This window comes from Atractosteus spatula, chromosome 5 (genome assembly GCF_055471065.1).
Source record: "Atractosteus spatula isolate fAtrSpa1 chromosome 5, fAtrSpa1.hap1, whole genome shotgun sequence".
NCBI classification, from domain to species: domain Eukaryota; kingdom Metazoa; phylum Chordata; class Actinopteri; order Semionotiformes; family Lepisosteidae; genus Atractosteus; species Atractosteus spatula.
Window position 1 is genome coordinate 8,507,855 of NC_142710.1, and position 133,172 is coordinate 8,641,026.

At 44.6% G+C, this 133,172-nt stretch overlaps 9 protein-coding genes across 11 annotated transcripts; 1 reads left to right on the forward strand and 8 right to left on the reverse strand.

Annotated features, from left to right (window-relative positions):
* The first annotated feature begins 1,327 nt into the window (after positions 1-1,327).
* On the forward strand, positions 1,328-5,047 carry LOC148833972 (uncharacterized). The gene is made up of 2 exons (XM_088917765.1): positions 1,328-1,433; positions 2,176-5,047. Exon 2 carries the CDS (start codon positions 2,521-2,523, stop codon positions 3,709-3,711), a length of 1,191 nt encoding a protein of 396 aa, XP_088773891.1. The 5' UTR covers positions 1,328-1,433; positions 2,176-2,520; the 3' UTR covers positions 3,712-5,047.
* An 18,514-nt stretch (positions 5,048-23,561) lies between these two features.
* Positions 23,562-27,520, reverse strand: LOC148833973 (serine protease 27-like). Of its 2 annotated transcripts, none has more exons than XM_088915393.1 (5): positions 27,466-27,520; positions 27,100-27,274; positions 25,049-25,324; positions 24,265-24,445; positions 23,562-23,720 (listed from the first exon to the last, which is right to left on the reverse strand). In XM_088915393.1, exons 1-5 carry the CDS (start codon positions 27,518-27,520, stop codon positions 23,562-23,564), a joined length of 846 nt encoding a protein of 281 aa, XP_088771519.1. The 2 variants fall into 2 exon arrangements, with proteins under 2 accessions (XP_088771519.1, XP_088771520.1); XM_088915394.1 differs by having other exon boundaries at positions 24,265-24,425; positions 25,047-25,324.
* Positions 27,521-30,159: 2,639 nt separating this feature from the next.
* LOC148833974 (transmembrane protease serine 9-like) lies at positions 30,160-40,891 on the reverse strand. The gene is made up of 10 exons (XM_088915386.1): positions 40,736-40,891; positions 36,774-36,791; positions 36,151-36,319; positions 35,631-35,899; positions 35,126-35,280; positions 34,676-34,943; positions 33,792-33,960; positions 32,139-32,392; positions 31,811-31,902; positions 30,160-31,696 (listed from the first exon to the last, which is right to left on the reverse strand). The coding sequence occupies exons 1-10, from the start codon at positions 40,788-40,790 to the stop codon at positions 31,409-31,411; spliced, it is 1,737 nt and encodes a 578-aa protein (XP_088771512.1). The 5' UTR covers positions 40,791-40,891; the 3' UTR covers positions 30,160-31,408.
* Positions 40,892-42,310: 1,419 nt separating this feature from the next.
* LOC148833975 (tryptase-like) lies at positions 42,311-44,965 on the reverse strand. The gene is made up of 4 exons (XM_088915713.1): positions 44,926-44,965; positions 44,144-44,257; positions 43,815-43,957; positions 42,311-42,454 (listed from the first exon to the last, which is right to left on the reverse strand). The coding sequence occupies exons 1-4, from the start codon at positions 44,963-44,965 to the stop codon at positions 42,311-42,313; spliced, it is 441 nt and encodes a 146-aa protein (XP_088771839.1).
* A 9,831-nt stretch (positions 44,966-54,796) lies between these two features.
* LOC148833976 (serine protease 27-like) lies at positions 54,797-62,354 on the reverse strand. Of its 2 annotated transcripts, none has more exons than XM_088915392.1 (5): positions 62,308-62,354; positions 61,552-61,713; positions 58,654-58,925; positions 57,905-58,050; positions 54,797-55,070 (listed from the first exon to the last, which is right to left on the reverse strand). In XM_088915392.1, exons 1-5 carry the CDS (start codon positions 62,352-62,354, stop codon positions 54,912-54,914), a joined length of 786 nt encoding a protein of 261 aa, XP_088771518.1. In that variant the 3' UTR covers positions 54,797-54,911. The 2 variants fall into 2 exon arrangements, with proteins under 2 accessions (XP_088771518.1, XP_088771517.1); XM_088915391.1 differs by having other exon boundaries at positions 61,552-61,726; positions 62,306-62,354.
* Positions 62,355-70,481: 8,127 nt separating this feature from the next.
* On the reverse strand, positions 70,482-84,051 carry LOC148833977 (transmembrane protease serine 9-like). Its single transcript, XM_088915385.1, has 10 exons — positions 83,950-84,051; positions 78,515-78,532; positions 77,777-77,945; positions 77,250-77,518; positions 76,261-76,415; positions 75,787-76,078; positions 74,883-75,048; positions 72,619-72,872; positions 72,292-72,383; positions 70,482-72,177 (listed from the first exon to the last, which is right to left on the reverse strand). The coding sequence occupies exons 1-10, from the start codon at positions 84,002-84,004 to the stop codon at positions 71,905-71,907; spliced, it is 1,743 nt and encodes a 580-aa protein (XP_088771511.1). The 5' UTR covers positions 84,005-84,051; the 3' UTR covers positions 70,482-71,904.
* Positions 84,052-85,686: 1,635 nt separating this feature from the next.
* On the reverse strand, positions 85,687-94,809 carry LOC148833978 (serine protease 27-like). The gene is made up of 5 exons (XM_088915387.1): positions 94,609-94,809; positions 88,992-89,166; positions 88,046-88,317; positions 87,194-87,345; positions 85,687-86,347 (listed from the first exon to the last, which is right to left on the reverse strand). The coding sequence occupies exons 1-5, from the start codon at positions 94,664-94,666 to the stop codon at positions 86,189-86,191; spliced, it is 816 nt and encodes a 271-aa protein (XP_088771513.1). The 5' UTR covers positions 94,667-94,809; the 3' UTR covers positions 85,687-86,188.
* A 12,301-nt stretch (positions 94,810-107,110) lies between these two features.
* LOC148833979 (serine protease 27-like) lies at positions 107,111-111,711 on the reverse strand. Its single transcript, XM_088915390.1, has 5 exons — positions 111,552-111,711; positions 110,512-110,686; positions 109,628-109,896; positions 108,776-108,921; positions 107,111-107,772 (listed from the first exon to the last, which is right to left on the reverse strand). Exons 1-5 carry the CDS (start codon positions 111,607-111,609, stop codon positions 107,614-107,616), a joined length of 807 nt encoding a protein of 268 aa, XP_088771516.1. The 5' UTR covers positions 111,610-111,711; the 3' UTR covers positions 107,111-107,613.
* An 8,587-nt stretch (positions 111,712-120,298) lies between these two features.
* LOC148833980 (serine protease 27-like) lies at positions 120,299-124,945 on the reverse strand. The gene is made up of 5 exons (XM_088915388.1): positions 124,734-124,945; positions 123,694-123,868; positions 122,807-123,078; positions 121,956-122,101; positions 120,299-120,952 (listed from the first exon to the last, which is right to left on the reverse strand). Exons 1-5 carry the CDS (start codon positions 124,789-124,791, stop codon positions 120,794-120,796), a joined length of 810 nt encoding a protein of 269 aa, XP_088771514.1. The 5' UTR covers positions 124,792-124,945; the 3' UTR covers positions 120,299-120,793.
* Between the last annotated feature and the right edge of the window lie 8,227 nt (positions 124,946-133,172).

Genomic DNA, 133,172 nt, shown 5'->3' on the forward strand with positions numbered 1-133,172 from the left:
TTCTTGCTGTCACACAGTGGCTGACTGTGATGAAAGCTCTGAAGTTGTTTCCTCAAAGCCAGAAAGAGGAAGATGTCATCGCACACACACAGACTGAAACATGCACAAAGAGGACAGGCTCAGTGACCACAGCCTGCCCATAGAAACTGGACACAGGCAGACCTGGCTGCCAGGAGAGGACAGGCTCAGTGACCAAAGCCTGCCCATAGAAACTGGACACAGGCAGACCTGGCTGCCAGGAGAGGACAGGCTCAGTGACCACAGCCTGCCCATTGAAACTGGACACAGGCAGACCTGGCTGCCAGGAGAGGACAGGCTCAGTGACCACAGCCTGCCCATAGAAACTGGACACAGGCAGACCTGGCTGCCAGGAGAGGACAGGCTCAGTGACCACAGCCTGGCCATAGAAACTGGACACGTGCAGACCTGGCTGTCCAGAGAGGACAGGCTCAGTGACCACAGCATGGCCATAGAAACTGGACACGAGCAGACCTGGCTGTCCAGAGAGGACAGGCTCAGTGACCACGGCCTGGCCATAGAAACTGGACACTAGCAGACCTGGCTGCCCAGAGAGGACAGGCTCAGTGACCACAGCCTGGCCATAGAAACTGGACACAGGAAGACCTGGCTGCCCAGAGAGGACAGGCTCAGTGACCACAGCCTGGCCATAGAAACTGGACACAGGCAGACCTGGCTGCCCAGAGAGGACAGGTTCAGAGACACAGCCTGGACACACACACTGGACACAGGCAGACCTGGCTGCCCAGAGAGGACAGGTTCAGAGACACAGCCTGGACACACACACTGGACACAGGCAGACCTGGCTGCCCAGAGAGGACAGGCTGTGCTCCCACTGCCAGCGGGGAGAAATAGAGACAGAGGGGCACTTCCTACTGCACTGCGACAGATATTCTGGGATTAGACAAACATTCTTCCCTAAATTTACAAATCTAATCCCAGAGTTCCCACACCTGCCAGAATCACAACGGGTCCCAATCCTACTGGGAGAGGGAGGAGGGAACTCAGTGGAACTGGCAGCCCAGTATGTGATCTCCTGTCCCAGCCTAAGGAGCAGTGAGTCTGTCTCCCAGTAATGCTCCATATGTAAATATCTTATGATTGTGTCTGTATTGTAAATGTTTGTGGATTTATTTGTTTTATGTTAATTGTATTTGTTTTGCTTTGGCAACACTGATTTTACTCATTGGTCACACCAATAAAGCACCTTTTGAGGAAAGGAGAGAGAGGTGCAGAGCTCGACTGCGCACGAGAGAGTGAGAGAGAGGAGAGAGAGAGAAGGAGAAAGAGAAGCAGAGCTCGCTCGCGCACGAGAGAGTGAGAGAGAGAGGCGGGGAGCGGATGTGGCGACGCCCAGCAGGCTCCTTCCAGGCAGTCTGGGGTCTCAGTCGTGCTGATGCTCCGCAGGCCTGCAGGTAAGCGCTGGGGTCCGGGTGCGAGGGAGGGCGTCGGGCCAGGAACCGGCCGTGTGGTCGCTAGCCCCTGCGGTTCGGTCACCTTCGCCAGCGGGTCAGACACAGGCAGACACACTGATTTCAAGAGCCTCGCTCACTCGCTCACTGTGCTTCTCTCTTACCACAACCTCACTGGGCTTTACTGCACTGCACTGAGCTCTTACCCTGATCTCACTGGGGTTTACTGCACTGCACTGTGTTTATACCCTGATCTCACCGGGCTTTACTGCACTGGACTGAGCTCTTACCCTGATCTCACTGGGGTTTACTGCACTGCACTGTGTTTTTACCCTGATTTCACTGGGCTTTACTGCACTGCACTGTGTTTTTACCCTGATCTCACTGGGCTTTACTGCACTGGACTGTGTTTTTACCCTGATCTCACCAGGCTTTCCTGCACTGCACTGTGTTTTTACCCCGATCTCACTGGGCTTTCTGCACTGCACTGTGTTTTTACCCTGATCTCACTGGGCTTTACTGCACTGCACTGTGTTTTTACCACAATCTCCCTGGGCTTTTCTGCGCCGGACTGTGATTTGACCATGCAGGAAAAGTCTAGATCACAACAGCACTGCTCCGGCGGCGTGGGTGTCACAAACGGCGCCGGTGGCGAATCGGCGTTCCGTAAAAGCCCTGGGGCTTACATTCAGGTTAGCTTCTCCGTTCGATGTGTGTAAATGTTGCTGTTATATGCTGTGCCCAGGTTGCCTGCCGGTGCTGGTGGCTCAAGGCTGATATCAGGCATCCAGAGGAGTGCGACGCCCAGAGGGCACGCCGGACTTGAGAGAGAGAGAGAGAGAGAGCGCGCGCGCGTGTGAGCAGGCGAGGGCAGGAAGTGGGCGTGGGGACTTCCTGTCGGCGTGTGCACATCAGGGTGCGGAGAGCACGCCGCCGAGCCGGAGAAGGCCAGCACCCTTAGACAGATCCCATAAGCCCTCACCACAGCCGCGCCGCGCCGCGCCGCGCCGCGCCGCGCAGGGGGGAGACAGGGGGAGCCAGCGCCCTCCCCAGCCGCGGCACCAATCCGCACACCCAGGGGGGGTCCGCCATGGCGAGAGCCGCCCGCGCGCTGGTCCTGGCGCTGGTCCTGGCCGCCGTCCGGGCCGAGCCGGGCAACGATACCGAGCCGGCCAACCTCACGCTGACGTCGCAGGCCCCACCGGCGCCCAGCCCCACCGCCGCACTGCAGCCCCCGACTCTCGCCACCATGGCGCCCGGCACCGCGCTGGAGACCGCCACCCCCGATTCCACCGCCGGGCCCCCCGAGACGAGCACCAGGCCCACCGCCGCCCTGCTCGGGGACACGAAGCCCCCGCCCTCCCCCACGTCCACCGGAGCCACAGCGGCCACGAGCACCGCTCTGACCTCCCGGCCCACCCCGATCGAGACCACCAGCACGGCGGGCACAGACACCACCTCCACCGCCGGCTTCTCCCCCACCAGCTCCGGGCCGCCCACTTCTCCGGAGACGACCACGGCGCCCCCTGCTGGCCTGCCTGGAGTCACCACCGACGACACCTCGACAGAGATGATGGCGACGGAGAGCACGACGACGGCGGCCGCGACGACCGCGGCCACGACGACCAGCCGCATCAGCTCCACGACGCCTGAAGCCACCCCCAGCACCGCCACCTCTAGGGCCGCCGGCGCCGGCACTGCCGCCAGCAGTGGCCCCTTGCTCTGGATCATTGTGGCCGTGCTGGTGGGGGCCGTCCTGCTGGTGGGGTGCGTGGCCGCTGGGGTGTACGCGGCCAAGCGGCGCCGGTGCGGCTCCACGACGTTCCCGAGCGCCTACAGCGGGGGGCGCCAGAGCAGGAAGCACAAGGGCGGCCAGGACGTCTGGGCCACGCCCATGCCCGAGAGGGAGGAGAACGGGGGGCCGGCGGGGGACGAGGACGCGGAGGCCGGCCGCGGGAAGGGCCCCGAGGGAGACAAGGAGGCCGGGGACCCCGGGGCCCTCAGCACCTTCCTCAACCAGGCCGGCTCGCGCCCCACGTCCGGCGCCCAGCCGGAGGGCGTGAGCGTGGAGCTGAGGGAGGAGGGGGCGGCGCGGGGGGAGACGCAGCCCCTCCTGGGTCCCGACCCCGGCGCCCCCCTGGAGAACGGCCAGGGGCCGGCGCCGGCCCCCCTGCCACCCCCCGACGCCCTGCCTGACTCCTCCGCCCTGCCTCCTCCCCCGCCGGCTGAGCAGGGGGGCGACGGGCTCTCCCCGACTTTCTGTCTGACCTCCTCTGTGTGAGTCAGTCAGACAGAGGGGAGAGAGAGAGAGGAGGCACAGAGAGAGGAGGGAGACAGAGGGAGAGAGGAGAGAGAGAGGGAGAGAGGAGAGAGAGAGGAGGCACAGAGAGGGGAGGGAGAGAGGAGGCACCGGGAGAGGAGGGTGAGAGACAGGAGGGTGAGACAGAGGAAGGAGAGGAGGGGAAAGGAGGACGAGATACACTCATGCTGTAGGGTCTTTGTTAAGAGTCCTGAGTAGGTAGGACTGCTGAGAACTATATTAAACGCTTTGTACAGTAATTGAAACATGCAGGGCAATAAGGCAGACAGGCCATCAGAGAGACAGACACACAGACAGGCCATCAGAGAGACAGACACACAGACAGAGAGGCCGACAGGCACACAGGCCATCAGAGAAACAGACATGCTGACAGAGATAGACAAGCTGACAGAGAGACAGACGGACAGACGGGATCAGAGAGACAGACACGTGGACAGAGAGACAGACGGACAGACAGGCCACGAGAGAGACAGACACGTGGACAGGCCATCAGAGCGACAGACACGTGGACAGAGAGACAGACGGACAGAATGGCCACGAGAGAGACAGACAAGCCGACAGAGAAACAGAAAGACAGACAGACAGACCGACAGGCAGACAGGCTATCAGAGAGACACAGCAGAGATTGCTTTAGGAGAGTTTATCTTTTATATATTTTAAACATCTGCTTTCTGGATGTTCAGTATATCTTTAGAACTAATTTCACACATACCCGATCTTCAGAGAGAGAGAGGAGACAGTAACCAGAGGACTGCACTCGCACCCTGAGCCGAGCTGCTGAGGCAATAAAAACAAAAACAGCGTGGGGTGGGCCGAGTCCCGAGTGCCCTCCGGAGCCGGGGCTGGGAATCAGGAAGAACTCCCAGCAGATGCTCTCGGGAAAACAGCGGGAATCCACCCTGGACTGGGAAAGCCGGCCTGTCGAAGCAGCGGAGCCCAGCAGTCGGACGAGCGGACGCTGGACACCTGCCTTGAAAGGCGCTATATAGAAGAAGTCCTGCTTCCAGGGGGCGGCTGTGAACCCGGGATTTTGGACAGAAACTGTGTCTCCCCGGTGATTCTCGGAGATCCCAGAGGAGGCAGCGCTCCTGTGTGTTCGCTCTGCGGTGTGTGTGCTGAGCTGGGGGGCGGGGCAGGGACAGGGGACCCCAGGGAGACCGGTGGGGCTGCAGGGAGAGGGAGAGACCCCACACGCCGCTGAAAGCATCAACCTTGTGCTGGAACGTATGTCTTGTATCAATGTATTGGAAATGCTTGGTGTTCTGAACGATTGGAGGAATAAATAGTTTCTGAATGCAGAGCGGTGCAGGCTGCTGTATCGTGACTGTGGGGGTTCAGACAGGCCTCTGGTACCGGACTCCCGGACCAAACCTGCCTGCGATTGTGTGTTTTACCATTATCGCAATATCTGTCACTGGCTTTTCCTTCTCTATTTCTCCGACACATTGTAGTATAGTGCTTTACTGCGCTGTATTGTGTTTTTACCCTGATCTCACTGGGCTTTACTGCGCTGTATTGTGTTTTTACCCTGATCTCACTGGGCTTTACTGCGCTGCCCTGTGTTTTTACCCTGATCTCACTGGGCTTTACTGCAGTGTACTCTGTTTTTACCCTGATCTCACTGGGCTTTACTGCGCTGCCCTGTGTTTTTACCCTGATCTCACTGGGCTTTACTGCAGTGTACTCTGTTTTTACCCTGATCTCACTGGGCTTTATTGCATTGTACTGTGTTTTTACCCTGATCTCACTGGGCTTTACTGCAGTGTACTCTGTTTTTACCCTGATCTCACTGGGCTTTACTGCTCTGTACGGTGTTTTTACCCTGATCTCAGTGGGCTTTATTGCACTGTACTGTGTTTTTACCTTGATCTCACTGGGCTTTACTGCACTGGACTGTGTTTTTACCCTGATCTCACCGGGCTTTATTGCACTGTACTGTGTTTTTACCCTGATCTCACTGAGCTTCACTGCTCTGTACTGTGTTTTTACCCTGATCTCACTGGGCTTTACTGCGCTGTACTGTGCTTTTACCCTGATCTCACTGGGCTTTACTGCACTGTACTGTGTTTTAACCCCGATCTCATTGGGCTTTATTGCACTGTACTGTGTTTTTACCTTGATCTCACTGGGCTTTACTGCACTGTACTGTGTTTTTACCCCAATCTCATTGGGCTTTATTGCACTGTATTGTGTTTTTACCCTGATCTCACTGGGCTTTACTGCACTGTACTGTGTTTTTACCTTGATCTCACTGGGCTTTACTGCACTGTACTGTGTTTTTACCCCAATCTCATTGGGCTTTATTGCACTGTATTGTGTTTTTACCCTGATCTCACTGGGCTTTACTGCACTGTACTGTGCTTTTACCCTGATCTCACTGGGCTTTACTGGGCTGTACTGTGTTTTTACCCTGATCTCAGTGGGCTTTATTGCATTGTACTGTGTTTTTACCCTGATCTCACTGAGCTTCACTGCTCTGTACTGTGTTTTTACCCTGATCTCACTGGGCTTTACTGCGCTGTACTGTGCTTTTACCCTGATCTCACTGGGCTTTACTGCACTGTACTGTGTTTTTACCCTGATCTCACTGGGCTTTACTGCACTGTACTGTGTTTTTACCCTGATCTCACTGGGCTTTATTGCACTGTATTGTGTTTTTACCCTGATCTCACTGGGCTTTACTGCACTGTACTGTGCTTTTACCCTGATCTCACTGGGCTTTACTGGGCTGTACTGTGTTTTTACCCTGATCTCAGTGGGCTTTATTGCACTGTACTGTGTTTTTACCCTGATCTCACTGAGCTTCACTGCTCTGTACTGTGTTTTTACCCTGATCTCACTGGGCTTTACTGCGCTGTACTGTGCTTTTACCCTGATCTCACTGGGCTTTACTGCACTGTACTGTGTTTTAACCCCGATCTCATTGGGCTTTATTGCACTGTACTGTGTTTTTACCTTGATCTCACTGGGCTTTACTGCACTGTACTGTGTTTTTACCCCAATCTCATTGGGCTTTATTGCACTGTACTGTGTTTTTACCCTGACCTCACTGGGCTTTACTGCACTGTACTGTGTTTTTACCTTGATCTCACTGGGCTTTACTGCACTGTACTGTGTTTTTACCCCAATCTCATTGGGCTTTATTGCACTGTATTGTGTTTTTACCCTGATCTCACTGGGCTTTACTGCACTGTACTGTGCTTTTACCCTGATCTCACTGGGCTTTACTGGGCTGTACTGTGTTTTTACCCTGATCTCAGTGGGCTTTATTGCATTGTACTGTGTTTTTACCCTGATCTCACTGGGCTTTACTGCGCTGTACTGTGCTTTTACCCTGATCTCACTGGGCTTTATGGACTGTACTGTGTTTTTACCCTGATCTCACCGGGCTTTACTGCACTGTACTGTGTTTTTACCCCAATCTCATTGGGCTTTATTGCACTGTACTGTGTTTTTACCTTGATCTCACTGGGCTTTACTGCACTGTACTGTGTTTTTACCCCGATCTCATTGGGCTTTACTGCGCTGTAGTGTGTTTTTACCCCGATCTCATTGGGCTTTATTGCACTGTACTGTGTTTTTACCCTGATCTCTCTGGGCTTTATTGCACTGTACTGTGTTTTTACCCTGATCTCTCTGGGCTTTATTGCACTGTACTGTGTTTTTACCCTGATCTCACTGGGCTTTACTGCAGTGTACTGTGTTTTTACCCTTATCTCACTGGGCTTTATTGCATTGTACTGTGCTTTTACCCTGATCTCACTGGGCTTTATGGACTGTACTGTGTTTTTACCCCGATCTCATTGGGCTTTACTGCGCTGTACTGTGTTTTTACCCTGATCTCACTGGGCTTTATTGCACTGTACTGTGTTTTTACCCTGATCTCACTGGGCTTTATGGACTGTACTGTGTTTTTACCCTGATCTCACCGGGCTTTACTGCACTGTACTGTGTTTTTACCCCAATCTCATTGGGCTTTATTGCACTGTACTGTGTTTTTACCCTGATCTCACTGGGCTACACGGTACTTTCACAACATTATGCAGAATAGAGAAGTCTTCTAAAGGTCTGCTCTCCTTGTGGACCAGCTACATGTATTGAGAAGTGTGAGGACCTTTCCCCTGAACAGGCAGACAGTATTATCTCTTTTTTCACTGTACTGTGTGCAATATTCTTGAATCTGCGGCATGGCCCCGAGTGTGTAGCGAGTGTGTGGTTCATGTTTTGCAAGCACTCATTTGTTAATTTGGTTACAGGAGAGTTACTTCACATGTCGCAGAAAGTTGTGCTGACAGGGCTCTGTGGAACAAGGTCTGATGCCACTATCGGTCAGAGATGAAAAATGAAACCCCAGTTCTCATAATCTTTTGCATGAAGGAAAGTCTGAATCCACTCTTTTCCTTGTGATACTGACCATCGGACTCCCAGATCCACTCCAGGTTTTATAGTATTTGTTAGAGTCCACTTGCATAGCAATCTGATCCAGTCCCGGATTGCAGCTTTGGGCTGTAATACAAACACCAGCTTCATGCTCCATGTTTATTTCCGAGTTAGAAAAGTGCAAACAAGCGCATGAACGTGCTTGTGCATTGGAGCACATGAGTAATGCAAGAAATTACATGTGTGCTTAGTGTGTGCATCTCTGTATACTAGTGTTTATTTGAGCGTGTGAACTACTGTGTGCAGGTATTTGTGTTTGAGCGTGTGAATTTGTGTGTGCATATATTTGTGTTTGAGCGTGTGAATTTGTGCGTGCATGTATTTGTGTTTGAGCGTGTGAATTTGTGCGTGCATGTATTTGTGTTTGAGAGTGTGAATTTGAGTGTGCATGTATTTGTGTTTACGCGTGTGAATTTAGTGTGCGTGTATTTGTGTTTGAGCATGTGAGTCTGTATGTGCATGTATTTGTGATTGAGCGTGTGAATTTGTGTGTGCATGTATTCATGTATTTGTGTTTGAGCATGTGAATTTGTGTGTGCACGTATTTGTGTTTGAGTGTGAGAAATGGTGTGTGCATGTATTTGTGTTTGAGCGTGTGAATTTAGTGTGCATGTATTTGTGTATGAGCATGTGAATTTGTGTGCATTTATTTGTGTTTGAGCATGCGAATTTGTGTGTGCATGTATTCATGTATTTGTGTTTGAGTGTGTGAATTTGTATGTGCATGTACTTGTATTTGAGCGTGTCAATTAAGTGTGCATGTATTCAAGTATTTGTGTTTGAGCGTGTGAATTTGTGTGCATGTGTTTGTGCTTGAGCATGTGAAATTGTGTGCATGTATTTGTATTTGAGTGTGTGAATCTGTGTGTGCATGTATTTGTGATTGAGCGTGAGAAATGGTGTGTGCGTGTATTTGAGTTTGAGCGTGTGAATCTGTGTGTGCATGTATTTGTGATTGAGCGTGAGAAATGGTGTGTGCATGTATTCGTTTGAGCGTGTGAATTTGTCTGCGCATTTGTTTGAGCGTGTGAATTTGTGTGTGCATGTATTCATGTATTTGTGTTTGAGCGTGTGAAATTGTGTGTGCATGTATTTGTGTTTGCGCACGTGAATCTGTGTGTGCATGTATTTGTGATTGAGCGTGTGAAATTGTGTGTGCATGTATTTGTGTTTGCGCATGTGAATCTGTGTGTCTGTGTGAGTTTCACATGTGATCTGCTTGTGCATGTGTGTGTGAGCTTAGTATGGGAATTTGTGTGTTTAGTGTGTGAATCTGTGTGTGCATGTATGTGAATTTAGCGTGTGAATCTATGTGTGTATGTGAGTTTAGTATGTGAATCTGTCTGTGTCTTTGTGAGCTTAGTCTGTGAATCTTTGTGTTTGTGTATATAAGCTAAGCATGTGAATCTCTGTACGTGTGTGTGAGCTTAGAGTGTGAATCTGTGTGTGTGTGAGCTTAGCCTGTGAATCTTTGTGTGCGTGTGTGTGTGAACTTAGCATGTGAATCTGCGTGCATTTGTGTGAGCTTAGCGTGTGAATCTCTGTGTGCTTGTGCGAGTTTAGCATGTGAGTCTGTGTGTGTGTGTGAGTTTAGCGTGTGAATCTCTCTGCCGTGCCTTCCAGACCATTCACACTGAGCTCAGCCTCACAGCTGATCACGACATTTCCTCCCTTCTGCTGAAAGCAGCCTAACAGGCAGTGTGTTGTGCAAGACACCTCCCCCAGCCTCCCTGGGCGTTTCCGTCCCCTGAAGTTTCTGGTGACAATCTTGATGGAGTGATAAGACCAGGGCTGACAAAAAGGGCTTGAAAGCTAATATTCAGGTATGCTTGTGTTTAGCTTATCAAAGGGGAAATGAAATCCCGCAGCTTGTGACACAGGTGAGCCCGTACTCATCTCTGCTGCCACATGGACAGCTACAGTGGGGCTTCTCAATCCCCTGATCCCAGCAACCCACACTGTCTGCTGGGGGAGCCTGTCCACCAAACAGCTATACGGGGACTGACCCTGGATGGGAGGCCAGCCTGTCACTAGATGCACAGACACACAGGCACAGCTTAGACACACATTAACCCAGGTCATGTCTCCGGGACGTGGGAAGTACGTGCTGCCCCTGGAGAACACTATGTGGACGGGGGGGAACATGCAGACACCACACAGAGGGCTGGGACCCCCCCGGCCGGCACTCGAACCCAGGACCCCAAGGGCTGCGAGGGAGCAGTGATACCCTGCCTTGACCCCAGCGGGACTTACAAGGTGTTTCATCAAAACCTGAAGTGGGCAGGAAGTCTGCCGATTGTCAAGTAAAAGGCTTGGTCTGAAATGTCAAGAGCTGTGGACAGAGAGTGGTAACTGAGACCAGCTGACTGCGCGGGCAGGCGCCGGGGCCATGCTGCTCCTCTGCGGTGGCCGTTGCTGCAGCACACAGCACACAGGAAGCAGGAAGGGCTGGGCGCTGAGTCATCTTGCTCTTTCACACAGCGCAGCAAGACCTTGCTCAATCTGGAGCAGTTTGTCACAGACTTCCTCAGGAAGGTGTGCTGTTCTGTAGAGCCTGTTCTAGCTGAGGAGTCTACCAGGAGTCTGTGTGTATCTATACAGTGTGTCCAGCAAGAGTCTGTACAGGTGTGTGTGTGTGTATAGTGTCTGCAGTAAGATTCTGTACAGGTGTGTGTGTATTCAGTATGTCCAGTAAGAGTCTATACAGGTGTGTGTATACAGTGTGTCCAGTAACAGTCTGTACTCTAGGTGTGTGTCTATACAGTGTCCCCCGTAAGAGTCTGTACCCCAGTTGTGTATGTGCAAAATGAGCCCGTACAAGTGTATAACAGACTTTTCAGTAGGAGTCTGCATGGGTGTGTGTGAGCAAGAAGAGTCTTTACACATGTGTAAATGCAGTGTCTGCAGTAAGAGTCTTCTGACTACATATCTCCCCCTTGTGGTAGAAACTAAGTCCTGCAGGTGCAGTCCAAGATTGAGGAGGTGCAGGTCAGCACTCTACTGTTGTTCCTTTCACTTTGACAGTCAGCTGCTTCTTTGGTGCTTGAATTCAGTTGGCAGGCAGATGAAAACACAGATTTGGGTCACAAGACATGCGTGCTCCCACAGGCAGCAGCAGGTCACAGGGGGAGCTGCCGGAGGCAGAGGGTTTTCCAGGCTGGATCCAAGGCCTGGAGCAGGAGACCGACTGCCGAGGACACCCAGATGAACACTGGGAGATGAATGTGTCCCACCTGTTCTCGCATCTCACCAGGCACAGAGCGCAGCAGAGGGCACTGGGAGCTCTGAGAAGTCTGGAAATCCAAAACGTGGTCATTCTCAGCGCACCGTGGGTTGAGACATATTTCCCGGTGTTTCTCCCTTTGCCCTTTCTCCTCAGCTCGTGCAGGCTGCCCCACGGACCACCGAGAGCCCCGCTTCCCAGGGCTTACACAGTATTTCACTCGGGCTGAGATCTCTGTGTGCTGGAACTGGTCAATCTTGCCCGAACCCCCTGCACCGCAGTCCCCAGAGGCTGCAGCCACCGACAAGCACCACCTTTCCAAACCGTGCAGTTCGGCTTGGGCCCACGACCGTGGCTGGCCCCGCCATGGCCTGCTCCTGCCCGCCGAGAGAAAGACCTCCCCACCCTACCGCGGGGCCTCAGACCCAGCGCACCTTTTTGCAGGGTCCACCATGTTTGTTTTTTTTTCACACAGCTACATAGCTATTGTTCTGGTCACATGACTCACCAGAATCAGGTAGTGTCTGCATTGTGTGACGTCGCAAAGGTCTACTCCAGGCCGAAAAGAGAAGGCGGCTCCACAGCCGAAACGCTGCATTTCTTTTCTTCTCTGTTCAGTGTGGAATAAACCTTTACCTGTTCCTCTGTGGCCTACGCACGCTGACGCAGCTCCCTACTTGAACTTCATTGTGTGGTGTTGTCTGCTGTCCTGTGCATGTCCCAGGAGTTCAGCATGAACAAGAACTCCAAAGTACCTGTTCACACGGCAATAAACTCCTCTACTAATCTACTCCTGTAGGTAACCAAACGCCGACTGCTAGCTTCCGCAAGAGAGCACGCGAGTCCAGATCTGCCAACTTTCCCAGCTGGCCTCCCGACTGGGAGGTGGTGGTGAGGGGTGGGAGGCAGGGAGGGAGAGGACATGAGGCAAACTGGTGCCTGGCCAGGGAGAACGAGATGTTTTCTCAGCTGCACTTCAGAGGTTTGGAGGAACGGGATATCACATCTGGTGTCTTCAACTAGCTGAGAACCAATCTGAAAAGGCAAGGGAGTTTTACCCAGTAGCAGCGGAGCACCGTTAAGGATTTGACCAAATACGGGAGTGGGGCATTCTGTGTGGGCAGAAATCATTTCAGTTTCACAGAGAACATGAATGTCTTTTCCACCAAGGACAAAGAGACAAAAGCTCAAGCAGTTGTAGACAACATAATCGAGAACTACTTTGAGTTCATTTCAGACAACAAAGGCACCAGGACCGATTATCATAACACCTACACACAGGAGCTGCTGCAGATGATAGATGAGGCGTTAGGAAGGACCAAGCACCTCAAGACCAACGATCTTTTTGAGTTTGACCTAAAACTGCACATCTGTGGTTACGCGGCCCAGCAGTTCCTTGAGATGCACCAGACTTTTCTCGAAGACAAGGATCCCCTAAGCCACCTGGAGAAGTTAAAAGATCAATATTTCTCGGACTTCAGGGACCTGTACCAAAAGAAGGACCAAAGCCAGAGGAAAGCTCAAGTTTTCACCGACACCTGTCTCAGAGGTGCCGTGAAAGAATATGTCAGATGGACTTTGGGAATCGAAATCGCGGATAAGATCTTGGCCAGCTGTCAGTCCCTGGAGTACAGCTCCCATGTTTATTTCCAGTTCACCATTTTGAAGGACCTCCTGGAAAAGGAACGACTTCTACAGCTATCTTTCCTTCTGGCTAAAGTACGAGAAGTTCGTTAGGAACTGGATCCTGAACCACATCGTGTCCCACCTTTCCACGAAGAGCACCGTGGCGGACATGAAGATAAAGCGCCTGGAGAGCGCTGTGCGGGAGACCGAAGAGGCCATCCATCAGGTAAAACAAGACAGTGTCAGCGGCGATCCCAGGCAGTTCCGCGACAGCCTGTGCCTGTGCGGCAGACTCAGCAAAGACCTCCTGATCTGCACGGATGTGCTTCCAGGGATGCACTTCCAGGTCTTGGATCGCTGCGACTCCTTTGCCGAAAAGCCTCCTGGAGTCTGTGGCTCAGATGGAGAGGTCCCTCGTGGAGAAGTTCCTTGAGCCCAGGGACGTCACCAGGACCCTGATATCCCTCCCGTTCAGACCCCAGAACGAGCTGTCCAGGAGGGTAATTCGGCTGTGGGAAGCCCCTTCTGTGCAGCGCCCTGTGAAGCGGGGGGCAGAGAAAACGGGGTGCACTTCCCCACAGTGCATCAGCCACAGGGGCTGGCGTCTTAAACACGGGTGAACGGCAACAGGCTGTCAGAGGGCATCTGCATGTCGGAGGTGCACAGCCAAAACACGCTCCTGAACAGTGACACCCACGGAGAGCCTCACCCCTACAAAGACTACCGCAAGCTCTACCCGGATGGGAACATACCCCCGGACAGAACGATCCAAATATCGGATTACTGGAAGTACATGCTGGCGAGATATAATGACAGGTTTGAGAAGGAGTATGACACGGAGCCAACTGCCATACCCGAAGACTGGAGACACATTATACAAGCAGGAGCCCTGAACAGCCTGAAGACCTCCTTCAACATCGAGTGAGCTCTCTGAACAGTCTGAAGACCTCCTTCAGCATCCAGTGAGCTCTCTGAACAGCCTGAAGACCTCCTACAACATCCAGTGAGCTCTCTAAACAGCCTGAAGACCTCCTTCAACATCCAGTGAGCTCTCTGGCAGTCTGAAGACCTCCTTCAACATCCAGTGAGCTCTCTGAACAGCATAAAGACCTCCTTCAACATCCAGTGAGCTCTCTAAACAGCCTGAAGACCTCCTTCAGCATCGAGTGAGCTCTCTGAACAGCATAAAGACCTCCTTCAACATCCAGTGAGCTCTCTGAACAGTCTGAAGACCTCCTTCAACATCCAGTGAGCTCTCTGAACAGCATAAAGACCTCCTTCAGCATCGAGTGAGCTCTCTGAACAGCATAAAGACCTCCTTCAACATCCAGTGAGCTCTCTGAACAGCCTGAAGACCTCCTTCAGCATCAAGTGAGCTCTCTGAACAGCATAAAGACCTCCTTCAACATCCAGTGAGCTCTCTGAACAGTCTGAAGACCTCCTTCAACATCCAGTGAGCTCTCTGAACAGTCTGAAGACCTCCTTCAACATCCAGTGAGCTCTCTGAACAGTCTGAAGACCTCCTTCAACATCCAGTGAGTTCTCTGGCAGTCTGAAGACCTCCTTCAACATCAAGTGAGCTCTCTGAACAGCATAAATACCTCCTTCAACATCGAGTGAGCTCTCTGAACAGCATAAAGACCTCCTTCAACATCGAGTGAGCTCTCTGAACAGCCTGAAGACCTCCTTCAACATCCAGTGAGCTCTCTGAACAGCCTGAAGACCTCCTACAACATCCAGTGAGCTCTCTAAACAGCCTGAAGACCTCCTTCAACATCCAGTGAGCTCTCTGGCAGTCTGAAGACCTCCTTCAACATCCAGTGAGCTCTCTGAACAGCCTGAAGACCTCCTACAACATCCAGTGAGCTCTCTAAACAGCCTGAAGACCTCCTTCAGCATCGAGTGAGCTCTCTGAACAGCATAAAGACCTCCTTCAACATCCAGTGAGCTCTCCAAACAGTCTGAAGACCTCCTTCAACATCCAGTGAGCTCTCTGAACAGCATAAAGACCTCCTTCAGCATCGAGTGAGCTCTCTGAACAGCATAAAGACCTCCTTCAACATCCAGTGAGCTCTCTGAACAGCCTGAAGACCTCCTTCAGCATCGAGTGAGCTCTCTGAACAGCATAAAGACCTCCTTCAACATCCAGTGAGCTCTCTGAACAGCCTGAAGACCTCCTTCAACATCCAGTGAGCTCTCTGAACAGCCTGAAGACCTCCTTCAACATCCAGTGAGTTCTCTGGCAGTCTGAAGACCTCCTTCAACATCAAGTGAGCTCTCTGAACAGCATAAAGACCTCCTTCAGCATCGAGTGAGCTCTCTGAACAGTCTGAAGACCTCCTTCAACATCGAGTGAGCTCTCTGAACAGCCTGAAGACCTCCTTCAACATCCAGTGAGCTCTCCAAACAGTCTGAAGACCTCCTTCAACATCAAGTGAGCTCTCTGAACAGTCTGAAGACCTCCTTCAACATCGAGTGAGCTCTCTGAACAGCCTGAAGACCTCCTTCAACATCGAGTGAGCTCTCTGAACAGCATAAAGACCTCCTTCAACATCCAGTGAGCTCTCTGAACAGCATAAAGACCTCCTTCAACATCCAGTGAGCTCTCTGAACAGCCTGAAGACCTCCTTCAACATCCAGTGAGCTCTCTGAACAGCCTGAAGACCTCCTTCAACATCCAGTGAGCTCTCTGAACAGCATAAAGACCTCCTTCAACATCCAGTGAGCTCTCTGAACAGCATAAAGACCTCCTTCAACATCCAGTGAGCTCTCTGAACAGCCTGAAGACCTCCTTCAACATCCAGTGAGCTCTCTGAACAGTCTGAAGACCTCCTTCAACATCGAGTGAGCTCTCTGAACAGCATAAAGACCTCCTTCAACATCGAGTGAGCTCTCTGAACAGCCTGAAGACCTCCTTCAACATCCAGTGAGCTCTCTGAACAGTCTGAAGACCTCCTTCAACATCGAGTGAGCTCTCTGAACAGCCTGAAGACCTCCTACAACATCCAGTGAGTTCTCTGGCAGTCTGAAGACCTCCTTCAACATCAAGTGAGCTCTCTGAACAGTCTGAAGACCTCCTTCAACATCCAGTGAGCTCTCTGAACAGTCTGAAGACCTCCTTCAACATCCAGTGAGCTCTCTGAACAGCCTGGAGACCTCCTTCAGCATCGAGTGAGCTCTCTGAACAGCATAAAGACCTCCTTCAACATCCAGTGGGCTCTCTGAACAGCATAAAGACCTTCTTCAGCATCGAGTGAGTTCTCTGAACAGCATTTTGTTCTATTCAGATTTTTATGCAGAAATACTTATGAAGCTCTCCAAATCAGCAGAGAATTTACATTCGGGTCTATTCCACTAGAGATATTTTATAAAACAGACTGTGTTATCAGTCTTTCAGAAAAAAATCATTTGTCTCTTGCCTTTTATGCTTATTGCCACTGAAATTGAAGATTTACATTTTTGTGCTTGAAAAATGCCTTATTATTAAATTTCCTGAACTGATTCCCAGAAATATTTAGTCCCATAGTGCCATCTTGTGGCAGTAATATAGCAGCAAAATAGCCACAGTTCAGGACGCTTTAGAGTTTTCCGTTCTGTTACTGCAGCTTACTACTGCAAAGGGACTGTTCACTACATAACCATTCAGTATAGCACTACATAGGTATGAAGTCACAATCACCACATTGTTATTAGAGAGTAATAATCCACATCACCGCACAGCACGGTGTTAGAGTAATAATCTACATCACCACACAGCACGGTGTTAGAGTAATAATCCACATCACCACACAGCACGGTGTTAGAGTAATAATCCATATCACCACACAGCACGGTGTTATAGAGAGTAATAATCCACATCACCGCACAGCACAGTGTTATAGAGAGTAATAATCCACATCACCGCACAGCACAGTGTTATAAATTAATAATCCACATCACCGCACAGCAAAGTGTTATAAATAATCCACATCACAGCACAGTGTTATAAAGTAATAATCCACATCACCGCACAGCAGTGTTATAAAGTAATAATCCATAACACTGCACAGCACAGTGTTATAGAAAGTAATAATCCACATCACAGCACAGCAGTGTTATAGAGAGTAATAATCCACATCACCGCACAGCACAGTGTTATAGACTAATAATCCACATCACCGCACAGCACAGTGTTATAGAGAGTAATAATCCACATCACTGCACAGCACAGCGTTAGAGAGTAATAATCCACATCACCGCACAGCACAGTGTTATAGAGAGTAATAATCCACATCACCGCACCACACAGTGTTATAGAGAGTAATAATCCACATCACAGCACAACACAGTGTTATAGAGAGTAATAATCCACATCACCACACAGCACAGTTATAGAGAGTAATAATCCACATCACCACACAGCACTGTGTTATAGAGTAATAATCCACATCACTGCACAGCACAGCATTATAGAGAGTAATAATCCACATAACCGCACAACACAGTGTTATAGAGAATAATAATCCACATCACCGCACAAGTGTTATAGAGTAATAATCCACATCACCGCACAACAGTGTTATAGAGTAATAATCCACATCACCGCACAGAACAGTGTTATAGAGTAATAATCCACATCACCGCACAGCACAATGTTATAGAGTAATAATCCACATCACCGCACAGCACAGTGTTATAGAGTAATAATCCACATCACTGCACAGCACAGCGTTATAGAGAGTAATAATCCACATCACTGCACAGCACAGTGTTATAGAGAGTGATAATCCACATAACCGCACAACACAGTGTTATAGAGAATAATAATCCACATCACCGCACAAGTGTTATAGAGTAATAATCCACATCACCGCACAACAGTGTTATAGAGTAATAATCCACATCACCACACAGCACAGTGTTATAAATAATCCACATCATTGCACAGCACAGTGTTATAGAGAATAATAATCCATATCACCACACAGCACAGTGTCATAGAGTAATAATCCACATCACCGCACAGCACAGTGTTATAGAGTAATAATCCACATCACCGCACAGCAGTGTTATAGAGTAATAATCCACATCACCACACAGCACAGTGTTATAGAGTAATAATCCACATCACCACACAGCACAGTGTTATAGAGTAATAAACCTCATCACTGCACAGCACAGTGTTACAGAGAGTAATAATCCACATCACCGCACAGCAAAGTGTCATAGAGTAATAATCCACATCACCACACAACACAGTGTTATAGAGTAATAATCCACATCACCGCACAGCAGTGTTATAGAGTAATAATCCACATCACCACACAGCACAGTGTTATAGAGTAATAATCCACATCACCACACAGCACAGTGTTATAGAGTAATAAACCTCATCACTGCACAGCACAGTGTTACAGAGAGTAATAATCCACATCACCGCACAGCAAAGTGTCATAGAGTAATAATCCACATCACCACACAACACAGTGTTATAGAGTAATAATCCACATTATTGTGGATGCCCCGTTTCTACATTTGTGTTTTACAGGGGTGCTCAGGAGCGCCCCCTACGGGCCCTTCATGGGACCGACTCTGTTGAAAGGAATCGCCCCTGATTCCCCGCGGAGCGGAGCCGTGTCATGTTCTAGCCTATCAAAGCGATAGAGAGGAGTTGCCGTGGGGAATAACAGGTTCACGCGTTAGTAAAATCGAACTTTTTTTTTTTTACAGTTTCACAACATCATATTGTGGCGCACTGGGCCGGCTGGGGTGCGGTCAGGCGGCTCGGAGTAGTGGTCAGGGCGGGGACTAGGACAGCCGCTGACCAGCGCAGCTGACCCATTGCAAAGCGGGCGTACAGTGTGGTGAGATCGCCCGGATTCGTGTCAATAGTTCCCTGGTTTCGCACCCCTGTTATACTTGTACCCAGTTGACACCCCATCCCTGTGTAAGTCTGAGTCACTGTGTCCGTCCTCGCCGAACCCGAAATCGCTACAATATTTGATATAACACAATTTCATCGGGCTACTTTAGATTCCTGCGTACAGTGTACTACTAGGTTCGATGTGTTGACATAAAGCCAGTATTTTGTTGACTGACTACCCCCTTTCGGCTCGTCAGTATTCATGTAACCACCAAGCAATAGCGCACAGTTCTGAGGTGCGGCCACGTTTACCTCGGAGACGGTGAAGGAACGAGTGAAGGTTTGTTCCGTGCTGAAAAGAAAAGAAACACAGAAGAGAAGTGACACACCTGAAGAAGGCTCCACAGCCGAAACGTTGTTTTTTCCTCCTCTATTTCAGCACGGAATAAAACTTTACTTGTCCCTTTGCAGCCTACGCATGGCGACGCAGCCGCTACTTAAACTATTTATGTTGTAGCGCCCTCGCCCGGTGGTGAGGAGGAAGCGCACCTCGGCGCTCAGGGTACCCCGAAGAAGGCTGGGAGTTGTAGCCGGGGGGAGGGGGAGCCTGAGGGTCAGCACGATGACCAGCAGCTGACCCTGCGTATGTGAATAGTGTTATAGTAGTTTTAGTGTCCTGTGTAGCTTTGTAAGTCGTGTTCCGTCGGTCCCCTTATGTGTGTGTAGATCATTTGTGCGGTTTCGATAGGAGAATAAAAGCAGTCGTTTGTTTCGCTGTCTCGTCTCCACCTGTCCCTTGTCCTGTGAGAACTTGAAAACGCTATAATATGCTTTGGCCACTTTGCATTCCTGTCCTGTTCACAGTGAATGAAGGCGTCATGGCCTGTCATTCTTGTACTGGGACAGGCGAGCTGAAATGTTTTTAGTAGTAGCCAAACGGCTTTGAATAAACAGAGAGCGGTCTTGCGAAGATTTCCTTAGCGTACTTCGCCCGTTTGGAGTCGAGCCTGCTCCACATGAAGGGACACCACTTTTGTGCAGGGAGAGACGGGACGGAATTCAATTTCCATCAAACCGCGAACAGAGAACGACGAATTCTTTTAACAGTGAGCTGCCGACATGCCCCTAACCGCCGGAAAAGACGCATCTGCCATTTGCAGACCCCAATCCGACCCCGAGCCCTGCGACCAGCGGCTGCGGTGTAGCCCAGTGGTCAACACTTGGGCTACACCGCAGCCGGGCGGACTTGGAAGAGGGGCTTAGGACGACCAACAGTTCAGTCGATGAGGCCATTGGTTACATCGCGTCATGTGACCAAACGCCCTCGAGGGTGTGGAAGAAAAACGTGCAACCGTCAGTCGCGAGAGGACTTGGCGGGAATCGCCATTTTCAAACGCTGCCCGTTAACGTCTGTCTTCAGGTTCACGAGTGAAGTTTACGAAGCACATAAAGTTTTTCGTTCGTACTTTCTGAGGTAAAAAATAAACGGGAGCAACGCCGCAGTGTTGTCAACAAAAGAGAAAATAAGGCAAGTATTAATAATTAATATTAGGCCCTATTACAGTGTCGAGGACTGCAGACCTCTGTTTAAAATTAAATTAGGCAGGTTGGAGGAAAAGTGTTTAACTAAGTGCGTTACGAGCCCCAATTCGATAAGGTTTTTCCGTTAGGTTTTACTGCTTAGCAGCTAAAATTATAAGCGCCGGTTGCGTCCAGAGAGAGAGATTATATCGTATGGTTTTCGTTCAGGGAGAACTCTGAAAGCGATAGAAGGCCCTTATAAAAGAGGTTTGCAGTGTTGACAGTGGAATTTATTTAAAATATTTCAAGCGTGAGGTCTCAGTAACAGCTTAAATAACGGGAAATGGTTTCAGTGCTCTGTGTTAGTTATGATTAAACGAGCCACGAATGGCGTATTTAAGCAGTGAATTTGAAACGCTCTGTGGTTGCTGAGTTGGAAAATCCCATAAAATTTGGTCGTGGTATCTTTTTATCGGTGATTAAGAACCGATACATTTTTGCTGTGTTTTTTTGTCTAGTTATTGCTATTTGGCATACTATCTCAGCACAAATGCGCCGATTAAATTCTTTAAAAATGCCACTTTTTTAAATTTTAAGCAGTTGCATGTTTTAAGATGTTAGGCTATGTTAGTCTTCGAATATTTTTGACCATCAAATCTTAAAGCTTTTTTCTTAAATGTGCATATTTTACTAATATATTAAATCCACATTTTAGTTAAAATCTGTCCATCAAACTGATGCAAGATCAGATAAGGGATTATTATATGATATTTGTATACATTCAGTTTTTTAATTTGTAAATTTGAAAATATGGGCTGTAATTATGCTATTTACTGATTTTTAGTTTAGTTTAGCAGCAATCTCAAGTTACATTTTTTCTGACTTTACCACAGGATGAAGAGTTATATCATTGCAGATGTAAGGGCAGTGCCAGGTTCAACCACAGTAACTGAAACTGGAAAACGGTACGTTTCTATCTGAGAGGTTAAGCTGGAAGAGGCTTTATTTTACAGTGCTCTAACAGCTATGTAACTACAGAGGACTGGCTCACAAATACTCAAACACACTCAGTAGGCTCTTGACCCTCGTGAATAACCAACTTCCCATATAACCAAGTCCACCCCTATACTGTTGCATAATATACTATCATGTGTGTGGTCAAAAGTTGTAAGTAACCCTCCTTTATATGATGATTAAAATACTAATGCATTGCATCGATCAGCTATAATAAAAAAATAACTAATCACAAAATTAGAGTAAACGGCTGAAATAAGCGACACCCAGTCTGCACTTTCTCTCTGCCTCAACGCCACTCCACGCTGCAGACGCAGAGCCTGGAGCATTCGTTACAATATAAAAACAAACCACGCTGAGGTGCAAACGCTGCCTAGTGGGTACTTGGGCAGGGGGCACGGAGAAGCTCACTCGCTAGCTAGATTCGACGGAGGATCCTAGTCGCGGGTCAGTTTCGTCTCGCACTGCCAGGCTGAATTGTGAATAAGGAAATTTGCGAATGTTAAATTTACAGACGTCGAGACCCCGGTCTGCAGGAGCATATCTCTTAAGAACTTCATCCACTGGGAGGCAAACAGAGACACTCAAACGCTTTAAGGAACCACTGAAGCATTCAGGTGCAAACATGACATTGTGGACTGTTACTGTGTTCCTGCAGGGTCATGTCTCAGCATGTTTTTTTTTTATCCGTGCCTCTTTGAAGTCAACGTTAGCTGTCAGGGACAGATGTTTCATCCCTTAGTGGGGCTCAGCGGTGTGATTCAGCAGCCAGCTGTGACCAGTGACACTCAGGCGGTGTTAGTGTATAAAGTTAGCCATGTTGCATTTATGATATTTAAACCATTACAAAATGGTAAGTTTTGTGTGGCTTTGAAGCCTAGTGAGTTGCCTCTGAGCATCTGCTGTCCCACTGGCAGGGGATCCTTGAAAATGGTTTTAGAAAGTGGAGAGCTGCTATCTGGTAGATTTATGCTGAGACACTAGCGGACTTCCTGTTTTTTTCTTTTTTCGACACCAACCCCAAGGGCAGATTGATATTTGCCTGCCATGAGAGAGATGGACAGATTACAGACGACAGACTCCTCTCTGACAGGAAGAGCAAAATTACGTGTAAATGCAAAACTGCTGTGAGATTTTTTCTTCACTAATTTGAAATGAAATCATTACAAAGCCAACAAGAGTAGAATGTAATTGTATTTTAGGTGCAGTGGAAAGCTGATGGAAAGGAATGGTGTGTATGGGGCGAAAAAAATAAAAGGTAGCATAAAGTCTGAACTTCTGAAAAAAATTGCTAGCAATGCACATCTTGAGAAGTTTTGTAAGGTTTTTTTTTCAGCTGAGTCCATATTTATATACAGGTGTCATATACATGTGTGTCATAAAATCTTATAATGTGATATGGCATACTGGGAATGTCTGTAGAAAATGATTTTGGTTAATACTGTGACAGTGAAATCGCCATAATCCCCTCACAGAGAAGAGGCTATTTTTTCTTTTGTGGTTTAGAGTGGAATGACCATAAAGAAGTCAGTGATTACTTGTTAACCACTTATGTGGTTAATGATGTAGACATCTGTAGATTGTACAGGAAGAAGCAGTGTGAGTACTACTAATACTGTCTCATTCTGAGGAGCGCGGCGAATAATGTCGAGACCGACCCTCGTTCTGAAGAGCGCGGCGAATAATGTCGAGACCGACCCTCGTTCTGAAGAGCAGTGAGAATTTTAATTCTGATACGGAGGCTCATTGTGATTTGTACAACAACTAATGGTGGGGCAGCTCCTGACTCTAACATGCCGTTGTGGTGTCAGGTGAGGCTTTGGTGTTCTGTATGTTCTATTGTGCAGCAGTGCTGAAAGAACGGCCCCAGACCAGGAGTTTCAGTGCTTGCAATTTTATTGAGCTCAGCGGTCAGCTGAACGAGAGTACAGTTGATCTCTCACAGCAGAAGCAAAAGCTGTCTTGGCAGTATCAGTGAAAAACTGTCCAGCTCAAACTGGACTCCCTCTTTTAATCTTCCTTCTGTCCTGTCTGCTTCTGGCATTCTTCTATCCCCTCAGCTGTGTTGTTCCTTCTCGTTTCACTCTCTCCCTCTAGCAGCAGCAGGTAGCCAGCGGACCATGTGAGGGGCGCTGTGCCCAGGCCTCAGATTCCGCTGTGCTTGTTTATCCAGTCCCTGAAGCTGGGGACCTGGGTGTAGATACCAGGGGACTTGGGCTGAGCGCAACCTAGTCCAAAGCTGACAATCCCAGCCTGGACCCAGTGTTGCCCCTTCTTGTAGACCAGTGCGCCTCCAGAGTCGCCCTGGAGAGAAGACGAGAAAGTGCTGGGACACATCCTGCACATGTAGAGGCAACACCCGCACCCTCAGACGTGTGCACAGAAACAGAAAGTCATCTCCATCGTTTCCATTTCTTACCGTATACGGCTAAAATTGACTTTTACAAAGACGCCATGCCTGTTCTTGAGTGATTTGTGCCTTAAATAATATAGTACTAAGCTTTATTTTATATAGAACCTTATCTAGATTTGAATGTGCTCAGTGAAAGCGACTTGGATATCCTTGGTGATAGAATTCAAGAGGTTTAAGGAGCAGCAGGAGAAGGCCCTGCCACACGCAGAGCCTTGTAGGTGAGCCAGTACAGCCATTTTGAAAACTAACACCACAGTGATGTTCCACTACTGCATTTGCTGTAAGCCTGCGATTTTTATTTCTGCGCCCATATCGGGGCTTATTTAAATTGCCTAGCTGTGTTTTTTTTGCTTTTGAAGAACAGCATGAAGTCCCGGGTTATTGATCTTTTTGCGGAAGAACCGATCGCCCTTTTCTTGGTTGGCACGGACTCACCATGCAGGTGTCCTTCCCTCCCTCCTCATATCCGGCGCACATCATGTTTGGCCTGATCTTGTATTTGCCTTTTATTTCTGGGTGGCTGTCAAGCAGCTCCTGGCAGTGCTGGTTCGCTATGACAGGGAGTTGAACCTGTTGCAAAATCTCAGAATTGGATCCTGGAGGGGGAGTTGGAGTGGGAGAGGGAGAGAGAGAGAATCCAGGCTTAGCTGAACTGTGAAACCTGAAACAAGAAATTTTCAGCGTGGACAGGGAATGTAGACCTTTTTTGATCACCAATAAATATTTGTAGACGAGCAGGCTAACGAGTCGTTTCAAGATAGGCGTTCTTCAGTTTAGAAACCTGTTCAAAATATTTTTGGTCAAAATTTTGGTCATTTTTGTTACATGTAATTAGATTACTTTTCTGTAGGTTTCGAACCCTTTACTTTTCCACCTAGGAGTCAAGAAGCATTCCTTTTATACTCTTCAATACAGAGGAGCCAATGTATACTTTACCTGCACAGGCTATACCAGGTGTTACCCACCCCAGACTGTGCACCAGTTGGCTGCCTGCCTCTTACTGGATTTGGGAGCCCTGTGGTACCAGTGAGAGAGCTGCGGCGCCAGAAGGGAAAACAGACAGTACTCTCACTGATCCTTTAGCATTTCCCTAGCCAGCAACACGGGGCCACTGAGAGCAGGGCACAGCAGCATACCCCATCTAGTGTAAGTTTCTTAGTGAAGAAAACCCCTTTCCAAGTCGTGCCACATGGGAAGCCCCGCTTGTCGTCTCTCACCGTTCTCTTTAGTCATCCCCCACCCGGTGGCCCAGCACTCTGTGTTCTCTGTGAAGACATCGTTGGGCTTGGCGAGCTGGACAGGACTGATGTAAGAAGAGAGGGACACCTCGCTGTCCAGCTGCACCAGGGCAATGTCAAAGCCGTCTTCTGCTTTCTCGTACTGCTCGTGGAGGACGGCCTTCTTAATCCTTTTCTTGACCTCGTGTTTGGAGTGTTGGTCCAGCTTGTACGCCCCCAGCCTCACAAAGTAAAATTTGTGAAAGTGCCGAAATGATCTAAAAGAGATGGTCACACCACAGGAAAGTTAATTATTAGGTGTCAGACATTTAAACATGTTTAATGTTTGGAAGGGTTGTTTTTTTTCCCTACATTTCTAACCTGCCCTTGTCAAACACCATGCAACCGATTGACTGTTAATCTTGTTAGGTGTTACTGGACAGGCAAACCCTGGCGCCCTGCGGCTACCAAGACAGCCATCTGGCCCACGCTTTCGAGAAAGCCTTCAGAATCCTCTCCCGAACCTGCACTGGTAGGATTGCAGTCTCCCCAGATTTGCTGCATTTCATAACAGCAGCTGATGCTGGTGCGTCACGGCTTTGAGAGCAGTGAAAACGAAAATCTTGTAGATTCACCCCTGGCAGAGTCCTTATTTCTGTATCTGAGCTTTATTACTACCATATCCGGTGTCCCACCTGTAGGAGAACTGGAGTCCTGATCTCTGTATCTAGGCTCTATTAATACAAACCACAGCAGATGTCCCACCTGCAGTCCTGATCTCTGTACTCTCGTTAGCACTATAGTATTAACACAAACCATTACTACCGCAGAGATTTTCTATACTGTTTCATGACAGAAGAACTTGCTTAGATGTGTGTATACAGTAACTGCAGGCATTGTAGTAGTATTAGTAGTGGAAGCTGTAGTGATTATTTGGTCCTCCTTGTATGTTTGCAAATTAACTTGGTCTCAGAGGTTGTCCAACAGAGTAATGATTTACTGGTGTAAGTAGAGTGTTCTTGATGATGATAATAACAGCAGAAACATACATTTTGTCAGCGTGATGATCTGGACATAAATTCTTTAGGTCAATGTAGGACAATGCAGAATATTTTAATTCACCAAAGGTAGGCCTGAGTCCTGCAGCCTCATACTGTAGCTCTTGGTTGTGGTTTGAATCTAGACTGGGGGAGGACATGTATTTGTGGATCTTGTATACTCACCTCTTCTGCATGTGGGGTTTCTCCCAAGTGTCAATAGTCCTGCTGGCTGGGTGTTCACTGGTGTCTCTCAATCGCCTCGGCGTATGTTTGTGTGTTTGTCCTACTGTGAACTGGTGTCCCGTTTAGTGTGTGGTCCTGCCTTGTAGGTTTTATCCCACGGAGACCCTGACCATGATTAAAGGACTTTTCCGACACGTTATGCAGGACAGTTAGATAACAAGGAGTCACAGTCAGTGTGATGCTGGATGCGGTGTGTGATTAAGTCATTATTCATCAACTTTAAAGCTTATGGAAAAGTTTATGATCTTCAGAAAAAAATTTCTAAAGCTAAAGGGGGTCCCAACCCCCTCTCCTTGAAAAAACATTGATAGAAAGAAAGGTACTTTTATTATGTACTGTAGTTGATCTTCGAAAGAGGTCGGACAGCTGAGAGCAACTATAAAGTGATTTCCATTCTTCTCATCTTTACCTCACTAGTCCCTTCCGATAGTCTGTCTTTCTCCCACACCAAATCATTGATCTTCGTTAACCTCCCACACTTTCTCAACGCAGCCCTTCTGGTTCAGGGAATCAGCAGATTCATGCTCTCTGGGAGAGGATCCCAGCCACTTTCCACACACAGGACTGGAGTGGAAGTAGCAGCATCTTAATGACAGAAAACGAGACCACTTCCATTCGCTTTCTGTCTAGTGCGATTCATCTCAAAATAATTCATTGCTAGATTTCCGCATGCAAAAACACCAGGGCTGGCTAAGATTAAAACACTGAATGGACAGAGTCTTGAGACAGTAAAGACAGTGTAGGTGTGCCTGGCACCAGAGGATACTCACTCGGGAAAGCAGTGCGCTGCTGTGAGAACCCACTGCTTACTGATCAGAGAGCCCCCACAGAATGTGGCCCCGTTGTGGTTCACCTGGATGTGGATGTAGACCTGCCAGGGCCACTGTCCCTCCTTTGCATCCTGACCGCCCACTATAGAGCTCCTCCACAGAACAGAGCTGGACACTGGAGAGAAACGGAGGACAGATGGACACTGAAGACAGTGGTCTGTGGTGTTTATTACAGACGGACTGATTCAAGATTGGGGGAAAGTCCAGGTGGTTCTGTTCATTATTACTGCAGTGAAGCTTATTATATTAACAGAAGCAGGAATACAAGTGGTAACGGTATCAACAGTAGAATAGCTCTGCTCTTACCTTCAGTGTCCAGGATGAGGGTCCAGAGCAGCAGCTGCAGGAAAAGCATCTTCATTTTTCCAACTTTTCACTGGATGCAGAGGACAAATCCTCCCTGGTTAAAGATACTGAGAGAACAGAGATGTGCGGGATAGTCCCACCTTTATAGAGTTCTTGCTGCCAGGGACTTACATCACAGACCGCAGACACGTAGTCAAGGACTCGGAGAAAGGGTCCCGAAATGACTCATTTACCAAAACTGAAGATCTAAGCAGCAGATTAAGCAACTATTCAGAAAACAAGTATTCTTGTTGATGACATAGCTGATGTTTTCTGATCGATTTGGACTGACTAGCATGAGCTTAGAACACTTTCGAGCAGAGCATCTTACTCTTCGAATTGAAATAAGTTCCAGAGAGGTTGAAGTGCGGAGCCATGTCAGCTTGTGGGTTGCAAGGGATCAGGCATAGGGCAGTCCCTCACAGAACGATAAAATTAAAAAGTATAGAATGTTCTACAGCATTAAGAGGCAAGCGGAGGACAGGAATAAGAGGCAGAGAGGTGGTGTGGAGAAGACTGAAGACGGATCAGGTGTGACTAGAGGGTTAGGAGAAAGGCGACATAATATGAACTCCCAAGGGGATGAGAGAGGCAGGAATCTGGAGTTGTCTGGAGGCTTTGTGATAGTGGACTGCCGGGGGAATGTGTGAATCGGGTTCGAGGATAATTTGGGCTTTTCGTTTCTTTAAAGTTAGGGATTCCTTGGCTGTCTGTGAAGGGGTATAGATCGACATAGAACGTCAGTGTAACCCTGGCTGGGGGAGGTAAAACAGGGTGCTGTGGACTTGGAGAGATCTCTGATCCTCAGCTGCTCTGTCATGAACTGACTCTAACTCGGAAACAGACATCCCAGCCTCTTGCCATTTCACCGGTGCAAATGGCAGAAGATTCCACATACTGAAGGTGACCTTGTGAAGATGGGATAACAGCTGCGAGCAGTTAAGGGAGCGCTCTTGTTTCCACCCCAGGAAACAAGATTCTCTACAATCTCATTAATTGTGTTTCTTGGAGGAGCTCTTTTAACATCTAAAACATTTGAAATGATGCCTGAAGAGAGAAAAATCTGTGAAACGGAGAAGAAGGAAGGCAGAAACAGGGCAAAACTGCTTGTTTTCAAGCTCTCATCTTTGGGTTCTACTTCCTCTGAAATCAAGATGAACCGGCGACCCCAGATAAGCAAGTCCAATGCTTCTGGAGTAAAAGTGCAGAGTCGCTCCAGTGTTATCTCGGCAGATATCGCTCACTCAGCACAGTGGGAGGGACACGCCCAGGACACGCTTGGGCTCCCCAGACCTACCCAAAACTACCGCCAAATCACTTTTCACAAACGATGTAAAAGAGTATCGTTTCTCAGACCCCACAGGCACTCTTGATTTGTTCCTTTTTCACATGACGTTTCTGTACACACTCCCAGAGGGCTCTCCTTTTAAAGCTCATAGTCGCATTTACTGCTTGACTGGAGATTGGTAACCATGGTAGTGATTTTTAGCAGATTATTATGTATATGTGCAATTAGTAGAAAGAAGAATGAAAGCAACGTGGGATCACTTTATTGATCTGTGGTAAGGTCAGGTCCATCTTGTTAATGTTGGAATGCACATAATTTTCAGAAGAAGCTCAACTGTGGTGAAAAATCATCTCCTGGAAAAGTTGAGATCGTGTCATCTAGGAGGTGGAAATGACAGTCTTTATTCAGATTTTGCTTTTCTCTGGATAGTTTCTTAATTGCTTTCTTTAACCTTGCATGTGTGAACTCTCGCTTGTCCTGGGTTGTTCTCTCTCAAGTCTTCCTCTGCAGCTGTGATTCAACCGACTAGTCGGACCCGAACTGCAGTGAGTGAAAATTGAAACTCATTCTGTGAATGACTACAGAGTGGGACATATCCTGTTTGCTTGTATCGATAAGAAAAAAGGTCATCATGAGAAAATGCAAGACAAAAGCCACTGGTAGTAAATGTTAGAGGAGGAACTGTTTGTTAGTTTGTCTATTCATCATTACCACTTAGTCTCACTATGAGCAGTAGAGCTATAGTATTTAAGCACCTAATACTTCTAATTGATTCAATATTTTAGACAGTTTGGGCATTGAAATGGTTCATGTGGGGTTTGTAAAACTGTACATGTTTGAATACTGTATACAAATGAATATACACTGTGATACCAAGATTTTAGAAATAGAAAGTTAGAGTATGCTTGTATTCTTTCAGGGAGCTTCAAAGTCTCCTAATGTACTGGAACTGTAGCTTCTATCATAACAAGACTGTTATACCGTACTGGGACTGTATCTCATATTGTAACAGGGCTGTTTTAAATGTTCTGGGACTGTAGTTCCTAAAGAAAGATAACGGTTTTACTGGACTGGGACTGTAGCTCCTATTGTAACAGGATTGTTCTGCTGCACTGGGACTGCAGCTCCTACTGTAACACAACTTTTGTACTGTAATGGGACTGTTCTACTCTACTGGGACTGTGGCCCCTATTGTAACAGGACTGTTGGACTATAGTGCGACTGTAGCATCTATTGGAACAGGAATGTTCAGTATAAAATGAAGTTTAATTTTTTTTCCATTGTCTCTATTGTAACACTGAATTATTAAAAATCTTGTCTTCCCCCTAAATAACCCACAGTAACATTAATAATGACACCCATCCCCATTTCAATCTGGGTACTTTATTTTTAGTATTTATATTGGATGTGTATAATAAAAGAAAAAAAATATACATATGCAATAAGAGTTCCATTTGTATTAATAATATACATATAAGAAAATAGTCAACTCCATTCTCCAGGTTTTCTGTTTTCAAAAATAAAAATGCAGAAAGTTTTCTTCATTGCCATAGAATCAAAGAAGAGATATGCAGGTCAATAAACAAAAGAGGTATGTAAATACAAACTATACCCACTATTATGCTTCCTGCCTTTCTGATCCCTGGAAGACGAAGAGTTCAAGAAAGAATACATTGTGGGCAGAGTGGAGCAGCCCACCCACCTGCCCCCTCACTGCCCACCACCCTTCATATAAAACCCATCTGCAAATCCTTATTCAACGTCAGGAACAAAGCAACTTCCACTCCTCTCAGAACCTCGGGTTCCCTGAGTTTTTTAACTGTGTGCTGCACTTGTTGTCTCCATTGTGAGTCTGAATGGGTTTGTTGACTTCTAGCAGATCCCCAGTGGTGTACTGGTTAGAGAAGCAGTGCAGTAGACGGTTACAACACCTGAGCTTGAAAAGTCTCTTTAGTTTCTTCTGGAAGTTTTCTGCTAGTTCAGTACATGTTTCACAGAGCAGCTGAGCACACTGAAGTCAAACAGTGGTTTTCTCGCACAGAGAAAGATTGGGTGATGCAGGACCAGTCAGTGTGGAGCGGGTTTCTTGTTGACCAATCAGCAGGGAGAATCCTGCTGACCAATTGCTGTCGAGGATTGATGTTGTGTGGGTATAGTTGAGTGAGATTGATGCTGACCAGTGTCTATCAGGGGATGTCAGTGATGATGAATCGCTATCTGAGCGCTGGCTAAGCTGGATTCTGATAACACTGGGAGATTCATACCAGCGAATCTGATGCAGACATGTGATTTTGAGGGGAGGATGGTGTCAGCTGTCAGCAGATTCTGTTGAGCCGAATTCAGTGATGTTTGTTCCCCTTTTTTTGTTAAAAACATGGAACTTGCCCAACTAGCCATGAGGATTTATGTAAGAGTTTTGAGCTCTTACATCCTGTGTGGAGCTGTGTGACATGGACTGTAGATCATGAGGCTGAGAAGGTGATTAAAATTCAGGATCTGAAGGTTTATGTTACATTGATCTGAGGAAAGGTGCTCTGTGTTTAAAACTCAAATGTGTTTCATTCTTCAGGTGTTCAGTGTGTCTGTAGCTGTCAGTGAAAGTTTGGGAAGGGGGGCTCAGAATGTGGAGATCCAGGCAGCCAGCAGAAGGTGGAGCACAGCCAGGAGGAGGACTGTGTGGGTGAAGGGGGTGTAGCGGGCACTGGGGCTGCTGTTTGTGGAGACAGTGTTGGAGATGAGGGGAACTCTGGAGCCCACAGTCGCCTGCAGGAAGCTCGCGTAACGTGAGACCGTTATGAATGACGTTGTTGAGAGAGCGCGCGTGGTGCTGTTGCCAGGGACAATCACACTGGCCTGAATCCAAATGGAGTTCCGTTTGCAGACCAGGGGACCTCCTGTGTCTCCCTGTGCAGAGTAAGACAGACAGGGGTTAACATGACATGGATTGATTGACTTCTAAATGACATAACTTCTGTAAATCTGAAACTGAAAGAAGAGTTGTGATGGAGGTGTGCTCACCTGCTCCAGGTCCAGAGGAGAAGTACAGATGGTGTCAGCTGAAGATCCGTTGATACACTGGACGATTGTTGTACTTTTTTCCTGGAGGAGCGCTAAAGGAACAGAGAAGCACAACAATTTTAGCATCTCCTAGATCACATACCACACCTTTAATTCCATTGGATTGGACACTGGTCTTGTTCAAGACCCACCCCCCCCCCCCCAACTAAAACACACTGGTCCCCATTTGTGCAGCTGGTTCAGGCTGTGTGAAACACCTTGATCATGTCTGTAATCAAGAAACGGACTCTTCGTAGACCTTCAAGGGGAAGTTTCCAGCCTGACTCACCAGCAGTTGTGTTGCCCCAACCGGTGACCCAGCACTGAGTGCCAGGGGTGAATGCGAATCCTGCCCCTGCCAGGCAGACGCTCAGGATGTAGTCTGTGAAGGAGACATTGGTGTCCAGTCTCAGGAGGGCGATGTTGGTGCCACTAAGGCTGCTGGTGAAAACGTTCAGGACTCCAGTGGATTTCTCTAAGGTGTTGGAGCTTGTCTGGTTCTGCCTGCCCAGGAACACTCTCCATTCACTGGTGTTCACAGAGCTGGAGAGAGAAGGCGACAGAGAGAGAGGGTTTAATACAGACTCGGAGAACATTGCACTGTAATACCACTGTGACAAACACTAATGCAAATCAGAGGGAAAGTAACACATCATCAAACCATCAGTGTAAATCAGTCAATATTCACCATTTCACCCCCTGATGTTACAAGCTTTTACACTTTCTTGTAGTGAGTCTTCTGGGATTTATCTGTTGATTTTTCACTATTCTACAGTGACTTCCTTTCTTCTCTATGTTAGCTGATTGTTACTGAGTCACAAGTACCTGTACAGTTGAGCCCCGCATCATCAGTGCGAAAGTGATCATGTTCATCAGACAGTTGTAGTACAGGGGCTCCTCACTGTGTGTTCCCCCTTTTTATGATTTCCTGCACTTATGTAGCTGTTTTTATTAGGAAAAATAACACTGCATTCTCTGCATTCATGTTTCCATTGCAAGTAGAAAACAAAAAGGTTGAAGAAGTAGGGTGCCTCGTCAGTGTGCGCAGGCTGCAAAGGAACGAGATTTGTTCCATGCTGAAAAGAAAAACGTTTCGGCTGTGGAACCTTCTTCATGTGTGAGGGAGTGAGGAAGATCAGCAGTTGATAGATAAAGAATGGGAGCTCAAAAGCCGGGAGTGGAGAGGAGGCGGGAGAGAAGGAGTATCGACTCTCGGGGGGTGTGAAGTCAAAACCTGCAAATGAATAGAGAGGGTTAGAAGGAAATGAATCTGTCATTGAGAGAAGGGGGAAGGTGTGATCCCAATTTCATGATAATTTTGGTTTCGGATGTCTTTCTGCAATAGGTGTTCTGAAACCCCTCTGAGGATGCAGACTGAGAGATCAGTTGGATCAGGTATGATCAGGTGAAATGGGAAACTATGGGCTTGGAGAGCCCATATTTCCCTGAAATGGCCCCCAGTCTCCTACCTGTCTCACCTGTGTAAATAGCTGGGCATTTTCTGCAAGGGATTCAGTAAATAAGGTTGCTGGAAATACATGATGTCATCTGGGTGATCCAGAATTATCCAGAAGAGTCTTGAATATGTGTGGTCTTGGATATATGTTTGCAGAGAGTTCTGTTACAGGGGGATGTGGATTGGAGGGGCAGATAGGTTTTGGTCTCTGCTTGGGTAAGAGGGACAGGTGCGGTTGGTCTGTACCTGGGTAAGAGGGGCAGGTGGGTTTTGGTCTGTACCTGGGTGAGAGGGATAGGTGCGGTTGGTCTGTATCTGGGTGAGAGGGAGAGGTGGGGTTGAACTCTACCTGTGTGAGAGGGAAAAGTGGGGTTGGTCTGCACCTGGGTAAGAGGGGCAGGTGGGATTTGGTCTGTACCTGGGTGAGATAGACAGGTGGGGTTGCTCTGTACCTGGGTGAGAGGGACAGGTGGGGTTGCTCTGTACCTGGGTAAGCATTGTGCAGCTGTCATCACCCAGTCGCTGGCGATGAGGGTCCCTCCACACACGTGACTGCCGTTCCTCTGCACGCTGGCCATCCAGGGCCAGAACCCATCTGCAGCTGACTGACCCCCAAGGAGGCGCGTGTTGAGTCTGGGCCTCCCGCAGACTTGGGCTGGAAGACACAGTGAGACAGCAGATTCGCATCATTGGAAAAAGGTAAAGGTGTCCTATATTTTGCTATTGTGTTTAAGCTGTGTGATTCTTGTTATCACCCAGTCTCTCATAATGTGTTTAACTAACTGGATTAAGTGTAGTCAAATTTGGTGGTCAAACAACATGAGAAAGCAGTCTGCCATAATTGCTCTCAGTCTTGCTATTGCATGACCCTTGGATCCCCAGAATGTGATTCTATCATCTGAATCTAAATGGAGTCGCTTGATGTCGCATGCACCTTTTTAGAGCAGAACTAGAGACCACAGCTGCAAAGTAATTCCAACTCTTGGAGAGCTCTGGAAACCCTTTGTCGTTATTACTGAGGGGCCCTGGCAAAAAGCTGAAGACATTCCAGCTCGACTGAATGGCCTGCAAGAGCTTTCCACAGAAAGCATATAAGAAGAAACTAGGTGAGTGGTGTTGTTAACTGGAAAATATGACCCATTTTGTTATGGACATTCATATTTAATATATTGATTCTCGAGGGACGATGCTGAATCCCTTCTGCTGTTTATTAGAGGTTGAACATCTGTCATGTCTAATGCTCCCATGTACAGTATCATCACCAAATCACTGAGAAAACAGCAGTTCAGCTTGTTGAGATGGGTGGATTTGTGTCATCCTTTTCTCATTCCACACACTCTCACATTGGATATATCCTGGATTTTACTCACTGGGGCCTGCAGTCGTGGGGCTGGCAGTGGGCACTGCTGCTGTGGCACCACAGGTGAAGCTGCTGTCAGCGTCTGTGCCACTGGAGGTGAAGGTCACAAAGCCTGTGGCTCCCGACCCCACTTGTCCGTTAATCCAGTCCCGGTACTGGGACACCCTGGTGTACACTCCTGGGAGATTGGGACGAGCACAGCCCTCTCCAAAACTCACAATACCAGCCTGAACCCAGGCAGAGCCCTGCTTGCAGACCAGGGGACCCCCTGAGTCTCCCTAAAGACAGATAAAAGATTGTTAAAACAGGCAGACTGTCCACATAGTGTTGTCCACTGACACCAGTCTGTGTCTGGTGAAACTACCAGTACAGAGCATTGACCCAACAAGAGCACTGTGTGGTGCAGCTCAACACTTGTTGTAAACAGCGAGATGCTTAGAGAAAAGGCTTTTCCAGCTACCTGGCAGGAGTCCTTGCCCCCCTGCAGCACTCCCGCACAGATCATGTTGCCAGTGACACTGTTCGCTCCGAAGATCACATCATTCAGACACCCACACTGTCTGTTCCCAATGATGGGCAGCTGGACCTCCTGCAGGGTCGAGGGTAGAGTTGTCCCTAGAAGACAAGAGAGTCTGTTACTACCATAAAGTGCCCACAAGCTGGAACTCATCTCTGGGAAGGACAACTGTAGCAGGATCTGCTGAGCCATCATCTTTTAACCCTCCAGTGTCCCAGAAGATAAGATCTTTACAGGATTTTGAACATGTCGACCATATCAACCTTTACAAAGGTGTAAAAATCATGTACTCAAATGATCTGCAAATAGAGTGCAAGTGTTTATTTTCTGTGCTGATATTCCAGTAGGCCTTCTGGTGTGGTATATTATGTCAGTTCAGCTTGAAACCATCAGTTGAATTGGAAGAAAGGTTTTGGCAAAGGAGTGTTTTTCGTTGGGATACACTCACCACCTTCAACTGTGTCTCCCCAGCCAGTGACCCAGCAGCTGGTCCCATTGTAGAAGGTGCTGCTGGTATCAGCCAGACAGACGGGCTGGATGTAGTTGTTGAAGGAGACAGAACTGCTCAGTTTCATCAGGGTCAGGTCATTGTTGTTGGTTGCAGAGTTATAGTTTGGATGCTTGATGATCTGCAGGACCCCACTGGACACTGTGTTGATGCTAGAGCCCGTGTCTGTCACTCCCAGATACACTGTCCACTGACTTGGAGTCGTGGAGCTGGAGAGTGAAAGAGTGGAGAACGTGAGAAGAGTTGAAGTATTTCTGAGGGCACAAATAGTACTTATTGCAGAACTATACGCTGTCAGATTTACTGTGATACTGATGACTTTTAGAGGTCATTAGCTTTGCAGTCATTGCCTGCCTATTACAAAGTCCACAGTGTTACAATCAGTGTTCACGGTCATCACAATCTGCAGTTCCTGTCAGCACTGTACATACTGACAGAGGGGGTCCTGTTTCTCTCCTACCTTGAAAAGCAGTGCGCTGCAGTCAGCACCCACTGGCTGTTGATGAGGGTCCCCCCACATGTGTGCTTCCCATTCAGACGCAGACTGGCCTGCCAGGGCCAGGACCCCAGCTGGGCAGACTGGCCCCCAACGATCCTGGTGTTGAGTACAGCCTGTCCACAGGCTGGAGCTTAGAGAAATAAAGAAGCTAAGTTATTGCAGGTCCTGGAGTTTCTTGCTTCAGTGGTTTGGTTAGTGAACTGGAGTTTAACCTGACTGGATCTTTCAAATTGTGTCAGTTACTAATAATCAAGTAACATGGGCTGAATATAGGTCCTTTCATTTGAAGCTGTTTTTATGTTTTTTAACAAGTATGCTGTATCACCTGCTCAGTTAAATCATCATCTCCTGTCTCTCACTGTATCTCCTGTCCTGTTGTGTGTGTTTTTATTATTGAGGGATTCTCTGTGATCTCCTCTCTCTTACTGTGTCTCCTGTCATGTTGTATTTTTTTATTACTGAGGGATTCCCTGTTTTCTTCTCACTGTGTCTCCTATTATGTTGTGTGTGTTTATTATCAGGAGATTCTGAGCATTCAGCTGTTTTTAAGTGATCCTGTTCATTTTTAAGAACAATATTCTTACCAGTCTGGGGTTGTGATTCTGAAATTAAAAAAAGAAGAAAAGTCTCATTAGACAGAAAAGAGCAAAATTATTAATTTACAACAGAATCTAAGGACTACAGAAGGGGCTCTTGTATGGAGCAAAGTTGATTCCTGTAGTCCAGACACACACTGCAGGTTTCAACCTGTAACTCTGATTTCCCAAGAAAGTTTCCCAAGACAGTTGGGGGAAAAAAAAGACCTGTTTGGGCTAGGGAGAAATTTCCTCGTCATTTGCTGGAGTGTAATTAAACCCTCAAGTAAGACAGTTGTCTTTAGTGTCAGATATGTAGTGGCTGTTGCTACAGTAGCAAATTTTCCAGGAATTCCAGTGAATTCGGAATCAGCAGTGTGGTCTTTACCTGGACTCACTGGTGAGTTCACACTTGAAAGCGTACTGAACCCACTGTTTCTCATTGTACTTGTTCTTGGTCTCGAGGCCTTAGTAATATGTCGTAACACTCAGTTTGTTGTAAAAGAAAAACCGATTTCCTTTGTGGCTAGTCTTCTTGGGTGTATCCATTGTGCCACCAAATCCATAATAAAGAAACTGCTGAAGTCTTTCTGCAAAGTCTGGGTACTAGCAGGGTAGATATTTTACATCCCCTTCTACCAAAGCCTGAACCCGGTTTTCTTTCACTTCCTCAAAGTTGGTAGGAGTGGACTCTGCTGCTGGTTAATATTTTAATATATTACAGGTGGAAAAAAAAAGAAGACCTGTTTGGGCTAGGGAGAAATTCCCTCGTCATTTGCCGGAGTGTAATTAAACCCTCAAGTAAGACAGTTGTCTTTAGTGTCCGATTTTTAGTGGCTGTTGCTACAGTAGCAAAGACGCATTGCACTGTTTTTCCAGGAATTCCAGTGAATTCGGAATCAGCAGTCTGGTCTTTACCTGGACTCACTGGTGAGTTCACACTTGAAAGTGTACTGAACCCACTATTTCTCATTGTACCTTCACAGTGGCTGGCCCTCAGTGTTCGCACTGGAAACTTGCTGCCCTTCCTTCCGGCCACAAGGGGTCAATGTTCCCCAAGAAGCTGAGCGAACCTTGACGAACACAGTGATTGTTTCGTACAGTAGTTTCGATCTGTACTGTGCAGTACCGTCACTGGTTGACAGTAAATAATGACAAGTTTATTATACATTGTTGCCTTGCCCAGCCACAGGGGAGCACTGTTACTGAGAAAACATAGGAGGTTCCTACAAGCTGAAAGCCAGCAAGGACATTCACTGGGACCTGTTTTGCTACAGCTCTTTGGTGAGCCTGTGTCACTGTGTCAGGGCACAGAAAAGTGAATGTCTGGACTGCAGCTCAGTCTGTGTTTTGCAAAGTAACTGAAGAGAAACTGAAGAACTGAAGAAATGGATGCTGTCAATAGATGGTGAACAGGTTATTAGTGTGGAAATAATCGAAACACATTTTTTAATTGTACCAGGAACTGAACGGAATGCTGGGATCTGTTTTAACAGGTGCCAGATAACGTTTACTAAAGACAGAGGAGGTTCACAGCATTTATTAAACTCCCATGTCATAAAACACAAGTAGTTTATTTTTTTAAATCGGTTTGATTTTTTAAAATCACGTTCACATTCAAAATCTCCCCCCTGCTGTCAGGCTCTGAGTCTGAGTGGTTTGTCTAAACCCTGACCCTACTCCTTGCTCCATGTTCCCTATTTCTTCTCATTTATTCCTTATTCTGTATTCCCTCTTCCCTGTGCAATATTCACCTTTCCAATATTGTTCTTGGCTTGTTCCTTAAAGAGTGGTATCTGTTTTCTGCCCCAAGCCAGAGAGCTCTGCAATGTGTAAAAGCCCAGATATCAGGAAATGGCGCAGAACACGAGTGTTGTGTTCATCTGAAGTGAAATTCGGGGGTGAATATGGCTCCCAGTACGCATTGATGGCTCCAAGTGTTTCTCAAGTTTTGTATGTTTTGAAAAAGAGGGAAAAGCGCTTTTCAAATGTAGAAATAAACAGGAGGCCAACATACAAGATGAGTCCTAACAAATGTTCTTGTTTCTCTGCAGTTGTAATTGTCGGAACACTCGATACTGAACACAAGCTGTGTTTCATAGTCAGCTTGAAGGAAGTAAGGAGAATATTTGAACACTGATGTCATATTGATAAGCTGCAGGACAATGGAGGGAGGGAGCAGGGTTCCTGTGTTAAAGGCCAGTGGTCTGAAACTGGTACAACTGGTTTTCATCACGAGCCTCAGGGCCTCAACCCTTTCTGTGCTGGAGTGGGTCTGTACAGAGCCCCACAGAGAAAGCAAGAACATCCAGAAATAAAGCACTGCAGGAGCTTTCACATGTTCACATGCTCCCATTCTTAGCAAAAGAAAAACCCAGCTGTCTGTACACCCATAATGGAAATACATGCTAGAAATTGCCCCCAGGATGCCCTGAGCTTGACAGTACATTTCAGATAAGACTGAGAAGTGGGTAGAGATTCAGGTCAAATAAGTCATTTTTAGGTCGTACATGCTAGTGGGAGAAAGTGTGTGTTCACACCAGGAGAAACAGGGATTGTAGGAGAGTTATTGCTCTCAGCAGTGCATAGAAGAGCGTATAGGATTCCAGTCCAGTAGAGAGAGAGCTCCTGAAAACGGGTGTAATTACTCCAGGAATTAGAGCCAGTCCGATGGGAAAATGACTTGGAACTCTTAAACACAGCCTTGACTTTTATGTGACAGATACAGTCTTGATTGTTAATTTTCAGAACGTCCTGAATAGATGTTAGAAGTATTCTGCTGGGTTTTCAAATGGAATATTTTGGTGGTTTCAGAATCATTACCGACAGCCCTATACCTGTGGTTATGGGACTAGAGAGTGATCCAGTAGGTTTTCTTACAGCTCTGGCAGTCCTTCAGGTCTCGAAGCCCGAGGCAGTCATGCTGGCTGCAGTTCATTCCTGCTAATCTCATAATAACAGTAAAACAGATTTGTACGGAGGATGGAATTATGGTAGAATGTAAGACATGTATAAAGAATAGAAATATAGCTGCATCTTCCAGCTGACAATGAGCTGAAGTCACTAGAACCTGTTTCCTGATTGGTGAAGAGAGGTCTTCCCAGTCTAGAAACAAACCCAACTTTTAGTTTTTCACCGAATTCCAAGTCAGTCCGTTCTGTATGAACTCGGTTCTTCAGGATCTTGGTGTGGTGGATGTATCTGACATATTATTTCATTATAGTTTCAATGGAAATTTCAGTCATGATATTTTCTTGTATTGTACCACGAGTGGCAGTTTGCGTTGCTGTCTCACAGCTCTTGGGTACTGCGTTAGATTCTAGACCATGGCTCTTCTCCATGAAGAATTTGCATGTTCTTGCTGTGTCCATGCAAATGTTTCCCAGGTGCTTCTGTTTCCTCGCCCATTCCAGGGGAATGCTGCCCAGAGTCCCACCTTGCCTTCTGAAGCTGTTGGATTAGGCTCTCGCACACCCTTTAAAGTTAAATCATTTCCAAAAACTATACTATATTCATGCACCAGGAGTGCCAAGCCCAATTTTGATGCGACTACTCTGTTTTAAATCACAACTGGATTGTTGATGAACCATTTTAAAGCCTTTTTCTTATTTCCTCCAACAAAAAAATCCAACAGGTACCATACAGAAACTTTTCCAGCTTGTGACATTTTTCTTAGATTCTGAAATACCCTTATGGATTCAGTTGGATTCCAGTCAGAACATTGTGACAGCTAATATCTTTGTTTCCAAATAATTTATGTCCTATAACAACATTGTGTTCTGGATTCCTGTTCTTCTAAATTGTTTTTTAAAAAAACCCCAAAATAATTCAAAATTGGCCTGTACTCCTGCTAGAAAATCAGATCTAAAATAGAAACTCTGAACAAACAAACTGACAGTGACAGTCAGACAGATTAACATAGACCAATATACACACAGGTAGCACGACATACTGTTAAGACAATAGCTTACCTTTTGCTAACAGCAGCAAAGCCAGGAGAGAGAACAGGTTGCCTCGCAGTGCCATGGTTCACTGTGAGACCTTCTTCAGGTATCACAGTGTTTGTACCCTGTCCCCCCACCTCCTGTTTTAATGAGGAACAGAAATACACCTGTCTGTCACATACCTTCTCTCTCTCCCTCCCTCTTCTCACCCTCCCCTTCACTCCAGCTTTGCCTCGCCTTCCCTCTGTCATCATTCCTCAGGCTCTAAGCAGTTTCAGTGGATTCTAGTGATCTCTCACCCACTCAGTTTGTTTAACTTTTAAAAACAGACAGTCCTTTTTTAACAAACACCCCCTCCCCCACAGGACAGGAGACATAGTGAGAGAGAGGAGATATCAGAAAATCTGTCATAAACACACACAATAGGACAGGAGATGCAGAGGAGATAACAGAGAATCCCTCAGTAATAAACACACAACAGGACAAGAACATTGATGAAAGAGAGGCGATAGTTATGATGTAATGGAATGCAAGTCCCCAATCAATTCCCTGTTGCAGCCCTGACTGGCTAAAACCTTTGCTAAGAAAAAAATAAACATGTGGAACCAACAGCATTATAGGAAGAATAAACCATTAAGAATGAACCATGTTTGGTAGATTCCATTCTGTCTTCAGAGAAGAATCTAATTCTGACAGAACAGTGGACCACTGAGTTCCACCTTTAAGAGGACAGATCCGTCCATGTGTGAAACCATGTGTGAAAGGAATCGAATGTCTCTGAAAAAATGGCTGTGAAAAGAGATGTGTTTGGACAAAAAAAGGCATTTGGAGAATTGGCACTCTGGCTCTGTCACAGACCTCCCTTAAAAACTCTTAGGACAGGAAAAGAAATGATCATTTTTAAATGGATCAGAATAAATGCATGTAGCAAAGAAGTGTCCAGGAAACCACTTTCCAATGAAAGCAGGAACCCAAATCGATTGCTCTGGGTCTGTCTATCTTCTGTCCTGCTGGTATTAGCCTAGTCACCTTAATTACTTTATATTGCCTTTCTGTTAAGGCACGTATAAAACTGTTATTTTAATTTGTAAAAATGCATTTATATTGCGAAAGTGGGTGGAGACAGACTCTCGTGACTCAGCTGATCAACTACACACTCACAAATCTCCCCCTTCTCTGACAACGTCTGACATGGAAAAACCAGTTTGCTTACATCCAGCAAGCACTTCTTCAAGCCACAGATACTTGTCTCACTGGAAAATGCGTACTGGATGAAACAGGTCTGCTAGGGTGACGCTGGCACACGTACAGACACTAAGAAGCACACGGACATTCCCCGAGAGAACAGCCGCAGACCAGGAGCTTCAGTGTTTGCAGTTTTATTGAGCTGAGATGTCAGCCAAATCACAGTACAGTGGATTTGTCATAGCAGCAAGCAGGCAAAAGCAAAGATAGCCAACAATTTCTGTCCGTTTGTGCTTTCATCTGTTAGTGATACAAATGTTATTTAGCTTTCAAAGTTCTACAGTGTTAAGTTACATTTTCTGTTTTAAGTCAGACTTAACAGCTGTTTTTTTCTGAAATGATAGGAGGTAATAATCTTCATTTATTCCAGCATCTGAAGCTGGTGACTCGGGTGTAGTTTCCTGGGGAGTTGGGCCTACCACAACCTCTTCCAAAGCTCACAATCCCAGCCTGGATCCAGCTGTCCCCCTTCTTACACACCAGAGGTCCCCCAGAATCGCCCTGGAGTGAAATGAGAAATGATAAAGGAATAGATTTACACAGTGACAGTATGGGGCTGTGCTTAGTGTGAATATTGCCAAATCAAAGTGGTGCAACTCCATCATGATGTCAGTAATTTTGCATGGAACTGTCAGTTGCCCAACAGTAATGGCATGCTCACAGTATGCATTTCTTGCACATCTTTCAATTTAGGTTGCATATAGAAACAACAACATACTCAAGATGAACTTTTTTTAAAATAATAGATACATTGCTAAATTACCAGATAAAGTAATTACTTTTTCAGTTAATATATCTCTTGCAAAACTACATGTTTTACAAGTCAAAGGCTTGATCACTACTTATTTCTAAAATATCTGTAATACCCGTGCTAATGTCCTCATATCTCCACAACGACAGAGCCGAGTCTCAACTTGGTCTGTTAAATTATCTAACGTAGTAATGACAACACAAGTGCAATTATCAATACCACCTACGTGCAATTAAGCCAGCACTTTCCTTGTTACTTCCAGGTCTGGAAGCCTTGACTTCACATTTATAATAATACAATATGCTTTATATAGTGTGTTTAAAAGTAGCGTCTTAAAGAGCTTTACGGTAGATTGAGAAAACCGTTATGAGGATAGCAAATTACAAAGTATGTTGTATGTTGATAGGCTTTGCCTGTGAAGACTCAGTGTTCTTGTGTGCTTCCCAAAGTTTTCCTTGTGTACTGACTACAGTAACAGTCTTGATAGGCAAAGCCCAATAATAATATAATAATAATAAACTTTATTTTATATAGCGCCTTTAAAGGTGGCTTCTCAAAGTGCTTTACAGGATGACAACAACAATAAATAAAAAGAATACACAAGACAAAACACAATTACAATATACAGAGGAGACATGGATGGTGGTACTAAGAAGGGCAGAGGGGTGAAGAATGGAACCAGTTCAGTAAAGGCTCTTCTACAGAAGAGGGTTCTGAGTCTGGATTTGAAGGAGTTTAGAGAAGGAGACTCTGCTATCATTAGGGAGAGAGTTCCAGAGCTTGGGGGCATAACAGGAGCTGTTTTGACTCTTTCGGATTCTCCCCGACGTTTTAATCTGTCTCATGGCTTGACCACCTGCCTGTCTAACCACAGCTTCAGCTTTGAAGTGAAACGTTTAGTATCTCTTTCATCTGCCGGCTTGTCTGTCTACTGCAAAACCTACGTGTGGACCCATTCCCCGGTTCCCCCGCTGCTGCACCTTCAGGTCAGTGTAGTGGGTTTAATAGTTACTTTTATTTGACCAAATTTGTTCACCATGTAGGAGTTGTCTTGAAGTTTTGCAGGAACTGGTCTTGTTTCTGTCTTTACACTGCGGACTGCAAACTCACCGTGCAGGTGTCCACCCCTCCGTGTTCATTCCCAGCGCACATCAGCTCTTTCGTAATCTTGCTGTTGTACATGGATTCACAGCGGCTGTTGTCCATGATGGGCACTTGGACTTCCTGCGGAGTGTGAGGGAATCCCAGTTGCACTGGAGTGACAAAGAGGGAGATGGTGCTTATTTGCTACGTAGCTAAAGACAAGTAGAGTGACATGGATTATTCATTACTCTTTATTTCCAATGCCATCCCAGGTATAAAGCATTCGTTTTCTTTAAAAAAAACTCACGAGCGCTTTCCCATCACAAGGACAGGAAATCTCCCTGCAAATTCCTCACCATGAGGACCCTGGAGGTTGGCGGTGGGAGGGGTCATTGGCAGATTGCGTTGCACATTTTTGGAGCTCTGTGCCCAGAAGAGAGAAGCTGACAGGATCCAGAACCTGGTTATTGCTGGATTCAGAACATTGTGATAGCTCGCCAGAAGAGGATAGCAGTTTATAGGCTGATGTTCAGTAAAGGACACTGAAAGTGAGATCTGCAGTACATCAAGGGCACTAATGTATAGCTGAGATCATCATGTTGTCTTCCCAGGAGCTGGGATGGCTGACATCAAGGAGGAGACAGGGTCCTGACAAGGGCCTGTGAAGATTATGAGGTGGTTCTTCGTGTTCGAGCAAATGACATTTACATATGTGGCCATCTTACCACATGAGACACATTCAGAGACTTTAGAAATAAATTAAAGAGTTGGACCCATTTAAGTGGCTTTCTCAGAGTCTGCCAATGACTGCATCTTGCTGAACTGAGCAGCTACACACAACAATCTGCAAACACAACACTTGGCTGAGGACCAGAGACGCTAAAGACGGCTTCTTCAATACAGGAAGTATCTCAATGGCTTCCATCTGAAGGAGTTGGGTGCCTTTTGGCTAGGGGTGAGAATCTACAGGGAGACTTGACTGTATTAGACTGAAGTGGGGGGAGAAATCAAAGAAAATGTGCTAGGGGCATATACACGCAATAGAGCGACAGAACTGGACCAAGTCATTAAAGACCACCGCATCTTATAATATTTGTAAGGTTATGGAAATTTTATTCCAACTGAGCTAGAATTTCACCTGTGTTCAAAGAGTGGCTGTCCTTGCAGATCGGCACCATGGTTTTAGAAAAGGTACTGTAGGCATTGCTTGGTTGTTGGTTCAAATGCTGAGAACAGTGAAAATGTTACTTTCTTCAAACAGTCAAATTTCACCACCAGGGACTTCACAACAGGTCATAATAAAGATGCTGTGATTGCTTTAGGTAGGCTCAGGTGTGTCTCGCAGATCCCAGAACTACTTCAAGTTCTGTAAGCCTGACCACCATAATTCAATGAGCTGATTTCAAAATCCACAACACCCACCCACAGAAACACTGAAAAAATCTGCGTCAAAAGTATCAAAGCTGACATTGAAAATCCTGAAATATGACTGAAAACTCTGATGCCAGTTCTCACATGTACACTCCAAACTCAGAAACATGGTTTGTGCAATGTTTAGAAAGTTCTTTCAATTACAAGATGTTGTAATTAGTGGAAAATTGAGGTGTCAATGTCTTGGGGGAAAAATGGCAAAGTCTGGGAAAAAAAACCTTCCACGTTTCTAGAAGACCCATACCGGTGTGATCTACACCATAGCAGGTGATCAGGAGATTGACCTCATTCATATGCATAGTGATATTGGCAACCCATTTTTCAGCATGCAGATCATGATAGTTTTGAAAGAAGCTTTGATTGCATAAAGTCATTCCACAAAGCATGCCAAAAATTTCCCAGGGCTTAGCGAACAAACAACGTTGTAAAGAAGAATGTCCTTGTTCTTACTGTCTATGCCCTGGAGCAGAGATGAAAACTGCCTGTACATCGTCAGGTTGAGCAACAAGAAAATTCACATTTTTACTGTAGTCTTCACATTCTTAAGCTCATACTTTAAAATCCCGGCACAAAGATTTTCCAGATGAGAAACACAGCAAACAATTATCTTATGGTAGCCAAAGCAATCAGGCAATGGTTTTTACAGATTTTTACTTACAATAGCCTCGCCACTCTTGCCCTTGAAATTGTTTGTCACATTGTGTCTGAAAATGTAATTGGACACTTTTGTGATAAATGACTCTGAACTAATCAGTATTTCTCTCTCCAAAAGGGCTGAAGTGAGTAAACGTCTAACTTTTAAATCTCCATTTTGTCCAAATTTACATTTGAGTTTGGAAAAGTGTTCTTAGCAGCACATGTTAAGAGCTTTCCTGTTAAAACAGTTAATCAGCCCCACAAAAAATAATTTGGTAAATAAAGCAAGGGAACAGTTTTTTTCTATACCAAAGAGCTTTCATTTGGTGGTATGTAGAGAATTAGAGAACAGTCAAACAGTTTAATATATTTTTTGAATATGTTTCTTCATGGCTTAAGGACTTTTATTGCATGTGTCAAATTCATTACACATGGCACTAAAAATCCCTTTGCATGCCAATAAAAACACATGTGCCATGTCAGCTGACCGCTGATCTAGGGCAATATACACCACGATGTTGTTGAAGCAGATACGCTCCCTTCTTTCAAGTAAATGACTGGGTGAGATGTCTGAATGAGCTCACAGCAACTAGACAAGAGAGATGTGCAGAATGACCTGCTGTGGGCTGCAGTCTTAGTTCCTGTGTCCTAACGAGAAACACAGGAGCCCTGATCATCATTTCTTACCATTCTCTTTAGTCATCCCCCACCCAGTGACCCCAGCATTCTGTGTCCTCCGTGGAGACATCGTTGGGCTTGGCGAGCTGGACAGGACTGATGTAAGGAGAGAGGCACACCTTGCTGTCCAGCTGCACCAGGGCAATGTCAAAGCCGTCTTCTCCTTTCTTGTTGTACTGCTCGTGGAGGACGACCTTCTTAATGCTTTTCTTGACCTCATGTTTGGAGGGTCGGTCCAGCTTGTATGCCCCCAGCCTCACAAAGTAAAATTTGAGAAAATGCCTAAATGATCTAAAAGGGATGGTCACACCACAGGAATGTTAATTATTAGGTGTCAGACATTTAAGCACAGATTGGAAGGGTTGTTTTTTTCTTTCTAAATTTACAAGAACTGTATGAAAGAGACAGTCTTGATGATAAGAAGAATGCTTGGAGACATGTTTCTTGGACGCATTGAGACAGGACAAGACTTTCCAATGTTTGATTTGATTTTAAATGTTTCCACTCGGAAAACCATTTTGTGCTCAGCGTGCCTGATTTGATCTTGAAGAGTCTCCACACAGTGTATCAGGAATAGAAGAATGTTCTCCTGTCCAGCTGGTAGATTTTGTGATGAAGTAGTGTAACAAATACTTTCAATTTGCCCTGATGGCTCTTAAAAGGTGTGTTATAAAGTGTAGGTTTTGATCTGATTTGATGAGCTGTGTTTGATGTTGTAAATGTCTTTGCAGAGAACACAGACATCTACTGTTTACGATTGTATATGACTTTTTGGGTGCAACTAGAAGGGGGGAATATCTTGGTCATAAACAGCAAGTTTGGAAGTATTTTGTATAGGTCCTACTTACATGCATTCCTGGAAGATCTTTGAGAAATGGCTTTTTACTGTAACAATAACCCATTTTAAACCTTTGCTGAACTTGTGACTTGCATCATCCACAAAAGAATTAGAGGTTAAGACCACACAGAAATAAAAGTGAAATGAATGACAGTGCGGCTATGGAGCCCTCCGTGGATGTCTATATACCGTATATTTTTAGAATGTGTGTAGAAATTGACTAATGGACAGTTAAATAGGACCCTCCTTGCACGCACCTGAACAGACTTGAAATTTACTGAGAAATAGAACTTTGTACAATGATAAGTAAAAACTGGCTTTTTACAGCAATTTCTACTAGACGGTTTCTACACTTGTGGTTCGGGAAGGAAGGAGCTGATAAACAGCCATTTCAGGATGATACACTGCAGATTTCTATGTGCAAAAACACCAGGGCTGGTTCAGGTTAAAACAGTGAATGGACAGAGTCCATTAACAATAATGCTTGACATCGGAGGACACTCACTGGGAGAAGCAGGATGCTACAGTGAGAACCCACAGTGTGTGGTATCAGTGTTGGTGAACTGGATGTGGATGTAGACCTGCCAGGACCACTGTCCCTCCTTCACACCCTGACTGACCACTGTAGAACTGCTTTATTTCTGCTTACGATACTGGCAGACTTTGTTTACAGTACATCGTAATGTGCTTTTACCCTGATTTCACTGTTCTTCTCTGCACTTTTACCAGGCACTCAAACCCCTTTTTCATAGTTTACTCTCCCTTGCTACAATAAACCTGGGTGAACTCAGGTGGGAATCAGACAAGGATCGGTACAACACTGAGTATCTCTGATCCAGCTCTGACTTTCGGAAGTTCCAGCATTGTGAAGCTGCAGAGTACCTTATTCTAGAGTGTCGTATGACTAGTAGGAGCACATTACGTTCCTGGATTCTTGTTTAACAGGTGCAGGTGTTTTTGGTACGCTTGCTCTCAGTTCTGTCATTTAAGAGCTGGTTTGATCAAGAATGCACCAGCTGACATATTCTCATGAAGGAAGTTGTGTCCGAAAGCCTTGTTGTTTGCATCCTAGGAAAAATAAGGTTATCAAATAGTAAATTTGTTATTTTCTTACTTTGTGTGTCCAGAATTAGAATCCCTAAAAGGAGTTGCAGGCAAATCATCTTCGTCCGAAGTTCTCTCTAGACACAGTGGACCGTCCTTCCCCAACTACTGCTGGACACAGAGGAGCAGAGACCACACAGCGTACAGCTGCCTTTATATAGCTCACAGTGCTGTAGATGCTCACAGACCACAAACTTGCACAGGGTTATCAACTGACTCAGTAACTGCAAATCAGAGATTAAATTAGCTGATTAATTAAACATCTGACTTGGCATGGTATTTCAGCAGAAGAGCTATAGGATTTTAGCACCAAATTCTCTGAAGAATTGTCAAAAGGGGGGAAATTTTTAAAATGATAAATGTAGGATTGTAACTTTATATACTATATATGTATATATTGCATTTATATAATGTAGGTATGATCATACCAAAATATTTCAATACATTAAAGTATGTAAAATTATTCTTATATTGTAACTCATAAATCACTTTCAGAGTAGTTGGAGTTTTCCTGTATGCTAAGTCCTATGATTCCCGAGGAATCTGACGTAGGAGCAGACCAGACCTTTTCCTAAGTATGTGGTGTGAGGAGAAGGAAGAGTGCAGCCAGGCTTGTGCTGGTAATCTTGGACAACTGGGAAGGGGGTGTGTTCTGATAGGTAAAGCCTGGTAGTTTACGGATTTCAATAAATTAAGTTTAATCAGATCAGGTAGGCTAGTGCTCAGTCTATTAGATTAACACAATCAGTAATTAGATTTCAATATCTAATCAGTCAATTTCACAATTTTATTTAATAACACACTTTAAAATGGAATTGTTATGATTTGTACTAAAGTATGACTAGGCCTTAACCATTGACATTTAATTAAATGAACAACATTGAATTAGTTAACATTGGTTGCGATAAGTTTTGTATGAAGAGTTTGCACATTTGCCAAGCGGGCACCCTGAAATAGATCTAAAACATGATTTCAGAGTTATCCCAGTTAAACAGGATGCACTGACCTACCTAAAGTAGAGATGTGAGTCTGTAATATGTTACAGAGGAGGAGACAGGCCTGTCTTTGGTGACGCAGATATATTGGAGACCTGGTGATGCCAGGGAAGGGGAATGAACCCTAGATTGACTGCACCCAGGTCTGCGTGTACGGTTTTTGGGAATGGTGCATTATGGAGAAAGCATACAGTACAACTTTTCCAAAAGCTAAAACAGACCCTTCAGATGGTAGATTACGATCTTAAAGTAAAAAAGGGAGGTTCTTCTCATATCTTTGCAGTTTCCTGCTCATGTTAGATCAGGCCCTATTGACGTGCAGATCTCGTTCACAACAGATCACCAGTTCTCTGCAGGGTGGGGTACCTGCATCACTTCTGGCTCACTGCCATTGCACAACACAAAACAAACCATGATTACATACAGGGAGAGTAAATGGATAGAAAAGACTAAGATGGAACATTTTGCTTTTAACTTGTATATTTGGAAGCACCTACAGTAGTACTGACTTACTACTGCTACAGATGTCATGACCCATCATGAACATTATACTGGACTGTGACTGTAGCCCTTATTGTACCAGGACTGTTGTGCTGTGACTTTAGCCCCTATTGTAGCAGCACTGTTCTAGTGGTTTGTCAGGACTCTTCTGCTCTGCTGTTGCTTTTGTAGAAGGCTTATTCTTCAGTCTCTATTGTAACAGTGAATATAATTTATTATCTTTGATTCTCTGAAAGGACATATTCACACAGTAAAAGTAGAGAAAGCAGAAAACTGGACAGGACTTTTGATAATCTTTATTTTGACTCCCAATACCATTTGTGATGTTATTCGTGATATCAGAATAATGTAGTTCAAGTAGATAGCTGAGTCGGCATGCATAGGCTGCAAAGAAACAAGTAAAGGCTTATTCCATGCTGAAAAGAGACGAAAAGTAACACAATGTTTCGGCTGTGGAGCCTTCTTCAAGTGTCGAAGAACTAGTGTGGCGTTGTCACACTACACGACTGACGGTAACGGGCTGTGATTTTCTTACGGTTATGTAAATGAGGGCTATGACTGAAAGTCCTTAGAAAAGACATGTAGTGTGACACCAGCTTTACCATGTTTTGTTCAAGACATTGAACTTGTGCCAGCCATGAGGACTTAAAGATACAGCCATTCAAAGCAAGCGGGATACGCTGCGATACAACGAGGCGGGTGTGTCGCATCCAAACATGTCATAATGCGTCATTTCGCATCAAACCGCATTTTACCGCATGCAAATTAGATTATGTTAATTTTATCCGGAATCACCTTGTAAAACCGCCAGGTGGAGCTAATAAAGCTTAACCTCTCATGTACAGCATTTGAGCTGTCACCAGAAAACACCCGGTTTCGAATCCCGATCACTGCTGAGGGACAATCGTTATTCAATTAAGTATTTTAGTTGTATCCTCTTTAGACTTGTAAATTTAAACTGTGTATTACAGCATGTTAATCATTAAACATTAAAAGTTGGTATATTTTATGAAAGCAAGATTGCTCAGTTGGACAAAAGTACTGAACCTACCACCTTTATCATAAATATTTTAATTATCGGGCACTTTTCCCCCCCCCCTACATTCTCAGAGTAGAAGAGGTGGACTTTCCAATGAAAGACAGTCCCCCTTCCTCCCGCGGACAGACAGACAAATATTTTCACTGCCTATTTGACAAGCTATTCAAAGGGAAAGGCGGTGATGTCACCACACTGGCAAGCATGCTCTTTAGATATTCTATTCCATATTATATTCCCTGTTAATCAAATTCTAAAATTATGCTTACGCTGATAACGAGCGAATTCGCAGAACAGGTTAAAACATCACTTTTCACAAAGCATATAAACAATATGGTCAGAAGGAGCACGTAAAAACTTTTCCAAAATAATCCTTAAATTCTGAAAAGTATGAGTTGCTTCTACTGTGATAACGAGCGCAAGTATTCAAGGAAAATGGTAGTCACTTAACTTTGAATGTTTTGTGATATTTAGAAAGACCAACAAATTCAGTATAGTGTCGATTATATTTATTGTCAGTAATAATATCAGTAGCAGTTTGAAATTATTCGTTGTTATTAATAAATGACTTGGCTTCAAACATGTTATGATATTTAGAAAAATAAAAAAATGTCAATATAGTGTCCATTATATTTGCTATTTGCTAGTTTTTCAAATAAATGTTTATTTGTTGAAAGAAAACTCATGGCAATAGCTGGATTCGAACATCTGACCTCAGGGTTATACGTCAGTCACTTAAGCCATCACACCACCGATGTAGTCACATGACATGTACTGAAACAGCAATACACATATCAATAGAAAGTCTTATAATACTGTTTGAGCTACAGTATATGAATATAATTATATAGTTTTTAATTTCTTTAGATACGTGATTCCATAATATATTGCCTATTAATCAAATTCTAAAAGTGTGCTTTTGTTTACTCCGATAGTGAGTGTATTCGTAGAAAAGGTTAAAACTTTTATCACTTTTTACAAATTATATAAACGTAATATGGTCAGAAGGAGCACGTAAAAACGTTTCTGAAATAACCACATGTAAAACTTTGATGCTTAGGGAGAAAGTGGAATAGTGGTGTGTATTTTTTTCTTTAAACTACCAAGACCAGCCATATACAGTTTACATAATATGTTTATGTTCCTAAATTAATATTGTTTATGACCTTCAGATGCGTCATGCTCCTCTTCTTTTTATGCTCAGGTACTAAAATTTCCCTTTAGTTGTAAAATTCTATATAAATATTCAATACTAAGCGGATTAAAACATGCACAATAAAGTAATTTAAATGATTAAATCTTTTCAATACTGACCAATGCACCATGAGTGCCCCTGTCGGTCATTTTGGCCAGCCAATCACGTACCGCGGTATGACGTAGGCAGTTGCGTGCAGTACAGGTTTGTACCGCGCACTTTGAATGCCTGCATCTGTATCTACATGATCCCAACCGTTACATCGTGATCCCGAGGAGGTGATTAAGATTCAGGGTCTGGAGGATTATATTACATTTATCTAAAGAAAGGAGCTCTGCTGTTTGTTGAGCCAGTGTTGCAATCGCGTCCTGTACCACGTCTCTCACCTAGCGGTTGCCCTGGGCAACCATCACATTCTCAAGTGGGCTCACGGTTTTCCAGGACTTGCTGTTTATTTCAGATCCCCTTCTGGTGATCTACATTTACTAATTATGCAGTCCCTAGCTACTACTGGACTCTACTGTGAGCCTCACCCCTGCTTCTATGGCGCTTTGTCTTGAGTCTCCTGCTTTGCTTTGTTCGTTCCCGTTCCCGGCACCACCCTTTTCTCCGTTCAGGTTTTATTTTCTCCCTGTCCTCTGTGATGGCCAGAATTCTACCACGGCAGCGGTCCTCATAGAGCTGTTTTATCTCGGTGAGACCGCAGCCGATGATCTTCTGGGCCATCTTAACCATTCTCAGTGCCTTTCTTTCTCGCGAAGAGGTGTTGCCATACCACACAGTGATCCCGTTGGTGAGGACGCTCTCGATGGTGCAGCGGTAGAAGTTCACCAACACATGTATTGGCATCCCCCATCGCTTGAGGCACCTCAAGAAATAAAGGCGCTGCTGAGCCTTCTTCATGATAGAGTCAGTGTTCACAGTCCAGGTTAGATCTTTAGAGATGTGAATTCCCAAAAACCTAAAGCTGGTGACTGTTTCCACTTCCATTCCATCAATACTGAGTGGGCTGTGAGTGTATGGCCTGTGTCTCTGAAAGAGACACCGAAAGGATTTCCCTGAAATGGTCCCACAGTCTCTTACCTGTCTCACCTATGTAAATAATTGGGCTTTTAATGCAAGGGATGCAGTAAATAAGGTTGCTTGAAATACATGATGTCATCTGGGTGATCCAGAATTATCCAGAAGAGTCTTGAATATGTGTGGTCTTGGATCTATATTTGCAGAGAGTTCTGTTACAGGGGAATGTGGATTGGAGGGGCAGATTGGTTTTGGTCTCTGCTTGGGTAGGAGGGACAGGTGGGGTTTGGTCTGTACCTCGGTCAGAGGGACAGGTGGGGTTGGTCTGTACCTGGGTGAGAGGGACAGGCTATCATCACCCAGTTGCTGGCAATGAGGTTACCTCCACACACGTGAGGGCCTCCCGCAGACTTTTGCTGAAGGACACAATGTCTACAGATTCGCATCCATTGGAAATAGATAAAGGTGTCCTGTATCTTGTCATTGTGATTAAGCTGTGTGATTCATGTTATCACCTGTCATTTCCTCTCACCCAGTCTCTCCTAATGTGCTTGTTAATTAAATGGATGGACTGTAGTCAAATTTCATGGTCAGACAACGTGAGAAAGCAGTCTGCAATAATGGTCCTCAGCCTTTATATTGGAATAAAAATAAAAAATTGTATATAAAAAAAGGCATTTTGGGGAGTTGGCACTCTTGATCTGTCACAGACCTCCCCTTAAAAACTCTTAGGGAAAAGAAATGAAAATTTTTAAATGGAGCAGAATAAATACTTGTAGCAAAGAAGTGTCCAGAAAACCACTTTCCAATGAAAGCAGGAACCCAAATCGATTGCTCTGGCTCTATCTTCTGTCCTGCTGGTATTAGCCTAGTCACCTTAATTACTTTATATTGCCTTTCTGTTAAGGCACGTATAAAACTGTTATTTTAATTTGTAAAAATGCATTTATGCGTAATGCGTAAGTGGGTAGAGACAGACCCAACTACACACTCAGAAATCTCCTCCTTCTCTGACAACGTCTGACATGGAAAAACCAGTTTGCTTACATCCAGCAAGCACTTCTTCAAGCCACAGATACTTGTCTCACTGGAAAATGTGTACTGGATGAAACAGGTCTGCTAGGGTGACGCTGGCACACATACAGACACTAAGAAGCACACGGACATTCCCCGAGAGAACAGCCGCAGACCAGAAGCTTCAGTGTTTGCAGTTTTATTGAGCTGAGATGTCAGCCAAATCACAGTACAGTGGATTTGTCATAGCAGCAAGCAGGCAAAAGCAAAGATAGCCAACAATTTCTGTCCATTTGTGCTTTCATCTGTTAGTGATACAAATGTTAATTAGCTTTCGATGTTTTACAGTGTTAAGTTACATTTTCTGTTTTAAGTCAGACTTTACAGCTGTTTTTTTTAAATAAATGATAAGAGCTAATAATCTTCATTTATTCCTTTAATTCATAGCAACTGGACAGTCTTAAAATTGACCCCAGAGGACTGTAAGGGCTGTAAGACGTCTGTTGCTGATTCACTGTGCTTTCTCTTTATTGCATCTCCCAGTCCTATCTTTTAGCATATTCTTACTCGCAGTTATCTCTCCCTCGTCTTTAATCAGATTCTGCGGTTGCAGCAGCAGGTAGCCAGTCGGCCAGTTATGACAGGAGGCCCTGTCCCCAGGGTGCTATTGAAATCCTCAGACTCCACTGTGTTTCCTAATCCAGCATCTGAAGCTGGTGACCCGGGTGTAGACTCCTGGGGAGTTGGGCCTACCACAACCTATTCCAAAGCTCACAATCCCAGCCTGGATCCAGCTGTCCCCCTTCTTACACACCAGAGGCCCTCCTGCGTCTCCCTGGAGTGAAATGAGAAATGATGAAGGAATAGATTTACACTGGCTGTAGCAATATTTTCACAAAGCAAATCAAAGTGGTGAAACTCTGTTGTGATGTCGGTAATTTTGCATGGGACTGTCGATTGCCCAATGGTAATGGCAAGCTGACAGCATGCTTTTCCTGTAACTCTTTTGCTTTAGGTTGCATATGGAAAGAACATAATCAAGATTAAATTCTAAAAAAACTAACTGCTTTTTCATTTACAATATCCCCTACAAAACAACATGTTTTACTCAGTCAAATGCTTGATCACTTGTTGTTTGTGTAGTATCTGTAATACCCATGCTCATGTCCTCATATCTCTATGGCAACAGAACCGAGTCTCAGCCTGTGGTCTGTTAAATGATCTAACGTAGTAATGAAAAGATAGGGACAATTATCGATATCTGTTACATGCAATTGAATCAGCACTTTCCTTGTTACTTCCAGGTCTAGAAGCATTGCCTTATGCCTTAATAATAATATAATAAACTTTATACAGCATATTTAAAAGCAGCAAAAAAATGCTTTAAAGTAGATGAAGAAAATAGTTTTATGGATAGTAAATTACAGATTATATATCAAAAGAACAAGCAGTCAGAAGTACAGCAGAAGCTTGAAAACTAATTACAGTAAATACAGTAAGTCAATTGCTTTCAGACCAAAAATGTTTTGAGTCTGGATTTCATTGCACTCAGAGTAGGTGACTCTAGTTTCCTTGGGGAAAGTATTCCAGAGCTTTGGGGAGCAGCATGAGAAAGCTCTGTCTCCCACAGTGTGTAGGTGAGCTTGTGAGACAGACAGGAGACCAGTTTAATAAAAGAAGGCTGCAAGGTGGGGAGTAGACAGATCAGAAGTCAGATCGGTAGTGAGGTGCCATGTAGAACCTATCAGAAAAGCTTGATGATTTTGATCTCGACTCCAACCTGACAGGGAGCCAGTGCAGGGACTCCAGGATAGGAGTAATGTGATCACTTGCACTAGACCAGGTCAGGATTTTGGCTACCGAATTCTGGACATACTGAAGTTTCTTCAGTGTGGGTTTAGATACCCCAGCAATCAGGGCATTATAGTAATCAAGTCTAGAGAAGATGGAAGTGTTGACTAGCTTTTCAGCTAAAGACTGCAACAACACATAATGTAGTCTGGCAATATTTCTGAGGTGTAAGAATTATCTTTTTTTTTAAAAAAAGTAAAATATTTTTACTATACTATACAAAGATTCCAAGACTGGCGTAATGTAATTGCTTCTGCCAAATTCTGAGCATGTGCAGTACATTGAACATCGGACTTCCCCTTGTAGAGCTTTTTCCATCAACACTTGGTGAACTTGTGGGCTTCCCACGTTTTTTCCTGTTTTTTTTTTACACTCCTTTGTGTACTGACTGCAGTTTTAGGTTTCCCTTGTGGTGATATTCCGTGTTTCAGCACATTTTATCAGACCAAGTCCTGGACAGATTCCCTTGCTATTTTATTTAGCTGTCTTTCAGATTGTCATTGTTGTGGCTTTATCAGTTATTATTTGGAAATAATTTCAACATGCTTCAGGTTAGTGTAGTGGGTTTAACAGTTATCATTTGGAAATACAGGCGTCTCTGCTTTAACGCGATAGATACGTTCCTGTAAAACCACACGTTATGCAAAATCGTGCAATAAAAATAACAGGGCTTATGGGCCAGTTAGCTCAGTTGGTTAGAACACGGTGCTAATAACACCAAGGTTGTGGGTTCGATCCCTGTACAGGCCACTGTCTCACCTTTGGGGCGGAGTGGTGGCTCTGTGGCTAAGGATCTGTACCTGTGGCTGGGAGGTTGCTGGTTCAAATCCTGCAGCTGGCAGAAGAATCCTACTCTGTTGGGCCCCTGAGCAAGGCCCTTAACCCCAACTGCTCCAGGGGTGCTATTCAATGGTTGACCCTGCGCTCTGACCCCAGGTTCTCTCCCTGTCTGTGTGATAATGAAGTGATGCTGTTATTATTATGGGAAAAAAATAAAGGTTTGGGGCAGACCACTGAAAACTTAACCAAAGCTTTACCAAGTTTATTTGTTATCCTAATAAAATGTTTACAGACTTAAACACATTAAATTTAAAGTGTAGAATTTATGGAATAGTTCACATTGAACAACAAGGAGACATTCAGACAGCACATGCACTCCTTATTATAGGCCTCCATCAGCCTATTACCAGGCAACAAAAACCATAAACCTTTCAAACAAATTTTAAACACACAAAGGCAGCAAAGGGAACACTTATACAGCTTTAGGATGGATATGGGTCTTGGGAAGAAAACAGGGGTAAACATTAACCAACCAAGTACAATTTCCTAAAAACACACTATTTCCATAGCTAAGGTTAGCTAGTGGTCAGCCTGCAGCCCTAACCCTGACAGTGGTTCCCAGCCTGCACCGCGGCGCATACTAATTATCTGGGTGTGCTTCTGCCAAGACACCAGGCAAGGGCGCTAGAACAATACATAAATACTACAGTAAATGTAGGACTTCACCTTGCTGTTATTTACAGCAATTCAGAAGATTTAGTGAAAATAGCACGAGAATTGAGGAGAAGCTCCCAATTAGCACTTCCAAAACAAAGCACGTGGGAAAACTGAGCCTCAGCTGTATTCCTCCATAGACCGCTGTGTTCTGTTGTGTTAGTCCACCGTACAAAATGTAAACGTGTTGGGGTTGAAATTGTGTATAAGCCAACACGAGTTTCTTGCTATACAGCACCTGTCCCCTATTTACCAATCGTGTGTGAGCCAATTTGTTGAACCAGCTGGTCTAGTTTCTGTCTACACTGTGGATGGTGAACTCACCATGCAGGTGTCCATCTGTCCATCTTCATCCCCAGCGCACATCATGTCTTCCCTGATTATCTCACTGTTGTACATGGACTGACAGCGCCTGTTGTCTACGATGGGCAGTTGGACTTCCTGCAGAGTGCGAGGGGGTGCCAGTGGTACTGGAGTGACAAAAAGATAGTGACTATTTTCTACAAAGCTAAAGACAAGTAGAATGACATGCATTATTCATTATTATTTTTTTCCAACATCATCCCAGGTATAAAGCGTTCTTTATTAAAAAATAAACTCATGAGTGCTTGTCCTCATGTTCAGACACCAGACACAATCATCTCAGCTGATGAGCATGCCACAATAAATACCAAAATAAATATAGCAGCATAAATTGTGAGCTTTCCTGTTAAAATAGTTGGCTAGCCCTGCTAAAAATAAGGCAGCAAGCAAACCAAGTGAATTGTTTTTTAACTTAGTTTCTTCATGGCTTATTAGTCTTTTATTGCATGTGCCACTCTCATTACACATGCTGCTAAAAATCCCTTTGCATGCCAACAAAGACATGTTTGACCGCTGATCTAGAACAATATACACCATGATGTTGTTGAAGCTGATACGCTCCCTTCTTTCAAGTAAATGACTGGGTGAGATGTCTGAATGAGCTCACAGCAACTAGACAAGAGAGATGTGCAGAATGACCTGCTGTGGGCTGCAGTCTTAGTTCCTGAGTCCTAACGAGAAACACAGGAGCCCTGATCATCATTTCTTACCATTCTCTGTAGTCATCCCCCACCCAGTGGCCCAGCACTCTGTGTTCTCTGTGAAGACATCGTTGGGCTTGGCGAGCTGGACAGGACTGATGTAAGGAGAGATGGACACCTCACTGTCCAGCTGCACCAGGGCGATGTCAAAGCCGTCTGCTGCTTTCTCGTACTGCTCGTGGAGGACGAGCTTCTTAATGCTTTTCTTGACCTCGTGATTGGAGGGTTGGTCTAGCTTGTACACCCCCAGCCCCACGAAGGATTGCTCCAGCAAGACGGAGCTGAAAGAGACAGTCTTATAATAATGATAATAATAATAGAGGCCGGGATGGTTGGGTTCCTGAATGATGGATTGGGCTTTATTGCGACAGCAGATGGTCTGGATCTCACTGATTGATTGTAAATCACATCCTATAATCTTCTGTGCCACAACCCTTTGTAGTGTATCTCTGTCATGCATGGTAGTACTGCTGTACCATACAGTGATGCCGCTAGTGAGGACACTTTCTATGGTGCTGCAGTAAAGGTTCAGTTCTTTTCCTGTGTCTTTGGCTTCAGGACAGAGGTGGTAACGGGCAGTGCGGTGGCTCTGTGACTAAGGATCTGCCCCAGTGGCTGGGAGGTTGCCCGTTCGTATCCTGCGGCCGGCAGAGTAATCCTACTCAATTGGGCCCCTGAGCAAGGCCCTAAACTCCAACTGCTCCAGGGGCGCTGTATAAATGGATGACCCTGCGCTCTGACCCCGAGCTTCTCTCCATGTCTGTGTGTCTCATCAAGAGCAAGTTGGGGTATGTGAAAAGACAAATTCAAAGATCCTAATGCAAAGATATTGTATATGATCAATAAAGTGATCTTATCTTATAAGCCTCCTGAGTAAGAATACCAATTACAGTAACAATTATACTGCTTGGAGATCCATTTGGTCAGAGGAGTAAATTGGTTCTGTTGTTTCTTGGACATGTTGAAACAGAGCAAGAGTTTATGATGTTTAAAATTAAATAAAAAATAATGACCAAATCAATTAATCTAAGCTAAACTAAATATAGTTACTTGTTTGTTTCTCTGCCCTCAGAAAACCACTCCTATTTCCTGCTCAGCGCGCCTGATCTGATCTGATTTAGACTCTCTAGACTCTCCACACAGTGTATCAGGAATACAAGGAACCAGTTAGGTAAAGGCTTTTCTGAAGAAGGGGGTTTTGAGTCTGGATTTGAAGGAGTTTAGAGATATCAGGAGTTCTGATATCCTTGGGCAAAGAGTTCCAGAGCTTGGGGCATGACAGGAGAAGTCCCTGTCACCCATACAATGTAGACGGGCTTGGGGGACAGTAAGGAGGGCAGAATTTGAAGAGTGGTGGTTGCGAGGTGGGGAGTAGGGGATATGGTCAACAGTGTCAAAAGCAGCACTGAGATCAAGAAGGATGAGTATAGAAAGAGAACCAGAATCAGAAGCTATTAGAAGATCGTTGGTGACTTTGACCAGGGCAGTTTCTGTGCTGTGAAGTTGACGGAAGCCAGATTAGAGGGGTTCGAAAAGGTTGTTTGTAACTGAAGTGTTACAGCACGTTCTAGAATTTTCGAAAGAAAGGGTAAGTTGGAGATGGGGCGAAAATTGTTAAGATTGTCGAGAGCCATGTTAGGGTTTTTTGGCATGGGGGTAATGGCAGCAGTTTTGAGGACCGTTGGTACAACGCCGGTGGTCATGGATTCATGTATAATATTGAGGACAATGGGACAGAGAGAAGAGAAACAGGACTGGAATAAAGTGGTGGGAATGGGATCTAAAATAGATGTGGTGGGTTTCATGCGCGTAACTAGTTTGTTGAGGGATGCTGAGTCAAGAAGAGAGAAGCTGGAGAGACGGGAACCAGAGAAGTAAGATGAGGAGGGAGGAGGTACGGAAATGATATGCGTAGTGGAGAGAATGTGATGCCGGATGTTGTCAATCTTAGAACTAAAGAAATCTAAGAATGTGTTGCAAAGTTGTGATGAGGCAGGCAATGTGATGGGGCAGATTGGCTCGAGCAGTCTGTTGATGGTGGAGAAAAGATGTCTGGGGTTGTTTTGGTGATTTTCAATGATGTGAGAGAAGTAGGTGGATCTAGCAGACTCTATAGTAACCTGATATTCAGATAAGTAATCTCTCTAGGCCTGATAATGTACATTTAGGCCGGAAAGACGCCACCTACGCTCACGTTTGTGAGGATACTAGAGCCACCTACGCTGAGTGTATTCAAATCCAGACTCAAAACATTTTTTATATGAAAGGATTTCACTTAATTACCGTATATGGCATTTCAGGTAAAACTTAAAGGTGGGGATATCCTAGTCAAAAACAGCAAGTATGGGAATATTTTGTGTACTGTAGGTTCTACTGCATGTGCAACAGTTGTGTACAGTATATTCCTGGACGTTCTTTGGGAAATGGCCTTCTCTGTAACAAGAACCCATTTCAGACCTTCTCTGAGCTGTGCTGTGACTTCTGGCATCATCCATAAAAGTGTAAAGATTTTTCATGTACTGAAGAATTCGAGTTAGAGGGAGTATTAGAGAGAGTAAGTTCACACTGAGAAATAAGAGTGAAATGAACGACATTGCGACTATAGAGCCCTCTGCAGATGTGTCTAGATATATTTTTAGAATAAGCGTAGAAATGGACTAATGGAACAGTTAAATAGAACCCTCCTTGCACGCGCCTGAACAGACTGCAGATGGACTCAGAATCAGAAAGCAGTTTGTACAATGAGTAGGAAAAAGTGGCTTTTTTACAGCAGCGGTTTATTACTGGCCTTTATACAGCCACTTCAGGATGATACAGTACAGATTTTCACATGCTCTACAAAAACACCAGTTCTGGTTCAGGTCTAGAGACAGTTACGACAATGCAGGTGTGCTTGGGAATACTCACGGTTTGAAGCACTGCGCTGTCATGAGAACCCACTGCTCACTGATCAGGGAACCGCCACAGAATGTGGCCTCGTTGTGGTTCACCTGGATCTGGACATAGACCTGCCAGGGCCACTGTCCCTCCTCCCCATCCTGTTTGCCCAGTGTAGAGCTCCTGGACAGAAGAGAGCTGGACACTGGAGAAAGACAAGGGGGTTAAAATAGAACAGGCATGAGATCAGTCATCCAGGACCACTGTCCCTCCTTCACACCCTGACTAACCACTGTAGAACTGCTTTATTTCTGTTTAAGATACTGGGAGACTTTGTTAACAGTACATTGTAATGTGCTTTTACCCTGATTTCACTGTTCTTCACTGCACTTTTACCATGCACTCAAACCCCTTTTTCATAGTTTACTCTCCCTTGCTACAATAAACCTGGGTGAACTCAGGTGGGAATCAGACAAGGATCGGTACAACACTGAGTATCTCTGATCCAGCTCTGACTTTCGGAAGTTCCAGCATTGTGAAGCTGCAGAGTATCTTATTCTAGAGTGTCGTATGACTAGTAGGAGCACATTACGTTCCTGGATTCTTGTTTAACAGGTGCAGGTGTTTTTGGTACGCTTGCTCTCAGTTCTGTCATTTAAGAGCTGGTTTGATCAAGAATGCACCAGCTGACATATTCTCATGAAGGAAGTTGTGTCCGAAAGCCTTGTTGTTTGCATCCTAGGAAAAATAAGGTTATCAAATAGTAAATTTGTTATTTTCTTACTTTGTGTGTCCAGAATCAGAATCCCTAAAAGGAGTTGCAGGCAAATCATCTTCGTCCGAAGTTCTCTCTAGACACAGTGGACCGTCCTTCCCCAACTACTGCTGGACACAGAGGAACAGAGACCACACAGCGTACAGCTGCCTTTATATAGCTCACAGTGCTGTAGATGCTCACAGACCACAAACTCGCACAGGGTTATCAACTGACTCAGTAACTGCAAATCAGAGATTAAATTAGCTGATTAATTAAACATCTGACTTGGCTTGGTATTTCAGCAGAAGAGCAATAGGATTTTAGCACCAAATTCTCTGAAGAATTGACAAAAGAGGGAAGGTTTTTGAAGTGATGAAGGTAGGGTTTGTAATACTGTATATATGTGAATATACAGTGGTGTGAAAAAGCGTTTGCCCCCTTCCTGATTTCTTATTTTTTTGCATGTTTGTCACACTGAAATGTTTCAGATCATCAAACAAATTGAAATATTAGACAAAGATAACACAAGTAAACACAAAATGCAGTTTTTAAATGAAGGTTTTTATTATTAAGGAAAAAAAAAATCCAAACTTCATGGCCCTGTGTGAAAAAGTGATTGCCCCCCCTGTTAAAACATAAATCAACTGTGGTTTATCACATCTTTGGAAAGCTGAGTTCAATTTCTCTAGCCACACCCAGGTTTGATTACTGCCACACCTGTTCTCAATCAAGAAATCACTTAAATAGGACCTGCCTGACAAAGTGAAGTAGACCAAAAGATCCTCAAAAGCTAGACATCATGCTGTGATCCAAACAAATTCAGGAACAAATGAGAAACATTTGAACAAATGAGAAACAGATATCTTTCTCTAATATTTCAATTTGTTTGATGATCTGAAACATTTCAGTGTGACAAACATACAAAAAAATAAGAAATCAGGAAGGGGGCAAACACTTTTTCACACCACTGTATGTTGAATTATACACTATGCTATCAACGAAATATAATTCACGAGGAATGACAGCAGCAGAAAGCTTGGGAGAAATTAGAATCGTTTATTGGGGTGTGGAGATTTGGCGTAACCTGCTTGGCTGAGGGCCAACCTCCCGGCCGTTGGACGGGGAGGATGGGACCCCCAAAAGAAACAAGTGGGATCCCCAGTCACCAGTGCAGGAAAAAAACCCCAAAAAACAAATGATTATTGAACTAATTCAGCTGAGGAGAGAAAGTACCTGCTTGAGGATACTAGGGTTAGTTTTAATGTATGCATGAGAAGCCTCGGAGGACCAATGGCTGAGTTGTTTGATGAGATACTCGGGTATGCCTTGGCAAGCAGCGGAGGATGCGGCCCCTGATCTAAAGGAGTGGCCGGAGAATTGTTCAGGAGGGTATCCGGCAGTTAGAAGGACGTCGTGGAGGTGAGAGAGGAACCAGTCGCGGATCACAATATGGCCCTTCTTGTTTACGAACAGAGGGTCAGTAGGTAAAGCTCTGGCAGAAGTGCGAAGATGTGCGTAATGGGATAGAGGCTCATTAGGAACAGAGTTTGAAATAATAGATGAGTGTGCCGGACCTGAGTTGGTCTGTTTTGCTTTTCTTGAGATAGAAGGTCAGTGTATCGGAAGATAAGATGAAGATGTCGGATAAGCAGGGTTGAGAAGAAGGATCGAAGGATGTGGAAGCAGTGGTAATTTTGGAGCATCTTAGGAAGCCGAAGATGCTAACAAGAATAAAGATTCAAGAGTGCGGTCGACCCAGGGTGAGTGGTAACCCGACCTGAGAACGTAGATGCAGGATTCAAGGATGTCTGAGGTAAGTGGTGCGCGTTGGCTCGGAAGTGGTTTTTCGAGCCGCTGAAAGCCTTTAAGAAGGAGAGTAATTTGAGGGTGGATAAGGGATGGACAGGTCGTCCCGAAAGGAGTTTATGGAAGAAGTGGATGCCGCACAGGTATACTTTGGTGGTGAATGTTCGTACCTTGAGTGAGTTTCTACAATAGCAGACGAAGGATATGGTGAGAATATCATAAGAAGGGAATTTTATGTTCGCGGAGAGGTGGAAGGATTGGAAGCCCTTCCAGGCAGTCCAGTAAGAACTGAGAGTTTGAGGGGCAATCCCTGAAAGGATAGTTTGCTGGGCCAGCTGGAGATAGTGATGGAAAGGATGATTCACAGGAACGTGAGTTCCGAATAGGGAGGTGCTGTGCATGGATTCAGTCTTGCATCTGGTGCCAAAATTCCTGAATTTCTGAAATTGAAAGCGAGAGAGAGAGTCAGCTATCTCATTAAGGTGGCCTGGAATGTGAGCAGCTACGAGGATGAATTGATGTGTGAGAGAAATCCATTTAAGGCAGCGGAGAAATTTCATGATAGATTGGGATGAAGACCTTCCTTTGTTGATTATATGAACTACTGCATAGATGTCCGAATGGATGAGGACGGATTTTTGTTTCCAATTTTGGCCCCAAAGAGAAGTGGTGACGACAATTGGAAATATTTTAAACAAGGCGAGAGGGATTGAAGAGAATTCAGGAGGCCAAGGGGCCGCAAACCATTGGCCTTTGTATTAGCCTCCAAAACCGACTGAGGGGGCTGCGTCTGTGAAAAGCTGGATATCCTCGGCGTCGGAGAGGAGGTCATCGTAGAAGAGAGATATGCCATTCCAGTTGGCCAAGAAAAGCTGCCAAAGCCTGAGCTCGGATTTGCAGTTGGCTGAGATGCTTACGTGGTGGTAAAGAGAGGGCATGGAAGAGGCGAGGTCGAGAAGGTAGGAGATGAATGACCGTCCTTGAGGAATGATACGCATGACGTAATTGAGTTGGCCGAGCAGGGAGAGAAGTTCCCTCTTTTTGCAAGATTTTACTGAAGAATAGGTAGAGATATATGTCTGGATCCTGTCCATCTTGTTGCGTGGCAGGAAGGCGGATAAATTGATAGAATTGAGGGTGATCCCGAGGAATTGGATTATATGAGAGGGGCTGGTTGTTTTGTCCGTTGCAAGAGGTACCCCTAGTTTCCTAAAAACGGAAATAAGTGTGGAGGAGGCTCTTGCAGGTGGGGCATGACTTTAAAGGCACTGGAGATGTCGGCCTTAGCGAGCCAGGCACCCGGACCTGCGATTTTGATGAGAGAAATGGTGTGGTCAATTGTGGCATAGTGACGGGAGAAGGCTGAGCTGGGAATAAGGCTATTGAGACTTGGCACGCGGGAGTTATGGGGGGCTGACAAGTCGATTATAAGGCGTTTTTTACCGGAATACTTACGGACCGCTATACCGATGGGATTGATGCGGTATGCAGGAAATGGGGGAGAATCAAGTGGGCCGATCATGAAACCGTTTTCGACTTCAGATGCTAGCAAGGAATCAACGGACTGGAGATCGGCGGTGGCAGATTGCAAAGAAGGAGGAAGAAGGAAGTGTACACAGGGCTGGTGAGAATCCGAAGGAAAGGTCGTCGAGTAAGATGTGGGTCGGGGTGACGGAGGAGGTCAGAAGCAAGAGCGGGGATGTCGATCGGGGTACAGGAAAGCCAGTAGTCATTTGGGAACGCTGAAGGTGGAGCGAGCGTGGAAGGGCCGGCGGGGGCAGAGAGAGCGAGCATAGAGCTTCACCGCAGAAGCTGCAAACGTGAAGGAAGCGACAAAGGGAAGAGGTACATGTCGAGGAATTGAAGTTGTTGCAAATTTGTTGGCCTCTGATCATCACGATGGGGCGACAACGAACGTCTTTGGACCGGGAAGGTTTGAAGAAGACTTGGCGGGAGAATTGATGCTGTGGGGGAGAAGGGAGGGAGTCAGGGTTAGGCTTGCGGACGGTATCTGGGCAAAGATTTGATGAATGTGTCCAAGAGGAACAGAAGTCGCAGGAAAGAGCTCTGACGCCGGCGAAAGTGCGGCAGTAAAGCTCAATGTCGAGGGCTCCCCAGTAGGTGCGCTGGTTCCATTGGAGTAGGCGGGCAGCGGCCTTGGCAGAGAACTGCTTATGGTAATCATAGAACAGGGAACCCTCGAAACGGACAGATAGATCGAGGATGATGTGCATGTAAGCGACGAGTTCTTGACGACGTTCGGGAAAGGCGGAGCACATGATGTCACGAAAAATGCTGAAAGCCAAGCATAAGTCGGAAAGGACTGAAGCAGAGTGAGGGTCAGAAGATTTGAGAGTAACAGAAATCGAGCCGCAGTTGACTGTTCTAGAATCAGAGTTGTAAGTGAAGGAAGAGAGAAGGTGAGCTAGATTGACGTCTGCACGTTGTAGAATTTGCTGCCGGAGTGAAAAGGGAATGGGAGGTGGACTAAACTTTAGTGCATTAGGAGGAGCTGGTAGAGGAACGGCTATTCGGAGAGAAAAGTCCTTAGTAAAGGGGAGATTGGAATCCAGGGCCGAAGGCATGGGATGACTGATGCCATGTTGGACACCGGGGATGGGAGAAGATGAGGAGGGAAGAAGAGTGGAAAGCAGATTGTGGTAGGAGGAGTTAGACGGATCTGGGGCCTGAAGCTTGGTGGCTTGGGATATGGAAGCCAAAGACTGTCGAGGAGGAGGTGAAGGCTGTGTGAAGGACTGATGAGGCTGCCGAGTCGTCTTGGACGCCAGGGGTGGGGGAGGGTAAGGGCCGCCTGCTGGCTGAGCTGGGGGTCGTTTACTGGATGGCCTTTCGGCCGTGGAGACAGCAGCAGGGGCCGAAAGAAAAGAAACTGGGGCCGAAGGCACCAAGCCGGCGGAGCTTGAGCCGTGTTGGACGCTGGAGGTAGAGACAGAGGAGAGTGCAGAAATTAGATTCAGCAGAGAAGGGGGTGGGGGAGGGGCGTGAGCCTGGGGCCTTAGACTCAGCAGCAAGGAGTTTAGGGAAGGAGGCTGAGTGGAAGAGGCTAGGTGCAGTTGTTCAGCAGAGGTATGGATTGGTTGGGGAAGAGACATAGACACGGATATATCAGGACAAGACAAGACAGACGACGTGACAGGCAGAGTTGGCCTCGGGGTCCTCATGTTGGGATGAGTGGCGGCGGCGCGGGTGATGTCATCAGAGGGCGCCGGGGGAAGCTGTGGAGCTGATGTTTCCTTTGTGTAGACTGCGGTTAAGTACAGGGAAAACAGAGCTTTTTTGGAAGCGTTTCTTTTAAAACAGACGCCATGTTTTCGAAGTATCCTCTGGAGGCTTGCTACGGTCCAGTTGGAAATCACGAGAGAAGATCCGGGAGAATGTGCATGATCCTCGAGAGAAGCGGGGGATATTTGGAGACTCTGCCGTGGAGGAACGGGAAGGCTGGGTTTGTGATGAGAGGGACTACAACGGCGGAACAGTCTTCGGCGAGGAGTTGGATCTCGTGAGGACTGGCTGGGAGATGAGCGGCGCTGATGTGGCACGGCAGGTGAAGGAGGCGATGAGACGGAGGTGAGGGGAGCGGGGGGAGAGGACTGGACGAGAGGGGTAGGAGAGTCTCCTGCACTGCAGAAAAGGTCTTCATCGGAGCAACGGATTTGCAGATCCATGAGAAGGGATTCGAGCTAGGCGAAAACGAACCATGCAGAAAACGAACGAGGAAGAGGAGATGGTGACGTTTGATATATATGGAGACCGGTTGCTTACATCAGGATTAGTGAGAATTGCAGCAGCTGTGTCGAATGAGCTCGGCTGCCTTCATTCCTCCCGAACGGTCATTAAAAACTCCATTGAAATATGTAAAAATTATTATTAAAACTCAAAAAACATGTCCAGAGTAGTTGGAATTTTCCTGCATGCCAAGTCCTATGATGCCTGAGAAATCTGAAGTAGGAGCAGCCCAGGCCTTTTCCTCAGTGTGGGGTGTGAGAAGAAGGAAGTGTCCTCACAAGAGTCCTCTAAAGACGACACAAGAAGAGAGACACAAGACTTTGCAGTGCACAGCCATGAGCAGGATTTATCTTCTCAGTCCAGTGAGAAGTTGGGGGTGAAGATGATTTTCCTATAACTCTTTTTTGGGTTCTGATCCTGAACACAGAATATAAGACAATAACAAATCAACTATTTGATGCCCTTTCTTTCTTTTTCCCTAGCTAACAAGACATTCAGACTCACCTTCCTTAATTAGATTTCTTCAGCTGTTGCCTTATTAATTATACCAGAGTTCATATCACAGAGCTGAGAGCAAGTGTGCCCTTTTAAGAAGAAGCGCTCTTAGTCACAAGAAGACGATGCACAGAAACGAGGCCGATTAAGAGTTTCAGAGCCACAGGTGTACTGATCTTGTCTCATCATCTTGTAGCTTCAGTAGGTCAGTGCTGGATGAGAGGCACTCAGTGTTGCACCACTCCTTGTCCCACCTGAACTGGCTCAGCTTCGTTAGAGTTGAAGGAATGTTATACATTTTATAAAAGCTAACACACTGCTTGTCTTTCAGCTTCCTATATCCTTATAACCCTGGCAAGTGGAAACGTACCAGGGGGCATCTATAGGTCAGTGGAAAAGTAAAGCTCATGTCTTAAATGTAGTAGAAAGAGAAGTCGAATGTCTTGGTTTGCGAATGTAAGCAGTAAGGAAAAGTCTTAATAGGGAGTTGTTTTTCTCTACCCAAGCTTGACTGAAAACGAATGATTTGTTTGAGGGATTAGGTAATCTATGTCAAAAGTAGGAAGTTTGTCTGTTACTGTGTATAAAAAACACTGAGCTACGTCTTTCGGGGAGACTAGCTGTTGCAAGCTTCACTCCCGTGTTCACACGAATAAACAGCTCTTCTTTCACCAGCATCCGAATTCTGTCATTTTAATGTTTCTTCAGAGTAAAGGAGATCAAAGAGTGAAAAGTCTGAGCCTGTAGCGTATTTGAGAAGAGGAGACAGGCAGCTCTTCAGCGATGCAGAGATAGTGGAGAACTGGGGAAGGCAGGGAAGAGGAATCAACAATATATTGTGTCTCCCCAGCTGTGCATGTACAGTGTTTGGGAATGATGCAGTATGTGTGTTCGTAGCCCCATCTAGGGGAGTCTGGAATAAAGACCGGTCATGATTGCTCCTGGATGTAGTGTTGGCTTAAGAACTACAACTCCCATAAACACACTGAGCGACCTGACAGCGTCTACATCACAGCCTCTATCCTGCCTGGCTGTGGTGGCATCTGGCAGGTCCCTCCCAGTACTGCAGCAGCTTCACGGGTGTCTGTGGTCATGGGAGCACGCAGAAGGACCTCACACATGTGCCTGGTTACGTGGTCATTGTGAAAAAAAAGTGTACAAAAGCGGTACAACTTTTTACAAAAGCTAAAAAAGAAGCCATCGCATAGAAGAGTTTGATTTGAACGTTAAAAAATAAACAGCTGCTTTTTTTTATCGGTGCAGTTTCTGTCTTGTCGGATCAGTCAGATAAGCCTATCTTGAGACCAGGTGCAGATAAACTGCTCTGAGACATCAAGCTGTCAGCAAGCCGATCTCATAATCAGCAGATCACCAGTTCTGTGCAGAGTAGGGAACCTTAACAGCAGTTCTGGGTCAGGGTGCTGCTGCACAGCATGAGACATGATCATATAGAGGGAGGGTAAATGCATAGCAGCGACAACCTTTTTGCTATTAACTAGTGTATCTGTGAGCTACCAGCACTGATTTACTACAGATACAGACTTAGTAATAGTAATAGGTTTATTCCCTGCTGATGAGAGAAGAAAGAAAACACAATGTTTCAGCTATGGATCCTTCTTCGGGTGTCACACCACAGCAGAAACGTTGTGTTGTTTGTTTCTTCTCTTTTCAGCTGGAATAAACCCGTTTCTTGTTTCTTGTAACAGGTCTGTTGTACTGTACTGGGAATGTAGCTCCTATTGTAACAGGACTGTTGTACTGTACTGGGACTGTAGCCCCTATTGTAACAGGACTGTTCTACTGTACTGGGACTGTAGCTTCTATTGTAACTGGACTGTTGTACTGTACTGCGACTGTAGCTCCTAATGTGTGAGGACTCTTCTGCTGTGCTGTTGCTTTTACTTAAAGCTTATTCCTTACTCTCTGTTATAGAGCATTATTTAAAATCTTTGATTTCAGCAGAAAGAGTCACAGTAAAAATGGAGGAAGGAGAAAACTGGACAGACCTTTTGATAATCATTATTTTGACCCCCATTTCCATTTTAATTCTGTGTACTTTGTTTTTTTAATTGTTTGTTGTTGTGTTTAATATAAAATAGATCTTCAATATAAAACATGCATTTTTATTAAAAATACATACAGTATTTATATGTAGAAGAATTAAATCCATGTTTTCTTTTTTTGAGAAAAACGTTTAAAAGACGAGTTGCCTTCATTGCCAAGTCCTTGTATGAGGTACATGAAAACCTGCCTTTGTGCTTCCTGTGTTTCTGGTCCCTGGAAGACGAAGAGTTCAAGAAAGAATACATTGTGGGCAGAGTGGAGCAGCCCACCCACCTGCCCCCTTCACTGCCCACCACCCTTCATATAAAACCCATCTGCAAATCCTTATTCAACAGCAGGACCAAGCCACTTCCACTCCTCTCAGAACCTCTGGTTCCCTGAGATTTTAACTGTGTGCTGCACTTGCTGTCTCCATCGTGAGTCTGAATGGGTTTGTTGACTTCTTGCAGATCCCTTGTGGTGGTGTACTGGTTGGAGAAGCAGTGCAGTAGATGGTTACAACACCTGAGCTTGAAAAGTCTCTTTAGTTTCTTCTGGAAGTTTTCTGCTAGTTCAGTACATGTTTCACAGAACAGCTGGGTGTCGGAAAGGACAAACCGTGGAATGGCAGGAGAGCGAAAAAGACCCTATGCGTAGCGGTGAGACGGGGGTTAGCCCTGGCTCAGCTGTTCAGGAAATGCCGTATAGAAACCTATGCCCTTAAATAGCGGACGTGGGGCGACCTGATGCTAGGCGGGTTTCAGGACAACCGAACCTCAATGCTGAGTGAGGAGCAGAGCAGAAGCAGGAAATAAATAGGCTACACAACAAAACACACCAGAAAGACATGAATAATCACAGGGAACTAGGAACAGGAGAGAAGTACAGAGCCCTCTAGGTGTACTGGGCGTGACAGCAGCTGAGCACACTGAAGTCAAACAGTGGTTTTCACGCACAGAGAAAGATTGGGTGATGCAGCAGGACCAGTCAATGTGGAGCAGGTTTCTTGTTGACCAATCAGCAGGGAGAATCCTGCTGCCCAATTGCTGTAGAGGATTGATGTTGTGTGGGTATAGTTGAGTGAGATTGATGCTGACCAATGTCTATCAGGGGATGTCAGTGATGATGAATCGCTATCTGAGCGCTGGCTAAGCTGGATTCTGATAACACTGGGAGATTCATACCAGCGATTCTGAGGCAGACGTGGGATTTTGAGGGGAGGATGGTGTCAGCTGTCAGCAGATTCTGTTGAGCTGAATTCAGTGATGTCTGTTCCCCCTTTTTGTTAAAAACATGGAACTTGCCCAACTAGCCATGAGGATTTATGTAAGAGTTTTAAGCTCTTACATCCTATGTGGAGCTGTGTGACATGGACTGTAGATCATGAGGCCGAGAAGGTGATTAAGATTCAGGATCTGAAGGTTTATGTTACATTGATCTGAGGAAAGGAGCTCTGTGTTTAAAACTCAAATGTGTTTCATTCTTCAGGTGTTCAGTGTGTCTGTAGCTGTCAGTGAAAGTTTGGGAAGGGGGGCTCAGAATGTGGAGATCCAGGCAGCCAGCAGAAGGTGGAGCACAGCCAGGAGGAGGACTGTGTGGGTGAAGGGGGTGTAGAGGGCACTGGGGCTGCTTTTGGAGATGAGGGGAACTCTGGAGCCCACAGTCTCCTGCAGGAAGCTCGCGTAACGTGAGACCATTATGAACGACGTTGTTGAGAGAGCGCGCGTGGTGCTGTTGCCAGGGACAATCACACTGGCCTGAATCCAAATGGAGTTCCATTTGCAGACCAGGGGACCTCCTGTGTCTCCCTGTGCAGAGTAAGACAGACGGGGGTTAACATGACATGGATTGATTGACTTCTAAATGACATAACTTCTGTAAATCTGAAACTGAAAGAAGAGTTGTGATGGAGGTGTGCTCACCTGCTCCAGGTCCAGAGGAGAAGTACAGATGGTGTCAGCTGAAGATCCGTTGATACACTGGACGATTGTTGTACTTTTTTCCTGGAGGAGCGCTAAAGGAACAGAGAAGCACAACAATTTTAGCATCTCCTGGATCACATACCACACCTTTAATTCCATTGGATTGGACACTGGTCTTGTTCAAGACCCACCCCCCCCCCCCCCAACTAAAAAGCACTGGTCCCCATTTGTGCAGCTGGTTCAGGCTGTGTGAGACACTCATCATGTCTGCAATCAAGAAACGGACTCCTCATAGACCTTCAAGGGGAAGTTTCCAGTTTGACTCACCAGCAGTTGTGTTGCCCCAGCCGGTGACCCAGCACTGAGTGCCAGGGGTGAATGAGAATTCTGCCCCTGCCAGGCAGACGCTCAGGATGTAGTCTGTGAAGGAGACATTGGTGTCCAGTCTCAAGAGGGCGATGTTGGTGCCACTAAGGCTGCTGGTGAAAATGTTCAGGACTCCAGTGGATTTCTCTAAGGTGTTGGAGCTTGTCTGGTTCTGCCTGCCCAGGAACACTCTCCATTCACTGGTGTTCACAGAGCTGGAGAGAGAAGGAGACAGAGAGAGAGGGTTTAATACAGACTCGGAGAACATTGCACTGTAATACCACTGTGACAAACACTAATGCAAATCAGAGGGAAAGTAACACATCATCAAACAATCAGTGTAAATCAGTCAATATTCACCATTTCACCCCCTGATGTTACAAGCTTTTACACTTTCTTGCAGTGAGTCATAGTTCTTCTGGGATTTATCTGTTGATTTTTCACCACTCTTCAGTGACTTCCTTTCTTCTCTATGTAGCTGGTTGTTACTGAGTCCCAAGTACCTGTACAGTCGAGCCTCGCATCATCAGTGCGAAAGTGATCATGTTCATCAGACAGTTGTAGTACAGGGGCTCCTCACAGTGTGTTCCCCCTTTTTATGATTTCCTGCACTTATGTAGCTGTTTTTATTGGGGAAAATAACACTGCATTCCCTGCATTTATGTTTCCATTGCAAGTAGAAAACAAAAAGGTTGAAGAAGTAGGGTGCCTCGTTAGTGTGCGCAGGCTGCAAAGCAACGAGATTTGTTCCATGCTGAAAAGAAAAGAGACGCAATGTTTCAGCTGTGGAACCTTCTTCAGGTGTGAGGGAGAGAGGAAGATCAGCAGTTGATAGATAAAGCATGGGAGCACAAAAGCCGGGAGTGGAGAGGAGGCAGGAGAGAAGGAGCATCGACTCTCGGGTGACGTGAAGTCAAAACCTGCAAATAAATAGAGAGAATTAGAAGGAAATGAATCTGTCATTGAGAGAAAATTCAGAGAGAGAGAGGTGTGATCCCAATTTCATGATAAATTTGGTTTCGGATGTCTTTCTGCAATAGGTGTTCTGAAACCCCTCTGTGAGGATGCAGACTGAGAGATCAGTCGGATCAGGTATGATGTACAGGTAAAATGGGAAACTATGGGCGTGGAGAGCCCATATTTCCCTGAAATGGTCCCCCAGTCTCCTACCTGTCTCACCAATGTAAATAGCTGGGCATTTTTTGCAAGAGATGCAGTAAATAAGGTTGCTGGAAATACATGATGTCAATTGGGTGATCCAGAATTACCCAGAAGAGTCTTGAATAAGCGTGGTCTTGGATATATGTTTGCAGAGAGTTCTGTTACAGGGGAATGTGGATTGGAGATTTGCAGGTGGGTTTTGGTCTCTATCTGGGTAAGAGGGGCAGGTCGGTTTTGGTCTCTGTCTGGGTGAGAGGGACAGGTGGGGTTGGTCTGTACCTGGATAAGAGGGACAGTTGGGGCTGGTCTGAACCTGGGTGAGAGGGACAGGTGGGGTTGGTCTGTACCTGGGTGAGAGGGACAGGTGGGGTTGGTCTGTACCTGGGTAAGAGGGACAGGTGGGGTTGGTCTGTACCTGGGTAAGAGGGGAAGGTGGGTTTTGGTCTGTACCTGAGTGAGAGGGACAGGTGGGGTTGGTCTGTACCTGGGTGAGAGGGACAGGTGGGGTTGGTCTGTACCTGGGTGAGAGGGACAGGTGTGGTTGGCCTGTACCTGGGTAAGAGGGACAGGTGGCGCTGGTCTGTACCTGGGTGAGAGGGACAGGTGGCGCTGGTCTGTACCTGGGTGAGAGGGACAGGTGTGGTTGGCCTGTACCTGGGTAAGAGGGACAGGTGGCGCTGGTCTGTACCTGGGTGAGAGGGACAGGTGGGGTTGGTCTGTACCTGGGTGAGAGGGACAGGTGGCGCTGGTCTGTACCTGGGTGAGAGGGACAGGTGGGGTTGGTCTGTACGTGGGTGAGAGGGACAGGTGGGGTTGGTCTGTACGTGGGTGAGAGGGACAGGTGGCGCTGGTCTGTACCTGGGTGAGAGGGACAGGTGGGGTTGGTCTGTACCTGGGTGAGAGGGACAGGTGGCGCTGCTCTGTACCTGGGTGAGAGGGACAGGTGGGTTTTGGTCTGTACCTGGGTAAGAGGGGCAGGTGGGTTTTGGTCTGTACCTGGGTGAGAGGGACAGGTGGGTTTGCTCTGTACCTGGGTAAGACGGACAGGTAGGGCTGATCTGTACCTGGGTAAGCACTGTGCAGCTGTCATCACCCAGTCGCTGGCGATGAGGGTCCCTCCACACACGTGACTGCCATTCCTCTGCAGGCTGGCCATCCAGGGCCAGAACCCATCTGCAGCTGACTGACCCCCAATGAGGCGTGTATTTCTGGGCCTCCCGCAGACTTGGGCTGAAAGACACAGTAAGTCAGCAGATTCGTATCATTGGAAGTAGATAAAGGTGTCCTATATCTTGCCATTGTGATTAAGCTGTGTGATTCTTGTTATCACCCAGTCTCTCATAAGTTGTTAAACTAAATGGATTAAGTGTATCAAATTTGGTGTTCAAACAACATGAGAAAGCAGTCTGCCATAATTGTTCTCAGTCTTGCTATTGCATGACCTTTGGATCCCCAGAATGTGATTCTATCATCTGAATCTAAATGGAGTCAATGGATGTTGCATGCACCTTTTTGTACTGTGAGAGAGCAGAACTAGAGACCATAGTTGCAAAGTCATCCAACTCTTGGAGAGCTCTGGAAATGCTTTACGTCATTATTACTGAAGGGCCCTGGCAAAAAGCTGAAGACATTCCAGCTCGACTGAATTGTCTGTAAGAGCTTTCCACAGAAAGCCTATAAGAAGAAACTAGGTGATGATATTAGTGGTGTCGTGTCGTTATCTGGAAAATATGACCCATTTTGTTATGGACATTCATATTTAATATATTGATTCACGAGGGACGGTGTTCAATCCCTTCTGCTGTTTATTAGAGGTTGAACATCTGTCATGTCTAATGCTCCCATGTACAGTATCATCACCAAATCACTGAGAAAACAGCAGTTCAGCTTGTTGAGATGGGTGGATTTGTGTCATCCTTTTCTCCTTCCACACACTCTCACGTTGGATGTATCCTGGATTTTACTCACTGGGGCCTGCAGTCGTGGGGCTGGCAGTAGTTGTAGTTGTGGGACGGGCAGTGGGCACTGCTGCTGTGGCACCACAGGTAAAGCTGCTGTCGGCGTCTGTGCCACTGGAGGTGAAGGTCACAAAGCCTGTGGCTCCCGACCCCACTTGTCCGTTAATCCAGTCCTGGTACTGGGACACCCTGGTGTACACCCCTGGGAGATCGGGCCGGGCACAGCCATAACCGAAACTCACAATACCAGCCTGAACCCAGGCAGAGCCCTGCTTGCAGACCAGGGGACCCCCTGAGTCTCCCTAAAGACAGATAAAAGACTGTTAGAACAGGCAGACTGACCACACAGTGTTGTCCACTAACACCAGTCTGTGTCTGGTGAAACTACCAGTACAGAGCATTGACCCAACAAGAGCACTGTGTGGTGCAGCTCAACACTTGTTGTAAACAGCGAGATGCTTAGAGAAAAGGTTTTTCCAGCTACCTGGCAGGAGTCCTTGCCCCCCTGCAGCACTCCCGCACAGATCATGTTGCCAGTGACACTGTTCGCTCCGAAGATCACATCATTCAGACACCCACACTGTCTGTTCCCAATGATGGGCAGCTGGACCTCCTGCAGGGTCAAGGGTAGAGTTGTCCCTAGAACACAAGAGAGTTTGTTACTACCATAAAGTGCCCACAAGCTGGAACTTATCTCTTGGAAGGACAACTGTAGCAGGATCTGCTGAGCCCTCATCTAACCCTCCAGTGTCCCAGAAGATAAAGATCTTTACAGGAATTTAAACATGTCGACCATGACAGAGTCTCTTTCGTCCATCAATGGAGCCTGGTCCTCAGTGTACTGAGATCTAAATCATCGGATCGCAGACTGAGAGCTCGACTTAATTTGCATTACTCTTTTTCTAGAGTGAGCAGGATAATCTAAGTTCGTCCTCAATAAATTTCACAGGGAGATTTACAGGGGTCAAGTCATGTGCACTAATGCACTGATCAGTATACACTGCTGATGAAGAATGGCAGTGGAGCTGTGTTAATGAGGAGTGAATTGATCTATAGTGCCAAGCCTTCACTCTCTTGTGTTCCTTCTTGTAGCTAGTCTTGCAAGTAAGTCTCTTGCAAGTATCCACACACAGGTGTAAAATCATGTAGGCTCAGATGATCTGCAAGTAGAGTGCAAGTGTTTATTTTCTGTGTTGACATTCCAATTGGCCTTCTATTGTGGTGCAGATATCCAATCATCCATGTTCAATTGAGAGAAGGGATTAAGGTCAGTACAACCTCTAATAGGTGAAATAATGTGTGAATTCTTTACACTTACATAGCGCTTTTCTGGGCACTCCACTCAAAGCACTTTACAGGTAATAGGGATCTCCACACATCAGCTATCAATGGGTAGGAGAACAGAGTAATGAAGCCAGTTCATAACAGTGGTCTGTTTTAGCAAAGGAATGTGTTTCACTGGGATACACTCACCACCTTCAACAGTGGTCCCCCAGCCAGTGACCCAGCAGCTGGTCCCATTGTAGAAGGAGCTGCTGGTATCAGCCAGACAGACGGGCTGGATGTAGTTGTTGAAGGAGACAGAACTGCTCATTTTCATCAGGGTCAGGTCATTGTTGTTGGTTGAAGAGTCATAGTTTGGATGCTTGATGATCTGCTGGACCCCTCTGGACACTGTGTTGGTGCTAGAGCCCGTGTCTGTCACTCCCAGATACACTGTCCACTGACTCAGAGTTGTGGAGCTGGAGAGTGAAAGAGGGGAGAAAGCGAGAAGAGTTCAAACATTTCTGATGGCAATAGAAAAAGTTTCTCACTGACCAGTGTGAATGATCGCAAAACCCAGTAATTCATCACATTTTCTGTTGTACCGATGACTTATATAAGAGTTTAAGAGCTCATGAGCTCTGCAGTCATTGCCTGTCACAGTCCACAGTCATCACAATCTGCAGTTCCTGTCAGCACTGTACATACTGACAGAGGGGGTCCTGTTTCTCTCCTACCCTGAAAAGCAGTGCGCTGCAGTCAGCACCCACTGGCTGTTGATGAGGGTCCCCCCACATGTGTGGGCCCCATTCAGACGCAGACTGGCCTGCCAGGGCCAGGACCCCAGCTGGGCAGACTGGCCCCCAACGATCCTGGTGTTGAGGACAGCCTGTCCACAGACTGGAGCTTAGAGAAATGAAGAAGCTAAGTTAATGTAGGTCCTGTAGTTTCTTGCCTTATTAATTACTGACTAGGTACTTGATTGGCTAGTGAATGGTGTTTTGTGTTTATTAGTGAACTGGTGTCTCCTCTCCTGTTGTAAGTTTATTACTCAGGGATTCTCTGTGATTTCCTCTCTCTCACTGTGTCTCCTGTCCTGTGGTGTGTGTTTATTACTGAGGGATTCTCTGTGATCTCCTCTCTCTCACTGTGTCTCCTGTCCTGTTGTGTGTGCTTATCACTGAGGGATTCTCTGTGATCTCCTCTCTCTCACTGTGTCTCCTGATCTGTTGTGTGTGTTTAATACTGAGGGATTCTCTGTGATCTCCTCTCTCTCTCTCTCTCACTCACTGTGTCTCCTGTCCTGTTGTGTGTGTTTATCACTGAGGGATTCTTTGTGATCTCCTCTCTCTCACTGTGTCTCCTGTCCTGTTATGTGTGTTTACCACTGAGGGATTCTCTGTGATCTCTTCACTGTCATTGTGTCTCCTGTCCTTTTGTGTGTTTTTTACCATCCGGAGATTCAATATTCTTACCAGTCTGCACTTGTGATTCTGAAAAGTAAGCAAAAGATAAGAATCATTAGGACAATAATGGCTTAATTACTAAGTTATATAAAAAACAGAAGGGGGGTTGTGCAAGTGAAAACTCTTGTCTAAACACACTACTGGTTTCAGCCCGGTAGTGTAACACAAATGAGTGCCGTTTCTTGTACTGTAATCTGCAAGGCTGCCCTCAGCTGACCACAGTAGAGCATCCTCCAGGAGGAAAGACTCAGTGTGCTGTTTTTCCAGTAATTGCAGTGAATTGGGAATCAACAGTCTGATCTCTACCTGGACTCACCAGTGATGTCAAGCCAGAAATGATGCTGCTTCCATTGTAACTCTCCGTGTACATTCACTGTCCCTGACTCTCCCTGTTCACATTGGAAATTCCCTGCCCCTCCTCCCAGCCACAAGGGGTAACTGTTGCTTACGAAGCTGAGCAAACCTTGCCAAGTACAATGATTCAAATTGTACAGTACTACTACTCTCATGGATCACAAGTTCAGCGTTCAATGTGCCTTTCCCAGCCACAGGGGAGTACTGGTACTGCGAAAACATAGGAGGTCCCAACAAACTCAAAGCCAGCGAACACATTTGGCCTGTTGGGCTGCAGGTCTTTGGTTGCAGCTGCACTGAGCCTGTGTCACTGAAAACTGAATGTCTGGACTGTAGCCCAGTCTGTATTTTGCTCTGTTGTTTGAGCCACTGGGGAAACTGATGCTAAGTCAGTATATGGTGAACAGGTTATTAGTGTGGAAATAATCAAAGTACATTTTTTAATTGTACCAGGAACTGAACTGAATGCTAGGATCTGTTTCAACAGGTGTCAGATAACTTTCACTAAACTATTTTTTAAAATATTTTTCGCTGTGAAGAATATTCACTTTAAAGGACAGAAGAATAACAGTAACACAACTGAACATCTCCCACCTGTTGTCAGGCTCTGAGGGCAAGTGGGGTTTGTCTGAACCTTGACCCTACTCTTTGCTCCATCTCCCGTATTCCCTATTTCTTCTCACTTATTCCTCATTCTGTTTTCGCTGTTCCCTATCACACATTTTCTTTTCCAATATACTTCTTTGCTTGTTCCTTAAATCACATACACTACTCCATTTCCCCTCAAGTACTACTTATTGTTAACTCTGCATGTAGATCAGATCGGAACATTTCTGTGGTGAAATATGTGCTGCGCAACCCTAACAACATCGTGTTACATTAGTCATACAGTGACTAGTGAGCAGGAAGGACGTTGTCATGCAACCCTAACAACATCGTGTTACACTAGTGATACAGTGACTAGTGAGCAGGAAGGACGTTGTCACGCAACCCTAACAACATCGTGTTACATTAGTGATACAGTGACTAGTGAGCAGGAAGGACCTTGTCACGCAACCCTAACAACATGTTGTTACATTAGTCATACAGTGACTAGTGAGCAGGAAGGACGTTGTCACGCAACCCTAACAATATCGTGTTACATTAGTGATACAGTGACTAGTGAGCAGGAACTACCTCGTCACGTCGCGTTTCGTGGAAACTCTTGCTTGTGGTGGGCCCAGGGGTTTGTGACAACGTGGCGACTTACAGTACTTTCACAAAGTTCATGATTTTGTACTTAAATTAGAATTTGTAGTTTTCTTCTTTGCCTTCAAGTAATTTATTTTGTTCCTTCTATTTAATAACCAGCCTGAGAAATTAGGACCACAGGTCCCCTTTAAATCCTAAAACGTTTGCCAGAAGGAAGAAGTTAATATTCAGAGTTGAGGATGTGGGAAGGATCTGATATAATTTTTGCTGCCTGTTTGATTAAGGATTTTTCAAAGACTGTCTGTAGGGAGGGGTGCTGTTTCACTCCCATGACCTTCCAAGCTGTCTGGATGAGGTGGGTAATTTGTGATTTAAAATGAACTGATAGATTACCAAACCACACTGAAAAACCATATTTGATAATGCTCTTGGTTACAGCACGGTAAAAGAGTAGTATTACTTCCTGTCGAACCCCAAACACTCTTAGTCTTTGCAGGAAATATAAGCGCTGCTGAACTTTGGAGCAAACACTCTCAACATGAGTAGACCAGCACAGGTTACTGTGTAAACTTAGGTTTACACCTAAGTACTTATATGAATCAACCTGAGTGATACATTCATTGTAGATTACAACCTGTGAGTGATCACCAACTGCTCTGGGATTAAAACTATTTCTTTAGTTTTTTTAGCACTCAGATGCTTTTGTTATCACACCATTGCACAAACCTTTGGATTCCTGACATGTACACAGATGAGCTGCTACCTCTATGCATTAAGCCGAGAACCACTGTATCATCTGAGAATTTGAAAATGAAGTTGCTTTGACTACTGCTTGTACAATCATTTGTATAAAGTGTGAACAGAACTGGAGAGCTCACATAGCCCTGAGGGGCACCTGTGCTAATAGATCACGACTCGGAAAGAGTTTTGTTGACCCTGACATATGATGTGCAATTTGTTAAAAATGAATGGTACCATCTTATGGTAACATGTTATGGTTAACGGCTATTTGCTTCAACTTGCTTATCAATAGATGAGGCTGCAGCGTATTAAATCCAGAGCTGAAGTCCACAATCAGCATCCGAGCACAGGCATTGGGGTCCTCTAGGTGTTTTAGAACAAGATGCATAATGCTGTTAGCTGCATCATCTGTGTTTATATGCAAACTGATACGGATCCAGTACAGTGTTCACTTCTGAGCACAGCACGGATACCATAATCCTCTCAAAGCATTTCATCACAAGAGACGTCAGTGCTACTGGCCTGTAGTCATTCTTATCTGAGGGACAGGGCTTTGTATGAGGGTGACCAGTGAACATTGATTTGACTCCAGGTGTTTCCAAAGTTTTGTTGTTTTTTTTAAAGGAAAAAGCATTATTCAAACAGAAATAAACAGAGGGCCAAAATACACGGTCAGTGCTAACAAATGTCACAATCCTCCTCTAGGCAACAGGAAGTAATAAACACATTTTCTTCCTTGTTTCTCTGTTGTTGTTGTAATTATGGGAACACACAGTAACAAACATGAAATACAAGCACCAGCTGTGTTTCACAGGTTGAAGGAAGAAAGGAGACTATTTGAACACTGATGTCATATTGATAAGCTGCAGGACAATGGAGGGAGGGAGCAGGGTTCCTGTGTTAAAGGCCAGTGGTCTGAAACTGGTACAACTGGTTTTCATCACGAGCCTCGGGGCCTCACCCCTTTCTGTGCTGGAGTGGGTCTGTACAGAGCCCCACAGAGAAAGCAAGAACATCCAGAAACATACAGAAATAAAGCACTGCAGGAGCTTTCACATGTTCACATGCTCCGATTCTTAACAAAAGAAAAACCCAGCTGTCTGTACACCCATAATGGAAATACATGCTAATATTTGCCCCCCAGGATGCCCTGAGCGTGACACAGTCCAGTTCGGATAAGACTGAGAAGTGGGTAGAGATTCAGCTCAAATGAGTCAAATTTAAGGTTCTACATGCTAGTGGGAGAAAGGTTGTGTTAACACCAGGAGAAACGGAATTAGAACCCTACTAAAGACAAATTGCTTCAGGATTGTAGGAGACTTATTGTTCTCGGCAGAGTATAGAAAAGAGTACAGGATTTCAGACTAGGAGAATAAGAGCCAGTCCAATGGGAAAATGACCTAGAAGTCACAAGCACACAGCTGTGACTCCTGCGTCACAGATAAAGTCCTGATGGGTGAGCACGAATATAGGAAACAATTGAGCTATTATTATTTCAGAACTTCCTGGATAGACTTGAAGTATTGTGCTGGGTCTTCGAATGGAATCTCTTGATGTTGTTGGAAACGTTACGGACAGCCCTATACCGTTTTGTACGGAGGATGGAATGATAGCAGCTAAATGAATCGAGCCGCATCTTTGAACTCATGTTTTGCTGAAGTCACAGGAACCTGTTTTCGGATTCTTGTAGAAAGCCCCCCCCCCAGTCTGGAAACAAACCTAGCTGCTAGGATTTCGCTTGCCATGGTGTACCATGGAGCTGAACTTCAGTTGTACCTCCCTTTTTCCAGGGGCTATGGGGGAAGTAGCTTAGGTTAGTTTAGTTAGTAAGTTTAGTTAATTAGGTTTAATTAGCTGTTCTTTGGAAGCTGTGCTGTTCACTAAAGCTTCCATTCTGCATAATCCGTGGGTGCCTCTGCGTTCTGAGGTTGATATTATGCAGTGCAACAGTGTCCAAGTTCAGTTCTGAAGCCCCCCGCAGGAACTCGGTGTCGGTCCATTCGGGCCCAGCTCGGATCTTCAGGACGTCAGTGTTGTGGATAGCTCAGAAACCTGATTTCTTCAGCATTTCGAATCCGGATCTCCGTTTTGATCCTGTCACTTTCTGTCCCACCAGTGGCGGTGCCCTCAGTTTCGGTGCCTCTTCCCCGTGTCTGTGTGGGTTTTTTGCCCCGGAGCTCCTGTTTGCTGTGTGCTCAGCCCGTTCTAAGGAAGCTCTGCCTGGGTTAAGTGGTGAATGGGCAGCACCCAATTGTCCCCCATGTGTGTGTGTGTCCTGCAAAGGACTGGCATCCCAACCAGGGTAGAATGTTACTTTGCACCCTGTGCCTGGCAGGTTAGGCTCCTGCACACTTTTTAACATTTAATTATTTCCCAGAAATGAATGGATGGGCTTTCCAGGGGTGCCCGATGATAATGTTAATCAGTCTGAGATGTCAATACTTTCTGTTTGGTCACAACTGGATGGAGGGTCTCTTCCTTATTTCCTCAACCAAGGAGATCCAGCAGGGATCGTACAGAAACCCCTTCACAGTCTGAAACAGTTATTTCTATTGGACTCAGTTGGATTCCTACCGTGCCTTTAGATGCCTTTAGATATCTCTCTGTACATCACTAGAGACCCGGTACAGACGTAATGCAGACTCAATACAGCCCCAATACAGCCCCAATACAGCCCCAATACAGCCCCAGTATAGACCCAGTGCAGACTCAGTACAGCCCCAGTACAAAATCGATACAGCCAAAATACAGACCCAGTGCAGACTCGGTACAGACCCGTACAGTCACAGTATAGACCCAGCACAGACCCAGTTCAGAGTCGATACAGCTAAAGTACAGACCCAGCACAGGCCAGTTCAGACTCAATACAGCTAAAGTATAGACCCAGTGCAGACTCGGTACAGACCACGTACAGTCCCAGTATGGCCCCAGTACAGTACACCAGCTCATGCCTTTGTTTTTCAGATGCTTTAATTAAACTATATCAACAGTGTGTCCTGGATTCTGATTCTTTTAAATTGTATTTTAATAAACCTGAAAATAATTCAAATATTGGCCTATATTCTTGCTAGAAAATCATATCTAAAATAGAAACTCTGAACAATATGCACACAGGTAGGCACAAGAGTTACACACATACTATTAGGACAACAGCTTACCTGTTGCTAACAGCAGCAAAGCCAGGAGAGAGAACAGGTTGCCTCGCAGTGCCATGGTTCACAGTCTGACTTGCTTCAGGTATCACAGTGTTTGTACCCTGTCCCCCCACCTCCTGCTTTAATGAGGAACAGAAATACACCTGTCACATACCTTCTCTCTCTCTCTCCCTCCCTCTTCTCACCCTCCCCTTTACTCCAGCTTTGCCTTGCCTTCCCTCTGTCATCATTCCTCAGGCTCTAAGCAGTTTCAGTGGATTCTAGTGATCTCTCACCCACTCAGTTTGTTTGACTTTTGAAAACAGAATCCTTTCTTAATGAGCACAGTACAGGACAGGAGGCACAGTGAGAGAGGGGAGATATCAGAAAATGTGTCATGAACACACAACAAAACAGGAGACAGTGAGAGAGAGGAGATCACAGAGAATCCTTCAGTATTAAACACACACAACAGGACAGGAGACAGTGAGAGAGAAGAAGTAGTGAGGATGTAATAGAACTGCCCTTAACCCCATTGCTGCCTTGACTCTACAGTAAGAATACAGTTAGAAGAGAAACATTGACACATCATTCACAACACCTGAGCTTATCAGTGCTCTTTGATGAGAGATTGTAAATGTCCCAGATTACAGGGTGAATAAATACATTTACAGTAAGTAAAAAAAAACATTTTGGAGCAATTTAACCAAAGGCCTGCCTTAAAAGAGCTTTGGATAGGAAAGAAGATTTTCAGATGGATGGACCAAAAATAAACACATACAACAAAGGAGTGTCCAGGAAACCATTTCCCAATATAAAAAAACCCTCAATGTTAGGTTCAGCAAGTACAGTAACTGTCAAGCAGGAAGACCTGTCACCTTAATTCCTTTAACACTTAATGTGCTTAACAGGCTAGAGTCAGACTCCAGTGACTCAGCAGATCACAATCTTCCCCTTTCTCTGAAAACATCTGACACATGAAAACCAGTCTGTTTAACTTTAGCATGGATATCAAATTGTTATATATTATATATTGTATAATTGATATAACAGGTCTGAGCAGGTGCTGCCACATGTAGAGACACAAATGAGCACATTATCTGTAGATGGTTCTATACTTGAGCTTCAGTCAAATTCCGTGTAGACTTTAAGATTCTCATGATCACCTATAAGGCTCTACATGGCTTGGCACCTCAGTACCTGTCTGAAGTTTTATCACCCTACTCCCCACCTCGCAACCTTCGCTCTTCTAATTCTGCTCTCCTTACTGTCCCCCAAGCCCGTCTACATTGTATGGGTGACAGGGCCTTCTCCGGTTATGCCCCCAAGCTCTGGAACTCTCTGCCCAAGGATATCAGAGAGTCACCTTCTCTAAACTCCTTCAAATCCAGACTCAAAACCCTCTTCTTCAGAAAAGCCTTTACTGAACTGTTCCATTCTTCACCCCTCTGCTTTTCTTAGAACCACCATCCACGTTCTCCTCTGTGTGTTGTAACTGTGTTTTGTCTTGTGTATTCTTTTTATTTATTGTTGTTGTCATCCTGTAAAGCGCTTTGAGAAGCCACCTTTAAAGGGGCTATATAAACTAAAGTTTACTATTATTACATGGACACTGAGACACGTGAACCAAAATATTGACGCACGCAGACATTCAGACTGACACATGAGGGCGCTACCACGCTGCAGTGCGATTGGGTGGGGCTACAGCGTTTTGTCAATTTTCTATACAGCAATGGAGAGAGAACAGCCCCAGACCAGGAGTTTCAGTGCTTGCAATTTTATTGAGCTCAGCGGTCAGCTGAATAAGAGTACAACTGATCTCTCACAGCAGCAGGCAAAAGCACATCTAGCTAGAGATTCCATCTGTTCATCTGTTGTGGATACAAATATTAGGTATTTCTTGATGTATCACAATGCTTATGACACAGAGCTCTCTCCCCAATTTCAAATCCCTTTTTTGCACAAAATACTCGAAATGAACAGCCATGCCCAGCTGTTTTGTCCTGAAATAACATGATCTAACATTTATTGTTTATTCCATAATTCATAGCCACGATACACACTTAAAAAAGGGCTGTAAGACTTCTGTCTCACTGTATGTTTTATCTTTATTGTATCTCCCAGTCTTATCTTTTGGCATATTCTTACATGCAATTATCTTGTGCAAACGAGCAATCTAATTAGATGGAATCAGATTCTGCAGTTGCATCAGCAGCAGCCAATTACGCCAGAAGGCGCTCTCCCCTGGATCTCGTAGAACTCCTCAGACTCCACTGTGTTTCTTTATCCAATCATTGAAGCTGGTGACCCGGGTGTAGACTCCTGGGGAGTTGAGGCTACCACAACCTCTTCCAAAGCTCACAATCCCTGCCTGGATCGAGCTGTTCCACTTCTTACACACCAGAGGTCCCCCAGAATCACCCTGGAGTGAAATGAGGAATGATGAAGGAATAGTTTCACACAGTGACAATATGGGGCTGTGCTTAGTGTAAATATTTGCAAATCAAAGTGGTGCAACTCCATCATGACGTCAGTAATTTTGCATGTAACTCTCTGTTGCTCAACCGTAATGGCATGCTCACAGTACTGTATGCATTTGCTGCAAGTCTTTCAAGGCTCATTTTGGAAGAACGTAATAATAATAATAATAATAATAATAATAACAATAACATCCTTACACTTATATAACCCTTTTCTGGACGCTCAGAGCTCTTTACAGGTAATGGGGATCCCCTCCACCCCAGCCAGTGTGAATCCCCACCTGGATGAAGCTCCAGTCTGCTCACACACAGCAGCTCCCAGTGGGGAGGAGAGCAGAGTGACGAAGCCAGTTCAGAGATGGGGCTTATTAGGAGGCCATGATGGGTAACACTATACTGGGGCATTAGGACCCCCACAGCGCCCCCTACTGGCCCCACTAACACCTCTTCCAGCAGCAGCCTCAGCTTTCCCAGGAGTCTCCCATCCAGGTACTGACCAGGCTTACACTGCTGAGCTCCAGTGGGGCTGCCAGTTGTGAGTTGCAGGGTGATATTGCTCCTGGAGAAACTGCTGGTTATAAACTAACTTACTAAAATTGAATTGGATGATTAGTGGCAGTAGATCACACACAGATTGCTGTTTTATAGATGTGAAAGCGTGATCACTTTTGATTTGTAAAGTTATCATTCTGAAATACTTTTCCAAATGTATCCACCATGTATGAGTTGTCTTGAATTTTTGCTGCAACTGGTCTAGTTTCTGTCTACACTGCGGATGGTGAACTCACCAGGCAGGTGTCCTTCTGTCCATCTTCATACCCAGCGCACATCATGTCTTCCCTGATAGTAATTCTCTCACTGTCGTACATGGACTGACAGCGCCTGTTGTCTATGATGGGCAGTTGGGCTTCCTGCAGAGTGCGAGGGGGTGCCAGTGATACTGCAGTGAAAAAAAGATGGTGACTATTTTCTACGAAGCTAAAGACAAGCAGAATGACATGCATTATTCATTACACTTTATTTCCAACACCTTCCCAGGTATAAAGCATTAGTTTTCTTAATTTATTTAAAAAAAACCTCATGACTGCTTGTCCTCATGTTCAGACACCAGGCACAACCATCTCAGCTGATGAGCATGCCACAATAAATGCCAAAATAAATGTTTTTAGCAGCACAGATTGTGAGCTTTCCTGTTAAAATAGTTAGCTATCCCTGCTAAAAATAAGGCAGCATGCAAACCAAGTGAATCATTTTTTTCTACACCAAAGCACTTTCATTGGGTAGCATGTTATAGGGGATTACACAGTCTAACACAGTTTGTATTGTTTTTTAAGTTTCTTCATGGCTTATTAGTCTTCTATTGCACGTGCCACTCTCATTACACATGCCATTAAAAATCCCTTTGCATGCCAACAAAGACACGTGTGCCATGTCAGCTGACCGCTGATCTAGAACAATATACACCACGATGTTGTTGAAGCAGATATGCTCCCTTCTTTCAAGTAAATGACTGGGTGAGATGTCTGAATGAGCTCACAGCAACCAGACAAGAGAGATGTGCAGAATAACCTGCTGTGGGCTGCAGTCTCAGTTCCTGTGTCCTAACGAGAAACACAGGAGCCCTGATCATCACTTCTTACCATTCTCTTTAGTCATCCCCCACCCGGTGGCCCAGCACTCTGTGTTCTCTGTGAAGACATTGTTGGGCTTGGCGAGCTGGACAGGACTGATGTAAGGAGAGATGGACACCTCACTGTCCAGCTGCACCAGGGCGATGTCAAAGCCGTCTTCTGCTTTCTTGTACTGCTCGTGGAGGACGACCTTCTTAATGCTTTTCTTGACCTCGTGATTGGAGGGTTGGTCCAGCTTGTACGCCCCCAGCCTCACGAAAGAATGCTCGAGCAAGAAGGAGCTGAAAGAGACAGTCTTATAATAATAATAATAATAATAATAATAATAATAATAATAATAATATAATTATTATTATTATTACTATTATTATTATTATGTTCAATTTATACATGAGTACTGTATTAAATATTATAATAAATAAAAATACAAAAATAATAAATATTATTAGAATAATTATATAATTGAATAATAGAATAATAAATATTATTATTCTGTGTACTTGGTCGCGGGATCAGGTAATTAGTATCCAGAGTAAATATTAACAATTGCAATACCAATAATACTGCTTGGAGACACATTTTGACCAAAGAACTGTTTGGCTCTGTCATTTCTGGGACACGTTGAGACGGGGCAAGAGTTTTAATGCTTGATTTTAATTCAGACCAATGATCAAAACCAGATTAAACTGATACAGCTGCCTCTTTTCTTACACTGTCCTCTGATTGTTTTTTATACAGAAGGATTAGTTTGGGAGAATCGCAGAAAAATGGCTAAATTGAACAGGCTAATTAGTGGAATGGACTGTTCTAATCAGATAGGACCCTCTCTGAGCACACCTGAACAGGCTGAGAACTTAATCGGTTTTGAACAATGAGTAGGAAAAGAATGAAAGGTGTTTTTACAGCAGTTCCCAGAGACGTGGCAAGGCAGATAGGGATTTCAGGACACACTCACGGTTCGAAGCAGTGCGCTGCAGTGAGAACCCACTGCTCACTGATCAGGGATCCACCACAGAATGTGGCCCCGTTGTGGTTCACCTGGATCTGGATATAGACCTGCCAGGGACACTCTCCCTCTGATGCATCCTGACCGCCCACTATAGAGCTCCTGGACAGAGGAGAGCTGGACACTAGAGAGAGATAGAGGGGTTCATACAGAACAGGCTTAAGACCAGTCATCCAGGACCACTGTCCCTCCTTCACACCCTGACTGACCACTATAGAACCCCTAGACAGAGAAGTGCTCAATTAATCTCATCAACCTTTCATCATCCTGAGAAAATCTAGCAAACTATCTAAAGATACATGGGGGCAGTTCTTATTGTACACTTTACTGTGCTCTAACCATGACTTCCCCATTCTTTACTACACTTTACTGTGCTTTTACCATGAGCTCAGACCTCCCTTTTCACTCTTGATCTCCTTTACTCCAACGAAGCTGAGTGAGTTCAGGTGGGAATCGGACAAGGAGTGGTGTCTCTCATCCAGCTCTGACCTACTGAAGCTACAAGATGATGAGACAAGATCAGTAAACCTGTGGCTCTGAAACTCTTAATCTGCCTCGTTTCTGTGCATCGTCTTCATGTGACTAAGAGCACCACTAGTTTAACATGTGTAGATGTGTTGGCACACTTCCTCTCAGCTCTGTGATTGAGGTTTTGTTATGATTAAGTTTCGGTTTGATCAAGAATGCAACAGTCGAAAGATTTTTTGTCTGTGATTTCTCACAGTGCACTCAGCCTAAATCAGAGGGAAAAAGAAGAACAGTTGTCGTGGAATTTTATCGAAGAAGAGCCAGGAGAGGTGTTCTCATTCACTCAGTAAGGTCTTTATTCATATTGCAATATGGGAAAAAGCCATCACCCGTCTGTGCAGAGAAGTGAAAGCTGATTCAAAAGCAAGCAGGGAGAGCCCTGGTTTTCTATCTTTTTTTAAGCTGATGCAACACTTCAAGGACAGGCAAAGCAGTAATTTTCCATTTCTTATAATTTTCTGCTTTAAGCAAAGAAGATCAGTTATTCAAATAGCTTCTCATACTCCCTTCTTCAAGCAGCAGAGATAAACATTATTAAAACGTCCCGTGCCCTTGACGAGTTGGGTGCTATCACACTTTGTTCTAAGCATCCAGCTGCTTCTGCAGCACAGCTCAGTAAACAACATTTTTAGGATAAAACACCTTTTCTCAGTAACTTTCCATTACATCCCCTCCTTTTTATCCTTAAATATGTTCACACCACAGAGTCCTCATAGGGGTCACCTGGTGGGTCCCAGGTCTCGGAGTCTGTTCTGAGCAGTGCATATTGATGCGTAAACATTTTCATTACCATAGATCGAAACATTGGAATAATATAAGTCATACAACAGCACAACCGCAAAAACACTACAACAACAGGCGTGAATAGTTTCAAGAAAAACAGTCCCCATGACCCAAATAATGATTTTAACCATGAAAAGAAAGCAGGTGTATCTTTGATGCCTCTCTCCTTATTCACGCATTATTTCTTACAGCACAGGTAAATCCCTGTGGGCTGGTGCCCAGCATAATCTTAGGGGGTTTTACAAGATAGGTCAACAACTGGGTAATAACTCTTAGAAAAATCTACACATTGTTCCCCTGCCTCAGCTGTGCCGTTTGCAGAACAATTCTAGCTGAAGTTGTTAAATTTCTCTTTGTTCCGTTCCTGCAAAACATCTTATTATGAACAAACAAACCACAATAATCATTTGCATCTAGGAGAATCACTCCCAAGGGTAACCCCCCTACAGCAGGTTGGGGCCCCGCTGTGCGAACCCAACACGAACTCTGATTCTCTCTGCTCGCATACAAATGTGACAGAGCTAAAATGTATGTATTGTCATTCATTCCCTTATCATGGGTGTGCTCATCAATTCTCATTTTCAGTGATCTTTTCAGTCTGTACTTAATTTGTGTCCCGCCATCATCTTCTTCTGGGCCTCTACTCCGGGCCTGAGATGTTCCCGGTGGCACGGGACTGGTGTCATCTGCTTCAGGGCCTCCTGATCTGGCCAGTGGTGGTTCCCAAGTCAGGGAACAGTTTAGGGCGCTGTTATTTGCAGTTTCATCTACCCCTGGCGTTCCTTCAGTCTGATGTTTAGTCGATCTTTCAGAGTTCTGTTCCTTCGTTCCACTGTTCCAATAGAGTGAGGGTGATGGGTGCAATGAAGGTCCCATCTCACCCCGAACAACGCAGCCACAGCCTGACACACCTTCCCTGTGAAGTGTGTCCCTTGATCACAATACGAGAGGCAGGGCAGTGCCCACTGAGGGCTTATCTCTGTCATCAAGTGTTTGGTAGACACAGAGGCAGTGGCAGCAACACACTGGGAAAACAGATTATAAGAGTCAAGGTTTCCCTTTAGAATTGTCAATTTGCCAGTGCATGAAAGGTTCCTCAGGAGCAGGCCTTTTGAGCTGTAGCACCAGCACCTGAACTGTAGTTGAGTTCCTTTGATAAGCATCACATCGAGATACCACATAAGTGGCTACTGCTCAAACCAGGTCCCCACCCAGTTTTGGGTAACCGGCACGCCATTTGACTCACACCTGGGTGTCCGACAGAGTGCATTTGTCGTACTACAAAGGACATTAGGCTGTGAGGGCATGCAGAGCGTCCAGTGTGCTAGCAGCACCACATTCTTTTCTAACCATGTCCATTTCCCTGCTTTAGAGGCCTCAGCCTGAATGTCCTGTAGCTGTCCCCTTTTCACCAACAGAGGTTTCACAGGGGTCTCTGACTCCAGCTCTACCAGGACTGCTCACCTGACAGCTGCATCTGCAAAGTTGTTCCCTCGAGTTACTGGAAACATTTCTTTATTATGTGACTTACACTTTACCACAGCTACTTCAGTCAGTAGCTGCAAAGCTTCTAACAGTTCAGAGACAAACCCAGCATTCTTAACTGGAGTCCCTGCCGTGTTGAGGAAATCCCTATTCCGTTCTTTTTTCCGTTCCAAGATCTAATACTTGGAGTAGCCTGGCCTTATGGATTCCCTCATTAGGTAAAACAATCACAATATCACATAGCTCATACAGTAATTCCTTATAAATGCTGCAGGGCATCCTAGCCCAATAGGTCTGGGGTGTCCCCCACCCACATCAGTAGTTGAAACTGTACATCTTTTCCCAAGCGTACTGTGACAGCTTGTATCTGCTTTAAACACAACCCTTGCCCCCCTACTCCTGTAGCCTCCTGTTACCCATTAGAAAACTTTATATCACATCTTTATGCTGTTTTAGTCTAAAAACAGGACAGCTGTGCTCCTGTGTCCCCCAGTTACTGCACACTGTAAGATTATTTCACTTTTATTTAAATCCTGAGATAAACTTAGGAAGGCTACAAAGGAGCTTACTAGATTTAGCCTATTATTTCACGTTACAGCTTCTGACATGTTCTTTAAATGTGAAATCAAGCCTCTTTCTTACAATTTCTCCAAAAAACGCAGTTTTTTTAAAACTGCGCACCAGCTTATTAGTAGTTTTATCTTTGGGGTTTTGTCCCCCTTATCCCCCATCTGGATATGCCCAATCAGAAGATTTATCCCAGTCCTCATTATTTTCTTGAAGGGGTCTTATATCTCGGTATAATATTAATATAATATACACTATAATTGCGACAAACTGGCGGCTCCTTTTTCTCCTCCTTGGGAGTCTTTTTACCTCCCATTTGCAGCGCTCGCACCTCTGCATGCATGCTTCGTGAGTTATTAAATCAATTCTGTCTCCGCTCTCTGTAATATCAGGAAAGCATAACGTACATTCTTGGCAACATCAGGTTTTAACCCACTCAAGTAAATCTGTTTTATTACTGTGGAAGTATCTTCATTCACCTCCTTTTCATCGGCTAACCCCGAGTATACTATCCACAAAGCTATAAACCTTTCTGTAGAATCTGAAACATCCTCACCTTCCTTCTGCTGACATGCTGTTACTTTTTTCCACTCAGTTTTCGGTGGGTAATGCTCTTTCAAAAATCTCCACACTAATTCCCACCCTTCTGCCAGATTCTCTCTCAAGGTGTTCTATTTCTCCTTTTGCCTTTTCTTTTTCTGCATATATAACTTCGTTTCGTTCAGCCATTGCTTTTAGCTTTTCCGTCAGGAATTTTTGCGTCTCATCCCATTCCGTTTTCTCTATGATATTCTGTTGAATTCTCAAATATTCCTCTAAAATAAAGCCCTTATCTGTTTATTTTTATCCCAATGTTCATACACTTTTCTACATTCCTGTTCAGACTAAATTCCATCTGACAGTCCATATTTCTATTTAAGTTTCACTTTGCATTAATCTAATTTCTATTTTTTTTCCCTGACACCCAGTCAGACACCTCTCAGAGTAAAAAGGCTTTGGCTCCGGACCGCTTTCTAATTTCGGTGGAGACTTTTTCTTTCTAGCACGCATGGCCACGACTTTAGCTGCAGCTTGCTGTTCTTTAGTTTCAAGGCTAGCCTTTTTTGAAGCTTCCCATTATTTCTGTGATTCCTCTTTCCATGACATAAGTTGTCCAATTCACTTTCTTCCCTTTCTTCTCCTTCTCTTCTAACTTCCCCCTGTCCATTCTGACCACTTACAAAGATCCTTCATAGTTATGGGCCCCTAATTATCATATATAAATCATGTGCAAGTTCCCTTACACCTATTACCCTAGCTTCACAGTTCATGAACATAAAAATATTTTCTTCTGCCGGGACTCTAACCCAGACTATAATCTTTTATTTTCCTTCCTTACTGACGTCAGACAGCTGCCAATTCTCCAGACGCGTCTCTGGAAGGATAAACAGATTATCCCCCGAGGTTCGTCCAATTCACTAAAATTGTCCAGGCCGGCCCGGGATTGAGTCTCAGCAGCCGTCCGCGCTCAGGTTTGTGATCCCATCCTCGTCACCAAAGATTGTCGTGGAATTTTATCGAAGAAGAGCCAGGAGAGGTATTCTCATTCACTCAGTAAGGTCTTTATTCATATTGCAATATGGGAAAAAGCCATCACCCATCTGTGCAGAGAAGTGAAAGCTGATTCAAAAGCAAGCAGGGAGAGCCCTGGTTTTATATCTTTTTTCAAGCTGATGCAACACTTCAAGGACAGGCAAAGCGGTAATTTTCCATTCCTTATAGGTTTCTGCTTTAAGCAAAGAAGAGCAGTTATTCAAATAGCTTCTCATACTCCCTTCTTCAAGCAGCAGAGATAAACATTATTAAAACATCCCGTGCCCTTGACGAGCTGGGTGCTATCACACTTTGTTCTAAGTATCCGGCTGCTTCTGCAGCACAGCTCTGTCCGTCAACAACATTTTTTGGATAAAACACTTATTCTCAGTAACTTTCCATTACACAGTTTAAATGAGCAATCGACTGCTTGTTGTCTTCTTACCTTCTGTTGTGTCCAGGATCAGGCTGCACAACATCAGCTGCAGTTCTCAGTCTTCATCGGTGTTGTATATATGTACAGACTAACCCACAAACTGCATATCACTGCATAGGTTACGTATGCTTATACGACAGTTCATCTGCACATTTATTTTACATTTAAATTTTTAGTTTCTGATTCGTCTCTTACCTTCTTCCATGTTCAGGATAAAGATCCCAAAAAACGCCAGCAGAAAAAACATCTTCATTTTCCCAGCCTCTCACTGGACACTTAGTGGACTGGCCCTGCTCACCTAATGTTGGAAACTGGACACAGACAACGTTTCAAACAACCGAGCAGAGACAGCAGAAATGCACATACACCTGCCTTCATATAGCTCACAGTGCTGTAGACTCGCAGACCACAAACATACAGGGAGTTACGAACTGACTCAATAATTATGCACCAGAGATCTAACGTCCTGATTATGGAACCATTTGACTTACTAGTCAGAGTAAATCAGATATCTGCTTTGATAAGCTTGCTACTTACTCTCAGTGAACTTGACTGCAATCTTGGGAGAGCTCAAATGTAATAGACTGATTTCTCATTTGTCACTTTTCACTGTTGTAAATTAATTTGCGCCATCCGGATTTCAGGCCAAGACAGATTGTGCAAGCGATCACGTTGCTCCTATCCTGGAGTCCTTGCACTGGCTTCCTAACAGGTTTCAAAATCCTCCTGCTTGCCTATAAGGCTCTGCATGGTTTGGCACCTCAGTACCTGTTTGACTTATTGCCTTGTTGGCTTCCTGATTCTGGTCTCCTGTTTGTACTGCGATCTCCTCTACACTCTATGGGTAACAAGGCCTTCTCTTGCTGCACCCCAAAGCTCTGGGATTCTACCCCAAATACTTCTCTGAGCCCTTTCACATCCAGACTCAAAACCGTTCTTCTTCAGAACGGCTTTCATTTAATTGGAAACCCTTGTTTTTAATTATACTAATTCTCTCCCCTCCTTGAAATTTTTTTTCTTACTGTAAAGCTCCTTGAGAAGTTACTTTTAAAGGTGCTATATAAAATAAAGTTTGTTCATTATTATGAGTTTATTAATATTACTTTTACACTGGGCCAATGAACCCCAGTCTAAGTGAAAAGGTTTTCAGTGCTTTTTCATTAGAAAGACTGGAGAACCAGGGCTTTGAGACTTTTTCAGCTTGCCCCTCACTGATTGTTACCAGAAGGCTCTCCGTATGCATGCGGTTTCATTCTTGCAACGCAAACTTGTTTTGTCCAGTTATTAACCCAGCCTGAACAATTTTATTAGCAAAGTTTCTTCTCTGAGCTGGAGCTGTTGAGAGACTGGGATGGGAGAGGGTGCATGCAGGTATCACCTGTTACCTGTGTGTGGAGTTTCATTTACGTGAAGCAGAGTACTGTGTGTGCGTGTGTGTGTGTGCATCCGTTTCTATGGGCATGTGTGTGTTTAAGCTTCTCAGGGGGTTTTGTGCAAACCAGAGATCTAATGAGCTGATTAATTAGCTGTATGACTGTGCTATGACTTCAACTTACCCTCAATGAAGTTGACTGAAATCTAGTTATGTGCAAGTGAAGTCTTTCAGTTCTTGACTGCCAAAAAAGACTGAGAAGCACTGAAAATACATTTCGGGATGATTTGTGTGAAAGTGACTTTGAAATCTTGGGTGCAGCACAGTCAAATTCATGTCTTTAGCAGAGTAGAGGAGAAGGATTAGAGTAATAGGTTGTTTCTTTTTATTGCAATATGGACTGCTTTGTAATGTAGTGTCTATATTGTGTGGTGTTGTCTGTTGTACCAGGTTGTCTGCTGTACTGTGCACGTCCTGAGAGATCATCATGAGTAAGACTTCCAATGTCCATGCGCATTTGTCAATAAACTCCTCTACTCTCTAGTCTCTAGCAGGCAGTTGAGATCTGGGTATACAGTAATCCTGTTCCAGGAAGGAGAGCTCTGTCTCACCTAGCAGTCTGTGTGGGTCCTAATGCCCTAGTGTGGTGACACTATACTGTAAAAACAATACTGTCTAATCCCGTCCTGTGGATGAGAAATAAAACCGAGGTCCTGACTCTCCATGGTCATTAAAAGTTGCAGGGTGTTTTTCAAAAAGAGTAGGGGTGTTACCCCGGTGTGGCCAAATTTCCCCCTGGTCTTTACCTATCATGGCCTCCTAATAATCCCCATCTCTGAACTGGCTTCATCACTCTGCTCTCCTCCCCACTGAGAGCTGTTGTGTGTGAGCAGACTGGAGCATCATCTACATGGTGGGACACACTGGTGGTGTGGGGTTCCCAGTTCCCCATGTACCTCTTTACATTACCCCATTATTGTAAAGAGCTCTGTGTGGAGTTTCCAGAAAATGGAATTAATAATTCTTTATTATTACAATTCATGAGGAATCTGAAGTAGGAGTGGACCAGGACTTTTCCTCAGTGTGTGGTGTGAGGAGAAGGAAGGAAGGTTTTTATAAGTGTTCTCACAAGAGTACTCTTAAGAAGACACAAGAAGAGAGACAGAAGACTTTGCAGTAGAGCAGGGCTCATCTTTGCTGGCTTCCCTAGGTCACTAGCATCCACGAGGCTGACAAGATGCCTTCACAGTCACATGTCTGACACTGAGGAGGAAATTATGCCTGTAGAGTGATGGCAGTTGCCTGTTAGGGTACAAATATCAACAGTCACTCAGAGATTGGATTACACTAAATTAGACTAGCCAGGTGAGCCTGGCCAGACAATCTAATTACATTAACACAATCAGGAATTATAATGCAAGATCTAGTCATTCAATTTAATTATCTAATTCCCTAAAGACAATTGTAAGTAATGATTGATAAAAGTTATACCTTGTTAACTATTACTTTATAATTAATAATTTTGAATGTATTATTTGTCCTTAACAACTGGCATATTTACTTTACAGACACCCGGAGGTATATGGAGTGAGGATCTGATTTCAGAGTTACCCAGTAAATGCAGAACACAAAGATCAGAGCCTGCAGTGTGTTACAGCAGCTCTTCAGTGATGCAGAGATATTGGGGAACTGGGGAAGCCAGGGAAGGAGAATGATCATGTCTCCCCCAGGACTGTGTGTACGATTTTTTGGAATGGTGCATGAGAGAGAAAGAGTGTAGAAAAACGGCACACCTTTTTCAAAAGCTGAGGCCGCTCCTTAGATGGTAGAATGTGATTTGAAATTGTGAAAAGGGAGCTGCGTCTCGTATCTTTGCAGTTTCCTGTTTATTTCAGATCAGGCAGACAAGCCAGCCTTTAGACCAGATGCAGATAAACGGCTCCGAACCAAAGAAGGAACATCAAGATATGCCAGCCGTATCGGCAAGCAGATCACCATGTCGGCAGATCAGCAGATCTCTCTCTCAGCAGATCACCAGCTCTGTGCAGAGAGGGGTCAGGGTTCCGGTGCACTGCAAGAAACACACACTCTGGGCAGCTAACACTTTTCCTCAAACACACACACACTTCTGCAACAATTATTTTAATTGTTAAAATGGAACATTAAACTTTAAATTTGTAAATTTGTTGGCAACTAGTATTTTTGCTACAGATGTGCATCATCATAAACATTATACTGCACAGTGATTGTAGCCCTTAATGTGATAAGACTGTTCTACTACACCGGGACTGTAGCTCCTATTGTAACAGGACTGTTCTACTACACTGGGACTGTAGCTCCTATTGTAACAGGACTGGTGTACTGTACTACGACTGTAGCTCCTATTGTAACAGGACTGTTCTACTACACTGGGACTGTAGCTCCTATTGTAACTGGACTGTTGTACTGTACTGGGACTGTAGATCCTATTGTAACAGGACTGTTCTACTACACTAGGACTATAGCTCCTATTGTAACAGACTGTTCTACTGTACTGGGACTGTAGATCCTATTGTAACAGGACTGCTGTACTGTACTGCGACTGTTGCTCCTATTGTAACAGGACTGTTCTACTACACTGGGACTGTAGCTCCTATTGTAACAGACTGTTCTACTGTACTGGGACTGTAGATCCTATTGTAACAAGACTGTTGTAGTGTACTGCGACTGTAGCTCCTCTTGTTACAGACTGTTCTACTACACTGGGACTGTAGCTCCTATTGTAACAGACTGTTCTACTGTACTGGGACTGTAGATCCTATTGTAACAAGACTGTTGTAGTGTACTGCGACTGTAGCTCCTCTTGTTACAGACTGTTCTACTACACTGGGACTGTAGCTCCTATTGTAACAGGACTGTTCTACTGTACTGGGACTGTAGCTCCTATTGTAACAGGATTATTTTACTGTACTGTACAACCCCCTTAAGGACCCAGCCCTCCGGAGGCCATTTCTTGCCTCATGGATATAAATGGTATTTTGCTGTTAATGAGATCACTTGATACACAAGAAGTTCTCTGGGGGATATTGAAATAGCCCGAGTGGCCACTTATATGTATGATTTTAGAATCAAGTATAGAAATTAATGTCACTTTGCTTCTGTCTGTCAAAGACATTCCCGTGCCAAGAATAGACACTGTGCATTAATCAGGACCCCTTAACTCCCTGCCCCCACCAGGTTGTTTCTACCTGGAATGTATGAGCTCTAAACATCTGGTATGATCTTGGAAAGTACAGACAGTACACGCCTGGTTAAGGGCTGGAGTTTAAAGGATCACTTGGGCACCAAGTCAGAAGGATCAAATGTCTTAGTATAGGCATTAGAAAAAATGATCCAAAAAAGCAGGAAGAAACAAAAATGTGTTTAATTTCTCTGTCTTCAGAAGCCAATGTCTTGAGTTTAAGCACATGTAGGAACCAAAGTTTTTTTCCTGGGCTCCAGTGTGTCTAATTGGGCTACAGGCAATGTTAGAGAGTACGCATGAGCTAATGTAAAAATAGACTTTCTAGGCTGTAGGACCCAAACAGATGAAAAACTGATAACATTGTTTTTTATCTTCACTTAGTTGATAGGTAGACAGACAAGGGAAAAATAATAAAACTCTGGCATTCGCCCAGGACACCTGTATTTTCACGACTGTAGTCCCTCCTCCTTAAGGGCACTCCGGCTCTTTCACTTTGGATTTGATTCTGTGCACCTGACCCCTGTTCCCAGCCCACCTTAAAAGCCAGGCGCTGACGCTGCATCTGGTTTCCGCACCGTGCGAGTCCGGGACCTGGAAGCGCCTGGTCCCGTTAAGGTTTTAATCTCTGTTCCTGTTTCCTGTCCGCCGGTTCCAACCCGGTTCATGTTTTTAATTCCTTGTTGGATGGATCACCTGGCTATGGACTTATTCTTGTGTTTTTGGATTCCCTCTCTGGATTACTTTTGGATTGTTTGCCTCGGCCACACCTCCCCCGTGCACCAGCGCACTTTGGACACGCCCCCTGTTTTCATCCCTGTATCCCTGCATGATCTTTTTCCTAGTGTTTCCTCACGATTCTGGATTGTGTCATCCGCATAGGGTCCGGAAAGAACTGTTCGTTACATGTATGCTTCCCCAAAGTCTCTAAATGGTTGGATTTCACTGAGTGACAGCTTGTTTCACCAATCAGAACAGCTCAATTCTCAGCCATTGGACTATTGAAAATTTCTTCGCAGCCTCACGGTAAGGGTGTTGATTTGAGATATTTTGCGAAAGAAATGGCAAATGAGCAGTCTGTGGTACTTGGAGTAGAGTATCGTCATCAGGAAAATATTCTTATAAAAATTATTGCGTTGCTGGATTAGGATTTGGATTTGAAATTTTACTATTTTGAAAGGAGAGGTTGTCTTGTTTCTTATATATAGTTTGTTGTGCTCAGTTTTGATTTTACTACTATAAGTTGATAAAAATGAGTGGTAGTACTCGGTTTTGTTGTTTATGAAGTCAGTGTTGTGTCAATAATTTATTCCTTAAAAAGTTGTTTCAACAGCTATGACAACAAATTTGGGGGGTACTGGAGCCGACTTGCACAACCCCAACTGCTCCAGTATAAATGCCTGTCCCTGGGCTCTGACCCCAAACTTCTCTCTCTCGGTCTGTGTGTCTCATGGAGAGCAAGTTGATGTATGCAAAAATACAAATTCCTGATAGAAGAAATTGTATATGGCCAATAAAGTGATCTTATCTTTGTTGCTTGTGATAAAGAGTAGTGTAAAGTGCAAGTTACTGATTTTTTTACACCTGCATCCAAGATGGAGGGAATTCTTATGCAGGACTACACTACTCTGTAAAAATGTCCGGTGACACAGTGAATCCCAAAGTACTGCAGCTGTGTGTGACAAATCAGTATTAAAGGTTTTTTAACCCATTTTAACCCATTAACCCAATCAATTGCATACGGTGCATAGAATTATTAGTAATTGTGTATGAATAGTAATTAGAAAACAGATTTTTGTTTTATTTTTATTATAAAATACATTTTAGACACAGTGTCCTTAAAATTATCATACTTAAAAGCATATTAAAACTTACTCACAAAACTAAAAATGTATATATATATTTATGTATTTCAATTCTTAATTTTGTAGTTTACCATTCTTTTGTTGAAGTCTGCACTATATTAAGATCACATTATCTATTTATATATTTCAATTCCTAATATTGTAGTTTGCCATTATATTGTTGAAGTATGCAGAGCTTGAAACATTTAATTTAATTTTATCGACAGTGGGGTAAATAATTGCATGTGAATAAAGGCTATCTGCAAAAACAGCTGTAATAGTTGATGTATGGATATCTGCGGATATTACTTCATATAATTCTTTAGCTCAGTAATTTTCCTTACTCATTTTCACATTATTTTGCTTGGTCTTACTGAAATTGTATCATAACGTACAGTAAATACTGGCGATATGTGTGTGGGGCTTCGGAAAATGTAGTTTCACGAGGAATGACAGTGCCGAAAGCTTGGGAGAAATTAGTATCGTTTATTGGGATGTGGAGATTTAGCGTAACCCGCTTGGCTGAGGGCCAACCTCCCGGCCATTGGATGGGGAGGTTAGGACCCCCATGCGACCAATTGGGTAGCTGCAAAGGTGGAGAGGGGGTGGAGGAGGGATGCAGAAAATGAACGAGGAAGAGGGGAGGGTGACGTTTGATATATATGGAGACCGGTTGCTTACGTCAGGATTAGTGAGAATTGCAGCAGCTGTGTCGAATGAGCGCGGCTGCCTTCATTCCTCCCGAACTTTCATTAAAAACTCCATGTATGTGTCAGTGCATTTGGCTCACGTGCCAAATTAAAAACTATATTTAGTGAATGGTGAAGCATACACTTCCTGTTCCTTTTAGGAAAACATATTTTAGAAATGTAAAGCAAATAAATGCCATTCACAAAACCCAGATGTATAGTAAATGCAAGTCCTGGGTGGGAATTGCAGAATAGCATGATTGATAGGCAGATTAGCACGTCTGTGTGGAACACTACATAATAATTGAAATCCAGAAAACAAATGTCTTTGTCACCAGCCGCTATGAAAAATCAAACGAGATGCAATCGTTTAGCAGCTGCCCAGCTCACAGATGAGTTTCAGATCATTGCTGTATTGTGCATCACCCTTTGTATTGGAGACATATTGTATCAGATATTACACTGAGAAGAATGAACTGTGTTTAAAACGCCAGCAGAATATCTTGATTTTGGGTACAACAACCAGCTTGGCTTCTTTAGAAGAATGTATCAGCTATTTCAAGCACTGTCACCTAGAAACCCTTCTGACACGTTGATACATTGTCCCACTTTCCCCTGTCCTGTTGTGTGTGTTTATTACTGAGGGTATCTCTGTGATCTCCTCTCTCTCAGTTTGTTTCCTGTCCTGTTGTGTGTGTTTATTGGCAAGAGATTCTCAAAATTCAGTGGTAGTATTTTTAAGTGATTCTGCTCCTTTTTTAAGAACAATATTCTTACTCGTCTTGTGATTCTAAAAAGAAAAAATTGGCTTAATTACTTACAACAATAACAAAAGAGTACAGATTGGGCTCTCGCAAGTAAAAGTTCGAATGAGGAGCACAGCTTTGTCCAGGCACACAGCAGGTTTCGGCCTGTAGCTGTGATTTTGGCGGTAGTGTAACATACAGTAACTGAGCAGTTTCCTGAGTTACAGTCAGCAAGGGTTCCCTCTGCAGGCAAACACTACAGCCAACCTAATATCAAATAGCAACCAAGACTCATCAACCCTGCTCCTTACACTCTATGTGCCAGAACGTAGTTCCCTATTTTTAAATTCTTATTCATCACACCATATTCCACATTTCTTGATCTGTTTTAATTGTACTTAATTACCATTTCTACGTGTATTCAATCGCAATGATTTAATTGTAAACGCATTGATCTGTTTTTAATTCTAATTCTTTTATTCCCTCTACCTGTTCCCTATTCCTTATTTTTGTTCCACATTCCTTATTCCTAATCCATGGTGCGCCAGAGAGCGCTCTAAGTTACCTCAACCCCTACCAGTCTGATAATGAGTGGACAAATGACGCAGTAATAATAATAATAATAATAATAATATTAAATATAATAATAATAATGCCAGTATAAGGGATCATTGCATTGTTTCCTTGCAGAGGAAAGAACTACATCTGATAATACTGTAGTTCATCTGTGCAACTGAGCTGTGGGACAACAGAGAGAGGAGTGGAGGTGGCTAATTAAAGGCCAGTGGTCTGAAACTGGTACAACTGGCTTTCATCACGAGCCTCAGGGCCGCACCCCTTTCTGTGCTGGAGTGGGTCTGTACAGAGCCCCACAGAGAAAGCAAGAACATCCAGAAATAAAGCACTGCAGGAGCTTTCACATGTTCACATGCTCCGATTCTTAGCAAAAGAAAAACCCAACTGTCTGTACACCCATAATGGAAATACATGCTAGAAATTGCCCCCAGGATACCCTGAGCTTGACACAATCCGGTTCAGTTAAGACAGAGATAAGTGGGTAGAGATTTGGGTCAAATGAACTCAAATTTAAGGTTCTACATGCTAGTGGGAGAAAGGATGTGTTCACACCAGGAGGAATGGAATTAGAGCCCTACTAAAGACAAATCGCCTCTGGATTGTAGGAGACTTATTGTTCTCGGCAGAGTATAGAAAGGAGTACAGGATTTCAGACCTGTCGAGTGAGAGCTCCTGAAAATTGATGTACACACTCCAGTAGGAACAGAATTAGAGCCGGTCCAACGGGAAAATGACCTAGAAGTCACAAGCACACAGCTGTGACTCCTGCGTCGCAGATAAAGTCCTGATGGGTGAGCACGAATATAGGAAACAATTGAGCCCTCTTTATTTCAGAACTTCCTGGACAGACTTGAGGTATTGTGCTGGGTTTTCGAACGGAATCTCTTGATGTTGTTGGAAACGTTACCGACAGCCCTAGACCTGTGGATACGGGACTAGAGAGTGATCCAGCAGGTTTTCTTACAGCTCTGGCAGCCCGAGGCAGTCACGCTGGCTGCAGTTCATTCCTGCTAATCTCTAACGGTAATAGAAATGAAAGAAATTACCGCAGACTTTATGGATGAGCGGGTTTTTGGAGTTTTGTACGGAGGATGGATTGATAGCAGCTAAATGAATCCAGCCGCATCTTTGAACTCATGTTTTGCTGAAGTTTCAAGAACCTGGTTTCGGATTCTTGTAGAAAGCCCCACCCCCCCCCCAGTCTGGAAACAAACCCAGCTTCTAGGATTTCGCTTGCCATGGTGTACCATGGAGCTGAACTTTAGTTGTACCTCCCTTTTTCCAAGGGCTGGGGGGGGGTTCACTTTACGTGTTTTTCCGAGGGACGTCGTTTAGGTTAGTTCAGTTAGTTAGGTTTAGTTAGCTGTTCTTTGGAAGCTGTGCTGTTCACTAAAGCTTCCATTCTGCATAATCCATGGGTGCTTCCGCGTTTTGAGGTAGATATAATACAATGCAACATTACATGGGCGGAGAGGTGGCTCAGGAGTTGCGCCTGTGGCTTGAAGGTTGCCGGTTCAAATCCCATGGCTGGCAGAGGAATCCTACTCCGTTGGGCCCCTGAGCAAGGCCCTTAACTCCAGCTGCTCCAGGGGTGCTGTACAATGGCTGACCCTGCGCTCTGACCCCAAGCTTCTCTCCCTGTCTGTGTGTCTGTGTCTCATGGAGAGCAAGTTGGGATATGCGAAAAGATGAATTCCTAAAGCAAGGAATTGTATAAGGCTAATAAAGTGATCTCTTATCTTAACAGTGTCCAAGTTCAGTTCTGAAGCCCCCCGCAGGAACTCGGCGTCGGTCCATTTGGGTCCAGCTTGGATGGTGTGTGTGTGTGTGTGTCCTGCAAAGGACCTGGCATCCCAACCAGGGTAGAATGCTACCTTGCACCCTGTGCCTGGCAGGTTAGGCTCCTGCACACTTTTTTAAATTTAATTATTTCCCAGAAATGAATGGATGGGCTTACCAGGGGTGCCCAATGATAATGTTAATGAGTCCGAGATGTCAATACTTTCTGTTTGGTCACAACTGGAAGGAGGGTCTCTTTCTTATTTCCTCAACCAAGGAGATCCAGCAGGGATCGTACAGAAACCCCTTCACAGTCTGAAACAGTTGTTTATTGGACTCAATTGGATTCCTGCCGTGCCTTTAGATGCCTTTAGATATCTCTCTGTACATCACTAGAGACCCGGTACAGACGCAATGCAGACTCAATACAGCCCCAGTACAGCTCCAGTACAGACCCAGTGCAGACTCGGTACAGACCCTATACAGTCCCAGTATGGGCCCAGTACATTACACCAGCTCATGCCTTTGTTTTCCAGATGCTTTAATTAAATTATATCAACAGTGTGTCCTGGAACCTAATTGTTTTAAATTGTATTTTAATAAACCTGAAAATAATTTAAATATTGGCCTATATTCTTGCTAGAAAATCATATCTAAAATAGAAACTCTGAACAATATGCACACAGGTAGGCACAAGAGTTACACACATACTATTAGGACAACAGCTTACCTGTTGCTAACAGCAGCAAAGCCAGGAGAGAGAACAGGTTGCTTTGCAGTCCCATGGTTCACTGTGAGACCTTCTTCAGGTATCACAGTGTTTGTACCCTGTCCCCCCACCTCCTGTTTTAATGAGGAACAGAAATACACCTGTCTGTCACATACCTTCTCTCTCTCCCTCCCTCTTCTCACCCTCCCCTTTACTCCAGCTTTGCCTTGCCTTCCCTCTGTCATCATTCCTCAGGCTCTAAGCAGTTTCAGTGGATTCTAGTGATCTATCACCCACTCAGTTTGTTTGACTTTTGAAAACAGAATCCTTTCTTAATGAGCACAGTACAGGACAGGAGACACAGTGAGAGAGAGGAGATATCAGAAATGTGTTATAAACACACAACAAAACAGGAGACACAGTGAGAGAGAGGAGATCACAGAGAATCCTTCAGTATTAAACACACACAGCAGGACAGGAACCAGTGAGAGAGAGGCAGTAGTGAGGATGTAAAAGAACTGCCCTTAACCCCATTGCTGCCTTGACTCTACAGTAAGAATAAAGTTAGAAGAGAAACATTGACACATCATTCACAACACCTGAGCTTATCAATGCTCTTTGATGAGAGATTGTAAATGTCCCAGATTACAGGGTGAATAAATACACTTACAGTAAGTAAAAAAAACAACAACTTTTGGAGCGATTTAACCAAAGGACTACCTTAAAAGAGCTTCGGATAGGAAAGAAGATTTTCAGATGGATGGACCAAAAATAAACACATACAACAAAGGAGTGTCCAGGAAACCATTTCCCAATATAAAAAAACCCTCAATGTTAGGTGGAGCAAGTAACTGTCAAGCAGGAAGACCTGTCACCTTAATTCCTTTAACACATAATTTGCTTAACAGGCTAGAGTCAGACTCCAGTGACTCAGCAGATCGCAATCTTCCCCTTTGTCTGAAAACATCTGACACATGAAAACCAGTCTGTTTAACTTTAGCATGGATATCAAATTGTTATATATTATATATTGTATAATTGATATAACAGGTCTGAGCAGGTGCTGCCACATGTAGACACACAAACGAGCACATTATCTGTAGATGGTTCTATACTTGAGCTTCAATCAAATTCCGTGTAGACTTTAAGATTCTCATGATCACTTATAAGGCTCTGCATGGCTTGGCACCTCAGTACCTGTCTGAACTTTTATCACCCTACTCCCCACCTCACAACCTTCGCTCTTCTAATTCTGCTCTCCTTACTGACCCCCAAGCCCGTCTACATTGTATGGGTGACAGGGCCTTTTCCTGTTATGCCCCCAAGCTCTGGAACTCTCTCCCCAAGGATATCAGAGAGTCTCCTTCTCTAAACTCCTTCAAATCCAGACTCAAAACCCTCTTCTTTAGAAAAGCCTTTACTTAACTGGTTCCATTCTTCACCCCTCTGCTTTTCTTAGTACCACCCTCCATGTTCTCCTCTGTGTGTTGTAACTGTGTTTTGTCTTGTGTATTCTTTTTATTTATTGTTGTTGTCATCCTGTAAAGCGCTTTGAGAAGCCACCTTTAAAGGGGCTATATAAAATAAAGTTTATTAATATTATTACATGGACGCTGAGACACGTGAACCAAAATATTGATACACGCAGACATTCAGACTGACACATGAGGGCGCTACCACGCTGCAGTGCGGTTGGGTGGGGCTACAGCGTTTTGTCAATTTTCTATACAGCAATGGAGAGAGAACAGCCCCAGACCAGGAATTTCAGTGCTTGCAATTTTATTGAGCTCAGCGATCAACTGAATAAGAGTACAACTGATCTCTAACAGCAGCAGGCAAAAGCACGTCTAGCCAGCGATTCCATCTGTCCATCTGTTGTGGATACAAATATTAGTTATTTCTTGATGTATCACAATGCTTGTGACACAGAACTGACTCCCCAATTTTTTTTTCAACAAAATACTCAAAATGAACGGCCATGCCCAGCTGTTTTGTCTTGAAATGACAAGATCTAACATTTATTGTTTTATCCATAATTCATAGCTACGGTACACACTTAAAAAAGGGCTGTAAGACTTCTGTCTCTGACTCACTGTATGTTCTATCTCTATTGTATCTCCCAATTTTATCTTTTGGCATATTCTTACATGCAATCATCTTGTGCAGACGGGCAATCTAATCAGATGGAATCAGATTCTGCAGTTGCAGCAGCAGCAGCAGCCAATTACGCCAGAAGGCGCTCTCCCCTGGATCCCGTAGAACTCCTCAGACTCCACTGTGTTCCTTTATCCAATCCGTGAAGCTGCTGACCCGGGTGTAGATTCCTGCAGAGTTGGACCTATCACAACGCCCTCCAATGCTCGCAATCCCTGTCTGGATCCAGCTGTCCCCCTTCTTACACACCAGAGGTCCCCCAGAATCACCCTGGAGTGAAATGAGGAATGAAGAAGGAATAGTTTCACACAGTGAAAATATGTGGCTGTGCTTAGTGAAAATATTGGCAAATCAAAGTGATGCAACTCCATCATGACGTCCGTAATTTTGCACATAACTGTCTGTTGCTCAACGGTAATGGCATGCTCACAGTATGCATTTGCTGCAAGTCTTTCAAGGCTGCATTTTGGAAGAACGTAATAATAATAATAATAATAATAATAATAATACCCTTACACTTATATAACCCTTTTCTGGACACTCAGAGCTCTTTACAGGTAATGGGGATCCCCTCCACCCCCACCAGTGTGTCCCCCCACCTGGATGAAGCTCCAGTCTGCTCACACACAGCAGCTCTCAGTGGGGAGGAGAGCAGAGTGATGAAGCCAGTTCAGAGAGGGGGGTTATTAGGAGGCCATGATGGGTAAAGACCAGGGGGAAATTTGGCCAGGAAACCGGGGTAACACCCCTACTCTTTTCGAGAGACGCCCTGGGATTTTTAATGACCGCAGAGAGTCAGGGCCTCAGTTTTATGTCTCATCCGAAGGACGGCACCTTTTTTACAGTTGAGTGTCCCCATAACTATACTGGGGCATTAGGACCTCCACAGACCGCAGGGTGAGCGCCCCCTACTGTCCCCACTAACACTTCTTCCAGCAGCAGCCTTAGCTTTCCCAGGAGTCTCCCATCCAGGTACTGACCAGGCTCACACTGCTGAGCTCCAGTGGGGCTGCCAGTTGTGAGCTGCAGGGTGATATTGCTCCTGGAGAAACTGCTGGTTATAAACTAACTTGCTAAAATCGAATTGGATGATTAGTGGTAGAAGATCACACACAGATTGCTGTTTTATAGATGTGAAAGCGTGATCACTTTTGATTTGTAAAGTTATCATTCTGAAATACTTTTCCAAATGTAACCACCATGTATGAGTTGTCTTGAATTTTTGCACCAACTGGTCTAGTTTCTGTCTTTACACTGCGGATGGTGAACTCACCAGGCAGGTGTCCTTCTTTCCATCTTCATACCCAGCACACATCATGTTCTCCCTGATTATCTCTCTCTTGTACATGGACTGACAGCACCTGTTGTCTATGATGGGCAGTTGGACTTCCTGCAGAGTGCGAGGGGGTGCCAGTGGTACTACAGTGACAAAAAGATGGTGACTATTTTCTACAAAGCTAAAGACAAGTAGAATGGCATGCATTGTCCATTACACTTTATTTCCAACACCTTCCCAGGTATAAAGCATTAGTTTTCTTAATTTTTTTAAAAAAAACCTCATGACTGCTTGTCCTCATGTTCAGACACCAGGCACAACCATCTCAGCTGATGAGCATGCCACAATAAATGCCAAAATAAATGTTTTTAGCAGCACACATTGTGAGCTTTCCTGTTAAAATAGTTGGCTATCCCTGCTAATAATAAGGCAGCAAGCAAACCAAGTGAATCGTTTTTTTTTCTACACCAAAGCACTTTCATTAGGTAGCATGTTATAGGGGATTACACAGTCTAACACAGTTTCTATTGTTTTTTAACTTAGTTTCTTCATGGCTTCTTAGTCTTTTATTGCACGTGCCACTCTCATTACACATGCCATTAAAAATCCCTTTGCATGCCAACAAAGACACGTGTGCCATGTCAGCTGACTGCTGATCTAGAACAATATACACCACGATGTTGTTGAAGCAGATACACTCCATTCTTTCAAGTAAATGACTGGGTGAGATGTCTGAATGAGCTCACAGCAACCAGACAAGAGAGATGTGCAGAATGACCTGCTGTGGGCTGCAGCCTTAGTTCCTGAGTCCTAACGAGAAACACAGGAGCCCTGATCATCATTTCTTACCATTCTTTTCAGTCATCCCCCATCCAGTGACCCAGCACTCTGTGTCCTCCGTGAAGACATCGTTGGGCTTGGCGAGGTGGACAGGACTGATGTAAGGAGAGAGGGACACCTCGCTGTCCAGCTGCACCAGGGCGATGTCAAAGCCGTCTTCTGCTTTCTTGTACTGCTCGTGGAGGACAACCTTCTTAATGCTTTTCTTGACCTCGTGTTTGGAGTGTTGGTCCAGCTTGTACGCCCCCAGCCTCACGAAGGAATGCTCAAGCAAGAAGCTGAAAGAGACAATCTTATAATAATGATAATAATAATGTGCAATTTATACATTAGTACTGTACTAAATATTATAATAAATGAAAATACAAGAATAATAAATATTATTAGAATAATTATATAATTGAATAATAGAATAATAAATATTATTATTCTGTGTACTTGGTCGCGGGATCAGGTAATTAGTATCCAGAGTAAATATTAACAATTGCAATACCAATAATACTGCTTGGAGACACATTTTGACCAAAGAACTGTTTGGCTCTGTCATTTCTGGGACACGTTGAGACGGGGCAAGAGTTTTAATGCTTGATTTTAATTCAGACCAATGATCAAAACCAGATTAAACTGATACAGCTGCCTCTTTTCTTACACTGTCCTCTGATTGTTTTTTATACAGAAGGATTAGTTTGGGAGAATCGCAGAAAAACGGCTAAATTAAACAGGCTAATTAGTGGAAAGGATTGTTTTAATCAGATAGGACTCTGTCTGAGCACACCTGAACAGGCTGAGAACTTAATCGGTTTTGAACAATGAGTAGGAAAAGAATGAAAGGTGTTTTTACAGTAGTTCCCAGAGACGTGGCAAGGCAGATAGGTATTTCAGGACACACTCACGGTTTGAAGCAGTGCGCTGCAGTGAGAACCCACTGCTCACTGATCAGGGATCCACCACAGAATGTGGCCCCGTTGTGGTTCACCTGGATCTGGACATAGACCTGCCAGGGCCACTGTCCCTCCTCCGCATCCTGACCGCCCTCTATAGAGCTCCTGGACAGAGGAGAGCTGGACACTGGAGAGAGATAGAGGGGTTCATACAGAACAGGCTTAAGACCAGTCATCCAGGACCACTGTCCCTCCTTCACACCCTGACTGACCACTATAGAACCCCTAGACAGAGAAGTGCTCAATTAATCTCATCAACCTTTCATCATCCTGAGAAAATCTAGCAAACTATCTAAAGATACATGGGGGCAGTTCTTATTGTACACTTTACTGTGCTCTAACCATGACTTCCCCATTCTTTACTACACTTTACTGTGCTTTTACCATGAGCTCAGACCTCCCTTTTCACTCTTGATATCCTTTACTCCAACGAAGCTGAGTGAGTTCAGGTGGGAATCGGACAAGGAGTGGTGTCTCTCATCCAGCTCTGACCTACTGAAGCTACAAGATGATGAGACAAGATCAGTAAACCTGTGGCTCTGAAACTCTTAATCTGCCTCGTTTCTGTGCATCGTCTTCATGTGACTAAGAGCACCACTAGTTTAACATGTGTAGATGTGTTGGCACACTTCCTCTCAGCTCTGTGATTGAGGTTTTGTTATGATTAAGTTCCGGTTTGATCAAGAATGCAGCCGTTGAAAGAATTTTTGTCTGTGATTTCTCACAGTGCACTCAGCCTAAATCCTAAATCCGAGAGAAAACGAAGAACAGTTTAAATGAACAATCGGCTGCTTGTTGTCTTCTTACCTTCTGTTGTGTCCAGGATCAGGCTGCACATCAGCAGCTACAGTTCTCAGTCTTCATCGGTGTTGTATATATGTACAGACTGTCCACAAACTGTATATCACTGCATAGGCTACGTATGCTTATACAACAGTTCATCTGCACACTTATTTTACATTTAAATTTTCAATTTCTGATTCGTCTCTTACCTTCTTCCTTGTTCAGGATAAAGATCCCAAAAAACGCCAGCAGAAAAAACATCTTCATTTTCCCAGCCTCTCTCTGGACACTTAGTGGACTGGCCCTGCTCACCTAATGTTGGAAACTGGACACAGAGGAGAGTCTCTTTCAAACAACCGAGCAGAGACAGCAGAAATGCACGTACACCTGCCTTTATATAGCTCACAGTGCTGTAGACTCGCAGACCACAAACATACAGGGGGTTACGAACTGACTCAATAACTGCGCACCAGAGATCTAATGTCCTGATTAAGGAACCATTTGACTTACTAGTCAGAGTAAATCAGATATCCGCTTTGATAAGCTTGCTACTTACTCTCAGTGAACTTGACTGCAATCTTGGGAGAGCTCAAATGTAATAGACTGATTTCTCATTTGTCACTTTTCACTGTTGTAAATTAATTTGCGTCGTCCGGATTTCAGGCCAAGACAGATTGCGCAAGCGATCACGTTACTCCTATCCTGGAGTCCTTGCACTGGCTTCCTAACAGGTTTCAAAATCCTCCTGCTTGCCTATAAGGCTCTGCATGGCTTGGCACCTCAGTACCTGTTTGACCTATTGCCTTTTTGTCTTCCTGATTCTGGTCTCCTGTTTGTACTGCGATCTTCTCTACACTCTATGGGTAACAAGGCCTTCTCTTGCTGCACCCCAAAGCTCTGGGATTCTACCCCAAATACTTCTCTGAGCCCTTTCACATCCAGACTCAAAACCTTTCTTCTTCAGAACAGCTTTCATTTAATTGGAAACCATTGTTTTAAATTCTACAAGTTCTCTCCCCTTCTTGTAGCTTTTTTTCTTATTGTAAAGCTCGTTGAGAAGTTACTTTTAAAGGTGCTTTATAAAATAACGTTTATTCATTATTATTTCAGTGGGCAATTGAACCCCAGTCTAAGTGAAAAGGTTTTCAGTGCTTTTTCATTAGAAAGACTGGAGAACCAGGGCTTTGAGACTTTTTCAGCTTGCCCCTCACTGATTGTTACCAGAAGGTAACAATCTAGTAATGTGAAAGTGAAGTCTTGCAGTTCTTGTCCCCCAAAATAAGACTGAGAAGGACTGAAAACACATTTCAGGAAGTTTTGTGTGAAAGTGACTTTGAAATCTTGGGTGCAGCACAGTCAAATTCATGTCTTTAGCAGAGTAGAGGAGTAGGATTAGAGTAATAGGTTGTTTCTATTTATTACAATATGGACTGCTTTGTAATGTAGTGTCTATATTGTGTGGTGTTGTCTGTTGTACCAGGTTGTCTGCTGTACTGTGCACGTCCTGAGAGATCATCATGAGTAAGACTTCCAATGTCCATGTGCATTTGTCAATAAACTCCTCTACTCTCTAGTCTCTAACAGGCAGTTGAGATCTGGGTATACAGTAATCCTGTTCCAGGAAGGAGAGCTCTGTCTCACCTAGCAGTCTGTGTGGGTCCTAATGCCCTAGTGCGGTGACACTATACTGTAAGAACTATACTGTCTAATCCCGTCCTGTGGATGAGAAATAAAACCGAGGTCCTGACTCTCCATGGTCATTAAAAGTCGCAGGGTGTTTTTCGAAAAGAGTAGAGGTGTTACCCCGGTGTCCTGGCCAAATTTCCCCCTGGTCTTTACCTATCATGGCCTCCTAATAATCCCCATCTCTGAACTGGCTTCATCACTCTGCTCTCCTCCCCACTGAGAGCTGTTGTGTGTGAGCAGGCTGGAGCATCATCTAGATGGGGGGACACACTGGTGGCGGTAGTGGGATTCCCAGTTCCCCATGTACCTCTTTACATTACCCCATTATTGTAAAGAGCTCTGTGGTGAGTGTCCAGAAAAAGGAATTAATAATTCTTATTAATTATTACAGTTCATGAGGAATCTGAAGTAGGAGTGGACCAGGACTTTTCCTCAGTGTATGGTGTGTGGAGAAGGAAGGAAGGTTTTTACCTCACAAGAGTACTCTAAAGAAGACACAAGAAGAGAGACACAAGACTTTGTAGTAGAGCAGGGCTCATCTTCTCTGGCTTCCCTAGGTCACTAGCATCCACGAGGCTGACAAGATGCCTTCACAGTTACATATCTGACGCTGAGGAATTTATGCCTGTAGAGTGATGGCAGTTGCCTGTTAGGGTACAAATATCAACAGTCACTCAGAGATTGGATTACACTAAATTAGACTAGCCAGGTGAGCCTGGCCAGACAATCTAATTACATTAACACAATCAGGAATTATAATGCAAGATCTAGTCATTCAATTTAATTATCTAATTCCCTAAAGACAATTGTAAGTAATGATTGATAATGGTTATACCTTGTTAACTATTACTTTATAATGAATAATTTTGAATGTATTATTCATCCTTAACAACTGGCATATTTACTTTACAGACACCCGGAGGTATATAGAGGGAGGATCTGATTTCAGAGTTACCCAGTAAATGCAGAACACAGAGATCAGAGCCTGCAGTGTGTTACAGCTGCTCTTCAGCGATGCAGAGATATTGGGGAACTGGGGAAGCCAGGGAAGGAGAATAATCATGTCTCCCCCAGGACTGTGTGTACGATTTTTTGGGAACGGTGCGTGAGAGAGAAAGAATGTAGAAAAACAGCAGACCTTTTTCAAAAGCTGAGACCACTCCTCAGATGGTAGAATGTGATTTGAAAGTGTGAAAAGGGAGCTGCGTCTCGTATCTTTGTAGTTTCCTGTTCATTTCAGATCAGGCAGACAAGCCAGCCTTTAGACCAGATGCAGATAAACGGCTCCGAACCAAAGAAGGAACATCAAGATGCGCCAGCCGTATCGGCAAGCAGATCACCATGTCGGCAGATCAGCAGATCTCTCTCTCAGCAGATCACCAGCTCTGTGCAGAGAGGGGTCAGGGTTCCGGTGCAAGGCAAGAAACACACACTCTGGGCAGCTGGGCAACAGGACTGTTGTACTGTACTGCGACTGTTGCTCCTATTGTAACAGGACTGTTGTACTGTACTGGGACTGTAGATCCTATTGTAACAGACTGTTCTACTACACTGGGACTGCAGCTCCTATTGTAACAGACTGTTCTACTGTACTGGGACTGTAGATCCTATTGTAACAGGACTGTTGTACTGTACTGCGACTGTTGCTCCTATTGTAACAGGACTGTTCTACTACACTGGGACTGTAGCTCCTATTGTAACATACTGTTCTACTGTACTGGGACTGTAGCTCCTATTGTAACAGACTGTTCTACTGTACTGGGACTGTAGCTCCTATTGTAACAGGATTATTTTACTGTACTGTACAACCCCCTTAAGGACCCAGCCCTCCGGAGGCCATTTCTTGCCTCATGGATATAAATGGTATTTGCTGTTAATGAGATCAATCGATACACAAGAAGTTCTCTGGGGGATATTGAAATAGCCCGAGTGGCCACTTATATGTATGATTTTAGAATCAAGTATAGAAATTAATGTCACTTTGCTTCTGTCTGTCAAAGACATTCCCGTGCCAAGAATAGACACTGTGCATTAATTAGGACCCCTTAACTCCCTGCCCCCACCAGGTAGTTTCTGCCTGGAATGTATGAGCTCTAAACATCTGGTATGATCTTGGAAAGTACAGACAGTACACGCCTGGTTAAGGGCTGGAGTTTAAAGGATCACTTGGGCACCAAGTCAGAAGAATCAAATGTCTTAGCACAGGCATTAGAAAAAATGATCCAAAAAAGCAGGAAGAAACAAAAATGTGTTTAATTTCTCTGTCTTCGGAAGCCAATGTCTTGAGTTGTAGCACATGTAGGAACCAAAGTTTTTTTCCTGGGCTCCAGTGTGTCTAATTGGGCTACAGGCAATGTTAGAGAGTACGCATGAGCTAATGTAAAAATAGACTTTCTAGGCTGTAGGAGCCAAACAGGTGAAAAACTGATAACATTGTTTTTTTTATCTTCCCTTAGTTGATAGGTAGACAGACAAGGGAAAAATAATAAAACTCTGGCATTCGCCCAGGACACCTGTATTGTCACGACTGTAGTCCCTCCTCCTTAAGGGCACTCCGGCTCTTTCACTTTGGATTTGATTCTGTGCACCTGACCCCTGTTCCCAGCCCACCTTAAAAGCCAGGCGCTGACGCTGCATCTGGTTTCCGCACCGTGCGAGTCCGGGACCTGGAAGCGCCTGGTCCCGTTAAGGTTTTAATCTCTGTTCCTGTTTCCTGTCCGCCGGTTCCAACCCGGTTCATGTTTTTAATTCCTTGTTGGATGGATCACCTGGCTATGGACTTATTCTTGTGTTTTTGGATTCCCTCTCTGGATTACTTTTGGATTGTTTGCCTCGGCCACACCTCCCCCGTGCACCAGCGCACTTTGGACACGCCCCCTGTTTTCATCCCTGTATCCCTGCATGATCTTTTTCCTAGTGTTTCCTCACGATTCTGGATTGTGTCATCCGCATAGGGTCCGGAAAGAACTGTTCGTTACATGTATGCTTCCCCAAAGTCTCTAAATGGTTGGATTTCACTGAGTGACAGCTTGTTTCACCAATCAGAACAGCTCAATTCTCAGCCATTGGACTATTGAAAATTTCTTCGCAGCCTCACGGTAAGGGTGTTGATTTGAGATATTTTGCGAAAGAAATGGCAAATGAGCAGTCTGTGGTACTTGGAGTAGAGTATCGTCATCAGGAAAATATTCTTATAAAAATTATTGCGTTGCTGGATTAGGATTTGGATTTGAAATTTTACTATTTTGAAAGGAGAGGTTGTCTTGTTTCTTATATATAGTTTGTTGTGCTCAGTTTTGATTTTACTACTATAAGTTGATAAAAATGAGTGGTAGTACTCGGTTTTGTTGTTTATGAAGTCAGTGTTGTGTCAATAATTTATTCCTTAAAAAGTTGTTTCAACAGCTATGACAACAAATTTGGGGGGTACTGGAGCCGACTTGCACAACCCCAACTGCTCCAGTATAAATGCCTGTCCCTGGGCTCTGACCCCAAACTTCTCTCTCTCGGTCTGTGTGTCTCATGGAGAGCAAGTTGATGTATGCAAAAATACAAATTCCTGATAGAAGAAATTGTATATGGCCAATAAAGTGATCTTATCTTTGTTGCTTGTGATAAAGAGTACAGTAGTGTAAAGTGCAAGTTACTGATTTTTTTACACCTGCATCCAAGATGGAGGGAATTCTTATGCAGGACTACACTACTCTGTAAAAATGTCCAGTGACACAGTGAATCCCAAAGTACTGCAGCTGTGTGTGACAAATCAGTATTGAAGGTTTTTTAACCCATTTTAACCCATTAACCCAATCAATTGCATACGGTGCATAGAATTATTAGTAATTGTGTATGAATAGTAATTAGAAAACAGATTTTTGTTTTATTTTTATTATAAAATACATTTAGACACAGTGTCCTTAAAATTATCATACTTAAAAGCATATTAAAACTTACTCACAAAACTAAAAATGTATATATATATTTATGTATTTCAATTCTTAATTTTGTAGTTTACCATTCTTTTGTTGAAGTCTGCACTATATTAAGATCACATTATCTATTTATATATTTCAATTCCTAATATTGTAGTTTGCCATTATATTGTTGAAGTATGCAGAGCTTGAAACATTTAATTTAATTTTATCGACAGTGGGGTAAATAATTGCATGTGAATAAAGGCTATCTGCAAAAACAGCTGTAATAGTTGATGTATGGATATCTGCGGATATTACTTCATATAATTCTTTAGCTCAGTAATTTTCCTTACTCATTTTCACATTATTTTGCTTGGTCTTACTGAAATTGTATCATAACGTACAGTAAATACTGGCGATATGTGTGTGGCGCAGATAAAGTCCTGATGGGTGAGCACGAATATAGGAAACAATTGAGCCCTCTTTATTTCAGAACTTCCTGGACAGACTTGAGGTATTGTGCTGGGTTTTCGAACGGAATCTCTTGATGTTGTCGGAAACATTACCGACAGCCCTAGACCTGTGGATACGGGACTAGAGAGTGATCCAGCAGGTTTTCTTACAGCTCTGGCAGCCCGAGGCAGTCACGCTGGCTGCAGTTCATTCCTGCTAATCTCTAACGGTAATAGAAATGAAAGAAATTACCGCAGACTTTATGGATGAGCGGGTTTTTGGAGTTTTGTACGGAGGATGGATTGATAGCAGCTAAATGAATCCAGCCGCATCTTTGAACTCATGTTTTGCTGAAGTTACAAGAACCTGGTTTCGGATTCTTGTAGAAAGCCCCCCCCCCCCCAGTCTGGAAACAAACCCAGCTGCTAGGATTTCGCTTGCCATGGTGTACCATGGAGCTGAACTTCAGTTGTACCTCCCTTTTTCCAGGGGCTGGGGGGGGGTTCACTTTACGTGTTTTTCCGAGGGACGTCGTTTAGGTTAATTTAGTTAGTTAGGTTTAGTTAGCTGTTCTTTGGAAGCTGTGCTGTTCACTAAAGCTTCCATTCTGCATAATCCGTGGGTGCCTCCGCGTTCTGAGGTAGATATAATACAATGCAACATTACATGGGCGGAGAGGTGTCTCTGTGGCTCAGGAGTTGCGCCTGTGGCTTGAAGGTTGCCGGTTCAAATCCCATGGCTGGCAGAGGAATCCTACTCCGTTGGGCCCCTGAGCAAGGCCCTTAACTCCAGCTGCTCCAGGGGTGCTGTACAATGGCTGACCCTGCGCTCTGACCCCAAGCTTCTCTCCCTGTCTGTGTGTCTGTGTCTCATGGAGAGCAAGCTGGGGTATGCGAAAAGATGAATTCCTAAAGCAAGGAATTGTATAAGGCTAATAAAGTGATCTCTTATCTTAACAGTGTCCAAGTTCAGTTCTGAAGCCCCCCCCAGGAACTCGGCGTCGGTCCATTCGGGTCCAGCTTGGATGGTGTGTGTGTGTGTGTGTGTGTGTGTGTCCTGCAAAGGACCTGGCATCCCAACCAGGGTAGAATGCTACCTTGCACCCTGTGCCTGGCAGGTTAGGCTCCTGCACACTTTTTTAAATTTAATTATTTCCCAGAAATGAATGGATGGGCTTACCAGGGGTGCCCAATGATAATGTTAATGAGTCCGAGATGTCAATACTTTCTGTTCGGTCACAACTGGAAGGAGGGTCTCTTTCTTATTTCCTCAACCAAGGAGATCCAGCAGGGATCGTACAAAAACCCCTTCACAGTCTGAAACAGTTGTTTATATTGGACTCAATTGGATTCCTGCCGTGCCTTTAGATGCCTTTAGATATCTCTCTGTACATCACTAGAGACCCGGTACAGACGCAATGCAGACTCAATACAGCCCCAGTAAAGCTCCAGTACAGACCCAGTGCAGACTCGGTACAGACCCCGTACAGTCCCAGTATGGGCCCAGTACATTACACCAGCTCATGCCTTTGTTTTCCAGATGCTTTAATAAAATTATATCAACAGTGTGTCCTGGAACCTAATTCTTTTAAATTGTATTTTAATAAACCTGAAAATAATTTAAATATTGGCCTATATTCTTGCTAGAAAATCATATCTAAAATAGAAACTCTGAACAATATGCACACAGGTAGGCACAAGAGTTACACACATACTATTAGGACAACAGCTTACCTGTTGCTAACGGCAGCAAACCCAGGAGAGAGAACAGGTTGTCTTGCAGTGCCATGGTTCACAGTGTGACTTGCTTCAGGTATCACAGTGTTTGTACCCTGTCCCCCCACCTCCTGTTTTAATGAGGAACAGAAATACACCTGTCTGTCACATACCTTCTCTCTCTCCCTCCCTCTTCTCACCCTCCCCTTCACTCCAGCTTTGCCTCGCCTTCCCTCTGTCATCATTCCTCAGGCTCTAAGCAGTTTCAGTGGATTCTAGTGATCTATCACCCACTCAGTTTGTTTGACTTTTGAAAACAGAATCCTTTCTTAACGAGCACAGTTCAGGGCAGGAGACACAGTGAGAGAGAGGAGATATCAGAAATGTGTTATAAACACACAACAAAACAGGAGACACAGTGAGAGAGAGGAGATCACAGAGAATCCTTCAGTATTAAACACACACAGCAGGACAGGAGCCAGTGAGAGAGAGGCAGTAGTGAGGATGTAATAGAACTGCCCTTAACCCCATTGCTGCCTTGACTCTACAGTAAGAATAAAGTTAGAAGAGAAACATTGACACATCATTCACAACACCTGAGCTTATCAATGCTCTTTGATGAGAGATTGTAAATGTCCCAGATTACAGGGTGAATAAATACACTTACAGTAAGTAAAAAAAACAACAACTTTTGGAGCGGTTTAACCAAAGGACTGCCTTAAAAGAGCTTCGGATAGGAAAGAAGATTTTCAGATGGGTGGACCAAAAATAAACACATACAACAAAGGAGTGTCCAGGAAACCATTTCCCAATATAAAAAAACCCTCAATGTTAGGTGGAGCAAGTAACTGTCAAGCAGGAAGACCTGTCACCTTAATTCCTTTAACACTTAATTTGCTTAACAGGCTAGAGTCAGACTTCAGTGACTCAGCAGATCACAATCTTCCCCTTTCTCTGAAAACATCTGACACCTTAGCATGGATATCACAGGTCTGAACAGGTGCTGCCACATGTAGAGACACAAACGAGCACATGGACGCTGAGACATCTGAACCAAAATATTGATGCACCCAGACATTCAGACTGACACATGAGGGCGCTACCACGCTGCTGTGCGGTTGGGTGGGGCTACAGCGTTTTGTCAATTTTCTATACAGCGATGGAGAGAGAACAGACCCAGACCAGGAGTTTCAGTGCTTGCAATTTTATTGAGCTCAATGGTCAACTGAATAAGAGTACAACTGATCTCTTACAGCAGCAGGCAAAAGCACATCTAGCTAGCGATTCCATCTGTCCATCTGTTGTGGATATAAATATTAATTTCTTGATGTATCACAATGCTTATGACACAGAACTGTGTCTCCAATTTCAAATCCCTTTTTTACACAAAATACTCAAAATGAACAGCCATACCCAGCTGTTTTGTCCTCAAATGACAAGATCTAACATTTATTGTTTATTCCATAATTCATAGGCACGGTACACACTTAAAAAAGGGCTGTAAGACTTCTGTCTCTGACTCACTGTATGTTTTATCTTTATTGTATCTCCCAGTCTTATCTTTTGGCATATTCTCACATGCAATTATCTTGTGCAGACGGGCAATCTAATTAGATGGAATCAGATTCTGCAGTTGCATCAGCAGCAGCCAATTACGCCAGAAGACGCTCTCCCCTGGAGAACTCCTCAGACTCCACTGTGTTCCTTTATCCAATCCGTGAAGCTGGTGACCCGGGTGTAGACTCCTGGGGAGTTGGGCCTACCACAACCTCTTCCAAAGCTCACAATCCCTGCCTGGATCGAGCTGTTCCACTTCTTACACACCAGAGGTCCCCCAGAATCACCCTGGAGTGAAATGAGGAATGAAGAAGGAATAGTTTCACACAGTGAAAATATGTGGCTGTGCTTAGTGTAAATATTGGCAAATCAAAGTGATGCCACTCCATCATGACATCAGTAATTTTGCACATAACTGTCTGTTGCTCAACGGTAATGGCATGCTCACAGTATGCATTTGCTGCAAGTCTTTCAAGGCTGCATTTTGGAAGAACGTAATAATAATAATAATAATAATAATAATAATACCCTTACACTTATATAACCCTTTTCTGTACACTCAGAGCTCTTTACAGGTAATGGGGATCCCCTCCACCCCCACCAGTGTGTCCCCCCACCTGGATGAAGCTCCAGTCTGCTCACACACAGCAGCTCTCAGTGGGGAGGAGAGCAGAGTGATGAAGCCAGTTCAGAGAGGGGGGTTATTAGGAGGCCATGATGGGTAAAGACCAGGGGGAAATTTGGCCAGGACACCGGGGTAACACCCCTACTCTTTTCGAGAGACGCCCTGGGATTTTTAATGACCACAGAGAGTCAGGGCCTCAGTTTTATGTCTCATCCGAAGGACGGCGCCTTTTTTACAGTTGAGTGTCCCCATCACTATACTGGGGCATTAGGACCTCCACAGACCGCAGGGTGAGCGCCCCCTACTGTCCCCACTAACACTTCTTCCAGCAGCAGCCTCAGCTTTCCCAGGAGTCTCCCATCCAGGTACTGACCAGGCTCACTCTGCTGAGCTCCAGTGGGGCTGCCAGTTGTGAGCTGCAGGGTGATATTGCTCCTGGAGAAACTGCTGGTTATAAACTAACTTGCTAAAGTCGAATTGGATGATTAGTGGCAGTAGATCACACACAGATTGCTGTTTTATAGATGTGAAAGCGTGATCACTTTTGATTTGTAAAGTTATCACTCTGAAATACTTTTCCAAATGTATCCACCATGTATGAGTTGTCTTGAATTTTTGCACCAACTGGTCTAGTTTCTGTCTTTACACTGTGGATGGTGAACTCACCAGGCAGGTGTCTTTCTGTCCATCTTCATACCCAGCGCACATCATGTCTTCCCTGATTATCTCTCTCTTGTACATGGACTGACAGCGCCTGTTGTCTATGATGGGCAGTTGGACTTCCTGCAGAGTGCGAGGGGGTGCCAGTGGTACTACAGTGACAAAAAGATGGTGACTATTTTCTACAAAGCTAAAGACAAGCAGAATGGCATGCATTGTCCATTACACTTTATTTCCAACACCTTCCCAGGTATAAAGCATTAGTTTTCTTAATTTTTTTAAAAAAACCTCATGACTGGTTGTCCTCATGTTCAGACACCAGGCACAACCATCTCAGCTGATGAGCATGCCACAATAAATGCCAAAATAAATGTTTTTAGCAGCACAGATTGTGAGCTTTCCTGTTAAAATAGTTGGCTATCCCTGCTAAAAATAAGGCAGCAGGCAAACCAAGTGAATCGTTTTTTTTTCTACGCCAAAGCACTTTCATTGGGTAGCATGTTATAGGGGATTACACAGTCTAACACAGTTTCTATTGTTTTTTAACTTAGTTTCTTCATGGCTTATTAGTCTTCTATTGCACGTGCCACACTCATTACACATGCCATTAAAAATCTCTTTGCATGCCAATAATGACACGTGTGCCATGTCAGCTGTCCGCTGATCTAGAACAATATACACCACAATGTTGTTGAAGCAGATACACTCCATTCTTTCAAGTAAATGACTGGGTGAGATGTCTGAATGAGCTCACAGCAACTAGACAAGAGAGATGTGCAGAATGACCTGCTGTGGGCTGCAGCCTTAGTTCCTGAGTCCTAACGAGAAACACAGGAGCCCTGATCATCATTTCTTACCATTCTTTTCAGTCATCCCCCATCCAGTGACCCAGCACTCTGTGTCCTCTGTGAAGACATCGTTGGGCTTGGCGAGCTGGACAGGACTGATGTAAGGAGAGATGGATACCTCGCTGTCCAGCTGCACCAGGGCGATGTCAAAGCCGTCTTCTGCTTTCTTGTACTGCTCGTGGAGGACAACCTTCTTAATGTTTTTCTTGACCTCGTGTTTGGAGTGTTGGTCCAGCTTGTACGCCCCCAGCCTCACGAAGGAATGCTTCAGCAAGACGCAGCTGAAAGAGAAAATCTTATAATAATGATAATAATAATGTGCAATTTATACATTAGTACTGTACTAAATATTATAATAAATAAAAATACAAAAATAATAAATATTATTAGAATAATTATATAATTGAATAATAGAATAATAAATATTATTATTCTGTGTACTTGGTCACGGGATCAGGTAATTAGTATCCAGAGTAAATATTAACAATTGCAATACCAATAATACTGCTTGGAGACACATTTTGACCAAAGAACTGTTTGGCTCTGTCATTTCTGGGACACGTTGAGACGGGGCAAGAGTTTTAATGCTTGATTTTAATTCAGACCAATGATCAAAACCAGATTAAACTGATACAGCTGCCTTTTTTCTTACACTGTCCTCTGATTGTTTTTTATACAGAAGGATTAGTTTGGGAGAATCGCAGAAAAACGGCTAAATTAAACAGGCTAATTAGTGGAAAGGATTGTTTTAATCAGATAGGACTCTGTCTGAGCACACCTGAACAGGCTGAGAACTTAATCGGTTTTGAACAATGAGTAGGAAAAGAATGAAAGGTGTTTTTACAGCAGTTCCCAGAGACGTGGCAAGGCAGATAGGGATTTCAGGACACACTCACGGTTCGAAGCAGTGCGCTGCAGTGAGAACCCACTGCTCACTGATCAGGGATCCACCACAGAATGTGGCATGGTTGTGGTTCACCTGGATCTGGATATAGACCTGCCAGGGACACTCTCCCTCTGATGCATCCTGACCGCCCACTATAGAGCTCCTGGACAGAGGAGAGCTGGACACTGGAGAGAGATAGAGGGGTTCATACAGAACAGGCTTAAGACCAGTAATCCAGGACCACTGTCCCTCCTTCACACCCTGACTGACCACTATAGAACCCCTAGACAGAGAAGTGCTCAATTAATCTCATCAACCTTTCATCATCCTGACAAAATCTAGCAAACTATCTTAAGATACATGGGGGCAGTTCTTATTGTACACTTTACTGTGCTCTAACCATGACTTCCCCATTCTTTACTACACTTTACTGTGCTTTTACCATGAGTTCAGACCTCCCTTTTCACTCTTGATCTCCTTTACTCCAACGAAGCTGAGTGAGTTCAGGTGGGAATCGGACAAGGAGTGGTGTCTCTCATCCAGCTCTGACCTACTGAAGCTACAAGATGATGAGACAAGATCATTACAGCTGTGGCTCTGAAACTCTTAATCTGCCTCGTTTCTGTGCATCGTCTTCATGTGACTAAGAGCACCACTAGTTTAACATGTGTAGATGTGTTGGCACACTTCCTCTCAGCTCTGTGATTGAGGTTTTGTTATGATTAAGTTTCGGTTTGATCAAGAATGCAGCCGTTGAAAGAATTTTTGTCTGTGATTTCTCACAGTGCACTCAGCCTAAATCCTAAATCCGAGAGAAAACGAAGAACAGTTTAAATGAACAATCGGCTGCTTGTTGTCTTCTTACCTTCTGTTGTGTCCAGGATCCGGCTGCACGTCAGCAGCTACAGTTCTCAGTCTTCATCGGTGTTGTATATATGTACAGACTGTCCACAAACTGTATATCACTGCATAGGCTACGTATGCTTTTACAACAGTTCATCTGCACACTTATTTTACATTTAAATTTTCAATTTCTGATTCGTCTCTTACCTTCTTCCTTGTTCAGGATAAAGATCCCAAAAAACGCCAGCAGAAAAAACATCTTCATTTTCCCAGCCTCTCTCTGGACACTTAGTGGACTGGCCCTGCTCACCTAATGTTGGAAACTGGACACAGAGGAGAGTCTCTTTCAAACAACCGAGCAGAGACAGCAGAAAATGCACGTACACCTGCCTTCATATAGCTCACAGTGCTGTAGACTCGCAGACCACAAACATACAGGGGGTTACGAACTGACTCAATAACTGCGCACCAGAGATCTAATGTCCTGATTAAGGAACCATTTGACTTACTAGTCAGAGTAAATCAGATATCTGCTTTGATAAGCTTGCTACTTACTCTCAGTGAACTTGACTGCAATCTTGGGAGAGCTCAAATGTAATAGACTGATTTCTCATTTGTCACTTTTCACTGTTATAAATTAATTTGCGTCGTCCGGATTTCAGGCCAAGACAGATTGCGCAAGCGATCACGTTACTCCTATCCTGGAGTCCTTGCACTGGCTTCCTAACAGGTTTCAAAATCCTCCTGCTTGCCTATAAGGCTCTGCATGGCTTGGCACCTCAGTACCTGTTTGACCTATTGCCTTTTTGTCTTCCTGATTCTGGTCTCCTGTTTGTACTGCGATCTTCTCTACACTCTATGGGTAACAAGGCCTTCTCTTGCTGCACCCCAAAGCTCTGGGATTCTACCCCAAATACTTCTCTGAGCCCTTTCACATCCAGACTCCAAACCTTTCTCCTTCAGAATGGCTTTCATTTTTTGGAAACCCTTGTTTTAAATTATACAAGTTCTCTCCCCTTCTTGTAGCTTTTTTTCTTATTGTAAAGCTCGTTGAGAAGTTACTTTTAAAGGCGCTATATAAAATAACGTTTATTCATTATTATTTCAGTGGGCAATTGAACCCCAGTCTAAGTGAAAAGGTTTTCAGTGCTTTTTCATTAGAAAGACTGGAGAACCAGGGCTTTGAGACTTTTTCAGCTTGCCCCTCACTGATTGTTACCAGAAGGTAACAATCTAGTAATGTGAAAGTGAAGTCTTGCAGTTCTTGTCCCCCAAAATAAGACTGAGAAGGACTGAAAACACATTTCGGGAAGATTTGTGTGAAAGTGACTTTGAAATCTTGGGTGCAGCACAGTCAAATTCATGTCTTTAGCAGAGTAGAGGAGAAGGATTAGAGTAATAGGTTGTTTCTTTTTATTGCAATATGGACTGCTTTGTAATGTAGTGTCTATATTGTGTGGTGTTGTCTGTTGTACCAGGTTGTCTGCTGTACTGTGCACGTCCTGAGAGATCATCATGAGTAAGACTTCCAATGTCCATGTGCATTTGTCAATAAACTCCTCTACTCTCTAGTCTCTAGCAGGCAGTTGAGATCTGGGTATACAGTAATCCTGTTCCAGGAAGGAGAGCTCTGTCTCACCTAGCAGTCTGTGTGGGTCCTAATGCCCTAGTGCGGTGACACTATACTGTAAAAACTATAGTGTCTAATCCCCTCCTGTGGATGAGAAATAAAACCGAGGTCCTGACTCTCCATGGTCATTAAAAGTCGCAGGGTGTTTTTCAAAAAGAGTAGGGGTGTTACCCCGGTGTCCTGGCCAAATATCCCCCTGGTCTTTACCCATCATGGCCTCCTAATAACCCCCATCTCTGAACTGGCTTCATCACTCTCCTCTCCTCCCCACTGAGAGCTGCTGTGTGTGAGCAGACTGGAGCATCATCTAGATGGTGGGACACACTGGTGGCGGTAGTGGGATTCCCAGTTCCTCATGTACCTCTTTACATTACCCCATTATTGTAAAGAGCTCTGTGTGGAGTGTCCAGAAAATGGAATTAATAATTCTTACAGTTCATGAGGAATCTGAAGTAGGAGCGGACCAGGACTTTTCCTCGGTGTGTGGTGTGAGGAGAAGAAAGGAAGGTTTTTATAAGTGTCCTCACAAGAGTACTCTAAAGAAGACACAAGAAGAGAGACACAAGACTTTGCAGTAGAGCAGGGCTCATCTTCGCTGGCTTCTCTAGGTCACTAGCGTCCACGAGGCTGACAAGATGCCTTCACAGTCACATATCTGACGCTGAGGAGGAAATTATGCCTGTAGAGTGATGGCAGTTGCCTGTTAGGGTATGAATATCAACAGTCACTCAGAGATTGGATTACACTAAATTAGACTAGCCAGGTGAGCCTGACCAGACAATCTAATTACATTAACATAATCAGGAATTATAATGCAAGCTCTAGTCATTTAATTTAATTATCTAATTCCCTAAAGACATTGTAAGTAATGATTGATAATGGTTATACCTTGTTAACTATTACTTTATAATGAATATTTTTGAATGTATTATTCGTCCTTAACAGCTGGCATATTTACTTTACAGACACCCGGAGGTACGTAGAGGGAGGATCTGATTTCAGAGTTACCCAGTAAATGCAGAACACAGAGATCAGAGCCTGCAGTGTGTTACAGCAGCTCTTCAGCGATGCAGAGATGTTGGGGAACTGGGGAAGCCAGGGAAGGAGAATAATCATGTCTCCCCCAGGACTGTGTGTACATTTTTTGGGAACGGTGCGTGAGAGAGAAAGAGTGCAGAAAAACGGCACACCTTTTTCAAAAGCTGAGACCGCTCTTCAGATGGTAGAATGTGATTTGAAAGTGTGAAAAGGGAGCTGCGTCTCGCATCTTTGTAGTTTCCTGTTCATTTCAGATCAGGCAGACAAGCCAGCCTGGAGACCAGATGCAGATAAACGGCTCTGAACCACAGAAGGAACATCAAGATGTGCCAGCCGTATCGGCAAGCAGATCACCATGTTGGGAGATCAGCAGATCTCTCTCTCAGCAGATCACCAGTTCTGTGCAGAGAGGGGTCAGGGTTCCGGTGCACAGCAAGAAACACACACTCTGGGCAGCTTACACTTTTCCTCAAACACACACACACTTCTGCAACTATTATTTTAATACTAATGCATAGGGAGAGTAGATTGACTGCAAAGACCCACATGGAACATTAAACTTTTAATTTGTGAATTTCTGTTGCCAACTAGTATTTTTGCTACAGATGTGCATCATCATGAACATTATACTGCACAGTGATTGTAGCCCTTAATGTGATAAGACAGTTCTACTACATTATTAGTATTGTACTGCATTAATATTGTAGTTTGCCATTATTTTGTTGAAGTTTGCATTATATTAAGATCACATTATCTATTTATATATTTCAATTCTTAATATTGTAGTTTGCCATTATATTTGTTGAAGTATGCAGAGCTTGAAAAATTTAATTTAAGTTTATCGACAGTTGGGTAAATAATTGCATGTGGATAAAGGCTATCTGCAAAAACAGGTGTAGTAGTTGATGTATGGATATCTGTGGATATTACTTCACATAATTCTTTAGCTCAGTAATATTCCTTACTCTTTTTCACATTACTTTGCTTGGTCTATCTGAAAGTGTATCATGACGTAAATACTGGCGATATGTGTGTGGGACTTCGGAAAATGTAGTTTATGTGTCAGTGTATTTGGCTCACGTGCCAAATTAAAAACTACTTTTAGTGAATGGTGAAGCATACACTTCCTGTTCCTTTTAGGAAAACATATTTTAGAAATGTAAAGCAAATAAATGCCATTCACAAGACCCAGATGTATAGTAAATGTCATTTGTTTTTGTCCCCTCATGTCATAGCTAGGAGTCAGAATTCATTACAAGTCCTGGGTGGGAATTGCAGAATAGCATGATTGATAGGCAGATTAGCACGTCTGTGTGGAACACTACATAGTAATTGAAATCCAGAAAACAAATGTCTTTGTCACCAGCCGCTATGAAAAATCAAACGAGATGCAATCGTTTAGCAGCTGCCCAGCTCACAGATGAGTTTCAGATCATTGCTGTATTGTGCATCACCCTTTGTATTGGAGACATACTGTATCAGATATTACACTGAGGAGAATGAACTGGGTTTAAAACGCCAGCAGAATGTCTTGACTTGGGTATATCAACCAGCTCGGCTTCATTAGAAGAATGTATCAGCTTTTTCAAGCACTGTCACCTAGAAACCCTTCTGACACGTTGATGCATTGTCCCACTTTCCCCTGTCCTGTTGTGTGTGTTTATGACTGAGGGATTCTCTGTGATCTCCTCTCTCTCTCTCACACTTTGTTTCCTGTTCTGTTGTGTGTGTTTATTAGCAAGAGATTCTCAAAATTCAGTGGTAGTATTTTTAAGTGATTCTGCTCCTTTTTTAAGAACAATATTCTTACTCGTCTTGTGATTCTATAAAGAAAAAAAATGACTTAATTACTTACAACAATAACAAAAGAGTACAGATTGGGCTCTCGCAAGTAAAAGTTCGAATGAGGAGTGCAGCTTTGTCCAGGCGCACAGCAGGTTTCGGCCTGTAGCTGTGATTTTGGCGGTAGTGTAAAATAACTGAGCAGTTTCCTGAGTTACAGTCAGCAAGGGTGCCCTCTGCAGGCCAACACTACAGCCAACCTAATATCAAATAGCAACCAAGACTCATCAACCCTGCTCCTTACACTCTATGTGCCAGAACGTAGTTCCCTATTTTTAATTCTTATTCATCACACCATATTCCACATTTCTTGATCTTTGTTTTAATTGTACTTAATTACCATTTCTACGTGTATTTAATCGCAATGATTTAATTGTAAACGTACTGATCTGTTTTTAATTCTAATTCTTTTATTCCCTCTACCTGTTCCCTATTCCTTATTTTTGTTCCACATTCCTTATTCCTAATCCATGGTGCGCCAGAGAGCGCTCTAAGCTATCTCAACCCCTACCAGTCTGATAATGAGTGGACAAATGACGCAGTAATTATAATATAATATAATATAATATAATATAATATAATATAATATAATATAATATAATATAATAATGCCAGCATAAGGGATCATTGCATTGTTTCCTTGCAGAGGAAAGAACTACATCTGATAATACTGTAGTTCATCTGTGCAACTGAGCTGTGGGACAACAGAGAGAGGAGTGGAGGTGGCTAATTAAAGGCCAGTGGTCTGAAGCTGGTACAACTGGCTCAGGGCCTCACCCCTTTCTGTGCTGGAGTGGGTCTGTACAGAGCCCCACAGAGAAAGGAAGAACATCCAGAAATAAAGCAATGCAGGAGCTTTCACATGTTCACATGCTCCGATTCTTAACAAAAGAAAAACCCAGCTGTCTGTACACCCATAGTGGAAATACATGTCAGAAATTGCCCCCAGGATGCCCTGAGCTTGACACAGTCCAGTTCGGATAAGACTGAGATAAGTGGGTAGAGATTCAGGTCAAATGAAGTCATTTTTAGATCCTACATGAGATCTCCCACTAGGAGAAAGTTTGTTCACACCAGGAGAAACAGGGATTGTAGGAGAGTTATTGCTCTCAGCAGTGCATAGAAGAGAGTATAGGATTCCAGTCCAGAGAGAGAGAGAGCTCCTGAAAACAGGTGTAATTACTCCAGGAGGAACAGAACTGGAGCCAGTCCGATGGGAAAATGGCATGGTATTGTAAGAATGAAGTGAGAATGAACACTGGAAGCAAACTGACTACATAAGCTTGAAAACTATTCTGGAGAATTTGCTAATGGAATCCCTTGATGTTTTTAAACAGTTTGTAGACATTGCTTCACCACCCTGTGCATGCAGGACGGGGCTGGATGGTGAACCAACAGGTTTTCCTGGAGCTCTGATAATCCTTCCAGATAGGAATGACCTCTGTGCCCCAAGCAGCCGTGATCTCGGCAGAATTACAGAAGGGCGGGATCTGCAGGCTTTGTGCGGAGGACGGAATGACTTTCGCTGAAGGAATGTAGCTGCAACCTGACCCGAGTTTGATGAGTCGCCCTCTTCTTTTGGCTCACGATCTTTGTTTTGGTTCTTTGGCTTAGTGCAAGGCGGAAACACCAGCATAATTAATAAAGGCGAACGTCTGAACTTCCCACAGGAATTCAAATGCAGATTTTCAGGACTTCCGCATGGCAGATGTATCAGAAACATTATTTGATCATATTTTCATATTTCATCATCACAGGCCCAGACATGAAGCAAGTCCCAGAATTTCCTGTGCTTTGTTTTGTTCACAACGGGATGGATGAAAACAGAGGCCCACTGCTAAATCTGTTTATTTCCTCAACTGAGAAAACCCCACAAATGACCCAATACAGAAAGTGTTACTGTCTGCAACAGACATCAAAAAGAGAGCTAAAAACTTTTTTAACGCCTCGTCCTTTTCTCAGACTCTGGCCAGATAAATTGTGTGGTTTCGACCAATATGGATTAGCCGGGCAGGGTGGAGTTACCACAAATATGGCAACACACACAGAGAGAGACAAATGCGCTTACCGACGCCCACGCACAGAAACGTGTACTGGCACATCTATAGTTCTCGTTCTGCAGCACATAGGGATTTCCCTGCATCTTCCAAGCTGTTTTGTTTCATTCAGTATTCTGATTTCTCCTCTGAAATGCAGTTGTGGGAAAATCCCTCACATTGCCTGTCTGACAGGAGTCTTCTCGTGATGTACAGGAAAAACCATAGCGTGAGTGACTGAGGTCGACACCGTGGTGTACAAGAGAGAACTAATTTTGCCCTTTTAACGTACAGAAAGGAACTTTCCCGTACTGGTAACTTTTAAAACAAAGGAGTGCGGGACAGTTTCTGTAGCTGCCCATCAGCCGAGGTGCAGACACACGCAGTTCACAGCGTTTCCAGCGTCCCTTCGTCACCTAGGCAACTGCACAATTCACCCACCCCCTACCTATCCTGAAGCAAAGGAGGCCCTAACCCCAGGGTCTCTCCGCCCCGAAAGTCAGGTCAGGCAACAGATTGAGAATTGTAGGCAGGTCCTTAGCTGCCAGCAGCCATGTCACCCTGGAACTTACAATTGGCAACCCACTGAAGCTCAGCAGGTGTGAGCCTGGTCAGTACCTGGGTGGGAGACCTCCTGGGAAAAACTAAGGTTGCTGCTGGAAGAGGTGTCAGTGAGGCCAGCAGGGGGCGCACACCCTGTGGTCCATGTGGGTCCTAATGCCCCAGTATAGTGACAGGGACACTATACTGTTAACAAGTGCCGTCTTTCGGATGAGACGTAAAACCGAGGTCCTGACTCTCTGTGGTCATTAAACATCCCAGGGTGTTTCTTGAAAAGAGTAGGGATGTAACCCTGGCATCCTGGCCAAATTTCCCATGCCTCCTAATAATCCCCCTCTGTGAATTGGCTACATTACTTTGTTCTCCTCCCCCCGGTACATCACCGGAGCGACGCGCCGGTTGGAAGTATTCTCGGTCGCAATGGCAACGTCAGCTCAAAGATTTGATTCAAGCCACCAAATGGAGATGGGCATGCCGACAAGTGGACCCTGCTGATGTGGAATAACGCTAGGATGAGAGGCAGGTCCTTAGCTCATCCCGCAGATGACGCAGAAATTGTAAAAACATACTTTTTCTGGATCCATGCAGCCCATCCTGCCCAGCCAGATGTGACTGCACTCTTCACTCGGAGAGAGTTCGGCCCACACCAACTGCCAACAGTTTCAGCAAATCAAACCCAGACAAAACAGAGATCCTACGGCTGAACTCTCAGCACAAACTACCTGATCAGTCTAATGGAAGCTCAGCTACCCTGTGCTTTGTGGGAAGAAGCTGGGTTAGTTGGTGATCCATTTTATTTTGCTTTGTAAGTCTGCAGTCTATAATCCAAGAAGCTCAGGACTTGACTGGACAGGAAGAGGGCTGTATTGCTGGTTTGGTCCTAAGCACTGGAGTTCTTCACTTGCTCGTTTTCTTTCTTCTTTGACAAAAGTCTCAAAAGGCTGTGAGACGTTCAAAGTGGCCATCCCTTAACCCTGCAATTGTAGACTGATTGGTTGTACCAAGACAGCTTTTTCTGGACTCTTGACCTTTAACCCCTTGTTCTGGAGCTCAATCTCAATTTACAGCAAGAAATGCAGCAATTCTACATTCTGTTGAACTTGAATATCTTTGCAGCACCTTCCGCTTGCTTTATGTTTATGAGTCCACACTGTGAACAGGGGGCACTTCTTTACACAAAGTGTTGTGGGAGTCTGGCACAAGCTACCTGGCTATGTTGTTGAAGCTGTTATTATTATGTGCTTAGCAGACTCCCTTCTCCAGGTGACTTGCAGTATACCCTGTTACCCTGTCACAAGTACATAAGATCCTTAGAAAAATTACTTTCTGAAAAAAACAGACAGGAGACCAAGCCTGAGTGGCATCTCGTTTGCAGCTTTATGTTCTGCAAAGCATTCAGCATTCTAAGGTACTTGTTATGGGTCTAGATAGTATATATTGGTGAACAAACTGGTTACAATTACTGGTGTACATGCATTGTGTAATACTGTAGAACTGTCAAGTTATGATAGAGGTAAACAAATACGTGTCTAATGAAGC

Bases quoted from the DNA above. Each gene is read 5' to 3' on its own strand.
- LOC148833980 (XM_088915388.1), bottom strand. From the start codon at position 124,791: ATGAAGATGTTTTTTCTGCTGGCGTTTTTTGGGATCTTTATCCTGAAC. The intron at 123,869-124,733 runs GTAAGAGACGAA...ATCTCTCTCCAG, and splicing joins TATCCTGAACAAGGAAGAAG to TGTCCAGCTCTCCTCTGTCC. The intron at 122,102-122,806 runs GTAAGAAATGAT...TTGTCACTGTAG, and splicing joins GGGGATGACTGAAAAGAATG to TACCACTGGCACCCCCTCGC.
- LOC148833977 (XM_088915385.1), bottom strand. From the start codon at position 84,004: ATGGCACTGCGAGGCAACCTGTTCTCTCTCCTGGCTTTGCTGCTGTTA. The intron at 76,416-77,249 runs GTGAGTGTATCC...CTTGTGTTCTAG, and splicing joins GGGGACCACTGTTGAAGGTG to GGACAACTCTACCCTTGACC. The intron at 72,384-72,618 runs GTGAGTCAAACT...CTGTTCCTTTAG, and splicing joins CTGGGGCAACACAACTGCTG to CGCTCCTCCAGGAAAAAAGT.
- LOC148833978 (XM_088915387.1), bottom strand. From the start codon at position 94,666: ATGAAGATGTTTTTTCTGCTGGCGTTTTTTGGGATCTTTATCCTGAAC. The intron at 89,167-94,608 runs GTAAGAGACGAA...ATCTCTCTCTAG, and splicing joins TATCCTGAACATGGAAGAAG to TGTCCAGCTCTCCTCTGTCC. The intron at 86,348-87,193 runs GTGAGTTCACCA...ATTTCACTCCAG, and splicing joins GACAGAAGGACACCTGCCTG to GGTGATTCTGGGGGACCTCT.
- LOC148833975 (XM_088915713.1), bottom strand. From the start codon at position 44,965: ATGGTGCCGATCTGCAAGGACAGCCACTCTTTGAACACAG. The intron at 43,958-44,143 runs GTGAGGAATTTG...TTGTCACTCCAG, and splicing joins CAACCTCCAGGGTCCTCATG to TGCAACTGGGATTCCCTCAC. The intron at 42,455-43,814 runs GTGAGTTTGCAG...ATTTCACTCCAG, and splicing joins GAGGGGTGGACACCTGCACG to GGCGATTCTGGGGGACCTCT.
- LOC148833973 (XM_088915393.1), bottom strand. From the start codon at position 27,520: ATGAAGATGCTTTTCCTGCAGCTGCTGCTCTGGACCCTCATCCTGGAC. The intron at 24,446-25,048 runs CGGTGAGAGACG...CTCTCCCTCTCC, and splicing joins TGGGGGATGACTAAAGAGAA to CACTCCAACTCCCCCTCCAG. The intron at 23,721-24,264 runs GTGAGTCCGTGC...TCTTCTCTCCAG, and splicing joins GAGGGAAGGACACCTGCATG to GGCGACTCTGGAGGCGCACT.
- LOC148833976 (XM_088915391.1), bottom strand. From the start codon at position 62,354: ATGATTTGCCTGCAACTCCTTTTAGGGATTCTGATTCTGGACACACAA. The intron at 61,727-62,305 runs GTAAGAAAATAA...GTCTTTCTCCAG, and splicing joins TCTGATTCTGGACACACAAA to TGTCCAGCTCTCTTCTGTCC. The intron at 55,071-57,904 runs GTGAGTTCACCA...ATTTCACTCCAG, and splicing joins GACAGATGGACACCTGCATG to GGAGACGCAGGAGGGCCTCT.
- LOC148833974 (XM_088915386.1), bottom strand. From the start codon at position 40,790: ATGGCACTGCGAGGCAACCTGTTCTCTCTCCTGGCTTTGCTGCTGTTA. The intron at 31,903-32,138 runs GTGAGTCAGGCT...CTGTTCCTTTAG, and splicing joins TTGGGGCAACACAACTGCTG to CGCTCCTCCAGGAAAAAAGT. The intron at 31,697-31,810 runs GTGAGCACACCT...TACTCTGCACAG, and splicing joins CTCCTCTGGACCTGGAGCAG to GGAGACACAGGAGGTCCCCT.
- LOC148833979 (XM_088915390.1), bottom strand. From the start codon at position 111,609: ATGAAGATGTTTTTTCTGCTGGCGTTTTTTGGGATCTTTATCCTGAAC. The intron at 110,687-111,551 runs GTAAGAGACGAA...ATCTCTCTCCAG, and splicing joins TATCCTGAACAAGGAAGAAG to TGTCCAGCTCTCCTCTGTCC. The intron at 107,773-108,775 runs GTGAGTTCACCA...ATTTCACTCCAG, and splicing joins GAAAGAAGGACACCTGCCTG to GGTGATTCTGGGGGACCTCT.
- LOC148833972 (XM_088917765.1), top strand. From the start codon at position 2,521: ATGGCGAGAGCCGCCCGCGCGCTGGTCCTGGCGCTGGTCCTGGCCGCC.